This window comes from Nicotiana sylvestris, chromosome 9 (genome assembly GCF_000393655.2).
Source record: "Nicotiana sylvestris chromosome 9, ASM39365v2, whole genome shotgun sequence".
NCBI lineage: Eukaryota > Viridiplantae > Streptophyta > Magnoliopsida > Solanales > Solanaceae > Nicotiana > Nicotiana sylvestris.
The window spans coordinates 31607139-31751317 of record NC_091065.1 but is presented as its reverse complement, the minus strand read 5'-3'; the positions used below and the strand labels follow the sequence as shown (position 1 = coordinate 31751317).

Sequence of the window (144179 nt, the reverse complement as noted above, 5' to 3'; positions counted from 1 at the left end):
ATTATAAGATCCTATGTATCAGTATCAGGAAATCAAAGGTAACGGATTAGATTCGCAGGAAGTTCTTCGGAGTGAAGTATGTTGGAATATGGGGTATCTGGAAATAATTGAGAGAGGATTCAGTGGCTTATGGGTCTTAGACGGTGTGGTCTTGTGCTTGGGTCTCGCGTAGTGAGCCTGGGTTGAGGAATTCTGGTGCTACAGCAAGGAGAAATATCAAGTTGAATATGAATCAGAAGGAAATTTAGATAGATGGAGTAGCTTGATAGTAGACCGGATCGGTATGGTAAAGGTATGATTAATTCTTGGTATGTGTTCGAGGTAATGAGTTCATACAAGTACTTTGTAGCAATGCTCTTGGGTTTTGTTGGCTTGCTCAGCTTGGTCGAGTTAGAAGGATTCCATCCTGGTAGTTCAATTTATGCAAACGGAATTGAGAGAGTTCTTGTTGATTTCTACCGTGGTTGAAGAGGTACATTTTCTATGAATATGAGAGACATGGGATGTGTAATGATTTTTCTTCTAGATAGGATTGATGGAAGTTCTTGACTAGTGGAGTGCATAGATGCCTGTGGCCCGGAAGGGAGGTAAGGTTTTCATGTATCCTCGGATGGTATGTTATATGCGGTATGTTGTGGAGGACCGAGACTTGCGTGTGTTAGGTTACAGTTCGGTTCAGAAAGGAAGCTCATGAAACACTTAGGCAGTGGGTAGCCTCAGATAATCAAGGAAAATGGTACTGCTATTTGAAAGTGATTTGACGAGAGTATATGTTTCAGGAAAAGGGCAATGTGATTAAATGGATGGAACTTCGGTGGTATTGTGGCACTTTCTTATTAGATCGACTGGTGATATTCGGGTTGGCTTGGTAGTACAGGGAACTTTTAGAGTCTATCGTGGAATTATTGGGTATTAAGGTGTGGTATGCTTTCGGACGGTGAAATTGGGATATGATGTGGTGATTCATGTGTCGCGTGGATTTGAAGACGGAAGTTCTCATATTCAGGCTATGTTGTGATTGTGGATCGTGTGTAACGGCTATCGGGATTTGGGGGCCCGAGTGGACCTTTCCTTGTCTGGTATATCAGATTTTGGATATGATATCGGGGTTTAGACTGGATTTCTCAATGTTGGGTTATTATGGATTATTGTGTTATGGGTTAGGCCGGAAATGCCACAAGGTGAGTGGCGAGGTGTGTCGGAGTATGCTCTAGTAGAGTGGTTTATGTTTCAAAGAACCAGCGGACGGATGGGAAGGGTTGTTTTCCTTATGTGGGCCTCGTGATGGATGTCAGCGGAGAGGTTGCCATCATTGATTCAGTTCTGATGTTGAGGGACTTTTCGAATATGTTTCTTGTGGTCGGGCATGTCGCCGGACGGAGTTGTGGATTTCGGTATTGATTTGGTGCCGGGCACCATATCGTATGACTCCGGCAGAAGTTATGGTAGTGGAAGAAGCAGCTTCAGGCTTCCTCGGTAAGGAGTTCGTTGGCAGGCTAATGTGGATGCATGTTCTAGCTTGAGTCAGCTCGGTTGGCTCCGAATTGTATCGTTGAGGGTTAGGTTGACTCGACCGTTATTGAGCCTATTAGTGATCAGGAGGTCCGTGAGTTGCCTTCTGTGTTGCGAGACGTTATGATTTATTGGTTATGGGCACCAATGGTGCGATTCTGTTAGGGTTCATAGTGGAAGTCGAGAGGAAGAATAATTGGGTGTTGCTCAGTGGATGGCGTACCGGTTACGTCCTATCGGGTTTGCATGGTATATGTTACTTGTTTCACCGTGGGTGTAATGATCTACTTTGGTTTCAAACATCAAATTGTGCGTGGCTGTCGATTTTGAGCATGGTGACTGTAGGTGTTTTATGTATAATAGTGATTGAATGGGATCGCGCATTGTAGCGAGGCCACATGGAGATATGAACTTTCGGGGTGGATTCAGTGTTCTATTTATATGATGTGAGACGGGGTCTCAGCCTTGTGTTGCGATGGTATTGATGAGCTTGAGGTACAGCTCTTTCGTTTGAGTCATTTTTTTTAATAATTTAAGTATGTTCAGACTATTTCTTATTGGTGCGTGTATTATGCAAGTTGTGGCTTAGGCCTGTATTGAGGCGTCATATCACTAGAGTGGTGTGTTGGATTCGAGGTGATCGTTGGGGTCATTAATGAATACGAACAGATTTGATTTCAGCTTGTTAGAAGGATAATATCGAGGTTCGGCTCAGAAACCTGTTATGGTATTAGTCAAAAGGGAAGTGGCTTCATGAGTGGTTGATCTGAGAAATGGTTATGGTTTGTTGCGTGTTTCATTTATCGTTGGTAGTATATGGAAGTGGTAGAATAAGACCTTAGTTGATAAGAGGTTTCCTACCGGTATTCGGGCGCTGTGGGCAACTGCAGTGAATAGAAGTTATTGTTTTGAGTGTTTGGGTTATGTAGTATATCATATGATTGAGGGTTATTACAGCTGGTTCGGGCCTATTCTGAGTATGGATGTGAGGATCGGATCTTGTGTATGATTTCGGAAACTGCAATGCGGTTCGATGGTTTATAGACTAGATGGATTGTGAAATTTCAGCTATGTTGTGTTATCGGACCTATGCGAGATAGGGTGACGTAGGATCACCCCCGGATATTTTCTTGGTAAGGTCATTCAGCTATTGGTTAGCTTCTAGGATAACTCTGGGTACGCTCGAGGAAGAGCGTTTGTTTAAGTTGGGGAGGATGTGACGACCCAACCTGTCGTCTCATGAGAACCGCTTCGTCTTTCCCATTTTATGCTTCTTCATGTTTCGTTATCAGTCTTCGGTGTGTTAGAGTTAAATCGGATTGGTTTTGATAGGAAATGAGACACTTAGTCTCTTTAAGGAAGGCTTATTTTGGAAAAGTCAACCGGATGTTGACTTATGTGTTAGAGGGTTCGGATGTGAGTTCTGATAGTTCGGTTAGCTTTGGGAGGTGATTTGTGACTTAGGAGAGTGATCAGAAGTGGTTTTGGAGGTGCGGTGTAGAATTAGGCTTGAATTGGCAGAAGTTCGTAGTTTGGCAAATTCCGGTTGATAGGTGATTTTGATCCGAGGGTCGGAATGGAATTCCGAGAGTTTCTGTAACTTCGTTATGTCATTTTGGACTTGTCTGCAAAATTTGAGGTCATTCAGACGTGGTTTGGATGGGTTTTTGATCAAAAATGGAATTTGAAAGTTCTTGAGATTCATAGGCTTGAATTCGATGTGATTTGAAGATTTTTGGTGTTAGTCGAGGTGTTTTGATGATTGGAACGAGATTGAATAATGTTTAGGACGCGTTGGTGCTTTTGGTTGAGGTCCCGGGGGCCTCGGGCATGTTTCGGGTGAGTTTTGAGTGAGTACGGACACCCCGAAACTTAGAAAATGGAGGGGCAGCAGTTGTGGCGCGGACCGCGCTCCTTTTCGCGCTGGGCGCGCTGGCCAGCGCTGACCGCGTCAAAGTGGGCGCGGACCGCGGTCACTGAAGACTGCAGGTTGCTGGTCCTACTTCGGAAGCTCATATATTTTGATCCACAAGGAATTTTGAGGTGATTCAAAAACTATAGTTGTAGCCCTTTGTGTCTAGTTTCCAGAAAGGTAAGGATATCGTAATTTGGACACTTGTAAAGAAAGTTATGGCCAAAATACTGAAGCCTGTCACTGCAGTCAAAAAGCTGCGCGGCCGCAGTCATTTTTGCGCGGACCCCGCTGATTTTGCGCGCACCGCGGTCATTTTTATGCGGTCAGCGGTGTCGGAATCCGAAGGGTACTATATAAATACGAGGTTTTGAGTTTTATTTAATGTTTTGACCTAGAGAGCTCGGATTTTGGCGATTTTTCGAAGGTTTTTCAAGAAATTCATCAGGGTAAGTGATTCTAACTCAGATTTGGTTAGAGTACATGAATATACCATTGAATTCATCATTTAATAAGTGATTTGAGATGGAATTTGGGAAGAACTAGGGCTTGAGTTTTGAGATTCTAAATTGAGGATTTGAGGGGTCATTTGAGCTCTGATTTTTGTGAATTTGGTATGTATAGACTCGTGGCAAGATAAGGATCGTATTGATGTAAAAATTGCTGAGTTTCGATACGTGGGCCCGGGGCTCGGGTTTTGCAAATTTTGTGAATTTCGACATTTCTCGATTGTTTTCGATTGGGTATTGTTCCCTTAGCATATTGTGATGTATTCGCTTTGATTTTGGTTAGATTCGACGCGCGTGGAGGCCGGTTTAATGGTCAAAGGCGTCGCAGGCTAGAGATTTCACCGGTTCGAGGTGAGTAATACTTGTAAATGATATCTTGAGGGTTTGAAACCCCGGATTTGCACATCATAGTGTTGTATTGAGGTGACTTGCACGCCGAATATGAGCGTGGGGTAGAGCACCGTTGGGGATTGTGACTTGGTCCATCCCGATTGTTGATTTTACTGCGTATTTGACTGAAATTACTTGTTATCATCATAATTTGGGTTGATTGCCATGTTTGTGGCCTTGTGCCGACTTATAAAATCCTTCGAGGATTGATATTACTGCTTAGCATAATTTGCATATTATACGGTCTCAGACCAAGGTTTTGAATACTGTTTTGCAAACTCAGCCATATTTCTAAGTTTTGAAAACTCAAATGATATTTTAAGTGTTAGTTCGGGCTGAGGACTACTGTTTTGTAAATTGCCCAAGGGGCTTATTATATTATTTTCTGGACTGATTATAAAGTGACTTGAAACAGTGGTAATAATGGCACTGTGTGATATACTTGAAACAGTGGTAACAATGACACTGTGTGATATACTTGAAACAGTGGTAACAATGACACTGTGTGATATACTTGAAACAGTGGTAACAATGACACTGGATGATATACTTGAACAGTGGTAACAATGGCACTGTATGATATAAATTGGTCAGGTAACAATGGCTGACCGGTCAGGTAACAATGACTGACCAAGATATTGCGCTTGGGCTGTAGGAGCCCCTCCGGAGTCTGTACACACCCCCAGTGAGCGCCGTCGACGATAAATAAATATGGATGGCTCAGGCTGCACACCGCAGTGGGTACTCGAATGTACCATCATATACATTGCATTCATGCATTTGTTCATTATTTGTTATTGTGATATTTCTGGAGATATTTATCTGCTTTTGCTGGTGCTATTTGATCCTTGAGTGTTGGGGCCCGAGTGGCTGACCAGGAACGAAGATATTGCCCGAGGGGCGGGTTTCTGTGCATAGTGACACTGATGGCTGGAATTATTTTGCAACTGTTAAAAAGATTATTTTCAAAAGAGGTTTAAAACTGAGTCAGATATTTTATAAAGGATTTTCATGGAATTACTGTTTTCAAAAAGGGTTGTACCTTCTTAGATAGCATGATGAAGTGTTCTTACGTGATTTCTTATCGCTCAATTATTATTTACTCTTATTACCACTGAGTTGGAAGTACTCACTTTACTCCCTGCACCTCGCGTGCAGTTGCAGGTACTGTTCACGCGGTAGTAGGTGATTAGCGGACTGAAGGTATACTATTATAGCTGAGTAAGGTGACCGTCAACGTCCACGGCACCGTATTTCTTCATTGATTCTAAATTCCATTCTGTATATTGCTGGTCTTGTATTAGTATTTAGATCTTTAGATACTCGTGGCTTGTGACACCCCGATTTCGGGCTGAGTCGGGATGGTTTCCATTATTCTATCATGTTTACTTCACACTTGTGATTATATTATCTGCGAATTAGACTTATTCCTGCTAAGTAATTATAAAGAGATGTATTGTTTCGTTGTTGGTTGGCCTTGTCCCCACGAGAGGCGCCATCACGACCTTGGGTCGTGGCATGATCCTACTGTGGTCGAGCGCCTATGAGCAAGCCTAGTTGGTCGAGATACAAAGTTGAGTACGGCCGAGCGCCTATGAGTGAGCCTACTACGGCAGAACAGTTATATATATATATATATATATATATATATATATATATATATATATATATATATATATACATATACCGAGCCTTATAGGACCGGACACCTATTTTACTTACTATATTAAGAGAGTTGAGTCAGTATCAGCAGGTAAGCATTGTGATGACTCGGCCAGTCGTCTCATGAGTTACCGCTCCTTTTCCCCCATTTCTGCTTCTTTATGCTTTATTATCCATGTTTTGTGGTATCGGGTTGGTCGGATCGAGTTCGGAAGTATTTTTGGTAAGGTTTGAGACATAGTCTCTTTTAAGGAAGTTTAAGTTGGAAAACTCAACAAGAAGTTGACTTTTGTGTTAGAGGGCTCGGATGTGAGTTCCGATGGTTTGTTTAGCTTCGGGAGGTGATTTATGGCTTAGGAGTGTGATCGGAATGGGTTTTAGAGGTTTGGAGTGTATTTAGGCTTGAATTGGCAAAGTTGATATTTTGGCGATTTCGGGTTGACAGGCGAGATTTTGATATAAGGTTCGGAATGGAATTCCGAGAGTTGTAGTAGCTTCATTGTGTCATTTGGGATGTGTGTGCAAAATTTCAGGTCATTCAGACGTGGTTTGGTTGGGTTTTTTATCAAAAGCGTATTTCGGAAGATTTTAGAAACTTAGGCTTGAATCCGATGTATTTTTGGTGATTTGATGTTGTTTGAGGTGTTTTGAAGATTGGTACAAGTTTGAATGAGGTTTTAAGATATGTTGGTGCCTTTGGTCGAGGTCCCGGGAGCCTCGGGTGAGTTTCGGGTGGTTATTCGGATCATTTTGAAATTGAGAAGATTGCAGAAATTGCAGGTTCATATGTTGCAGAAATTTGCCCTTCGCGATCGCGAGGGGAGTCCTGCGATCGTGTAGGAGGTTTTGAGGAAGCTGTCTAGTTTTTCTTCGTGTTCGTGAAGAGAGGCTCACGATCGCATAGTATGGGAAAGTGGTTCATCGCGAACGCGGGAAGGTAGTCGCGTTCGCATAGAGTTAACTGGACCTGAGTCTTGGATGGATCTTTATGCATCGCGAACGCGGAGGTGTGTCCATGATCGCGTAGTGTAAAGTCGCCTGGGCATCGCGTTCGCGTAGGCTGTATCGCGTTCGCATAGAGAAAAAATTGAGGAAGCTGAGTTTCGTGCTTCGCGATCGCGAAGGTTCTTCTGTGATCGCGATGAAGAAAATATGCCTGGTTAGAAATGTTTTTAAACTCGTCTTGTCCACGAGGATTGGATTTATTTCCTCCATAGTTGGCCATTTTGGGAGATTTTTGAAGGAGATTGAAGAGGGATTTAAGGGGAATCGTTGGGAGGTAAGATTCTTGGACTAAAAACTCGATTATTATGTGAATTTCACCTAGAAAATCATAAAAACTAAGCCTAAAATTGAAGAACTAGGGCTTGAGAAATTGGACTTTTGATTTGGGATTTGAAGAACAATTTGGGGTCAGATTTGAGAACTTTTGATATGTATGAACTCGTGGGGAGATAAGGGATCAATTGATGTGAAAATTTCTGAATTTCGAGACCTGGGACCGGGGGTCGGATTTTGGTAATTTCGAGATTTGTGCTATTTATTGATTGTTTTCGCTTGGGCTTGGCATATTTTGACATCCTCGTTCTGATTCTGGATAGATTCGACGCGAGTGGAGGCCGATTCGAGGGGCAAAGGCATCGCGGAGTAGTATTTTCATCGGTTTGAGGTAAGTAACCATTGTAAATCTAGAACTAAGGGTACAAAACCTCGGTATTTGACTTGTTTTGATAAAAGCGGTGGCGCACATGCTAGGTGACGAGCTTGTGGGCGCGCACCGGTAGGGATTGTGACTTGGTCCGTCCTGTAGTGACAATTATGCCGCGTATTTGATTTGGAAATATTATGTTATCCCGTATTTTGGATATTTATATTGTATTATGGGTTGTATGCCATGTTTGGGGCCTTGTGCCGACCTGTAGCAACCCTTAGAGGCATTTTGACTATTTTCCTCACTTTATTTGCTAGAAGCAAACTCTCAGTCATGTTTTACCTGCTTAAATGTTTAAAACTGGTTTTACTACTCTACTCTTAATTGTGAGGACTGTTTGGGCTGAGTTCCCTAATTTCCATTGTTGTGCTCGAGAGGCTGTGAGGTTAAAGAATGAGAGAGGTCAAGAACCCAAATTATGAGGATATTTATATATATATATATATATATATATATATATATATATATATATATATATATATGGATCGGACTGCACGCCGTAGCGATACTTATATGGATCGGGCTACACGCCGCAGCGATGTATATATTGGATCGGGCTGCACGCCACAGCGACATGATGCTTGGGCTGTAGGAGCCCCTCCGGAGTCTGCACACCCCCATTGAGCATAGTCAACTATAAATATATGGATCAGGCTGCATGCCGCAGCAGTTACTATGATTTCTATTATTATGAGATATAAATGAGCTGAGTGCTGAAAGTGAGTACTGAGTGACGAGAGTTGAGTCATGAGTGACTTAGAGGATTCCCGGGGGGCCATATTCCGAGTAATTCCTTGCCCGAGGGGCCCTATTATGATGTCTCCACTGTTTTCACTCTTCTTCTAAAAAAGCCTCTGTTGGATATATTGCTAAGTAACTGATTTCAATGTTTTAAATTGAAAATGATAATTTTTATGACAGAACTGATTTAAAGTTATATGTTTTTGAACTGCTCGCCATTGCTTTCAGTCCATTATTTACTTTAGTTACTTACTGAGTTGGCGTGCCCACGTTACTCCCTGCACCTTGTTTGCAGATCCACGTGCCCGAGCGGCCGAGTGAGCATCTTCAGCTAATTAAGTGTCTGTCAGGGATTTTGAGGTAGTTGCATGTCGTTCGCAGCCCTGTTTTCTCCCTTCTATCTTATTATTTTTTTTTGCATTTCCTAGACTATTGATGTATTAGGTGTTCAGATTTGTATTAGAGGCTCTAGACCCGTGACACCAGATCAGTTTGGGCTCTGTAGTTTATTGTTATTTTGACTTTCTGCATATCTTTTGCTGCCTTAACGTTTATAATGAATTTGGTATCTAAAACTTGCGCTAGAAAATGGCTTAATGTTATTATAAAGAGGGTTGTGGTTATTGATTAGTTGGCTTGCCTAGTAGTGTGATAGGCGCCATCACGGCCGGTATTTGGGGTCGTGACAAGCATATCTTCAGATTATCTTTGACTTCCAACTACTTGCAGTTATTATATTACCAGTTCAGTTTCAGCTTTTAGTATACTGCCCTACATACTCTGTACATTATTTCGTATTGACGTCCTTTTATTGGGGATGCTGTGTTTCATGCCCATAGATATAGACAATCAGTTTGACGATCCCTCATAGTAGATGAGATTGGCATTCAGCAAAGGATCGGTAAGACTCCACCTTATTCGGAGTGCAGCCGAGTCTATGAGTTATCATGTCAGAGTTTTACTACATGATGCGCCGGAGAATTTTGGCACATTCAATACAAATTTCTTAGATTTTAGCTTGTTTTAAATGCAATTATCTTTTATACTTATGTAATTTTAGTGTGTTTGCAGTGTATGAGGTTAAAGGACTTAAGAGCATGGAAATGAAATGAAAAGGCCACAAAAAGACAAGAAAAGAGCAAAATGCATCCCAAATATGGAAATGCGGACCGCAAATCTAGCATGCGAGCCGCATAATGCACAAGGAAATCGAAAACCACAATAGTTTGTTGGTCAAAGTCCAGTGCAAGAAATACGATCCAATCTGCGATCGTATAACAGGTTTGCAGGCCGCATAATGGACCGCAAACTTGTTATGAAAGTTGCTGAAGGTAGAAAATGCGACGCGAAATGCTATCGCATATCTACAATGCGGACCGCATAACACGAATGTGATGAAGTACTGGAAATTAGGGTTTGAAGATGCGATGGCTATGTCAAGAATGAGGACCGCGTGTCTGTTATACGACAGATATGCGGTCGCATAATTAACCTGAAATGGTATTTTTGTCCCGAGTTTTGACCCACTATAAATAGATTTATTGAGGTTTTGTGAGGGCATCTTGTCTGATTTTTGGACTACAGTCCAAGGCTTTATTACTCCTATCTGTTGGAAGATTTTGAAGGAAGAATCTTGCACTTTGTAAGCGTTATGGCATTAAATATTCTCATCCTTTTGTATTTTAGTATGTATAGCTAACTTTAAATACTAAGGTTAAGGACCCTAAATGGGTGTTATGTTAATGGGTGTTGAACATTGAATATATGTATAATGGTGGGTTGATATTTATTTACTTCTCATTCTTCATTTATTGTTGGTGGTTGCAAACATTAACAAGTGCCATTAAATTTTTACTTTGCTTGGGAAAGTGGGTTAGAATTTGGTAGAAAGGCTTTAAACCTTATTTAATAGAATCGCTTAGGAATAAGTGGGTTTTATTTGGCATATATTGATTGTTCTTAATTGCAACTCTTTTATATTTGGAAAAATCATTAAGAGAAAATACTACCCAACTATTGGAAAATATTGGGTGTTCATTAAGAAATCATTTGCATATCAAAAGAACCTTCCATTAGAAATATATCATATTAACACCGATAGCATTACACTTCATTGAAGGGAACACAACCTTGGTTTATTTAATCAAATTAATTACATTCTCGATATCACAATTAGTTATTTCTTCAAATCACAATCATACCATACTCTTGTTACAATTAACCGGATAGAATGACGACTTAAGTCAAGTGACACACTAATCGAGTAACCTTTTCACACCTATTCCCTGTGAGATTCGACGCCAACCTTGTTGGGTTATAATATTTGACACCGACCGCCTTACACTATTTAATTAAAGTGTAATTTGAGCGTATCAAATTTTGGTGTCGTTGCCGGGGAATACAATTTTGAAATTACTAATTAGTGTGTGCTTTACTTTACGTCTTATTCTATTCCATCACACTTTGCTTGTTTTGCTTGGTGTTGATAGGAAAACATGGCCGAATATGAAGAAGAAATGGAGGCGGAAATGGAAGAAAATCTTTTTGCGGACATAGAGGAGTACATTGAGGATACAAATGCTATTGTACCTCCGGTCGTTGGCGCTGCAACTTTCAAGGTGGAACATGGTTTAATCCGTATGCTCAAAGAGGATGGGTTTTTTAGGAATTCCATTGATGATGATCCGACACAATATCTTAGAAACTTCTTAGGTGTGTGTGCGATGCACAAGCAAAACAACATCACTGCTGATGCCCTAAGGTTGAGGTGCTTCAAGTACTCACTAGTTGGGGATGCAAGGAAATGGATTCAAAATCTGCCACCAAACTCCATTCATTTTTGGCCCGAAGTTATCTGAGCATTCTTAGCTAAATGGTTCCCGCAAAGTAAGAAATCTGAGCTCCGGGATAAAATCTTCCTTTTCAAGCAATTACCAGGAGAACATCTACATGAGGCATGGGATCGATTCAAGTTATATTTGGTGAGGTCTCCCAATCATGGTTTTCCGAATTCGATCTTGCTAGAAAAATTCTACATGGGTTTAGATCCGATGAACCAATTTATAGCCAAGAATGCAGCTGACGGATCTTTATGGACAAGACATTCACAAGGATCACACAAATCCTTACCAAAATGGCACAACATAATCAAGCTTGGCACTCCGAGGACACCACAGGTGGAATTGCATATGGTTCTCCCTCCTTGACCAACCTAATTAAGGAGAATCAAGAGAGAGATCAAGTAATTGCAGGGCTTGCCACAAATGTCAATGTGTTGACAAAAATGTTCACGGAAAGCCAAACAAAGAAGGTGAATGTGGTGGAGGATGTGCAACCCATATCAAATGAAGATTTTGAGGAAGCAAACTACATTCACAAATCTCAAGGAGGGTATCAAAGGCAACAATACCAAGGTCAAGGACAACAAAATCAATGGAGGCCTAACCCCCAAGGGCAAGGCAACCAACAATGGCAAAATGACTAAGGTGGCTGAAATCAAGGAAATTGGAATAACAACAACAACTTCTCAAATCGGAGTTCAAATCCTTATGTTCCTCTAAAGGTTCAATATGCAAATCAAGGTTCCTCAAGTGATTCCAAGTTGGAATGCATGCTTGAACGGGTATTGCAAAATCAAGAGAAGTCCAACACTTCTATGAGGAATATGACCGAGTTTGTTGGCTCTCATACTGCATCCATTCAAACCTGGAGATGCAAATGAGAGACCTCTTTAGGGAACAAAATCTAAAGCAAAAGGTAGCACTCCCTAGTGACACAATTGCGAACCCAAGGGGTAGTGGGAGTGGTCCAACTTCTCATATCATGGCAATTACTACTCGGAGTGGGAAGGTACTACAAGGAGAGGGTGAACAAGTGGTTGAAGTAGAAGAATCCGAACAAGGGGTTGAGGTTGAAGAGCCAAGTGTTGTCGAAGTTGAAAAGATCCAGAAGATTTGCAAGTGCAAAAAGAGAACCGGGAAGAGGTAAAGGAAAAGGTAAAAGAGACACCAAAAGCTCTCCCACCTATTCCTAGGCCTCCTCCTCCATTCCCTCAAAAACTTTCTAGGAAGGTTGATGATAGCAAACTCAAAAAGTTCTATGACATTCTCAAGCAATTATCGGTGAATATTCCATTTGTGGAAGCATTTCAAGAGATGTCGGGGTTTGCTAAATATTTGAAAGATTTGATCACAAAGAAGAGAACCACCAAGAATGAAGTGGTGAACGTGACTCACCAGGTTAGTTCCATCATTGCAACATCCACCGTTCAAAATAAAGAAGATCCGGGAGCTTTCACCATTCCATGTACTATCGGGGCACGTGATTTTGCAAGAGGCCTTTGTGATAATGTGGCTAGCATCAATTTAATGCCTCTTGCCATTTATAAGCAAGTCAGGTTAGGTATGCCAAGGCCCACAAGTATGAGATTGCAAATGGCCGATCGTTCCATAGAAAGACCGGTAGGAATTGTTGATGATGTGCTTGTTAAAGTGGGAAAGTTTCATTTACCCGCCGATTTTGTAATCCTTGATTGTGCGGTTGACAAAGAGATCCCTATCATTTTGGGGAGACCATTCCTTGCCACGGGAAGAGCACTAATGGATTCGGAAAGGAATGAGATCAAATTCAATGTGAATGATGAAGAGGTTACATTCCAAGCAAGCAAGGGTATGAAACTACCACATGAGTATGAAAGCATCTCGGTGATTGATGTTGTTGATGAAGTAGAAGATGCGGTTGAAATGAAAATGGAAAAACAATGCCTCGGCAAGGCATTGGCGGCTATTTTGGTAAACTTCGATGGTGAAGATATGGAGGGGTACATAGAATCAGTCAATGCATTGGAGGGACTTGGGTCCTATTCTTATGCTTCGAAGAAGCTATCTATCGACTTGGAGAATAGAGCTACTCCACTTGCAAAGCCTTCTATTATTGAGCCACCATAACTAGAGCTCAAACCACTTCCACCACACTTGAGGTATAAGTTTCTTGGCTCAAATGATACTTTACCCGTAATCGTTTCTTATTTGTTGAATGATGTGTAGGTAGAACAATTGTTGGATGTCTTGAAGGAGCATAGGAAAGCTATTGGATGGACAATTGCGGACATCCGAGGTATTCCCCCTGGAATTTGCGAGCACAAGATCCAATTGGAGAATGATACTAAACCAAGTGTTGAACACCAACGACAATTGAACCCGTCCATGCAAGAGGTGGTAAAGAAAGAAATCATCAAGTGGCTGGATTTTGGGGTAGTCTACCCCATTGCCGATAGTTCTTGGGTGAGCCCGGTGCAATGTCTGCCGAAAAAGGGAGGCATGACCGTAATTGAAAATGATAAAAATGAGCTCATCCCAACAAGAACGGTGACCGGATGGAGGGTGTGTATGGATTATCGGAAGCTCAACAGTGCCACATGTAAAAACCATTTCCCTATGCCTTTTATTGATTAAATGCTTGATCGGCTAGCGGGAAGGTCATACTATTGCTTCCTTGATGGACATTCCGGTTACAACCAAATCAACATAGCATTGGAGGACCAAGAGAAGACAACATTCACTTGTCCTTATGGAACTTTTGCCTTTAGCCAAATGCTGTTTGGTTTGTGCAAAGCTCCGGCTACTTTTCAAAGATGCATGATGTACATCTTCTCCTACATGGTGGAGGACTTTCTAGAGGTTTTCATGGACGATTTTTTGCGGTGGTAGGTGACTCTTTGAGCATTGTCTTAACAATCTTGGACAAGTGCTCAAGAGATGTGAGGATACCAACCTTGTGCTCAACTAGGAGAAATACCATTTCATGGTGGATGAAGGCATTGTATTGGCGCATAAAATTTTGAAACATGGCATAGAGGTTGACCGGGCAAAGATCGAGATCATTTCAATTCTTCCTCCACCTACCTCAGTTAAAAGTGTTCGAAGTTTCTTGGGGCATGCCGGATTTTATAGGAATTTCATCAAGGATTTCTCTAAGATTGCAAATCCTATGTGCAAACTCCTTGAGAAAGATGCAAAATTTTTGTTTGACGAGAAATGCCTCAAAGCCGTTGAGGAATTGAAGCAAAAGCTCACCACGGCACCTATTATTGTCACACCCGATTGGTCTCTTACCTTCGAGCTCATGTGTGATGCCAGTGGTGTAGCTATTGGAGCAATGCTTGGCCAACGTCACAATAAGGTTACACACTGACAGAGCAAGAACTTTTTGCCATTGTCTATGCCTTTAAGAAATTCCGGGCTTACTTGTTAGGATCCAAGGTGATAGTGTACACAGACCATGCTGCTCTTCGCTACCTCATGGCAAAGAAGGATGCAAAACCTAGATTAATTCGGTGGGTCTTGTTGTTGCAAGAATTTGACTTGGAGGTCAAGGATCGCAATGGAACGCAAAATCAAGTAGCGGATCATTTATCAAGGCTTGAAGAGGCAGGGAGACCAAAGGAAGATCTTGATATCAATGATGCTTTCCCGGATGAACACCTATTGGCATTATCTAGCACTTTTGCTCCTTGGTATGCCGATATTTCTAACTACTTGATTACTGACCTTATTCAGGAGGGATTGGAATCTTATCAAAAAAGAAGTTTTTGAGAGATTGCCGGCAATACTATTGGGAAGAACCATTCTTGTTTCGGGTTTGTGCTGACAACATCATTAGAAGGTGTGTCCCAAAAGAAGAGATTATGCCAATTCTAAAGGCATGCCATGACTCACCGGTTGGGGGTCATCATGGGGGAAATCGAACGGCAGCTAAGGTGCTTGAATGTGGTTATTATTGGCCATCGATCTATCATGATTCCAATCAAATGGTAAAGGCTTGTGACTAATGCCAAAGTCAAGGATCAAAATCCAAGAGGCACGAAATGCCAATGCATTTTGTGACGGAGATAGAAATCTTCGATGTGCGGGGAATTGATTTTATGGGTCCCTTTGTAAGCTCTTGTAGGATGAAATATATCTTGGTGGTTGTGGACTATGTGTCCAAATGGGTTGAAGCAATTTCCTTACCAAACAACGACGCAAGGAGTGCGACCACATTCTTAAAGAAAAACATATTCACCCGATTTGGCACTCCTAGAGCCATTCATAGTGATGGTGGGTCTCATTTTTGTAACAAGGCTTTCATTGGGCTACTAGAGAAATATGGCGTCAAGCATAAGGTGGCCACACCTTATCATCCTCAATCAAGTGGCCAAGTTAAAGTTTTCAACCAGGAGATAAAGAACAATCTAGCAAAGACTGTTAATGCAAATAGGACCGATTGGTCAAGATAGATAGATGACGCATTGTGGGCATATCGCACGGCGTACAAAACTCCTATTGGAACTTCCCTTATCGGTTAGTCTTCGGCAAGCCTTTTCATCTACCCGTAGAACTGGAGCACATCCATATAGGCTTTAAAAAGGTTGAACTTGGACTGGGCTGAAGCTGCAAATTTGAGGTTAACGCAACTTAATGAAATGGAGGAATTCCGGTTCCATGCATATGAAAGTGTAGTTGTGTACAAAGAAAGGATGAAGTTTGTCCACGACAAAAAGATCTTGAAAATGGAGTTCAAGTCAGGTCACTTGGTTTTGCTCTTCAACTCAAGGCTCAAATTATTTCCGGGCAAGCTCAAATAGAAATGGTCTGGTTCGTTCAAGGGTCAATGTCTCTCCTTTTGGAGCTGTGGAATTAGAATCGGAGGATGGGCTCCGAACCTTCAAAGTGAATGGCCAGCGAGTCAAGCACTACTTGGGCATAGATGGAGAAAAATATTTGGTAGAGCAGTTGGCTCTCAAAGATGGTCTGTGCCAGACCAATGAGTGAATCCAAAGGAACGCCAACTTCGTCGTGCCGCGACGTTAAATCAAGCGCTTCATGGGAGGCAACCCATGTGTGGTAACACCCTTTTTGTCCTTTAAATTTTTAATTTTGTTAGGTAGATTTAATTGATCAATCTAAAGTGTGTGTTAGAGTGCAGGGGATTCAAAATATCACAACACTGGGTAAGATCATGTGAAAGGGAAGAAAAATCACCTTGGGAAATTTGCTACACGAATGTGGTCGCATTTTCACTATGCGGACCACATTGTGGTCGCAAATCCAGATAGTGTGTTTGGCAAAAATTGGTGGCAAGAATGCAGCCAGGATGTGCACTTTGCGGACCGCATTTCCACTATGCGATCACATAGTGCACCGCATTTTTGGCCTTCCAGCAACTCACATTGAATCCACCGTATAACACTTATGCAGTCATATAGTGTGTTATGTGGTGCCTTCCCCATCGCAAATCTCTCAGGTACGTCCTTCGCATCTCTTCAACATTCACGCAATTTCAAAACAAAAAAAAGGAATTTTTTTTATCAAAAAGAAAGAAAACAAAACGAAAAAAAAAAGAGAAAGAAAGGAGAAGGCAAAACGGCTAGTGAATCCACAACGTAAGGCAACACCTATGCAATCATCCCCCAAGTGTGCTCATTAATCCGTCTCTGGTATGTTTTCCTTGTCCCAATTTCATCCTTGCAAACTTTAGTTTTACATCTGTTTTTGTTTCTCCTGTTTCTATTTCCCGTTTTCTTTTTCTTTTGTTTTAATTGGGTACATGTTCGTACTGTGATGGTATTCTTGGTTAGGTAGTAAGTTTGGGGTGATGGGTAGCAAAAACTAGTTCCTCCATTGTTGAGGGTTGAATTTTAAGGTTGAGAACGATGGGTTTTGCGGATCGCATAATCAAATTGCGGTCTGTATTTCTGCCGCAAAAGCGAACCCTAGCTGGCTGAAGAAGATGACAAAATACGGTGACTTTGCGATCGCATACTTGATATGCGGACCGTAAAGTCACTGCATACTAAGACGGTTTACCTAGTTTTGTAGCATGTTGTTTGCGGCCAAATTGCGATCGTATATCCATTTTGTGATTTTGTTTTCTGAGCAATCAAGTATGCAATGCTTATGCGAACCACATAATTTTTTATGCGATCGCATAACCCATCGCACACTTAGATCATTTCAATAGTCTGAGAGTTTGCGATAAGTTTGTGGTCCATATAGTGGTTATGCGATCGCATAACCTGTCGCATACTTAAATTTATTTTAGTTTTTCTGTTTTCTTTTCGTTGTTGCCTACCATGTTTCTCACATTTCACTTCTTTGCAAATATGGCTCCCAAAAAACATACAGCCTCTGCCCAAAAAAGGCCTCCTCCAATCGTCAAGCATCACAAGCAAAACATTCACGACCGGTCCCTAATGTTACACTTCCCTCCTAGTCTGATAAGGAGGAGACCTTGCCCTCAGTTGACCTACAAGCTGAGGCAAGAAGGAAAAGCGGAGATGACTTCCAGCTCAGATTTGGGGTCGGAGGGTCCAGGGTGCTATATAGAGAAGGGCTAACCAAACGGAAAATCTTGGCCAAAAAACAACTGATTTTGAATGGGATACAAAAGCAGTAGCCCCACATATGGGAGAACATCAAAGAAAGAAAATAGGAGTGCTTCACTGAGCTGCCTGATGACTATAATGAAACTCTTATCCGTGAGTTTTATGCCTCGTATGGAGCCTCCAGAACTACTCACCACAAGCACAACAGGGTTTTCTGTGACACTGTATTGATTCGGGGGAAGAGTGTGTTTTGCAGCAGTGAGACAATCAATGAGCTTTACTTCCCTGGCTGGAGACCGAGCATAGCTGAATATGACGCCAAATGGGCAAACCGAGAAAATGAGCGTAGTTGGATAGCTTCTGTGATATCCAAGGGGACCCCTGCTTGGATCAACCCTGTGCACAAAATATTCAAGGAGGATCTCACACGATAGGGTAGATTTTGGCTTAGCTTTGTCACCTCTCATCTTATACCATCCAGAAATTAGACTAACATAGGCATTGAGAAAGCTCTTCTCATTGCATGTATTATGGAGGGAATCAAGATTGATGTGGGTGCTCTTATCTTCCGAGAGATAGGGATCCGGCAAAGCAGCAAGCCACTTCACTTCCATATCCCTGCTTGATCACAGCCCTCTATAAGGTTGTGAAAGTCCCTACCATGCCACACACTGACAAGATAGGGAAGGCACTAAGGATATTGATATCACGTGCATTAATGATGATGTTGCTCCCCCAGAGGTTCAGACTCAAGCTCCAATTAATGTGGAGCCCTCAGATTCCCATATTCATGTGTCCTCTCAGGCTACAGCTGCATCCACTTTAACTTCACAGCCCACCTCTCAGTCCACCATTGCTCAGCCTTCTGCTACACTGCCAGCCATCTCGAGGCTTGCTCTCTTAGCTCAGCATGCCAATGCTAAGGTAGACCAGCTTCTAAAGAACTTGCCCACCCTCATCTGGAAGGCTTTAGCTCCTATACAGTCCTCATAGACAGCACTCCAACAACAACAAACATCTTATGGGGATCTCCTACAACAACTTAAGGTGCGGGTTGGGAAGATAGAGCGGGGTGAGGTTAGTGACTTTCCAAAGCTCCAGGAGGAAGTTTCCACTATGAATATTGAACTCCACAAGATACGGTCTCTGGAATTTAATCTATTATCCTTCCTACCCAAAGAAGGTGAGCAGAGAGCAGACACAGCAGTACCTGGCTTGGATCTTGACTTCTCTACTCTGATGACAGACAGTGAACCTCATATTGTTGGGGCTTCCCAGCCCCAACTCCCCCTGCATGTATTGACATTCCTTCTGAGGAGGATTCCGGACATTCTATAGAGTCCGAAGGTGGGGAGGCAGACGAGGGAGAGACTGAGGAGGATTCTTGGTCCGAGGAGGATGATGGCGCTCAGGAGAAGGGCAAGTAGATTGTTGCCTCTACAGTTGAGAATGAAGAACAAGTAGAAATTCAGGTGGCAATCGCATATTCGCTAGCAGACATGGTCGCCCCAGCAGATCCATCGACCACTCAACCATCAACGGACGAGGCTAGCAGCTCATAGGCCCCAGCTCTAGCATTGGGTCAACTAGAGATCCCTTCTCCATCAATGGAGGTCATTCCTCAGGCCGAGATCTCGTCGATCCCAACTTCAGCATCCGAGGGTGACCCCACCATCATGCAGTCGGCTTCCGACTCCCTTAGCGCTTAGTCCACCTCAGGGAGCCCCTAAACTCTATTTTACATTCTTATGCATTGGGGACAATGCATGGTTTTTAGTTGGGGGTGGGATAGCCTTGTATAAATTTTTGTGAATCCAATATTGTACATGTTGATGCTTTTATGCTATATAAGCAAACTTCTGTATATATCTGTGTTTTGTGAGTCTGCATATATTGGTGTTGTGGGGTTTTAGTACATAAGTAATCTTTGTATATAAAAAAATTTAAACAAAAACAAGTAGATAGTTGTATGTTCATCTTTAGTAATTAGCAATGAATTCCCTTGATTTTTCTTCACCGGGTTCTTTTTCAAGAGTGTAATAGTAGAACCAGGACAGTAGAAGAAAACATGTTGACCGATTTGGTGTATTTGTCTAGTTTCAAGCATGTGTATCTGTATATAGCATATACCCTTCCATTAATATAAAACAAAATATCAACTATGTGAACTTGAGGCTCGCTTTGTGACTCTATGTCTACCTAGAGTTATACTTGTATATATGATGAAAGTTTTGAGTTGCCAAGTGCTGATTCGAGGGCTAAAAACTATGTTGAGCAAAACAGTTCGTGTGCCATGTGTGTGAGTCTTTGTGTAAATAATTCTTGTGTTTACTTCTGTCATCTAGAACTTTCCCGGTTGGTTTTTCGATGCTTATAATAATTACATTTGGTTGGAGAAATGACCTTAGGTCGTCTTTGTAATTTTGGAAAATCAGTTAGTCTTTCAAGCCACCCATTGTACAGATAGTATCACTAGTCACCCCACTTGAGCCTTTAACCTTTTCTTTGGCTACCTCATTACAAACCTTTCCCTTTTTGTAAAATAATTCCCTCTTTTGAACTTGTCCCTCCTTGAACAATGAGAATAAGGCTAAATGCCTAAGTTGGGGGTGTGGTATCAAGCCAGAAATTGGTAAGGTTGTGCAGTGAGTGTAGGAAAGTGTACCTCAAAGTGTGAAACTACTCAAGCTCTAAAAGCAAAATAAAAAAATGTATATAGAAAAAAACAAAAAACAAATTTGCAAGAGAAAAGAAGAAAAAGAAAAGAAAAAAAAAGAGTTGCGAGTATATATACATATGGAGTCTTGAAGAGGTAGTTGAGGTGGCTCAATGTTGGAAACGTAGAAGCTAATGAGGGCTATGTGGTTTGAAAAGAAGCAAAGAGCAACAAGAAAGAAAAATGTGAGTAGTGTTCAACGAGGGTGTAGTCACTTGTACCCAAATGCTTATCCGACCCTTCCCTAAACCTTCATTACAAGCTTAAAAAGTCCTTATGGGATCTCCAACCGAACGTTCTTAGAATAAAGAGATAAATTAAAATAAGGGCAAGCCTATGGTGTAACGACCTGACCGATCATTTTGGGCTTTTGCACTTTGATCGCCAATTCTCAGGCATGACTTGCCTCGTGTGATGTATTATGACTTATGTAAATTGTTGGTTTTGGTTTTCAGGGTAATCGGAATGAATTTGGAAGAACAGTTCTTAGTTTAAAGCTTAAAATTTGAAAGGTTTGACCAAGAGTTGACTTGTTTGTATATGATCTCGGATCGGAGTTTTTATGATTTGGCTAGCTCCGGTAGGTGATTTGGGACTAAGAAGTGTGATCGGAATGCTTTTTGGAAGTTTGTGGAAGGTCTAGGCTTGAATTGGCGAAATTGAGATTTCGACGTTTTTCGGTCGATAGGTGAGATTTTTATATAGAGGTCGGAATGAAATTTCGGAAGTTGTAATAGTTCCGTTGGGTCATTTGGGATGTGTGTGTAAAATTTCAGATCATTTGGACGTGGTTTGGTTGGGTTTTTGATCAAAAGCATATTTCGGAAGATTTTAGAAAGTTTAGGCTTGAATCTGATGTGATTTGATAGATTTGATGTTGTTTGAGGTGTTTTGATGATTGGAGCAAGTTCGAATAAGGTATTGGGTTATCTTTGTGTTTTTGGTTGAGGTCCCGGGGGCCTCGGGATAATTTTGGATGGTTGTCGGAGAGGTTGAGATGTTTTGCAACTACTGTAGTTTTGCTGCTTCTGGTGTTTTCGCACCTGCGGTTTGGGGACCATAGGTGCACCGCTGCATGTGCGTTGGAAGGGCCGCAGAAGAGGACGAGGAGGAATTTGTCAGTGGACGCAGAAGCGGTCAGGATAGCCGCATCTGTGGAGTCGCAGATGCGGAAGGTGTATCGCAGATGCGACTTTTGGGTTCTTAAGTGATTTTCGCAGAAGCGGAGGATTGAGCCGCAAATGCGGTACCGCAGAAGTGGTTGGAGAGTCGCAGAAGTTATTTCGTTTCGCGAGTTTGAGTTATTCCACCATTTTTGACTTCGGCTTGAGAGCTTTTGGACGATTTGGAAGAGGCATTTCAAGGGAACTTCGTTAAGGTAAGGATTTTGGACCTAAAACACATTTCTATGGTAGTATTTCATGGATGAAGACTGAAATTAAAGGAATTAGGCTAAAAATGGAGGATTAAGGCTTGAGTTTAAGAGGCCTTAAATTGAGGATTTAAGGGGTCATTTGGACTACGATTTTGGTATTCTTGATATGCATATACGCATGGGAAAATGAGGAATCTATTGATGTAAAAATTTCTGAGTTTCGAGAAGTGGGCTCGGGGCTCGGGTTTTTGCTAATTTCGGGATTTGTGTTCTCTATTGATTGTCTTCGCTTGGGCTTTGATCCCTTAGCATATTTTGATGTCCTCGTTCTGATTTTGGATAGATTCGACGTGCGTGGAGGCCGATTCGAGGGGCAAAGGCATCGCAAGCTAGAGATTTAGCCGGTTCAAGGTGACTAATGATTGTAAATGATGTTCTGAGAGTTTGAAACCCCGGATTGCACATCGTAGTGCTATATTGAGGTGAGGCACATGCTTGATGACGAGCGTGGGGTCGTGTACTATTGGGGATTGTGACTTGGTCCACCCCGATTGATAATTTTACCGCGTATTTGACTGAAAACTATTTGCTATTATCATTATTTGGGCTGAATGCCATATTTGGGCCTAGTGCCAGCTATCTGAACCCTTCGGGGATTTTTGTTGATATTTCCTCACTGTTGACTTTATACTTGAGCTCAACTAGGTTATTTTCCACTATTTTCAAAACTCAGCCAAGTTTATTTTGCTTTAACACTTGAAATGATATTTCAAATAATATTTTGGGCTGAGCATCATGTTTTACTGTTGCCCGAGTGGCTTATGTGATTTTGACTGAGTAAGGCCGAGGGCCTGTATTGTTAGGATACTTTTGGATCGGGCTGCATGTCGCAGCAGTGAGATACTGATTTGATTAAGAGGCCGAAGGCCTGAGATATGTACGCCACGAGGTGGCTTGTTGATTGATATGAGGTCGAGGGCCTAGATTTGATGCCACGAGATGGCTTGATATTGCGCTTGGGCCGTAAGGGGCCCCTCTCGGAGTCTGTACACCCCCAGTGAGCGCGGGTACCCATTGTGATGTGAGATTGAGCCCGAGGGGCTGGTATTGTTCTGAGATTGAGCCCGAGGGCGGTTTGATGACATTGTGCTCGAGGGGCAAACCTTATGTACTTATCTTTTCTTATTTGCCTGCCATTTACCTGTTTAAACTGTGTATTTGTGCTCGAGGGGTGGATTTTTGTGCTTATCGACACTAATTGTTTTGCATTCATTTGCATATCTATTCAAAAGGTTATTTTCAAAGGAGTTTCAAACTAAGCTAAGATTTTTTAAGAGATTTTATAGCTTTACTGCTTTCTTACTGGTTTTAAACTGCTTCTATACAGTATCCTGATATGCTTTACATGATTTCTTACCATTCAGACTTTAGTTATGATTATTACTCACTGAGTTAGAGTACTCATTTTACTCCCTGCACCTTGTGTGAAGATTCAGGTATTTATACACCCGATAGCAGGTTTTGGCTGATCGGAGGCAGAGTCATCGGAGTTTAGCAAGGTAGCTAACGGCGTTCGCAACACTGCTTTTCTCGGAGGCAGAGGCAGAGTCAAGGTTACATTGGGACTAATATACCGAACTAGATGAATTCCTCTCTATGCTTATAACTTAAATTGCTTTTGTAAGTTCCTAAGATCTTAAATGGCAAGGTAAATGTTGAAAATGGGAACAATGTGAAACGTGAGTTATGGAATGTGGTAATTGTGGCCCCAAGTGCCGATGAACTAATACATGTGAAACCAATGATTGAAGTGAGATGATTAACGGAGAATGGTAACGTCTCGGGGAGACGGCTTAGTCGATCGGACCGTGATCGGACGCCATGTTATACACACATGGTGGTAATGTATTGATAATTGAAACTGGAAAGTGAGAATGAAATAAGGGTAACGCCTTGGTAAGAGGCTTAGCCGATCGGGCCGTGATCGGACTCCTCTCAAGGAAGCGGTGGTAATGTGGATAATGATGCAACAATATGGAATGCCCCAATCTAAAATTTCAGAAACTATGTGAAAACTATGTGAACCTCTTATATTGTTAACATGGTACTTATTAAAGCTTTGTTGTCCTTATGATTTCTTTTTTACTCTTGTATGGTTGTTCTTTCTAACAGAATGGTGTTTAGTTATACATACTAGTACTATTCCATGGTACTAACGTCCCTTTTGCCGGGGGCGCTATATTTTTAAATGAATATAGGTGGCTCCATAGCGGATAGTGCCGATTGCGCGTAGCGGAGCATCCTCCTCTCAAAGTTTTGGTGAACCCCTTTCTCCTTCAAGGGGTTATGTTGTACATCTTTTGTTATAGATATCCACTTCTGAAGTATATCGGAGCCTTGTTGTCGGAGGTGTTATCATTTTCTTTTGTATCCTTAGAGGCTCCGTAGACGTTTGTGTGGGTTATGTACGGGTGTTGGATGGGTCCGTGAACTATGTTGTAATTATAAACTCCTGCTTTCTTCTAAACTATAACTGTATGAAATCTTAGAAACTTAACTACGGTTTAAGATTTGTGATATAAAAATGAACTAACAATGTTGAATGCTCGATTTTGCTATTATCTAAATAAACGAATGCATGGTTTCTTTAATCATATGGAGTTGGGTAGAAAGCGGTAATAAGGCTTGCTTAGTTAGGTTCATGCAATTGAGCATCGGTCGTGCCTCCCGAGGTTGGGGCGTGACATGCCAGTTGGAGTAGTTCAACTAGCTATTGTGCCACAGGCTGGTGATGGACATGATATGGCCCTCAAGGGTGTATTGAGATTTTACAAGTCGACCAAGCTCTTTCCAGTTCACTAAAGTGGTGCACCTTCTGAGGATCCCCAAGATTATCTTGACCGCTGCCATGAGGTGCTGCAGAACATGGGGATAGTGGAGATCAATGGGGGCAACATTGCTATGTTTCATATGATTGGTTCCGCCAAGAGATGGTGGAATGACTTTGTATTGACCAGACCAGCTGGGCCGCCTGCTTTTACTTGGGACCAGTTCTCTCAGATATTTCTTGAGAAGTTCCTTCCTGTCACCGAGAGAGGACTATTGCAGGCAGTTCGAGCATCTCCAGCAGGGCAGTATGACTGTTACTTAATACGAGACTCGTTTTTTGGATTTATACCATCATGCTATTCTTCTTCTTCCCAGCGAGAGAGAGAGAGAGGCTAAGGAGGTTTATTGAGGGACTTGCTCAGCCTATCAGATTGTAGATGGCTAAGGAGACAAGGATTGAGATTTCTTTTTAGATGGTTACCAATATTGCCAGGCGAGTCGAGATGGTTTTAGCTCAGGGGTCTGACAAGAGGCTGCATCACTCCGGTGGATTCAGTGGGGCCTCATGTGGAAGCTGAGGTACTTTTGGTAGAGGCCATCCTCCCAGGCCATTTCATTCCGCACTCCAGGCATCCTATGGTGCTTTAGGTGTCCATGGTCTTCATATGCACTATTCTGATTAGTTATCCTACAGTGCACCACCAGCTCCTATTAGTTCACCTTCGCTCCATAGTTTTTAGAGTGGTTACTCGGGCCGATAGGGTCAGTTCCAGGTTCATCAGTCACAGCAGCCGAGGTCGTATTATACTTGTGGTGATCCAAGTCACATTGCTATATTTTGCCCTCGTGGCTCAAGCAGTTCTCAACATCAGGGTTCTCGTGGCATGGTCACATCACCGGGGGCTTCACCACCCGCTTAGCCAGCTAAAGGTAGGGGTCAGGCAACCAAAGGTGGTGGTCAGGCCATTAGAGGTGTAGGTCAGGCTCCTAGAGGTGGAGTCCAACTAGCTAGGGGCCCTCATAGAGATGCAATCCATAGTTGTGAGGCCCAGCCCCGATATTAAACGTTTCCAGCCAAGCCTGAGGTTGAGTTTTTTGACGTCGTCATCACAGGTACGGTTTCAGTTTGCAGTTGAGATGCTTCAGTTTTATTTGATCTAAGTTCTGCTTATTCGTATGTGTCCTCCTATTTTGCTTCATATATGGTTAAGCCCCGTGATTCTTTGAGTACCCCCGTGTATGTGTCCACACCCGTGGGAGATGCTATTGTACTAGACCGCATTTACTGTTCGTGTGTGGTTACCATTGGGAGTCTTGAGACTAGTATGGACCTTTTGCTTCTGTATATGGTAGACTTTGATGTTATACTGGGTATGGATTGGTTGTTACCTTATCATGTTATATTGGATTGTCACGCCAAGGTGGTGACCCTAGCCTTGCCAGGGTTGCCTCGATTAGAGTGGAGAGGGACCCCTAGTCATTCTACCTGTGGCGTCCCCTTTTTCTCGCAAAATCAGGTTTATGACATTTGGTTGGGACAACTCTTTCATTTTGGGAAATGGGTTTTGCAATTTTGAAGAGTCGCCACCTAACAATTTTAAGGTACGTTAGGGCACCTATGGGGTTCAACTTCAACTATGTTTGATAACCAGAGAGGGCTTGAAATTATCCCAAGGTGAAGGTGTTAGGCACCCCTCAGGATCCACTTGTGTGGTTCCCGGCCAGATGGTTTTGTGAATTTGTGCAATTAACAAGTAGACAAATAAGGCTCAAATAATAGGGGATTTTAAATTTAAATACACAAGTATTTTAAAATGATTAATGAAAGCAAGATTTTGAAAAGAGTTACAATCTAAGCATGCTGATGAATGTCAAGGAGGTCCTAGGTTTGTTTATAATATGGATCACATCAATGCAATACCCGGTAATCACTCCTCAAAAGAGGGGCTACAAGTGGTATTAGCGCATCGATCATCATATCCATATCTACCCTTCCCACCCCTTAAAGGTATTAGAGTGCGGATTGGTCTCGACCTCTATTGCGTGCTATTACGTGTCCCGTTCCTATCAGTCCCAAAGGAATTTTAGGACTACTATTCCTAGAAGAGGGAGGATTTTAGGCTGACTCTTAGGTTTAAAGGTAAAAGGCTAAGGCGACATACAAAAACACCTAGGACTGCATTTAAAGGGGAAACATGTGAGCAATTAGAAGGCTCATATAAACCTCCGCAAATAATGCATATAAATAGCACGATTTAAACACAGTTAAGGTCTGAATTTTAAAAAATCCTAAAGCAGGGAATTTGAGTCAGAACCAGATTCATTATATAACTCAGATAAGAAGTCTGAATCAGGTCTGCCTGTTGGTTGTAGCAATTGATGTCCTATGAGCATGATATCTATAGTGATGCAGTAAAGCAGTGATTAATTTTGAACAGATGACCTGAGATCCTATTGGCATGCTTTCTAGCGGTATTACGTCAAGGCAATGTTTGAGAAACTTACTAAAGAAGTGGCAGATTAATTAACTAATCCGATTTAGAATAACAACATGAACTAGACGGCTTTCCAACTAAACAATTCTTAAGTTTTATAGGCATGATTTCTATTATAGCTATTTAGATCCTATATGCATGGTATCTAAGTGTGTGAAAGCTGACTTTGGATTGATAAGCATGATTTCTAAGGGAAACGAGTTTGGATACATGTTGTAACGAAAATTGAGCTTCAATTACTTTATATCCTATAGGCATAATATCTAATTGCAAAGCTGATTTTTAAACCTATAGGCATGTTATCTATTATTAAAGTCATTTATATCATATAGACATGATTTCTAGTTGTGTGAAAGTAAAGCATGCAAAATTTATTTTAAACAAGAACTGATCCTATAGGCATGATATCTAACAGACCATATTTGAAGCAAATAGACCCTATAGGCATGTTATCTACCCAATTTACCCACAATATACAACTACCCACCCTTTTTACTAATTTCCCCGATATTGTTTACAAACTGTTACAGTCCCAATGATTGAATTGCAAAAGAAATATAGAAATACGAAATTACAACTAAAGGAAGCTTGAGTTGTGTAATTAATCACTTCAATGCCAATGTTTCAAAGCCTTTCTCATACCTGAGTGTGTCAAAGTTCCCTAAGGATCTCAAGGGATCCCGGGCAGTACTTACACCCAGATTTACATAACCAAATAGAATGAGTGCAGTGTAGAAGGGTCAGCCCTTATGTGTCCAAGATCAGAGGGAGCTCAAGGGTCCCAAGGCAAGGCTCACACAAGAGGGGCATAACCTAGATTCTAAGAGTATAGTGGAAGTGCAGAACATAGTTTGAAAGAGATTTATTAAAACTAGGTTGGAAATAGTAAGTGGTAAGGGTAATTTGAAAACAGTTGTAGTAGTGAAACTCAAACTACATAGAATCAGTAATCATTCAAAGGGGCAAGGGATTGTGGGGATACATTATATAACCCCAGTAGGGGTCTTGTTTGGTCATGCACAACAACAGTTGATGCTGGCATAGCCACAAACCAGCCAAAGGAACCCAAATAAATATAGGGGATATGGGGGTTTGGGATTCATAAGGTAGCAAGTACATGACAAGTGACTGACAGAGTACACACATAGGGAAGCATTAATTTAAAAGGGGAAGGGAACATATTATAGTATGCTAGTAACATAACTTGACTACAGAAACATGAGCAGAAGTAAACAAGAATGTGAAACTGAAGCAATTAAATAAAACATGTTGTTGTTGAGGCTTGAAAATTAACTAGGACATATCATTAGAGAAGCAAAGTGCAGTAAGGAAAAGTAAGCAAGATTACACAGTCTAGCCTTGGCTTTCAGCCGGCTAGACAAAACAATAGCACAAGTAGCAGTAAAGAAAGATAGAGTTTTTGAGTGTAAGTGTGTGTTCTCAAATCAAGTTGTTTGTGTCTTTGAAAGAAGAGATGGTAGGGTATTTATAGTTTTGAAAAGAGTGAAGAACAAGGTAATAAGTAAAGTTTTAACACAAAAATAAAAATAATCACAATCAGAATCAATTAACACAAGTAATTCCCTTTAATTAAGGAATCACTCGCAACATTGAGGGGGTCAGAATCAATCAAGAAGAGATCATGATTCTGCACATCAACCTATAAGTATCAAGGAATGAACATGCATGCAGGGTCAAACATGTTGACAAAAAGAAGCAACACAAACATACAGTAGCAGTAGGGGTAAGCTAGGTTCAGTAGTAAAAAGACCTATACGAAGTATAGTAGTCAAGTAGGTCAACTAGTCATATAGAATCAAAAGTGAAGAAGAACATAGTGACAGGTAAGAGAGTGAGAAACGAGTAAAGGTCTCACAGTAACAAGTGAGGAAAACCTTTTAATGAATTAGGGTTTCAACAATAGTCAAGTTTAAAAGATGGTAAGAACTCAGAATCAAATAAGTCAAACAAGACAAAAAGATTCAAACGCAAAGAACTTAATCGAACCAAACATGCGTATAAAAATAAACCAAGAGTGTTTCAGAAGCCCAGGTAGAGCCAAAACACTTAGGGCTTTTAGCATGATGAACCAGGTAGCAACAAACATGGACAAACATAGTAAAAATCATAAAAACACATTGAAAATCGGAGAAAAGTTTAGGAAACCCTAATCGTTAAAAAATGGAGAGTCATTTTGAAAGAAAAATCGAAGAACCTTCAAGAAACTCTTAAGAAGTTCGTAATAAGCACAAATCTAAGATAGATATGAAAGAAAAATCGGACAGCTCTTAGAGCTAGGGTTTCAAAGAACCCAGAGAAAGTGAGAAAGGCTTTAAAAGATACCGATCTAGCCGGAAAAGTCAAGGATCGGACTTGAACAACCATGGATGGCCGGAAAAGGACCAGAGATCAAAGTCGAGCAAGGATGGGACCAAACTTCTTCGATATTTGTCCATGGAATCACGAAAATATGTAACCAGTAGACATAAGAGACGAGTACACGTCTCAAAACACCATGGGAGTCCATGGATTAGGTAGGGATTGAAGTGGATTAGGGTGAAATAGGGTGGCGGCGGCTAGGATTTATGTGAGGCTACAAAGAGAATTGAGAGAATATGGATTCAAGGGCAGCGTTTGGTGAAAAGTGAATTAGGGAAAGGGGTCATTTAGGTTTATTTTAGGAAGGGTGATTGGTGGCCGTTAATCTGAATGATCAACGGCCTGGATTAAAAAGGGTAGGTGGGGAATTCGAGTTTGGGTTGGGTTTAGTTGAATTAGGGCCGGGTTTAATTGAAATTGGGTCGCGAAAATTGGGTCTGATTTGGGGTTCAATTTAGGCTGGAATTTAAACACAAATGGGTTGTTATATAAATAGCCAATTTTTCCCTTTTTGAATTATAAAAAATAGTAAATAAATTTCTATGAATAAATTGAAAACACTAAAATGATTCACAGCATGTAAATGACAATTTAAAAATATAAGGCTTAATTTTATGAATATAAAACACAATTAAATCATAAAAAGGCTAATATTGCAATTATAGGCAATTAACTTTAACAAATAATAAATAAAATTTTAAAAATATGCAAAAATTACTTTAGCCATATTTTGGCATAAATATAAAGATCCAATAAATGAATCATCAAAAAATAATAATTTTGGACATAATTATTGGGATTTTATGGATGAAAAAGGAAAATAAATCGATTTACAAACCTCTAAAAATTATGAAAAAATAATAAAACATTTGGACATACTTATATATGAATATATATATGCTATTTTGAAGTTACTTTGCATACTGAAAACATATAAGAAAAAATTGGGTGTCAACAGCTGCCCCTCTTTACCCGGAAAGGAAGAAAGAGTAGTCGGGTAAAGATATGATGGCCAATTTTGACCGTACGAAGCGATTTAAAGAGGTTTAGGCTGCACCCTGGCTTCTGAGCTGCCTACATATCCATGGTTTTACAGGAATCAAGCCGTATGTAGTTCAGGATCCGTCGGCGGAGTATGCCGATGGAGACTTTCCAAGAACGGACGCAATATCTAGGGCTGGGTGAGTGGACAGTTTACTAGAGTGGTTAGTTTGATATGGCTGCGGGCACTGGAGCGGAACCGCTCCTGCCGGGATGGCTGTTGCTTGTCGGTTTACCTACAAATAAGCAATACAAGCATATATTGTGTGTAAATTTAGATATGATGCAAATTCCCGTTGGACCATGAATGTTGTCTTTAAACGGTTAGGATGACGTCTTTAGACCATGATGTCCTGGGCCATGAAGCATATAATAAAGGATTCGCAGGCCATGAAATTATGTTCTCGGGCCATGAGGATGGTGCCTTCGAACCATAACACCTTTGAATAATGATATGCAAAATATTGAAAGAAATCCTTGGGCCATGACATGATGTTCTCGGGCTATAAAGATGGTGCCTCCGAACGATGATGCCTTTGTATGGGTTGGCGATATTTCAGCCCATGAAGGATGCAGTAGCATGTGGCGATCTTTCAGCCGTGCAATGTGGCGATCTTTCAGCCGTGCAATGCGGCGATCTTTTAGTCGTGCAATGCGGCGATCTTTCAGCCGTGCAATGCGGCAATCTTTCAGTCGTGCAATGCGATGATCTTTTAGTCGTGCAATGTGGCGATCTTTCATCCGTGCAATGTGGCCATCTTTCAGCCATGTAATGTAGAAGGAGACAGCGTTTAGTCTCGGAAGGTAGAATGGTAGCCTTATGCAGATCGGAAGGCAGAATAGTAGCCTTGTGCAATACAGATGCAGTTGGAGGTAGAGCTTAACCTCGGAAGGCAGAATAGTAGCCTTATGCAAGTTGTAAGGCAGAATGATAGCCTTATGCAATGCAGATGTAGATAGAGGTAGAGCTTAACCTCGGAAGGCAGAATAGGAGCCTTATGCAAGTTGTAAGGCAGAATTGTAGCCTTATGCAATGCAGATGCAGATATAGGTAGAGTTTAACCTCGGAAGGCAGAATAGTAGTCTTATGCAAGTTAGAAGGCAAAATGGTAGCCTTATGCAATGCAGATGCAGATCGAGGTAGAGTTTAACCTCGGAAGGAAAAATAGTAGCCTTATGCAAGTTGGAAGGCAGAATGGTAGCCTTATGCAATGGAGATGCAGATGGAGGTAGAGCTTAACCTCGAAAGGTAGAATTGTAGCCTTATGCAAGTTGGAAGGCAGAATGGTAGCCTTATGCAAGAAATAAGATAACAAATGACAATAAAGTTTTCTTAGCTGATAGCAGATTGCAGCGTTGTGATTACTAGGAGCGTTGTGACATGCAGAATATTACGGGTGCGCGCTGATAGCAAATGTTGGCAAGTGTAACGGTTCGGAGAGTAGTATTATTGAACAATATTTGTTCCATGAGCGTGTAGTATGTTTTAATGATTTCCCAATCCTTGTGCCTGCGTCCAAAGAAAAATTGTGAGTTTTGTTAAAGGGGGAAATGTTAGTTCGTATCCCCGCTGGCTTTGCTTGACTCGTTCTGCTTTGATCTGGTGATACCATCTGCATTATTGGGGTAGCGTTGCTAAACAAAGCAGTTTTGATAATAAACATGCATGATTTTTTAAAAGTATAACATAAATGTATAATTAAAATAGTTTTTAGATGAACTGACGACTGTGACGTGATTCGAGACATTGCAACCTCTCTTGCTACGGAATTTTGAGGGTCCTCCTCAAAATTCTGCCCCAGTTTGATGTGTTGACGTTTCTGACTGTTGCTCGTGCGGCGATCGGCTGAGATTACTTCAGAATTTTGAGGGTCCTCCTCAAAATTCTACCCAGTTTCCAATTTCGAGGGAAAATGAAAATTTTATTGAATTGTGACCGAACCCATAGTGCTGCCTAAGTATCCCCTCTTGAACGGGAATCAGGTCAGGCGTAGTTCAATTTACATCATATAGAGAAAGCATAAATGTTACACATAGTAACGTTTGACTGCATCTGAATTAATCGGCTTTGGCCAAACTTCTCCATTTATTTCTGCAAGTATGAGGGATCTTCCTGTCAAAACCCGGTGAACCATGTATGGGTCCTACCAGTTGGAAGAGAACTTCCCTTTGGATTCATCTTGATACGGAAAAATTTTCTTTAACACCAACTGCCCCGGTGTGAACTGTCTTGGCTTGACTCTTTTGTTGAAGGCTCTGGACATTTTGTTCTGATAGAGTTGACCATGGCAGACCACATTCATTTTCTTTCCGTCTATAAGGGCTAGTTGTTCGTAATGACTTTTCACCCATTATGTGTCATCGAGCTCAGCTTCCTGTATGATCCTTAGGGAAGGAATTTCTACTTCGGCCGGAATGACAACCTTTGTACCATAAACTAGCATATAGGGGGTTGCCCCGATTGATGCGCGGACTGTGGTGCGATACCCCAATAGAGCAAATGATAACTTTTCGTGCCACTGTTTATGCATCTCTATTATTTTCCTTAATATCTTCTTGATATTCTTGTTGGTGGCCTCTACGGCTCCATTCATTTGAGGCCTATAAGTTGTGGAATTCTTGTGTCTGATCTTGAAAGTTTCACGCATAGCTTTCATCAAGTCGCTGTTGAGATTGGAACCATTATCACTAATGATTGACTCTGGGATACCGAATCGACAAATGATGCGGTCGCGGATGAAGTCTGTCACGACTTTCTTAGTCACTACTTTGTAAGATGTTGCTTCGACCCACTTGGTCAAATAGTCAATTGCCACTAGGATAAACTTGTGTCCATTGGAAGCGGTAGGCTCGATTGGTCCAATGACGTCCATTCCCCAAGCGGCAAATGCCCATGGTGAGCTTGTTGTGTTGAGCTCGCTTGGAGGTACCTTTATCATGTATGCATGTATCTGACAGCGATGGCATTTCCGGACATACTGGATGCAGTCTGTTTCCATAGTTATCCAAAAGTAACCGGCCCGGAGTATCTTCTTTGCTAAGACAAAACTGTTCATATGTGGACCACAGGTCCCAGCATGAATTTCTTCTAGTAGCCTGGATGCTTCTTTTGCATCAACACACCTTAATAATCCCAAATCAGGAGTCCTCCTATAAAGGATTCCTCCACTGTAAAAGAAGTTGTTGGACAATCTCCGAAATGTTCATTTTTTAGTATGATTGGCAAGCTCCGAGTACTCTCTTTTTGCCAAATATTCCTTGATATCACAAAACCAAGGATTTTTGTCTGCTTTCTCTTCAACATGGGCACAGTAAGCTAGCTGATTATGAACTTTCATTGGAATGGGATCAATGAGATTCTTATCCGTATGTTGTATCATGGATGATAGGGCAGCCAATGCATCAGCGAACTCATTTTGGACTCTGGGAACATGTTGGAATTCCGTCTTCGCGAACCTCCTTCTCAATTCCTGTACATGATGCAGATACGGGAGTATCTTGGAGTTCTTGGTTGCCCATTTTTATCGTACCTGATGTATAAGTAAATCTGAATCTCCAGTCACTAGCAGCTCTTGCACGTTCATGTCAATGGCCATTTTGAGCCCTAAGATGCAGGCTTCCTATTCAGCCATATTGTTGGTGCAGGGGAACCTGAGTTTGGCGAACACTGGATAATGCTGACCGGTTTCTTATACCAAGACTGCTCCTATGCCAACTCCTTTGAAGTTTGTTGCTCCATCGAAGAATATTCTCCAACCGTCGTAGGATTTTGCAATGTCTTCTCCTATGAATGATACCTCTTCTTAGGAAAATACGTTTTCAGAGGTTCGTATTCTCCATCCACGGGGTTTTCGACAAGGTGGTCTGCCAGTGCCTGTCCCTTGACCCCTTTCTGAGTTACGTAAACAATGTCAAACTCACTCAACAAGATTTTCCACTTTGCTAGCTTTCCAGTGGGCATGGGCTTCTGAAAGATGTACTTCAAAGGATCCATCCTTGATATGAGGTACGTAGTATAGGCATAGAAGTAATGTCTCAGCTTCTGAGCTACCCAAGTCAAAGCACAGCAGGTGCGTTCTAAAAGAGAATACCGGCCTCGTACGGGGTGAACTTCTTGCTGAGATAATAAATGGCTTGTTCCTTCCTCCCATTTTATCATGTTGCCCCAAAATGCAGCCGAAAGCTCCATCTAACACTGCAAGGTAGAGTAATAAGGGTCTACCTGGCTCGGGCAGAACTAAGACTGGTGGCGTTGACAGGTACTCCTTGATTCTATTGAAGGCCTTTTGGCAGTCATCGGTCCATTTGGTAGTGGCGTCCTTCTTTAACATTTTAAAGATTGGTTCACAGATAACTGTAGACTGTGCTATGAATCGGCTGATGTAGTTTAGCCTCCCCAAGAAACTCATCACATCTTTTTTTGTTCCTTAGCGGAGGTAATTCTTGAATGGCTTTGACTTTCGATGGATCAAGTTCTATTCCTCGGCGGCTCATAATAAACCCAAGCAACTTCCCAGCAAGAACCCCAAATGCACACTTTGCGAGGTTTAGTTTCAGGTTGTACCTCTGCAGTCTATTGAAAAACTTCCTCAAATCTTCTATGTGGTCAGTGGCCTTCTTGGATTTGATGATAACATCATCCACATATACCTCTATCTACTTGTGTATCATATCATGGAAAATGGTTGTCATGGCCCTCATGTAGGTGGCACCTACATTCTTCAGGCCGAATGGCATCATCTTGTAACAATACACTCCCCACGGCGTAATGAAAGACGTTTTCTCAGCATCTTCCTCATCCATCCAGATCTGATGATAACAAGCGAAGCAATCCATGAATGACTATAGCTCATGCTTGGTGCAATTGTCAATCAGGATGTGTATATTCGACAAAGGGAAGTCGTTTTTCGGACTGGCCCGATTAAGATCCCAGTAGTCGACATAGAATTTGACCTTCCCATCCTTCTTTGGTACTGGCACAATGTTGGCTAACCATGTCGGGTACTCAACTACCCTGAGAACCTTAACTTTGATCTGCTTGGCGACGTCTTTCTTGATTTTCAGACTCATATAAGGTTTGAACTTTCTGAGCTTTTGCTTTACCGTTGGACACATTGGATCGGTTGGCAGTTTGTGAGCCACAATAGACGTACTCAGACCGATCATGTAATCATACAACCATGCGAATATGTCTGCATACCCCTTTAGGAACTCTGCGTATTCTTTCTTCTCTGATGGCGGTAGGTGAATGCTAATTCATGTTTCCTTGATGTTTTCTACGTCTCCCAGGTTAACAATTTCGGTTTCGTCCAGGTTGGACTTAGGTCTGTTCTCAAAGTTCTCAACTTCTTTAACAATCTCATCAAGTATGTCATCTTCTTCTGAATCAATGTCCGTTTGTTGTGTTGTCTCATTGCATGTCACAATCATTGGTTCATCAAGATAAGTAATAGTAATGTTGTATTGGTAAAGTAAGGAGGAAAACGATAGAAATAAATATTAATTCATTGGAAAAATCAAACATGCTTTGATAAATTGAATAATTGTTTTGAATATTGAAGATCTTATTGCGAAAATTGAAAAATGCGAAAAGAAAATCATTCAGTAAATAAAATAGTGAATAATGCTTGTTTTAGCCTTGCTACCCGAGGCTCGTCGGGCTCTGGTGGTCTTGATGGTCCAATTGTTGAGGTGTGCCCCTCTACTTAAGATGATCATGCCAGAGTGCACGAACTAACCTTTGGGGAAGGGAATAATAAAAACGAAAATAAAACAAAAGGTAATCAAGTCAATGGGGATTATAAAAGTATTGCAATATTTAATCACATAGCGCGGGAATGTAAAGCGTGTCCTAATTTGGGAACCTCGTTGTGCCCGAGGTAGGCCTAGCGACAAATTGATTTGGAGAACTTAGAATGCTAAATGCCTCATTTTATTGATAGATAATAGGCGAATCCCAAAATGACACTGAAATAATGATAAGAAATGAGTTACTATTGCAACTTGGCCTTATTACATTTAGAAAACAAGTAAGCCTAAATCTGTTTGGTCTTAGGAGGGCTTTCCTCATGTTGAATGTTCTCGTTGATCAAATCCTCCAGCTCGCGCAGGCTCATTAGTAAGAACGCCTTCGCTATATGTCCTCCTTCGTTTCCCTCAGCGTTCTGGTAGTTGGTGACCCTCTTCCTCACTTTCCTTCCAATTCCAATAAGCTGTATTCCAGATATTCCAACTTTCCGCTAGCTTTGGCAACCCTCTCTTTCCACTCATTGATTTGGTCATTTGATGGAAGACTCCACCACCAGTCTGGCAAGAGTGGAGCGCGCTAATCATACCAAAACTGGGGACCTCGTGCCTCATTTTCTGCAAAACGAAAGGGTTATACCCTACCCCCACCAGACTCGACTATCTAACATCAATAATTAGTATAAAGCATCTAGTTCTCCAAATAAATGCACAGAACGTGACGACGTCCATTAGGGTTTAGGGAAACCCAATGGACTTTGGACGAGGCTATCTTAAAGGATCATTATGTGGACAACATAACTGATCAGGCTAGGTTTGACCATGATGCATGCACAATTTGAACAGATTAAGGTTTTTATGGGGTTTTAGACTGGTACCCTTGAGCGGACAACTCAATGGGAAAGGCTCGGAACTGTCGACTGCACCGCTGATCGACTAGTTTTACCGCAAATATGTCTTTCTGAATTTAGGGGTAATGATATAGGAAGAGCGCAACCACTCATTATAAGCGTTGTTATAGTATTTGTTTTGGCACGAGTGGAGTATGATGTTGAGCATGATTATGTAATAATTAAAAAGCATGTTGACATGTATTTGCATATTAATAAAGCGATAAATACAACAATTTCATAATTTAAAGTAATAAAGGAAAGAAAACACGGAAGATATGTCAATTTTGCTTTTAAAGAAGAAATCAAATGCTTAAAGGAATTAAACAGATAATTGCACATAGGGAGAGGTACAAATTCACAAGAATAATCTGAAATGGTAAAAGCCTAAAAATCCCCAGCAGAGTCGCCATGCTGTCGCGCCCCTTTTTTCTCCGAAATCAGGTTTATGACATTTGGTTAAGACAACTCTTTCCTTTTAGGACAGGGGTTTTGCAATTTTGAAGAGTCGCCACCTAACGATTTTAAAGTGCATTAGGGCACCTATGGCGTTCAACTACAACTATGTTTGATAACCAGAGATAGGGTAAGGGCTTGAAATTATCCCAAGGGGAAGGTGTTAGGCACCCCTCAGGATCCACTAGTGTGGTTCCCGGCCAGATGGTTTTGTAAATTTGTGCAATTAACAAGTAAACAAACAAGGCTCAAATAATAGGGGATTTTAAATTTAAATACACAAGTGTTTGAAAATGATTAATGAAAGCAAGATTTTGAAAAGAGTTACAATCTAAGCAAGCTGATGAATGTAAAGGGGGTCCTACGTTTGTTTGTAATATGGATCACATCAACGCAATACCCGGTAATCACTCCTCAAAAGAGGGGCTACACGTGGTATTAGCGCACCGGTCATCATATCCATATCTACCCTTCCCACCCCATGAAGGTATTAAAGCTCGGATTGGTCTCGACCTCTATTGCGTGCTATTACCCATCCTGTTCCTATCAGTCCCAGAGGAATTTTAGGACTACTATTCCTATAAGAGGGACGATTTTAGGCTGACTCTTAGGTATAAAGATAAAAGGCTAAGGCGACATACAAAAACACATAGGACTGCATTTAAAGGGGAAATATGTAAGCAATTAGAAGGCTCATATAAACCTCCGCAAATAATGCATATAAATAGCACGACTTAAACACAGTTAAGGTCTAAATTTTAAAAAATCCTAAAGTAGGGAATTTGAGTCAGAACCAGATTCATTATATAACTCAGATAAGAAGTCCGGATCAGGCCTACCTATTGGTTGTAGCAATTGATGTCCTATGAGCATGATATCTATAGTGATGCAATAAAGCAGTGATTAATTTTGAACAGACGACTTGAGATCTTATTGGCATGCTTTCTAGTGGTATTAGGTCAAGGCAGTGTTTGAGAAACTTATTAAAGAAGCGGCAGATTAATTAACTATTCCGATTCAGAATAACAACATGAACTAGATGGCTTTTCCAACTAAACTATTCTTAGGTTCTATAGGCATGATTTTTATTATAGCTATTTAAATACTATAGGCATGGTATCTAAGTGTGTGAAAGCTGACTTTGGACTTATAGGCATGATTTCTAAGGGAAACGTGTTTGGATACATGCAGTAACGAAAATTGAGCTTCAATTACTTTATATCTTATAGGCATGATATCTAATTGCAAAGTTGATTTTTAAACATATAGGCATGTTATCTATTATTAAAGCCATTTATATCCTATAAACATGATTTATAGTTGTGTGAAAGTAAAGTATGCAGAATTTATTTTAAACAAGAACTGATCTTATAGGCATGTTATCTAACAGACCATACTTGAAGCAAATAGACTCTATATGCATGTTATCTACCCAATTTACCCACAACATACAACTACCCACCCTTTTCACTAATCTCCCCGATATTGTTTACAATTTATTACAGTCCCAATGATTGAATTACAAAAGAAATACAGAAATAAGAAATTACAACCAAAGGAAGCCTGATCTTGACTTCCTATCTGAGTTATGTAATTAATCACTTCAATGCTAATGTTTCAAAGTCTTTCTCATAACTGAGTGTGTCAAAGTTCCCTAAGGATCTCAGGGGATCTCGGGCAGTGCTTACACCCAGGTTACATAACCAAATAGAATGAGTGCAATGTGGAAGGGTCAGCCCTTATGTGTCCAAGATTAGAGGGAGATCAAGGGACCTAAGGCAAGGCTCATACAAGAGGGGCAGAACCTAGATTCTAAGAGTATAGTGGAAGTGCAGAACATAGTTTGAAAGAGATTTATTAAAACAGGGTTGGAAATAGTAAGTGGTAAGGGTAATTTGAAAACAGTTGTAGTAGTGAAACTCAAACTACACAGAATCAAGAATCATTCAAAGGGGCAAGGGATTGTGGGGATACATTGTATAACCCCAGTAGGGGTCTGGTTTGGTCATGCACAACAATAGCTGATGCTAGCATGGCCACAAACCAGCCAAAGGAACACAAACAAATATAGGGGATATGGGGGTTTGGGATTCATAAGGTAGCAAGTATACGACAAGTGACTGACAGAGTACACACATAGGGAAACATTAATTTAAAAGGGGAAGGGAACATATTATAGCATGCTAGTAATATAACTTGACTACAGAAACATGAGCAGAAGTAAACAAGAATGAGAAACTGAAGCAATTAAATAAAGCATGTTGTTGTTGAGGCTTGAAAATTAACTAGGACATACCGGTAGAGAAGTAAAGTGCAATAAGGAAAAGTAAGCAAGATTCCACAGTCTAGTCTTGGCTTTCAGTCGGCTAGACAAAATAGTAGCACAAGTAGTAGTAAAGAAAGATAGAGTTTTTAAGTCTAAGTGTGTGTTCTGAACTCAAGTTGTTCGTGTCTTTGAAAGAAGAGAGGGTAGGGTATTTATAGTTTTGAAAACGAGTGAAGAATAAGGCAATAAGTAAAGTTTTAATACAAACATGAAAATAATCACAATCAGAATCAATTAACACAAGTAATTCCCTTTAATTAAGGAATCACTGTTTAATGGATACTAACAGGTTTAATTATGGAAAGAAATCAGTTTGGGGACAGATTAATTATTGCCATATAAGGGGCAGTAAAAGTATGAAGTAAATGACTGAGTCTAAGTACAAAAACATGCCTAATTTTGGGAAAAGATTCAGGGTGAAACATCACAGTAATTAAAGGAGGGGAATCAATCAATTTAAGCAAACGAATAAAATTAGGGCTCATAAGAAAATCTTTTTTTCAATCTTCGCAACATTGAGGGGGTCAGAATCAATCAAGAAGGGATCATGATTCTACACCTCGGCCTATAAGTAGCAAGGAATGAACATGCATGCAGGATCAAACATGTTGACAAAAAGAAGCAACACAAACATACAGTAGCAGTAGGGGTAAGCTAGGGTTCAGTAGTAAAAGAGACCTATTCGAAGTACAGTAGTCAAGTAGGTCAAGTAGTCACATAGAATCAAAAGTGAAGAAGAACGTAGTAACAGGTAAAAGAGTCAAAAACGAGTGAAGGTCTCACAGTAACAAGTGAGGAAAACCTTTTAAGGAATTAGGGTTTCAACAATTGTCAAGTTTAAAAGATGGTAAGAACTCAGAATCAGATAAGTCAAACAAGACAAAAAGATTCAAACGCAAAGAACTTAATCGAACCAAACATGCGTATAAAAATAAACCAAGAGTTTCAGAAGCCAAGGTAGAGCCAAAACACGTAGGGCTTTTAGCATGATGAACCAGGCAGCAACAAACATGGACAAACATAGTAAAAAATCATAAAAACACAGAAAAAATTGGAGAAAAGTTTAGGAAACCCTAATCGTTAAAAAATGGAGAGTCATTTTGAAAGAAAAATTGAAGAACCTTCGAGAAACTCTTAAGAAGTTCGTAATAAGCACATATCTAAGATAGATCTGAAAGAAAAATCGGACAGCTCTTAGAGCTAGGGTTTCAAAGAACCCAGAGAAAGTGAGAAAGGCTTTAAAAGATACCGATCTAGCCGGAAAAGTCAAGGATCGGACTTGAACAACCATGGATGGCCGAAAAAAGACCAGAGATCGAAGTCGAGCAAGGATTGGACCAGACCTCTTCGAGATTTGTCCATGGAATCACGAAAATATGTAACCAGTAGACATAAGAGATGAGTACACATCTCAAAACTCCATGGGAGTCCATGGATTAGGTAGGGATTGAAGTGGATTAGGGTCAAATGGGGTGGCGGCGGCTAGGGTTTATGTGAGGCTGCAGAGAGAATTGAGAGAAGAGGGATTCAAGGGTGGCATTTGGTGACAAGTTAATTAGGGTAAGGGGTCGTTTAGGTTTATTTTAGGAATGGTGATTGGTGGCCGTTGATTTGAATGATCAACGGCCTGGATTAAAAAGGGTAGGTGAGAAATTCGTGTTTGGGTTGGGTTTAATTGAATTAGGGCCAGGTTTAACTGAAATTGGGTCGAGGAAATTAGGCCTGATTTGGGGTTCAATTTATGGTAGAATTTAAACACAAATGGGTTGTTATTTAAATAGCCAATTTTTCCCTTTTTGAATTATAAAAAATAGTAAACACATTTTTAAGAATAAATTGAAATCTCTAAGATGATTCACCACTGTAAATGACAATTTAAAAATATAGGGCTTAATTTTATGAATATAAAACAAAATTAAATATTAAAATGGCTAATATTGCAAATATAGACAATTAACTTTAAAAAATACTACATAAAATTGAAAAAATATGAAAAATTTAACTTAGCCATATTGTGGCATAAATATAAGGATCCAATAAATTAATCATCAAAAAATAATAATTTTGGACATAATTATTGGGATTTTATGGATGAAAAAGGGAAATAAATTGATTTAAAAACCTTTAAAAATTATGAAAAAATAATAAAACATTTGGACATACTTATATATGCATATATATGCTATTTTGAAGTTATTTTGCATACTGAAAACATACAAGGAAAAATTGGGTGTCAATACTACCAACGGGGTTATCTCTTATATGAAGGCTCATCGTATGGTCGAGAAGGGGTGTCTAGCTTATTTGGCTTATGTTCGTGATTATAGTGCGGAGGTTCCACCCATGGATTCTGTACCAGTTGTCCTAGAGTTTCCCGAGGTATTTCCTGCAGACTTGCCGAGGATGCCACCTGATTGGGATATTGATTTTTGTATTGACTTGGTTCTAGGCACTCAGCCCATTTCTATTCCGCCATATCGTATGGCCCCGCCAGAGTTGAAAGAATTGAAAGAGAAATTAAAAGATTTGCTTGATAAGGGCTTCATTAGACCTAGTGTTTCACCCTATGGTGCGCCCGTGTTATTTGTGAAGAAAAAAGATGGGTCGATGAGGATGTGTGGAGACTATCGGCAATTGAAAAAGGTCACTATCAAGAACAAGTATCCATTGCCGAGGATTGATGACTTATTTGATCAGCTTCAGGGTGCCAAGGTTTTCAAAGATCAATTTGAGGTCTAGCTACCATCAGTTGAGGATTAGGGCATCTGATGTCCCCAAGATAGCTTTTTAGACTCGATATGGGCGTTGCGAGTTTCTAGAGATGTCATTTGGTCTGACAAATGCTTTAGCAGCATTTATGGATTTGAAGAACCGGGTGTTCAAACCTTATCTGGATTCCTTTATGATTTTGTTCACTGATGATATCTTGATATACTCTCGCAACTGATAGGGGCATGATCAGTAACTTCGGATCGTACTTCAGACTCTAGAAGATAGCCAGTTATATGCTAAGTTTTCATAGTGTGAGTTTTGGTTGGACTCAGTCGCCTTCTTGGGGCACGTTGTATCAGTAGAGGGTATTCAAGTAGATCCTAAGAAGATTGACGTAGTTCAAAATTGGCCTAGGCCCAGTTCAGCCACAAAGATCCGTAGTTTCTTGGGATTGGTGGGTTATTAGCATCGATTTGTGGAGAGGTTATCATCTATAGAGGCCCCGTTGACCAGGTTGACCCAAAAGGGTACCCTGTTTAGATAGTCAAACGAGTGTGAGGCGAGTTTTCAGAAGCTCAAGACAGCTTTGATTACGGTGTCGGTGTTGCCCCTAGATTCAGGATATATTGCAATGCATCACATATTGGTCTGGGTGTAGTACTGATGCAGGGTGGAAAGTTTATTGCATATGCTCTGCAGCAGCTGAAGGTTCACGAGAAGAATTACCCCGCTTATGATCTTGAGCTAGCAACCATTGTTCATGCGATGAAGATTTAGAGGCACTATCTTTATGGCATGCCGTGTGAGGTATTCATGGATCATCGTAGTTTGCAGTATCTGTTCAAGCAGAAGGAACTTAATTTGAGGCAAAGGAGGTGTTTGGAGCTATTGAAAGACTATGATATCACCATCTTGTATCATCTCGGGAAGGCCAATGTGGTGGCCGATGCTTTGAGTAAGAAGTCAGCTAGTATGGGTAGCTTTGCATACATTCTAGTCGGTGAGAGATCGCTTGCATTAGATGTTCAGGCCTTGGCCAATCAGTTTGTGAGGTTGGATGTTTCTGAGCCCAGCCATGTTCTAGCTTGTACAGTCGCTCAGTCTTCTTTGTTAGAGCATATCGGAGATTGGCAGTATGATGACCTTCATTTTCTTGTCCTTAGGGACATATTGCGGCACAGTGGTGCTGAGCAAGTTACTGTTGGAGATGATGGAGTTTTGAGGATGCAAAGTCGTGTTTGTATGCCTAATGTGGATGGACTTTGTGAGTTGATTCTTGAGTAGGCCCACAGTACCTGATATTCTATTCATCCGGGCACCGCCAAGATGTATCAGGACTTGCGGCAGTATTATTAGTGGAGGTGAATGAAGAAATATATAGTTGCATATGTGTCTCGGTGTCTAAATTGTCAGCAGGTAAAGTGTGAGCATCAGAGACTAGTGGTTTGCTTCAGAAGTTAGAGATTCCTGAGTGGAAGTGGGAACGTATCACTATGGATTTCATTGTTGGACTCACATAGACTCAGAAGAAGCTCGATGTAGTTTAAGTCATTGTGGACAGGCTGACCAAGTCAGCGCATTTCATTCCTATGGCAGTTACCTATTCTACAGAGCGGTTGACAGAGATTTATATCTGTGAGATCGTTCGTTTTCATGGTGTGCTCATGTCTATCATTTCTGATCGAGGTACGTAGTTCACCTTGCATTTCTGTAGGGTAGTACAGCGTGAGTTGGGCACGCGGATTTAGCTGAGCACAATATCTCATCCTCAAAAGGACGGGCAGTCCGAGTGCACTATTCAAATATTAGAAGATATGCTCCGCGCTTGTGTTATAGACTTCGGAGGTTCGTGGGATCAGTTTTTACTGCTAGCGGAGTTTGCCTACAACAATAATTGTGAGTCGAGTATTCAGATGGCTCCCTATAAGGGATTGTATGGTAGGCAGTATCGGTCGGATGATTAGATCCGGGGAGGCTCGGTTGTTGCATACAGAGTTAGTACAGGATGCCTTAGATAAGGTCAAGATTATTCCGGATTGACTTCGCACAACTCAGTCCAGGCAGAAGAGTTATGCCGACCGTAGAGTCCGTGAAGTTGCAGTCATGGTCAGAGAGAGAGTATTGCTCTGGGTATCACCCATGAAGGGTTTAATGAGGTTTGGAAAGAAGGGCAAGTTGAGCCCTAGGTATATCGGGCTTTTTGAGATTGTTGAGCGAGTGTGAGAGGTGGCCTATAGACTTGCATTGCCACTTGTATTATCAGTAGTTCATTCGGTGTTCCATGTGTGCATGCTCGGGAAGTATCAAGGCGATCCATCCCACGTGTTAGACTTTAGTACAGTCCAGCTGGACAAGGATTTGACCTACAAGGAGGAGCAAGTATCTATTCTAGACCGGCAGGTTCGCCAGTTGAGATCAAAGAGTTATCCTTCAGTTCAGGTGTAGTGGAGAGGTCAGGCTATTGAGGAATATACGTAGGAGTCTGAGCCCAATATGCAGAGTAGATATCCCCACCTTTTCACCAGCTCAGGTACTTTTCTATGTCCGTTCGAGGACGAACGGTTGTTTTAGAGGTGGAGAATATGATGACCCGATAGGCCATCTTATGATTTTGAACCAAAATCTGTGTTTTGAATCCTTTAGAACCTCATTCTAGCCTTCCTCGATTTGCGTTTGGAATTCGGGTATTGACCCGGAAGGCTTATATGCTAAAAACTGATAAAAATAAGATTTTTTGCCTTAAAAGTTAATTTTAGTTGGCTTCGGTCAACATTTGGAGTAAACGGATCCGGAACCATGTTTTAACGGTCCCGGTTGGTCCATATTAAAAAATGGGACCTGGGGGTATGCTCGGAATCAAATTCCGAGGTCCCTAGCTCGAGTTATGAATTTTTGTTGAAAATTAAAAGTATGAAAATATAATGGTTTTAAAGAATTTATTGATGTTTGACCTTGTTGATATTGGGTCCGTATTTTGGTTTCGGAGCCTGATACTAGTCCAATATAATATTTATAACTTATCTATGAAATTTTGGTGAGAAATAGAATTGGTTTGACGTGATTCGGATGTCCGGTTGAGAAATTAGAAGTTTCAAAGTGTTCTTGAAAATTTTATTTGGTTTGGTGCTAAATTTGTAGTTCTAGGTGTTATTTGGGCGATTTGATCATGCGAACAAGTTCATATGGTGCTTTAAGACTTGTGTACATGTTTGGTTTGGAGCCCCGAGGGCTCGGGTGAGTTTTTTATAGGCTTCGGAGTGGTTTTGGACTTAGGATCATAGCTGCTGCAAGCTTCATCTAATGCTGGACTACAAACTTTCCAAATGCAAGGTATGGCTCGCAAATGTGAGCCTCGCTTTTGCGAAGGACACTTCGCATTTGCGAGCGTGGGCAGGGGCTGGTATTCTCGCATTTGTGAGATTTCTATCGCATTTGCGATGGTTTCATGTTCGCAATTACGAACAAATTTTTCGCATTTGCAAGGCAGCAGAGATGCGAGGAGTTTGCATTTGCGGTACTTTTCTCGCATTTGCGGGCTTCGTAAATGTCACATTTGCTACGTCTGTAGCTGTGTAAAATGGACTTAAACGGGATTTTTCTCCCATTCTTCAAATTTTCAAAACCTAAAATACAAGAGAAGATTTTCCCAAGAACTTTTCTTCCCCAAATCATAGGTAAGTGATTCTAAACTAGTTTCTTTCAATCTTTCACTACATTTTTCAGGATTTCAACATAGAATCTAAGGTTTTCATCGTGGAATTGGAGATTTTTGGGTAGAAACTAGGGATTTCAAAATTTGGGAATTTAGACCACAAATTGAGGTTGGATTCCAAAACCCATAATATATCCAGGCTCGGGGGTAATGGGTAATCGGGTTTTGATACAAATTTCGGGTTTGGACCAAGCAAGCTTGGATGTTGACTTTTTCAAAAAGGGCCTAAATTTAACCATTTGCTATCATGGGTAGTTCCCAAGGCTTAAATTGAATCGTTTGGTTGGTAATTTGCTAGATTCTATTGGTCCAGAGGCTTGTGTGAAGGGAAAAATGGTGGTTAAGCTTTGAGTTGGACGTTGGAGCAAGGTAAGTGTTGTGGTTAACCTTGACTTGAGGGATTAGGTCTTAATTGCCTATTTGCTACGTGTTTTTTGTTGAGTACAACGTATAGGTGAGGCGACGGGTACCTATGCATTGTTGTCGAATTATAGCATGCGAGTGGGTCCTATTCTTGTGGTTGTTTTTTTCCTTGATCATATTATCCATGTTTAAACTAGCTACTTATTATGTTGAGCACTCTTTATCATGTTTACAAACCTTGGTATTGAATGAATATTGACTCAAAGTTGAGGTTGATATTGTGGAATCAAATGTTGGAATAAGACTTGTTATTGTCATTTCTATCTCCCTGTCATTATTGTTCCTTGTTTTGGTGAGGGAGAGTGTTAAAGCACGAAGGGTGATGTCGTGCCATGTTTTTGTAAGTAATAATGCACGAAGGGTTGATGCCGTGCCAGATTATGAGTGTTAATGCACGAAAGGTGATGCCGCGCCATGTTATGACAGAGGTAATTCACGAAGGGTGATGTCGTGCCGTTTCTATTATTTCATATGGTGAGGTTGAGAGTAAAAGCATGAAGGGTGATGCCGTGTAGTTTCCTTTATCACTTTTATTTGTTCTATCTGTTTAAGGCATATTGTTTGGTCAAGTATTTATCACTACTTTGATTCCTTATATTGTGATCCCCTCAGCATGTCCCCCTCCCAATATTTCTTGTCTTGTTTCTTTTATTACTGTTATTTATATATGTATGGTTAAACTACACAGGTTGTTTGTGGGTGTCTTGTCTTAGCCTCGTCACTACTTCGCTGAGGTTAGGCTCGACACTTACTAGTACATGGGATCGATTGTACTGATATTGCACTCTACACTTCCTATGCAGATTTTGGTATCGGTCCGAGCTAATCTTGAGACCAGCTGGTGACTTCATTCCATAGGAGACCTAAGGTAGATCTACCGGCGTCCGCATACCTTGGAGTCCCTTCTAGCTATTTCAGTTTAATGTTTCTTTTAATTCGAAAGTAGTTGTACTTTCTTTCAGCAAGTTACTTGTAGTAAATCTTAAAAGTTCATGAATTGTGACACTAGATACTGGGTAGTTGTGTATAATATTAAGGTTGTTATGGATTTTCGCATTTTTGTAACTTCTTTTGGCTTAATTGTTGATAAATCACTGAAAGGTCTAAGAATTTGGTTTGATAATCTCTAATATTGGCTTGCCTAGAAAGTGTAATGTTAGGCGTCATCATGGTCCCGACGGTGGGAATTTCGGGTCGTGACAAGTGAAGTGTAGCGTGAGTACATAAACAACATGTATGCAGTAAGTATCCAGTCTAACCTCGAAGAAGTAGTGACGATGGTCGACTTTGACACTTACTATGGGCTAACAGTAAGATGTCAAAGTAATAACTAAGCACGAATTACATAAATATAGCACGAAACTCAATAACAGGAATAATAAACACCTTTTCCTCTAAGAATATATCTCAAGTTTATTTTCCATCATTTAACAATTTGTGTCTCAAGTCAATGAACAATATCAATTATAAATGGGTTCCAAAGATTTATCATGCACAAATTATGCCGAGATCATACGACCCGATCCAACATAATAATATTTAAATTGTGCATTGCCGTGGGGAGAATGACACGAATCACATATGCATCTATCTGCTACCGAGGCGTTCGCCTTGCTCCACAAATAGAAAATACTTTAAAGAAACACAAATTCTCAATAACAATCAAGTGTCTCATTCACAACTTCAAGTAAGTGAAATTTAACCTTATACAATTCTTTTATCAATTTTTAATATGACTTAGGCAATTAAGTTAACAAGTAGGGTGCAAACATTTCAAATATAGCATGATATGGGTCTTAGACTACCCGAACAATAACATAATTAGTAGCTACGTACATACTCTCGTCACCTCGTACATACTTAGCTCCCACAAATATGAACACATATTAATTAATTCACCTATGGGGTTAATTTCCTCTTACCCATTTAACCCATAAATTCCAAAAATTTACATGTTAAAATTTACCCATAATCTATGTATTAAACTCATATTAGGTAGAAATTACTTACCCTCAATAGCCAGCTTGAAATCCCCCTTTTTGAAGCTCCAAAATCGCCCAAGTAAGAGAAAAATGAGAGAAAAGGTCTAAGTCCCGTATTTAAAACAAGGTTCTGCCCAGCTGAACGACCTTCTTCGTGAACGCGGAAGAAGCCTCGCATTCGCGAAGGCCTAAGCTGACTGGGCATCGCGAACGTGACATCTCTTACGCGAATGCAAAGAGCAAAGTCAACTGGCCCTCCCCGACCCCATTTCCCCTATGCGGATACGAGTGGGGCTTCGCGAATGTGAAGGGCTAGGCTCATAAGGCTTCGCGAATGTGAAGAGCAATTGCCCACTGCCCCCAAGTCCTTCGTCGCAAACGCAATGTCCCTCCCGCGTTCGCGAAGAAGGAAACCAAAATTGAAAAATCTGGTTTCCCAAACTTAGCTTTAGGCGATCTGAAACACACCCAAGCCCCTCGGGACCCATCCAACTATACCAACAAGTCTATAAACATAATACAGACCTTCTCAAACTCTCTAAATGCGTAAAACAACAACAAACCCAAGAATCATACCCCAAAACTAAATTGAATCAAAATGTGAACTTCAAGTTTTCAAATCGCTCCGAACGCGCTGAATCATACTTAGACAACTCGGAATGACACCAAATTTTGCGTGCAAGTCTTAAATCACCTTACGGAACTATTACCGATCTTGGAATCTCATTTGGACCTCGATATCACCAAAACCTACTCCAAACCAAATTTAAAGAACTTCAAAAACCTTAAAGAACCAACTTTCACTATTGGGTGCCAAACCGCTCCCGAGTCATCCAAAACTCGATCCGAACATATACCCAAGTCCAAAATCATCGTACGAACCTATTAGAACCGTCAAATCTCGATTATGAGGTCTTTTACTCAAAATGTTGGCCGAAGTCAAACTTAGCCTTTTAAGGCCAACTTAAGGAACCAAGTGTTTCGATTTCAACCCGAACTCTTCTAAATCCCGAATTAACCATCCCTGCAAGTCATAAAAAAGTAAAAACACATATGGGGAGTCTTATTTAGGGGAATGAGGTTCTAAAAAGCAAAACAACTAGTTGGGTAGTTACAATACTGTATTGTATTGTTTGATTAATACAATATTTGGATATATTATATCATTTGACGTCGTTTCATGATATCACGTACTAGCAATATAAATAATAAACTTGCAATATTATAAACAAAGATTATGATACGGAGTAAAATTATTATATAAAAATATAGGATAAATAATACAATAAAATTATTAAATTATAATGAAGGTGAGATTGGGGGAAAAAGATAAGGTAACGACGTGACCACACCAAATCGGTTGTTACATAAAGTGGCACATTTCGTCGTTACGTAACAACGGATTTAACAATACGATACAATAAAATTTAAGTAACAATCAAAACAAATATTATATTCAATGTAACAATATGATACCAAACAAGAGGTATCAACCATGCAACCAAGGTGTAACTAACTTTGTCCTAAATTGAAATTGCCAAGTGACCTATTATAAATAAAGATTTTTATTATTATATATTATATATATATAATACTCCCTCCGTTTCAATTTATATGAAGCTGGGCGCGGAGTTTAAGGAAAAATGAAAACTTTTGAAATTTGTGGTGCTAAACAAGTCAAAAAGGGACCTAGATTATTTGTGTGGTTATAAAAGCTTATCATTAATGATAGAATTGTAAATTTAAGTTAAATTGTTTCCAAATTTAAAAATGTGTCGGTTCTTTTTGGAACGGACCAAAAAGAAACAGATTATTAAATATATATAGAAGATGGGCAAGGCGATTGAACTCTCTACACTCGCTCTCCATAGTCTTCTCCTTATATTTCTTTCTCCGGCGAACTCCTTACGATCCCTTCCTCCGGCGAATCGGCTTTGTGTATGTTCTCTTTCTTGTCGATCGAATGTGAAGTATTTCAATGCTTTGTGTCTTCTCCGATTGGGTAATCTGATAATGACAGCTATCTGTGATTGTCGCAACTTATTAATTAGCCTGAATGAATCCTGAACGCGAGTTCTGATACTTTTTGTTTTGTAATTCTTTATTCGCTTGTTTACATCGTTAATATGTGAATCCAAAGATGTTTGTACTAATCTGCTACTTTGCATTGCTAATCTTGTGGATATTTCTCCAAAGAATAGGGGAAAGAGAAGAACAAGGATAAGGCAGTAAATAACCTGCCATTGATTAATTACTAATCAGTTTTGTGGATATATCTCACTAGAAAGAATAGGACAAAGATACAGATGAGGCTATAGGATGTGAAATATTAATCATTGTAAACCATGTATATTTGCAGGTCTTCTAATCTTCCATTGGGTAACTTTCTCGCTAGAAAATAGGAAAAATAAATGGATACAGAATTTGAGATATTAAGCATTGTAGTGAATGACAAGAGTGGGCTGCTCTAGTGGCGAGCACCCTCCACTTCCAACCAAGAGGTTGTGAGTTCGAGTCACCCAAGAGCAAGGTGGGGAGTTCTTGGAGGGAGGGATGCCGAGGGTCTATCGGAAACAGCCTCTCTACCCCGGGTAGGGGTAAGGTCTATGTATACACTACCTCCCTAGACCCCACTGGTGGGATTATACTGGGTTGTTGTTGTTGTTGTTGTTGTAAGCATTGTAGTGAGTGCTTTCTGAGTTTTACTAGCTAATATGAAATTCTATTCTGTAAATTCACTATTGTGATGACCTACTAAATTTACTAAAGTTGTGATCTGCTATATGAATATTTGGATACCCAAACTAATCAGGATTTGCTACTTATGTTAATATAATCAGGATTCTGGATATTACTCTCTGGAAAATAGGTTGTAAAGAAAAGGATAAGGTATAATAGTATGAAATGTAAACCATTGTAGTGTTTAGTGCCGCCTTTTGTTTTCTTTTGTTAGTTTATTGTAAAAGGACCCCCTCTTAAAATTTGAAACTTTGGTTACATATCCCCATACAGAGTAGTTGAAGTAAGAGAAGTGGAAAGTGGGAACCAGTGTCAAAGTTCAAGGGTGCCACACTGTGAAATTAATAAGGATGCACAGGAAAGCACATCAGTGTGTTGGAGGGCATTTTACTTCAGTATGAGTTCAGTCTGTAGTACAAGATATAGTTTTCATGCTAGTAGCCTCTTGGAATAATAGTCCAATGCAGGAGAGTTAGCTAGTTCTCGACATGTCAGTAAGCTGGACATATAGAAATGTTGAATAACTCATTACTAGGTCTGAGCTATACATAAAAAAGGAAAGGAGAAGAAAAAACTCGTTGCTATTTCTGAAACAAACAATAGCTGAATAACCTTGGCCTTTCAGTTTAATTTTTTGATGATATGACACAAATATGCTGCTTATAAATTATATATGGAGAAATTCGAATCAACAACCACTGAAACATACTTTAAAGCTTTTGTCATACGGGAAGAGAATCAGTCCCTTATTCATTCAGAGTTGTGTTCTACATAAAAAAGATTGTGAATCTTAATTGTGAAACCCCAAACTAAAAAGAGGTGGCTAGTAATTAAACTTTTGATAAGAAATCTATTCCCCTTACCGCTGGAGATTTCAACAAATGCATGCTCTTGTGTCATGATAAAAATATAGAACTGTATTTTATCTATACGTGTTCGGGGAGTTGTGTTTTCGCCTCATGCTTTTGGGCTCAAAATAGACTTTTAAAAGCTAAATCAACGTTCTTCTCTCCAACTCAAAGTTCTTTTTTTTTTCAATAGCTAATAGTTCTTTCTTTCTTTCTCATTTTTTAATTCAGGAACAACATTATTGGTGATCTACAGAAGCAAAGCTGACCTTATTTGGGTTTGCTGAGCAGTTCAATGGGCACTATTTTGAATCATCCTTATATCTAGGGATATTTGTAACGTAAAACAATCAAGATTCAAAGTTCCTGTAATTTGTAACTTTGCTACATTTATTTGATCTGTGCAATTTTGAAGAAGTATGATGGCCTGAAACGGATTGATGCCTCCCATGTCTCTTCTTTCCCTCTTGAATTTAGAAATTTGTACAGGTTCATTGATTACTAATTTAGAAAGAATTTGGCATCTTTAACTTGTGTTTTTTGATTGACTGAGCTCTGAGAAATTCTCTTACTACTTCATCAATGGAGAGCTTAGCGCAACTTGAAGCATTGTGTGAGAGGCTTTACAATTCACAAGATTCTGCTGAGCGAGCTCATGCAGAGAATACCCTGAAATGCTTCTCAGTCAATAGCAGCTATATTTCACAATGTCAATACATTCTGGACAATGCATCGACTCCTTATGCATTGATGCTGGCTAGTTCAAGCTTGTTGAAGCAAGTGACAGAACAGCGCCTATCTTTGCAGATCCGGCTTGATATTCGTAATGTTTCAGTTTGACTGCAGAGTTTTATGCCTGTGTTCCTAGAATTGTTTCTTCTTAGTTTATCCCCCCTCCCCCTCTACTTTTTTTTTTCTTTCCCTTTTGTATATATTATTTGCAACTTACCTTTATGCTGCTTTGGTATGTTATCTTCATTTCTCATAAAGTTAGAATATATGAAGGTAAAGTAGAGGTATTTTGGATCATATTTGCTATTCTATTTAGGAAGAAAGTGAAAGGTACATGCGGTTACTTTTTCCGTACTTTTATGGTCGAGAGTCCGTACTGCTTGTAGAAATGTAAAGGTTCTGCCTGCCATAAACTAGAAATGTTGGAGTAGGGGATTCTTACTCAATCCATTGTAGTGGAAGATCTTGGGAGTCTTCTACTTCAGATTTTGGCATATAACATGGTCGTGCTTATTTTATACTTCTGCTGTTCCTGTGCTTGTAAAATACTGATTACATACCTCTCGCACATGCCTTACTGTTACGTCAAATCTGCTAGCTAATCTGCTCCTTTTATGAAGGTAACTATCTCATAAATTACCTGGCAACAAGAGGAACAGACTTGGAGCCTTTTGTAACTGCATCTTTAATTCAACTGTTTTGCCGAGTTACGAAGTATGGTTGGTTTGAGGATGACAGTTTTAGAGAGGTGGTCCAAGAATCCACAAGCTTTCTGAATCAGGTAATGATGTTTAAGATATTCTTTTAACCTCTAGAGTACATGATAGGGATGGGGGAGCTGCACAAGATGATGGGTTGAGGAACCTTTAAAGCTTTTTTTGCTTGTATCTGGTTTGTGAAAATTCAGAACTTCTTGGTTCTATAATTGGAATGTAGTATGTTATCTTCCTGTAGTCTTCTTTCTGTGCTCTTCCTGTTTTACTTCTCTTTGAAATGTGCAATTAACTACGTCTATACTGCTAAACTTTTTGGCCATGCCTTCTTTTTGCTGGAAATTTCTGAGATTTCATTTTCCATAGTTGGCATCTTGTTTTTTGAGACCAGCGCTCATGGTTGGCCTGAGTCTTCTTTTCTTTGTTTTTGTTTGTTTTTTAGCTATATTCACTAGATTTTACCTGCAGAAAATACCACCTTTTTGTGATAATTGACTAGTCTGGCTCTACAACTGGGTTGAAAAATTGTAAGTTGCTTGGGCTTTGTGTCTGATACATTGTAAGATCTTGGTTTGAACTTATATTGCTTGGATCCTCCAAAACACCGCACTTGTGTCAGATCCTCCAAAACAACACAATTTTGAGGATTCGACACGGGAGCAATGACATTTTTGGAGGATCCAAGAAGTATAGGCTGGAACATGACAACAAAACAATCTAACAGATATATATTGAAAAAGTCAAGCAGGAAGGTTGTTCACATAAAGGACATGCTAGAAAAACTAAGCTTCAACCTTGCATGCCAAAGAAACTCAGTTTCAATCAGCAAAAATGGCTGAGGCCTTAATAATTACTCCCCCGGTCCCAATTTATGTGTCACTCTTTCCTTCTTAGTCAGTCCCCAAAAGAATATCACTTTTTCGTATTTAGAAACAATTTATCTTCCTGCTTTACCCTTAATGCTACACAAACATCTATAGTTTGTTTTAGACCACAAGTTTCGAAAGTCTTCCTTTCTTTCTTAAATTCTGTGCCGAGTCAAACACCATCATATAAAATGGGACAGAAGAAGTATTTGTAGAGAGTAAAATAGGAAGAAAAGAGTTTATCTTACCATTCTAAAAAAAGGAAGAAAAGGGTGAGAAATGATGGAATAACTTTGATTATTCCCTCAAGCGTAGTAGTTAAATATGTTACAACTTTGGTGAACTATTTTTATGCATTATTAAGTAGCTACACAGATTGACGGAAATTTATAGAGAGGAAGAAAGTTCTTAGAGAAAGTGTATCATAGGGTGCCAAGAAAAAGCTCTTTGATGGGAGTTGGAGTAGAAAAGAATTCATATTAAAAGTATATAAATGCCATAAAAGATATGTATGAAGGAGCCATCATTAGTGTGAGAATAGAGGTAAAATATGCAAAAACAGTTTCCCATAACCGTTAGTTTACACAAGGGATTGGTGTTGAGTCGTACTCGTTTATTCTGGTTATGGATGAGTTAAAACATATAGGATGAGGTTCCATACTGCATACTATTTCAGTCAATGCTGTGCTAATTGACGATATTGGCGAGGGTGTCAACCTGAAACCTGAACTTCTTGAGAGTAATGGTTTTAGGATAATAAAAATAAGACTGAATATATGCAACTAAGTTGAGCTACTATACAGTGAAATTAAGATGAGACTGGACGAGATTGTTGTGCCTAAATACAAACATTCGGATATTTAGGCTTGATATCCAAGGATAATGGTATGATGTATGATGATATAACACATAGAATAGAAATAAAATAGTTGAAATGGAGAATACTACCATAGTGTTATGCTTAAGACGGCACCCACCTAAGTGAAACATAAAGTTTTATAAAATGGTGCAAGACCGATAATATATAACGGGAGTGAATGTTGGGCCTCTAATATCTAGTATATCCTTAAGTTGAGTGTTATAGAAATGCGAATGTTAAGAAGAATGTGCGATTTCCAAAATTAGACTAGAATAAAAATGATCACATTCGACAAGGTGCAAGTAGCAGATATAAAAAGAAAAGAAAGAAGTTCGCTTGGGATTGTTCGTCATGTCCTACGTTGACATCCAAATGCTATGGTTCATATATATTTCACCATGGCGATTGAATGTGTTGGGCGAAGTAGACCTAAAATTACTTGTAAGGAAGTTGTTTTAAGTCCTACATTCTCTTGAAATCTGTACAAACTTAGCCATAAATAAGACACAGTGCTAGAAGAAGATCCATATAGGCAATACCAATTTAAGTTTTAGTTATGTTGGTATGTTTGCTTTAGATCCAACGTTTAGTCTTAGTAGAGATTTATATGTCTCTAAAGAATATAGATAACTTCTAGTACCAATAACCTAAGATTTTCTTAATATAGGATTGAGATGGTTTTAAAGGAAGTGACATGTAACATAAGGATTCATATAGCTGGACCCCACATGCTTCAAAAGTGAGGCATTATAGTAGCAGTTGTTGTTATGATTACATCGATCAGATCCAATCAAATAAATTCAATAGACCATAATTATCTTCCCCTCAAATCAACTAACCTTGTATTAATCGAATTTATAGTAATCCAATGAAATAAAATAAATAAAGCATAATTATCTCCCCCTCAAATCACCTAACCTTGTATTAATCGAATTTATAGTAATCCAATGAAATAAAATAAATAAAGCATAATTATCTCCCCCTCAAATCACCTAACCATGTCCTAATCGAATCTACCATATTCTCAATACTCTGTTTCAAGGTGGAGGGAACATGTTATACGCTTGATAGTTGTTACAACTGTTTTCTTTTCCAGGACTTTATTGGGGATTGATTAAAAAGTCACTTTGGTAATTTGAGCCGATGATGCTAGTGATTATGCATCTGGATTCAAATTTTTTCTAACATATTTGATTTGAGGCACTGCGAAGGATAACTTAATTGAAATATATTAGGTCCATATGTTTAACTTAAGTGCATTTTAAATTATGGAGAAGTTTATTTTCAAGCAGGGGAAAGGCAGAGACTCATCTTGCGGTAGGAAGGTGCTCGTCATTGAGATAGGTTAACTGAACGAGAAGGAAAAAAAGAATTTTCTCTTCTATGACAAATGACAAGAATCACAATGCGATGTTTTGATTCTGCACTAGATAGAGTAATTTTGAACTCTTTTAAGATATTAGATTCCCTGGATCACTATATAATATCTCGAGGTAGTCGTCTGTTTGAGAGACACTAGCTTAATCTAGATCAGAGTATCCAATGATATGTGAATGACCCTTATTTTTATTTAACAATCATTGTTCTTAATAAAAAAAAATCATTGTCTTAGAGCTCCGGTTGATATACCTGAGAACGTGTATTGCACGTCCCAATAATTATTCGAGCTTGGGGAAACTGACAGAACCTATTGCAATTGAAATACCTAGTTATATGATTGTGAGATTATCTAATATCTATCACGGTGTACTAATGGTTCCCTCATTAAGGAATGAGTTTGATAGTTGGATACACACGGGTATTCACATGCTTGTAACCTAACATGCCTGTTTACTCCAGAGTAGTCAAAAGCAAAGCGCACAAGAGTGCCAGAGTATTGGAGTTTTAAGCACAAAGAGCAATTAAAGCGTGGGCTTTAGCGAAGAAAAACTCCAATAAAGAAAAAAGTAGAAATGTAATGCAAGAAAATATAATTGTAAACACAAACTATAATTATTAGGAAAAAAGAATAGATAACCATAATTAAGCTATATGCATGACGCTGTGACTTAAAGATAGAGCCTACAGGTGAAGGTGGACATCTCTTAACATCTTGACGCCTACATCAAAGTGCCAATTAAGCGAGGCGAAGAGCACAATCTGAGCTTCACCGAGCTTCAGGACTTAAGCACATTTTAAACAAGCCTTTAATAGTTTTCTCTAATATTTCCAAGGTGCTCAGATGACAATACTTCTCTTTAAGTTGTACTCAACGATCAGACTGACACCTCAAAATCAAATGACCCTTTTACCACTTTGACACTTATAGTCCGTAAAAAATAAGCCTCGTGAACACCCAAGTCCAACATACCATATGCGTGAGTTACACTCGCCAATGACTTGTCAAATTAACCAATTAAAAGATGACACCTTTAAATTTTAATAAAAAATTGAGAAATGTAATTAACAAAATAAAAAAAACCATTTAAACCAAAAACTAAACTTTTTTACTATTAACCAAACTTGAGACCACCGCCCCCTCCCATTCATCTTCTTCCGTCTACCCCCCCTTCCACACCCCCCTCCCCATGTTTTGTTTATTCCTTTTCTGACTTCCCCCTTTCTTTCGTCGCTATTTTTTTTTCTACTACAAATAACCAAATAAAGACCCCCTAGTTCTTTTTTCCCCATCCCTTCTTCCTAAAAACAGGACCTCTTCTCACCCCTCGTCCCAAAAACCATCTCTTTTCAAAATTTAACTCTAAAACCCACCAAGGACCTCGTCGGAAATGGTCCTTTCCGGCAACCTTCTTTCTCTCTCTTCATCTCCTTATGCTACATTTGAGAGCTCATCCACGTCAATATTGACAAAGTCGACACTTAGTAGCTATAACATTAATGACCACCTCGGCTGCTCCGACGACGTCTATTTCTCTATCATTTCGTCTTCAGTCCTCTCTCTTATTTTATTGATTCAGAACTTGGGTTTTAAAGTATTATTCTTTCTGGAGTATTCTAATTTTTTGGGTAAATTTTCTTGAATTGGTGTCCAATTGATTACTTGATTCAAGCAACTGGGTTTCAGTTGTTTCTAAAATGGATGGATGGAGTAATTCTGTTGAGATTTCATGAGTTATGAGTTTAACAATTTTTTGGTTGATGATTCGCTTTAATCTGCTGGAAAAATTTGTTTTGCTAAGTGCTAATGTGCATCTTACAAAGGTTTGACAACCACTGTGGTGGCGAAGGCGGGGATAATGGCGTTGATGGTAGCATAAATGGTTCTCTTGGAAGATGTTGGAATTTTGGGGCCTACTTCAAATTAATTCTAAAAAAATAAAAGTCTAATTTACTTGATGGGTAGGCAACGTGCGTTTCAGACCGTGTGTCATTCGCGAGGTAGGTGGATTAGGCCGGGTATTTATTTGATACTCTTGATAGCCACTTGAAGTATCAAAATGGTAAAAGGGCCGGTCGAGGCGCCTGCCTGATCGTTGAGGACAACTTAAAGGGTCATTTATGTATTTCACTTTTTCAAATCTTTGGGCTGGAAATCGTTGTATAAATGCTATTTGAGTTAAGAAATGACTTTATGGCCATTGTCTGTTATAGTAACATCAACTTAGACAACCAGATAATTATTTATCGTTACCATCTTAATGAAAAAAATATTATCAGCTTAGCTTCAAGTCTTCACAAACTGTTGGACCACTAAACTAGACCTGCCAAACCTTGTTCTCCAGAATTGTTCATCATGCAAAAGGCATTCTTAATATCCAGCCCCCCCTCATCTTTCCCCACGTCTTCAGAGTATCAATCCAGAAGGAATTGATGGTTCAACAGATTCGGAAGGAGCATGAAGGGGGGGGGGGTAGTATAGGACATCTCATTTTGAAGGAACATGCAAGATTGGGAGATTGCGGAGCTCCAAGATTTGTTGGCGCTGCTCTATGGGCAAGATAGACCCCAACCATCTTGTGATTCTTGGAGATAGGGGTTGCGTGGCGATGGTTTGTTCACCATAAAGTCCTTTTACCAGAGTATGTTAGTGAGAGAGGAGGTCACTTTTTCATACTCCTCGATTTGGATTCCTAAGGCGCCCACGAAGGTGTGCTTTTTTGCATGGCTAGCGGCGAGAGGAGTGATCTTGATTGCTGAAAATCTGCGAAAGAGAGGAATTACACTTGTTAGTTGGTGCTACATGTGTAAAAGCTCTGGGGAAGAAGTTGATCATATTTTGTTGCATTGCCTTGTGTCCTCGGGTTTGTGCAGGGCAATCCTGAATCTTTTTGGTGTTCAATGGGTGATGCCAAGCATTGTAAAGGAAATGTTATATAGCTGAGTCGATTTTCGTAGAAGAAGAAAGCAAAAGGCGTTGGAGTTCGCCCCGTTAGCTCACATGTGGATAGTTTGGGGGAGAGAAATAGGAGAGCTTTTGAGGGGATTGAGTCTCCTTTTTCATATCTTAAGAATAGTCTTTTATCTTTGATCGCTTTTTGGTGCACTCATATAGCCCCTACTTGTATAGAAGATTGGACGTCATTTATAGAGAATCATGTTCTGATGTAAATTCTCTACTTTTTGGTATGCTTGTATACAGGAGTTTTCTCCCTTTTGATTAATATAATTTACTTTATCAAAAAAAAATATCCAGCCCCCTACGAGGACACAAAGCAGCAATCAAATATTCTCACTGCGGGCAACTTTGGTATCTATTTCGTATTACATTTGGGGTTCATTGAGTAATGCCAAGGAACAAAGTGCTTTTAGTTGCTGGTGGCTTTGTTCAGGGAACAAAGTGCCGAACAAAATCGGAGAACTATCCCATCTTGTATTTGCTAGACTTTATGTAAGAAAAGGAACAAAAGGGTTGTTGTTGTTGTAGTTACTATTGTTCGGATTCTAAAATATGGATGCTTAGATCGGTTGGCACTATGGTGTAAAATGGAATGCTGGTATGAGAAAAATAAGATGATAGAAGTTATTTTTGTATGGTAATTTTCCCTTTCTTTTTACAGGGGTCCATTTTTCATATGGACCCAAATAGTTTATTAATGATCTAGCAATAGCTGTGTGCTTGACTTTTAGTGTGAATAATACTTATCAAAATAACATTCTTAAGATCCAGTCGATGTATAGTTAGTGCCGCATTATTGCGAGAGGAATAAGCAATCAATCAGATGTGACTAGTATATTATGCAAAAATCCATTCTTAATATCCAATTGAGGAAGTGTTCAGTGGTGCTTTGCTGTAAAAGAAATAAGCAATCTAACAGATGTAATCTAAGTAACTAAAGAGAATGTGTTATTGTAACAAGACCATAAATCTACACGTATTTTTTTGAAACAAGTGAGCCTTCAACGATCTTCTTTTCTTTGAGAAATTGGAGTACTTAAACTAGTCATATTACGTGCCATAGAGATGCCACTTAGGACATTTGGATTGCCAAGCTCATCCAACTTAGTACATATATTTTTTTGAAAGTACTATGACAAAAGAAGTTCCACCTCTATCTTCCAAAAACCTAGTTTCAACAAAAGGAGGTGGAAGAGCAAAATTCTTTGACTTGGTTTAGGTTGGACTGCTTGGAAGCTTCCTTTGCTAAAACGCGCAACACTTGATTTCCTTCCCTGAAACTATGCCTGACCACCACCTTCTCTAGTCGGAGCATCAACCACCTGCAGTCACTATGTTGGATAACCATGATCAAGACATTTGAGCACATCGGTTGACTTTGTTTCGATTTCCAAGGGTTTCAGTTGGAGATCCCATGCCAGTTGAAGGCCATGTTTCAGAGCTATTAGTTTAGCTTGGAGAGGTGATGCTGCATGTGTGTAATTATAGAAACCAACAACCCAATCTCCCAAGCTGTTACAAATTACCTCACCTATATCACAACACAACTTCTTAGCATTGGATGCCCCATTTTTATTAAGTTTGTACCGGGGGGGGGGAATGCCATTTTTTTTAAATATTTGGGTTTGACTCCTTGACCGTGAGGAGTTTGTATTTCGTTGCCTGCTAAAAAACAATCTTAGAGGATAGAACATAGTTAGTATTATTATGATGGTTATTGTTTCTATTCATCCAGATATTCCAGATAACAAATGGGAAAAGATCCTCCCAGATAAGAATTGTGATTCAACGTAAGATTTCAAGTTTTTTATTATGAAAAGCCAGTGAGTTATACCATTGGCTGAGAGGTGAATAATACCTAAATTCTTCCCGAATGCATCAGTTATAGGACAATTAAAGAAAGTATGCATAATGGTCTCATCCTCAGTTTTGCACATTGCACAAACAACGTCAATATTCATACAAATATGGCTAAGATAAGATCTATCGTGAAAACATCTCTGTAGGAGAAATTTTATCTTGTTAGGGCAGTTGAGATGCCAAATCCATGTAAAATCTATGTCATTGTCCTCCCGACCAACAACGAGAGTGTAACATGATTTTATACTAAACTTGCCATTGCTACTAAGGGACCAAAATAGGGACGTCGGAAGTAGTAGCGTGTTGGGAGAGATTTAAAGTGCTAATGTTATCAGTAATACAACAGGAAAGGTCAAAAGACAAGTTAGAAAAAATGCGTTAGTTCTCTAATTTTTTAAATTGTGGTCGGTCATATTGAGAGGCCCTTGAATGGAATTTCTTAGACATGGAGTGTTGGGGATCCATCTAGAATTCCAAATATCAATGCTACACCTTTCATTGATAGTCCAAAGGATCCCTTTATCTTGCCATTTGATCCCACTCCCGTGTTTATTTTTCCTTCTTTTCTGTAAGTTTGCTATATCTTGCACCACTGTATTTGCCAATTTGGTAAATGAATCTCTAATTGTTTGTTTTTCGTGATGTATGATGTATGCCTCAGACAGCATCTCGTTATGCAATTGGTTTGAAGATATTGAATCAACTTGTGTCAGAGATGAATCAGGTTAGTCTTTTCATAAGGCTTAGTTCTTTTATGACTTTCCAAAACGATGTGGATGAAATCCAAAAAGGGAAGCTAGTAAAGGAGACACCATGCGAGGTTTCAACTGCGGGAGTTGTAAATTCATATAAATATGTTGTTACTGAATGACATATCCTAAAATGTTGTGTTTTACCCTTTCATTTAGTGTGCCCTATTCTCCTAATGGGTTGTGCATATACATAAAAAATATTCATTATTCTTGCGACTTTCTTATATTGATTCATTTGCAATCTGATATGTTAAAACATGTGACAGTCCCTAGATTTTGACATCAATATAGTATTAAATTATTCTTCCTCTTGCTGTCAAATTATATGGTTGTATCCTATTAACTGTTATCTTTTCAGTCCAGCTCCTGGTTTAATTCAGGCAACTCTTGAGATCATTATATTGGAGTTTGCTTTAGTATAATGAGTTGAAGAGTGTATTTTTGTTGCTAATTTTGCAATTTTATAACTAGGTACTATTTTTCTGATTTCAAGGGGTCTGATATGGACCTAATAATGGATAGATTAACCTTATAAATTGATTTAGGTTCTTTTAATCAGCCCGTTCATACAGCTATACGTTTTCTTGTATCCAGCCCAGTCCTGGATTGCCATCAGCGCAGCATCGTAGGGTGGCTTGCTCCTACAGAGATCAATCACTTCTTCAAGTATTCCAAATATCCTTGACATCAATGGCCCAGCTGAAAAATGACGGTAATGCTTCATCAGATACAATCGTAATTCTGATGTTTGACGTTGCTATGTGTATTTAATTTAGGGATTTTGACAAAGTTGGCTTCTTGGCAAAAAAGTATAACAGCCGCTAGCCCTATAATTTATCCAACACCTTCTAGCCAAAAATGACTTGCCTATGAAAAGAGAAACCCCCCCAGCATTCCTCCCAGCGAACAATTTGAACCCATGAGATCTCAAATGATTTGTCCTTCCCAGGATCACTCAAAAGGCTTGAACCAGAAATATTAGTCCAATTTAAGTAGATATCGATGATTTACAGCAGAAGACAACAACAATAATGACAAACCCAGTGGGATCCCACAAGTGTGGCCTGTGGAGGGTAATGTATACGCAGATCATACCTCTCCGGTAGACCCCGCCTCAAGAACAGTGATAATGAAGCAATAAACAGATAATAGCAACAACAGTGGGGCTAGTTTGATTTATTTATTTTTAGCTGCCACGTGGTGTATAAATCTCTTTAATTTACTTATCTCACTATTGTTGCTTATTGTTAATATGCAGTTGCAATTTCTGAGAATGCGGTTAGCGGCAAACTACAAGAACTGGCTCTTGCTCTGTCACTAAAATGTTTATCATTCGACTTTATGGGAACAACGGTTGATGAAAGTTCGGACGATTTTAGCACAATCCAGGTGTTTTTATCTTCTGTAACATGCATTTATCAAGCTGTCTAACCTATCTGCAAATATCATATTGCTCACTTAACATTGTTGCAGATCCCATCTTCGTGGAAGCAAGTCCTGGAGGACCCATCGACGGTGCAGATTTTTTTTGACTATTATGAGATCAATAAGCCTAACATTTCAAAGGAGGTCAGTATCATACTGTTTCCGGTGCCTTCAAGTGTATTTTTGCTTCAATGTTATGATTATTTAGCTTGCTCTGAAACCATGATAAAAGTATTCTGTTATCAAATCTCCAGTTGCTAGTCTATAATGGCTGGGACTTTGAACTTTTTCAGGAGCTAATTTTGTCACTCTGCTTTGGAAAAAGTAAACTTTGAATGTGCATGTCCCTTTTGCGGCGACCACTAATTCTTTTAGTTCTGCTGGAAACATGTAAATGCTATATTGGTGTTACTATTGTTGTTTATGTTAAGCTTTTTAAGCAAATTATCATTTTAATCCTTCGAATGATTGTTGAACTATTTTGGAAATCACTCCTTTGATCAATACCAAAAGAAAATGGGTTTGCTAATTTCACTTGTTCACAGGCTTAATTAATTATATGTATGTCTCATCTTTTTTCTTGTAATGGTTTACTACTACATTCATCTGACAAGTGACTTGAACAATAAAGTCGAGTTGCTAAACTACTATCAAGATTCTCTTTTCAGTCCACAATTCAATTTCCCAATCTTGTAGCAGTAAATTGACTAGTGTAACAAGTTTAATTTTGTTCAGGCATTGGAGTGTTTAATCCGGCTGGCTTCAGTGAGGAGATCACTGTTTACAAATGACACTTCTAGAGTGAAATACTTAGCACACTTGATGACAGGAACCAAAGACATTATGCAAACTGGGAAAGGTGAATAAGATCGTTGTATCTTAAATATTTTGCTTTAAATATTCTGGTTGTTTTTATAGCCATCTTAACCATAGCAGATGGTGTTAGTTTTATGGGCTTTATATTTATAACTTTGAAGATCAAGATTTGCCTCTATATTTTCTGTCATTTCTCCACGTGGTTTTATGGTATTTTTCTATTTCCCTTCTTGTTATTAAATTATTTCTTTCTAAGAGTGGCTTTATATCAAATTTATATTTTGTACTATATTTTTGTTATAGCAATATAGCAAAATGAGGAGGGGGACAAAAGTATTGTGTTGGGTGAGTTGGAGCACCCCGAGAGTCTGCGAGATTTTGGGTATTGTAGGCGTATTAAGGTGGAGGTGGAAGGGGATATGCGCAAGATGAGTAGGGGCATAGCGACGGGGCCAGACGAAATTCCAGTGGAGTTTTGGAAGAACGCGGGTCGAGCAAGCATGGTGTGGCTCACTGGGTTGTTTAATGTCATTTTTAAGACAAAAATGATGTCCGAGGAATGGAGGTGGAGTACGATGGTTCCATTGTACAAGAACAAGTGTGGTATCTAAAATTGTAATAATTATAGGGGTATAAAACTGTTGACCCACACTATAAAGACTTGGGAGAGGGTGGTGGAAGTCAGGATGAGGAGAGCGTGTCTATTTCCGAGAACCAGTTCGGATTCGTGCCAGGGCGCTCGACTGTGGAAGCTATTCATCTGGTGAGGAGATTAGTGGAGCAGTATAGGAAAAGGAAAAAAGACTTGCATATGGTGTTTATCGACCTTGAAAAGGCATACGAGAAAGTGCCGAGGGAAGTTTTGTGGAGGTGTCTGGAGGTTAGCAGCGTTTCGGTAGCGTACACTAGGGTGATTAAGGATATGTACGATGGTGCTAAGAGTCGGGTGAGGACGGTGGGAGGGGACTCAGAGCACTTTCTAGTTGTGATGGGGCTGCACCAGGGATCGACTCTTAGCCCGTTTTTATTAGCCTTGACGATGGATGTGCTAGCGTGGCACATACAGGGGAAATGCCATGGTGCATGCTATTTGCCGACAATATAGTGTTGATCGACGAGACGTGAAGTGGGGTCAACTCAAGGTTGGAGGTATGGAGGCAGACCTTAGAGTCTAAAGGTTTCAAGTTGAGCAGGATTAAAATAGAATACTTAGAGTGCAAATTCAGTGACGGGGCTCAGGAGTCACACGTGGATGTGAAGCTTGATACTCAAGTTATCCCCAAGAAAGGTAAATTCAAGTATCTCGGGTCTATTATCCAGGGTAACAAAGAGATTGACGAGGATATCGCACATCGTATGGGAGCGGGATGGATGAAATGGAGGCTTGCATCTGGCGTTTTATGTGATTAGAATGTGCCGCCAAGACTTAATGGTAAATTATACAAAGTGGGGTCCGACCGACTATGCTATATGGGCGGAGTATTGGCCAATTAAGAACTCACATGTGCAGAAAATGAAAGTAGCATGAATGAGGATGTTGAGATGGATGAGTGGGTATACCAGGAGAGATAAGATTAGGAATGAAGCTATTCGGGACAAAGTGGGAGTGGCCTTCGTGGAGGACAAAATGCTGGAGTCGAGGCTGAAATGGTTTAGGCACGTATAGAGGAGAAGCATTGATGCTCCTATCAGGAGATGTGAGAGGCTGACCATGACGGGTTTGAGAAGAGGTCGAGATAGGCCAAAGAAGTATTGGGGAGAGGTGATTAGACATGATATGTCGCGGCTTCAGGCTTCAGCTTACTGAGGACATGACCCTTGATAGGAAGGTATGAGGGTCGAGAATTAGGGTAGAGGGTTAGTAGGTAGTTGTAAGTTTCTCCTTTTTTTACCAGTTACTTTAGTAGCAGTCAGGTTCCTACATATTCTTAAGTAGATCGTTACTTCGTCGTGTGATTTAGTTCGCTTCTATTATCGTATTTCCTGTTGTTAGTGTTTAGTACTAGTAATACCCCCCCCCCCCCCCCCCTTTTTTTTTCTTTCTTCTTCTTCTTCTTACCCCCTCGTCTTCTTCTTTTTGTCACTCTTTCTAAGCCGATGGTCTATTGGAAATAACCTCTCTACCTTCACTAGGTAGGGGTAAGGCCTGCGTACGCATTACTCTCCCAGACCTCACTTGTGGGAATATACTGATTTTGTTGTTGTTGTAGTATTTTTTTGTTGTAAATCTAGGGTGATAATATCATATCTAACTCTGCCTGGCCATTGAATTTGCACCTATTTGTCATGGTTTTGCCAGAGGATAGCTATATTAGACCTCCAACAACAACAACCCAGTATAATCCCACTTAGTGGGGTCTGGGGAGGTAGTGTGTACGCAGACCTTACCCCTACCCTAGGGTAGAGAGACTGTTTCCAAATAGACCCCCGGCATCCTTCCCCCCAAGAACTTCCCACCTTGCTCTTGGGGAGACTCGAACTCACAACCTCTCGGTTGGAAGTGGGGGTTGCTTACCATCAGAGCAACCCCTCTTGTCTATATTAGACCTCCAAAAGCCTAAAATCAAACTTCCACTATGCTTTTCCGTCTTGAATCCATTTCGAGGCAAATGTCTCTTTTGGTGTTAGAATCCCCATCTATAGAATGCCTAACATGGGAACCTACTAGATATAGTTCGTTGAAAATGACACATGTCATCTGTACTAACATGAATTTCTTGGGTGCTCCAATTTTATTAAAAATAAAAGGCATGGCCCTGATATGTACAAAGTCACATTTCCCCTAAAAAAATTCTTGTATTCCTTTCCCTAGGGGAGCTGCAATCCAGGTACTTCTCCTGCTTCCCTTTTGAATGCCCAATTGTGCATCACATCCTCACTGAAATTGGCATGTCTTATTTTAACAAGTTAAGGATGTCTACCACATATGGATAGCGAACCAGTCGTGCATTAGAAGGTGATTTGCATCTTCTCCTCATCGCGTATTGAAGATTTTAGAAGAAGAAAAGGCATCTTTTTATATATGAGTGTGTATTTACATACAAAGAGCAAGACTACTTATACCGGAGGTCCTATGACTAATTAAGGAAAAGAAATCAGTTACAATCAATTACAAAATTACAGCAGATCAATTTGAATAAGAAAACAAATCTCCTACAATTAAGGCTCCTACAATCAAGCTAGTAAGCACTCCCTCTCAAAAGGTTTGTTTGTTGCAGCCTTTTGTAAATACATCAGTTAGCCGTTTTTCAGATCATACATGAAGCAAACTCAAGATGCCAGTTATGATCTTTTCTTTGATGAAGTGTCGATCGATTTCAACATTTTTCGTTCGATCATGCTGAACGTGGTTATGAGGTATACTGATTGTAGCCTTATTAGCACAATACAGGGAAACTTTCTCTTTTCGGACAATCTCTATTCCTTTAATAGCTTATGTAGCACAAACGTTCACAGACACCCTGGGCCCGAGCTCTATATTCTGCCTTTTCTTGATCAAGTAACTACACTTTGCTTCTTGCTTCTCCAAGTAATCAAGTTCTAGATCTTCTATCACTTAGATATCCAACCCAATTTGCATCTGTAACGGCTTCTACCTGGAAGTGGCCATGTTTGGAGAAAAGCAGACCTTTCCCATAGCAGACTTCAGATACCGCAAAATGTGAAAGACAACTTGCATATGAGGATCTCATGGATCATGCATGAAATGACTCACCAAACTGACAGAATATGTTATGTCTGGTCTAGTGTGAGGGATAAATGATTCTTCTAACCAACCTCTCATATCTCTCCTTATCAACTGACTCTCCAGCTCCTGTTTGTAACTTGTGATTGCTTTAAATGGGCGATTTTGTTGGTCTGCAACATGTTGTACTAGTTTCTTTTAAGAGATCTAGAATATACTTTCTTTGAGAGATAAAGATTTCTCTTTTTGATTTAGCAACCTCAATTCCCAAGAAGTATTCCAATTTTCTTAGATTCTTGATCTCAAATTCCTATGCCAATAACTTCTTCAATCGGGTCATCTCTTCTCACATAAACGGAGAAAGTGAGTTTACCCTTTTGATGTCTTATGAAGAGGGTATGACAATTTCTTTGTTGATAACCGAAGGAGATTATCGCTTTACAGAATCTGTCAAATCATGCTGTAGGGGATTGCTTCGATCCGTACAAGGATTTCTTTAGTCTGCACACCTTTCCTTGACTTTGTTCCGTGTCAAATCCAGGAGGAATATCCATATATACCTCTTTTTCTAAGTCTCCCTGAAGAAATGTATTCTTTACATCAAACTGTTTTACGTCCCAATCAAGATTAGTTGCACAAGACAAAAGAATTCTCATAGTATTTATTTTAGCAACAGGAGAAAATGTCTCTTGATAAATCCACTACATAAGTTCGAGTGAATCCTGTAGCCATCAATCTTGCTTTGAATCTTTCAATCGACCCATCAACTTTCTATTTCACAATGAAGACTCATTTGCAATCAACCAACTTCTTATCTGGCGGTGAAGTGACAAGTTCCCAAGTCTTATTATTTTACAAGGCCTTCATTTCTTCAATTATAGCTTGCTTCTATTTAGGATTTGCAAAAGCTTGGAGAATAGTTTTGAAAGCCTTTGGACGAACCTATCATGTGTCTATTCGCACCAGAATCAATAATCCAAGAATTAAGATGAGCATTAAAGGCAATAACTGACAACACGTAATTGGAAGTGTCACCATTAGAAGAGTCAAGTTTGTCTAGGAGATGGTGTCGATGCTGAACTTCGTCTGAAGACAGCTTCTCCAGAAACGGTTTTCAGTATGTCTCTACATTTATTGCAATATTAGCCTGACCTCGTGATGGACCTACACGTTTCCTTCCACTACCTTGGTTGGTCTAGCATGTAGTTTCCAACATGTTTCTTTTATATGCCTTGGCTTGCCACAATAATCACAGTTCAAGTGATCTTTATCATAAATGAATGCCTTTGGTTGCTCATGAGACGCAGTTAACCCACACTTCTTGGTTGATGCTAAATAAAGCATGACCCCTCGTCGACTTTTTTCCTCTTGAACATCCTCAAGAGAAGGAAAAGCATTTTACAAGAACTTAAACCTTGATTTGGCTGTACTTTTGGTTCATATCTGCTAGAAAATCGTATACCCTTTTCTTAGCAATCAATTTTTGAAAAAGAACTACATCATCAGTACACATCATTTGGAGATCCTGGTAGTAGACATTTTCTTGCCATAACCCATTTAACTCGGAATAGTAATCAATGACATAAATTTTATTTCGAATTTCAAAGATCTGCGCATCATTTCCCTCGTGAGATTAAGAGCTAGGGCTGGGCATATATCGGGTATAACCGATAACCCGAATCGATAAAATGCTATTGGGTTATCAGTGTCGGGTCATTGGGTAAATAGTTCGATAACAGTTTAATGTTATTTGACTAATGGGTTATCAGTTCGGATCTCGGTTTGCCCAATTTTATTAACAGTTTAACCGATAGCCCAATAAGCTTTAACAAAATTATAATTTTACCCATTAAGTATATAAAACCACCTTATGGCTTCATTCTCTCATTCTCTCTATTCTCTCGGTAGTTACTCTTCATCTTCTGGCCTTAATCCTTAGAGTAAGTTTTAAACTTTTCTGAATTTCTCATTTTAATTTTTCAGTTAAGATTTTTAGTTTTAAACTTTAGAGAATTAATTGTTAAGATTTTTAGTTTTTCTATTTGTTTCTTTTGTTGCACTTATTCTTTAGTATTTATAAGATTAGGATTTTATTATTTTTCTGTGAATTATGCCCGCCCGTCGTGGGATAGTTAGTGAGATTAGATTGTTGAATGGTTTATCCCTTACTCCTATTAACTTATAACTTTGAAAATTGAGATCATTTATTGGGATTTTCAAATGCAAAGAAATTTTATTTTCTAAGTTGAAATTTAATCCGTCTTTTCTTAAGAGCAAAAAATCAATTCCTTTCTCTTAATAGTATGATCATGATTTCATGATAAAAACATGAATTTGTTGGATAGTTTTTATTCTTATCGAGTAAACCGATAATCGAACCGATAAGGATCGATAACCGACTAACCGATACCCGATAATCGATATCTTATCGGTTCGGTTATCGGTTTAGTATATTTATAAACCGATAACTGATATGATGAATTGATAACATTCACAACCGAACCGAACCGACCGATGCCCACCTCTAGTAAGTGCGCTTGGTTGAATTCGAGATCTTTTCGCCAGTATCAAGCAATAAATATTGCTTAGAAATTCGGAAGTGTATAGTATTCGAAAGCCATGCATAAAAAGGGAATTATCAGAATCCCATTGACCATAGTTAGAATCAGTTTTTCTTTTTCTTTTTTCCAAGAAATATAATCAAGCAATATTCTAGACTTAATAAAACTCAAACATGATCTTAACCAAGCAAGATATGTGCTAGCCCCATCTAGTTTCACAACACTGACTTTTGAAAGAGAGTTAATATCTACCGCCTTTGTATCCGCCATAGCATGAACAAATAAAGTCCATGTCTTCAACCAAAGAGAAATTTCTTTTAGTATCTCAAGAGCCAACTAACCTGTTTTTCAGAGTTGAAAAACAAAGGATCTGATACGCCAGAAAATGACCTTTGATGTTTAGAAATTTCTGAAACTTGGTGGGTAGGGTTGGAACAATTGGACGAATTCCAAGGTGAAAAAATCTGCTTCAGAAGGTGGCCGAAAAAGTCTTCACGTGACGGCGCGTCGATCTGGGGCGTTGCCGCGCTGAAACTTCAACAGGCACGTGACGACGCGTGACTGTGATTTTGCCGGAACAACTTTCTGGGATTTGGTCGCCTGAGGCTTAGAAACCATGTGGTGGTAATAGTATTTGCCAAAAAATAAACGGTTTGAATGTTCGACGCAAACCGTCGCTGTTATGGCAATGACAATGAAGGAGGGAGGAAAAACTCGACCTCTTGATACTTATATGGAACCCTACCGAGGGAGAAAACTCACCTAAAAATAGCAATGACTATGATATCATGAAGCTTTTAGAAGAAAAGGCTTCTTTTCATATATCAGTGTGTATTTACATCCAATGAGCAACGCCACTTGATGAACATACAAGCTCAAATCGTGATGCTAGAGAAGCACAAATAGAGACCATGTTTTTTTTTTACAATAATGGAGGCTTATTGGGCTCACGAAGGTGCTAATAGATTTGGACCATTGGGCCACAAATTTAAAATGCTTAAGCTAATTAGCCTTAATCCAATTGAGGCCCAAGAATTTCAAGAAATTTAATAAGTTTAAGAATCTATTCAAGATTAAGATTTCTTTTGTTATAGATTAGGATTTCTTATTTCATATTTCCTAGTAATTTGATTCTTGTTTTAGCAGGACTAGTTTTAGGGTACGCGCTTTGCGCGTGTACCCTATGTCAGTGAGTATATAATTTTAAGAAAATTACCTGAATATTAGCATTAAATAATATGATTGTGTGATGAAATTAAAATTAAAAAAAATGTAAATTCTTGAAAACGGTGAATAATAATACGATTTAGTTAACGCAACAAAGGAAGAAACAATTAAAGGCCAAACAACGAATAAACTAAATAATGAAGTCCTAAAAATCTAGAGTTTTGTCGAATATCGAATTTACTTACGAAGAGTAAGAAAGTCTATCAATATTTTGTGTTGAAGTTTCCTGCTTGTGTAATTGTATAAATATTGATAGATAAATAAAGTGTGAAAATTGAATTTTGAGTTTTGATTGCTAATTGTAATTTGTAAATAAAGAATGAACGTACCATAAAGTCAAGCTTTATAGCTAACCATCTTACCCGATTTTAATTCCTGAATATTTGAAGTTTCTATATAGTTCAAATAATTAAGAAAATATTTAATGGCCAAAACTTCAGGTAACTTAAAAGTCATACACAATCCTCAAAACTAAACGATAACATTGTCTAATGTGAAATATTTTCCTAAAGGCAAAAAAAGAGAATATATATCGCATAAAAGTTCGGTGCTTTTAGAATACCAGACATATAGGTAGCTAGATTTATAAAGATAGATATAGATAACAAGTAGGTTAAACAAAAAAGTATGATTTTTATTAATATTCTAAAGTGACCTTTCTGTACTTATCCACCATGTACCTCACTAAAAGAAGTTGAAGGAAAAAAGAGAACCTTAAAAGTTGGCTAATCTGCTCAAGGATGATGTCTCTATTTGGGATATTCTAGGTGATTTTTAACATATAATTGTCGACGAGAGGCTGGAGGTTTGGCGACATACCCTTGAGTCTAAGGGTTTCAAGCTGAGCAGGACGAAGACAGAATACATGGAGTGTAAGTTTAGCACTGAGCCGGGGCAAGTGGGCGTGGATGTGAGGCTTGAATCACAAGTTATCCCAAGTAGAGGTAGCTTCAAGTACTTGGGGTCGGTTATCCATGGGGGAGGGGAGATAGACGAGGATGTCACACACTGTATTGGGGTAGGATGGATGAAGTGAAGGTTAGCATATGGAGTCCTGTGTGACAAGAGAGTGCCACCACTACTCAAAGGTACGTTTTATAAAGCGGTGGTTAGACTGGCCATGATGTATGGGACTGAGTGTTGGCCTGTTAAGAACTTACATATCCAGAAGATGAGAGTAGCAGAAATGAGGATGTTGAGGTGGATGTGCGGGAACACTAGGATGGATAAGATTAGGAATGTTGATATTCGGGAGAAGGTGCTCGTGGTTCCTATTGATGACAAGATGCGGGAAGCGAGACTCAGATGGTTCGGGCATGTTCAGAGGAGAAGCCCAGATGCTCTTGTAAGGAGGTGCGAGGGGCTGGTCGTGGAGGACACGAGAAGAGGTAGAGGGCGGCCTAAGAAATATTGGGGAGAGGTGATTAGGCAGGATATGGCGAGGCTTCAGATTTCTGAGGACATGACACTTGATAGGAAGATGTGGAGGTCGAGTATTAGGGTTATAGGTTAGGAGGTAGTTGAGCCTTGCCTTCGTATCTTTGTGAGACTAGTCTGGTAGGTTTTTATTTATTTATTATTTTATTTACTATTTCGTTTTTCAGTGCAGGACATATTTACTAGCTATCGCTTATGCTTTGCATCTTTCTTCTGGATTGCATGTTGTTCCTATTCTTCATATGATTTCTGTAGTGATACTAATATTATCTCCTTTTGTCTTTTTCTTTTCTTGAGCCGAGAGTCTTTCAGAAACAGCCTCTCTACTCATTCGGGGTAGGGTAAGGTTTGCGTACACACTACCCTCCCCAGACCCCACTAGTGGGATTTTACTGGGTTGTTGTTGTTGTTTAACATATAATTGATCAATACATATAGGTTAGACAATTATTAATTAAATCCCTGTATTCTAATTTCTTGTATTATAATTCCTACGTTATAATTCATGCATTACTAATCCGGACACAACTAATCCACATAACTTGCTTCTCAACCAAACGGCCCTAATGTATTGACAGAAAAATAATAAGGTAACTAAAGTAAAAGAAAAAATAGTAGTAATAAATAATAATGTTGGGATTAACAATGATGAGATTATTTTTTATTTGGGTGTTTGGCTCTTTGTACTAAATATATAGGGTAAAATTTATAATATGGAGTTATTTTTAGCCTTATTAAAATTAAAAGGGTGTCGATGATGAATTTGAGGAAAAGATAAAGGGTTGTTTTGTCTTTTGGTGTTTAATCCGTGTATTGTCTTTCGATGTTACATTTGGTATAAAGTAATACACAAATTAGTGTACTAAATTGTCCCGGGATTAGTGATGCACGACTTAAAAGACTAACCAAACACTTGATAAAATAATATCAAATTTTATATCATGATTTTATTCAATCCATCCATCCAAATGAGTCCTTAAAGTTTCTTCACACCTCCATTTGTGCTTCAAAAAGCTGACCCTATTTGAGTTTCCGTTGCCAACGTTGAAAGTGACATTTCTGGTGAAGTCCTATTCCTCATGATGCTTCTCCAAACTCCCTAATTATTGAAACCCCTTTTGAGTATATCATACTTGTTCACGGTCATTGTCCTCCATAATACATTCTCCTTGTTCCCAAACATCCGCAGCTACTTTCCAACTAAAGCTCCGTGAAAACTTTCAAGTCTCTTACTTTGATGCCTTCGTGCCAAATCAGGGAATGTAACAACGTTTTCACCTTACCAAATGAAGCTCTCTCGTCCCTTTGTTCATATTCCACAAGAAAGTTTGTTGAAATTTCTCCGTTATAGCTGTTTGGTGTAGGCATGAAGGACATGTAATATATGGAAACACTTTATCATATGATTTTGATCATGATGTCGTTACCCCTTTATGACTAGTACCTATATTGTCACCCTGCTAATCTCTTCTCAACTCTTTCAATCACAAGTCACAACATTTCAAGCCGAAGAGTCGTTGTTTGATGCTCTTATGGTAGTTTTAGGAAGTTGTTGGGAGTGCTCCAATTCTTTAATTGCTCAATGTTGGTCACCTCTTACCAGAATGGTCTCGCACTTTTGAGGATTGATTTTCAATCTCGACAACACTTGAAACTATACTAGGACCTATCTTAAGTAGAAAAGCTGAAGTATCTCTGCCTCTCTGGGTCTCATCCGTGAATAGTACATGAAAAACTCTGGCATTTCCATTGCTCCTTAAGCCTGGATTGAATCCTTTAGAGAGCTGCCTACAACTGCTATATCCATCATCTTTCTTATTGATTCCATCACCGAAATGAATAGTATAGGTGATCTGCTATTGGAAAAGTGGAAGTGCTTTCGTTGACTGGGTGACCATGAGACTATTTGGCTAAACTTTTTCGCACTTGGAGTAGGTCCAAATTCCTCTCCTCTTTGTATTAATTAGAATAATAGTCCACTATTGTTCCTTCATCCTTCTTCTATTAGCTATTGTCAACCTATGGAGTAACTTTGTCAACCTGTAGAGTAACTTTCTATTGGAGTAGCCTACATTTGAACCAAAGTGCTTTCAATTTTCTTCTCCAACTAGTCTCCTGTGCTATTACATCATTGTTAACTCCTCCTTCACCTCCGAGTATCGCAATTTTCCTCCTTATTTAGCTTCCTACCCTTCCATCTTAGATCTACAAGATGCTCATTTGTAATCTTGGTACCGGCAGTCATTTTAATGCTCCTTTTTTATGCACCGACGGTGTGACCTAGTGGTTAATGAAGTGGTATACAAAGCTTAAAGATCAGGATTCAAATCCCAGCAGAGGCAAAATTCTAAGTGATTTCTTTCAAATTTGCCTAAGCCTTAGCAGACATAATTTATTTGTGTTGATGGGAGGTAGCAAGTATCCGATGGATAACTGAGGTGCGCGCAAGCTGATTTGGATAACCATAGTTAAGGAAAAAGCTCATTTTTTTAATCTAGAAACAAGGATGCTAATCTACAAATACCAAAGCTGGCCGTCAAAATCACAACTAATTAGTTGACATAACACTTGCCTCAAGAAGGGCCTCTCTCAAAGACAGAGCCAGGATTTTAAGAAGATGGACGTACCACTGCTGATGACGGAAGAGGGATGAGTCACAACTGCCAATTTGCGATTCTAGCAATTTCCAAGCTAATGTTCGAAAGTCACTAATGTTAGGGCTTGGTAGTTGATGAATGGTATGGGAGAATGGTCGTATTGGTTTTGCAAAACAGTTTAATCTTTACAATTGAAAGATATAAGTAAGTATTATCAAATTAAGTTGCTTGAAGGTTAACTATAGGTAATTTCTCACTACAACCATTTGATTGGTAACCAATAATGGTAAGTAACCTGTCAAAACAGTAAAATTATAGTGATAATGTAAACATCTTCCAGCGACGGAGGTGGCTTTTTCCGGCCAGATTTTACTTCCTCTCACTTTCTCTTCTTCAGTCAGCTCCCTAGCAAGGTTTTTGGTTTTGTTATGATGGACTCTACAGAGAGAAACTCCTACTTCTCCCTAGAATCTAGAAAATTGGAAAATGTCTTTCATCAAAGCTGCCTCTTGGCCAGCCCTAGAACTTGGGGGAAGATGCCATCGAAAGCTTGACGTAGGGCAGGAGCCGCACTTCTCGTTGTCCGAGGAGCACACTCTAAGGCGTTAGGGTTTCTTGGAATCTTGTTTGATTGGGTCTTTCTCCAAATGGGTTGGTTTTCCCGAGGCTGTTAGGAACTGGGTAGCAGAGGCATGGAACGTCAAGGACGGGCTGAAAATATCACAATTGGGGGACACACAATATCTCTTTCGATTTGTTGATGAGTCTCAAGCTTCAGAAATTCTTGTCAGAGGAAACAGGTGGTTCGATGGGAACTTCTTAAAACTAGACAAGTGGATGGAGCACAATCGGTGTCTCGACCCCCGTTTCACTGGCGAAACATTGGTGGTCAACATGGTGGGTCTCCCGGTGCATTTTTGGTGTCTTGACCTATTCAAGAAGATTGGGGAAATCTGTGGGGGTTTTATTGATGTCACTTGCAGCATACACGATCTCTCGCGAGTGAAGATTGTGGTGAGGAAAGAGGGCAGAATCCCTGTCTCCACTGTGGTGGAGGATGGCTACTTGAGTTATAGGGTTTAGTTGAGCCCTGAATTTCGCCCTATCTTTATGCCTGTGATAGTGGCGGAAGAAAAGGGAAGGTCAAATAGAAGGGATGGGAGGGGAAATCAGTCTCTGAGGGGAAAGGAGGGCTCACCGGATCACTGGACTAAGCTGGAATAAGACGTTAGATCGAGAAGAGATAGGAGGTTTGAATTTGGGAGAGGAAGATAAAATTTCAACAGGAGGAAAGGACGTGAATGGGTTAGTGATGCGGGCCGGAAAGGCAGAATGGGTCGGTCCTCTTCTAATTATCATAGGGCCGGGCAAGTTTTCAGCAAGTATAGGCCTGGGCCTCCTCGCATGGGCCCAACAACTTTTCCCAATTCTATTATTATTGATCCTAAGGGGCCCAAATTATTTCAAGACGCGCCTTCTAAGGCTACTATGCATATGGGAAAAGTCATTACTCCTTCTTCTGCCAATGGTGCTTCTCACAGTGGCATTTCACCAAGCTCTACTGACCTGCGCCCCTCTTGGATGGCCGCTGCTTCATGGGCCGCACCGGCTAAAGATGGTGCTGTTATTCCACAGCCTCCCCCCTCTGATGGACCCAACTCCATCGCCCCCTCACCTGAGGTTACTCCTCAAGCTTCTTCTTCTAGGGAGATTGTTGAGCATGCTCCAATTGATGTTACTGCCGGACTAATATCTCCAGTTAATATGCCGCCGAGGGTCCCATGCTATCTTCCTTTCTGCTACCCTACTGGCGTTTCTGGACATTCCGATAGCAACGGGTTGTTAATTTTAGAGGTTGTTGCCCCTCAAGGAAATGGTGAGATCTTTTCGGCACCTAAAGTTCTTATTGCTAGCAATGCTATGGTCTTGTATTCCTCTGGTAGGAGCAAGGAAGGGGTACATATAGAAGACGCCTGCCCAATTTCGTCACGAAGTGGAGGGGATATGTCTTTCTGGATGGAGGATAAACTTTTAAACTTTGGGAAGTTTTTAGGCGCTTCTTTTGAAGGGAAGGAAGATAGGGTGTTAGAGCTGTTGAGGGATATTGAGCAACAATCCCTTTATGATGGTGCAGGGAGGGAATTGGGTCAAGGTGTTAAGCAAAATAATTTAGGGGATGTAGTGGTGTACTAGAGAAGGGGTCGGGTGTGTGACAAGGAGGTGGGGAGCTCGGCTAGGGGTGGTGGGGAAAAGGGGGGTATTATTTCTGGAAGTTAAGATTCTTTCATGGAATGTGAGGGGGATGAATGACCCAAACAAAAGGGTCATCATCAAAGTGGGAGTTAGAGAGTGAGGTGTTAATGTAGTTTGTTTTCGGGAGACAAAAATGGAAGTCTTGTCGGATGTGATTGTGAGGAGTGTCTAGGGAGGTAGTTGGTAAAATATGATTGGGTCCCAGCAGTAGGAAGTGTCGGGGGCATTCTATTAATGTGGGATGATAGAAGCTTGGAGGTAAAGGAGATTAAGAAGGGAGCTTTTTCTTTAGCAGCTCTTGTCAAAGATACAGTAAGTGGGGTGGAGTGGGGATTTGGAGGAGTGTACGGACCAGTAGGAGAAGGGTCCAAGGTGTCTTTCTGGGAGGAACTGGCCACTGTGATGGGGGAATGGGACATTCCATGGGTTCTAGGGGGAGACTTTAACACCATTAGATTCTCGGAGGAGAGATTAGGGTGTAATCTGATTTCAAGGGCCATGGAAGAGTTTTGTGACTTCATCAATGATCACTTTCTCATTAACCTTCCTCTGTCAGGGGAAAGGTTTACTTGGGCCAGGGCGGAGGATTCCAACTCAAGGTCTAGACTTGATAGATTCCTGATATCACCCTCATGAGATGAGCTGGTGCCGAATGTGCTGCAGATTCCTTTACCTAGGTTGACTTCGGATCATTTGCCTATTTTGCTAGATGGATGCAGAGGGAGGGGGGTGCATGCTCCCTTCCGATTCGAGAACATGTGGTTGAAAGTGCCAGGATTCAGTGACAAGGTGAAAGAATGGTGGACAAGCTACAGGGTTTCAGGGACATCTTCATTCCGTCTTATGAAGAAACTTAAATTGCTCAAGGGAGATATTATTAGGTGGAATAAGGAGGTTTTTGGGAGGATAGAGGTTAAAATGAGGGAACTTATGCATGAATTGGAGGAATTAGAAAGAGGGGAAGGGGCGAGGGAGTTACATGAATCTGAGAAAGCGAGATTGAGGGAGGTTAAGAGGAAATAGTCGCGTTAGCAATAGCTGAGGAGACTAGTTGGCGGCAAAAATCGAGGGTGCTTTGGTTAAAGGAGGGGGATTCGAATACCAAGTGTTTCCACAGGGTGGAGGTTGGAAATCGAAGGAGAAATTTCATAGAGTTCTTAGTTGTGGATGGGGTGAGGATTGAGGGAGAGGACTGAGGAGGAGGTAAAAGGGGCGTGGGGTTTTATGAGAACTTATACAAAGAGGAAGTTAGTTGGAGGCCGACTTTGGGGGGAATAGAGTTCAACCATATAGGGGAGGGAGACAGTGAGTGGCTAGAAAGCGCTTTCGAGGAGGAGGAGGTGCACGAGGCTGTGTCGAGTTGTGCTGGTGATAAGGCTCAGGGGCCTGATGGTTTTTCCTCGGCCTTCTTCCAGCTCTGTTGGGACACCTTCAAAGGGGAGTTGATGGAAATCATTGAATACTTCCATGTGAATGGTGTTTTCGAGAGAAGTATCAATGCTTCTTTTATTACTATTATGCCTAAGAAAGAAGGTGCATCTTGTGGTAGAGACTACATGCCTATTAGTCTCGTGGGAAGCATCTACAAGATTATATCCAAAGTGCTTTCCAACAGACTTAAGAAGGTTCTTGACGTGTCTGTTTCGTCCTCCCAGAATGCATTTGTGGAAGGTAGGCAGATCCTGGATGCTGCTTTGGTGGCAAATGAACTTGTAGACTCCAGAAGGAAAAATAGAGAACCCGGTTTACTATTCAAGTTGGACCTTGAGAAGGCTTTCGACCATGTCAATTGGGAGTTCCTGGATTTCATTATGATGCGGATGAGGTTTGGGGCAAGATGGAAGGGATGAATCAAGTTCTGCATTTCCTTAGTTAGATTCTCTGTCTTGGTTAATGGCAGCACTGTGGTTTCTTTGACAGCTCTAGGGTCTCAAGCAAGGTGACCCTCTATCCCCCATGCTATTCATTCTAGTGATGGATACTCTGAGTAAAATGATGGATCGTGCGGTGGGCGGAGGCTTCTTGAGAGGATTCTCAGCTCTGATCGGGGTGCTCAGTGCCCGAAGAGTCTCTCATTTGCTCTTTGCGGATGACACCCTGGTTTTCTGTAATGCCGATATGGATCAGTTGACCTACCTGTAGCAGGTCCTGCAGTGGTTTTAGATAGTATCAGGACTCAAAATCAACCTCCGCAAGTATGAGATTTTCCCGGTGGGTAAGGTTGCTAATATTGATGCTTTGTCTTATGTTCTCGGATATAAGGTGGCTCCCTCCCCTCTACTTACCTGGGTTTCCCATTGGGCGCGTCGCATAAGGATACTACAGTTTGGAATCCAGTAATCGAAAGGGTTGAAAAAAGATTAGCAGGCTGGCAGAAAAGGTACTTGTCAAAAGGCGGTAAGGAAGTGCTTATTAAAAGCACTTTATCAAGTATGCCCACCTATTACTTGTCCCTGTTACAAGCGCCGGTGAGCATCACAGAAAAACTGGAGCGGCTTCAAAGGAATTTTCTTTGGGATGCGGCGGATGGAACTAGAAAGTTTCATCTAGTGAATTGGCAGACAGTCACTTCCCCAAAGAAGTGGGGTGGACTTGGAGTTAAAGATCTTAGGGTATTCAACAGAGCTTTATTGGGGAAGTGGCTGTGGAGATTCGGGGTAGAAGAGCATGCCCTATGGAGGGAGGTCATAGTAGAAAAGTACGATTCCATGGAAGGGGGTTGGAGGACCAAGGCAATCACAACACGTTTCAGGCGTGGCATGTGGAGGATCATCATGAAGAATCGGGAAGCATTCAGTGGCAACATCACTTACAAAGTGGGAGATGGGAGGAGAATCAGCTTTTGGAATCATAGGTGGTGTGGAGAGGATACTTTGAGGGTCTCCTTCCCTCACGTCTTCAGAGTTTCAAACCAGAAGGAATTGATGGTCCAACAGATTCGTAAGGAACATGGAGGGGGGGGGGGTAGTATGAGACCTCTCATTTAGAAGGAACATGCAAGATTGGGAGATTGCAGAGCTCCAAGATTTGTTGACACTGCTATATGGGCAAGACAGGCCCCAGCCATCTTGTGATTCTTGGAGATGGAGTTTGCGTGGTGATGGTTTGTTTACCGTAAAGTCCTTTTACCAGAGTATGTTGGTGAGAGATGAGGCCACTTTTCCCTACTCCTCGATTTGGATTCCTAAGGCGCCCACGAAGGTGTGTTTTTTTGCATGGCTAGCGGCGAAGGGAGTGATCTTGACTGCTGAAAATCTTCGAAAGAGAGGAATTACGCTTGTTAGTTGGTGCTACATGTGTAAAAGCTGGGAAGAAGTTGATCATCTTTTGTTGCATTGCCCTGTGTCCTCGGCTTTGTGGAGGGCAATCCTGAATTTTTTTGGTGTTCAATGGGTGATGCCAAGCACTGTAAAGGAAATGTTATATAGCTCGGCCGGTTTCCGTAGAAGAAGAAAGCAAAAGGCGTGGAAGTTTGCCCCGTTAGCTCTCATGTGGATAGTTTGGGGGGGAGGGGGGAGAGAAATAGGAGAGCTTTTGAGCAGATTGAGTCTCCTTTTTCACATCTTAAAAATAGTCTTTTATCTTTGATCGCTTTTTGGTGCACTTGTATAGCCCCTACTTGTATAGAAGATTGAACGTCTTTTGTAGAGAATCATGTTCTGATGTAAATTCTCTACTCTTTGGTATACTTCCTGTACACGGGAGTTCTCTCCCTTTTGATTAATACAATTTACGTTATTAAAAAAATAAATATATTATCAATGTATGATGCTAAATCCTTTTCAAGAAGGAAAAATTTAAAAAAAAGAAAAAAGAAAGAGATTAGCCTGTTTGGCCAAGCTTCTAAAATCAGCTTATTTTGAAAAGTACTTTTCAAAAAAAGTAATTTTAGGGAGAAGCAGTTTGTTTTTTGCTAATTAATTTGAAAAGCACTTTTGAGCAGCAATTCTTGTTCGACCAAGTTTTTAAAAAATACTTCTATGTATATTTTTTTCAAAAGTGATTTTCTCCAAAATGCTTATGGGAAGAAGCTACTTTTTTCTGCTTCTCAAAAGCCGCTTCTGTTTCTACTCATAAATAATTTTTTCCTTCTAAAAGCTTGGCTAAGCATCTTAATGTTGGAAAAAATCACTTTTGGCCAAAAAGAAGCTTGGCCAAACATGCTATAAGGCTGCTTGGTTTTGGAAAGAAAAGCAGGTAAAAGACATGGAAAAAGGATGAGAAGAAAGATTCAAAGGGGAAAAGGAAACAAACATGAGAGAATGGCGCTTGCCTGTGAACGGGAAAACAAATACAAAAGAATGCTCTAAATGAGGCTCGATCTTCCTATGGCAAAAGTTCATCCAGTGAACTAAGAACTCATTTGAAAACATGGGTGCGCAGTATGCATGGGTTCTCAGGCACCACTGGCTCCAAGGTATATCTGCACTGGCCTCTCTATGGGAGATGTGCTTTCTAGTAACTTATGAGGTCATTTCAGTACCTTCAAAAGACGCCCTTTTATTCCGGCGCCAATTTTCCTGTTTAATTTGGAGGTTTCATTGGGATTTAAGAAGTTCATAGTTGAATAGAATTCAGGTAGGTTGTCTTTCTAAAATTAAAAGAATAGAATTCAGGTTTTGAGATAGAGATGATGCATAAACTTAATATAGTTTCCAGCAGAACAAGGACCTGTTGCAGAGCACCAACTCCCTTTTATGAGGTTGGTTTGGAGAAAAACCTTCCAGTCTTGACAAGTGGTTGTCAATAGAATGGAAGTTTATGTCTGAATTTGATAAATTGGGGCTAATTGAAATCATATTGATTCTTTAAAGTTTCCGTTGCAATAGTTTTTCAACCACTATACGTCAACCAAATATTTTTGGAAAAAGGGTTTATGCAAATTTAAGGATTTTCCTCATGTTTTAATTAGGAGCATTCTTTTGTATCTGTTGCATCCCCTGGAAGCCTTATGTTAATAAGGTTCCACCATTCATCCAAAATAAGATGTTATATCATCTTTGAGTTAAACCCCAAAACAACACACCAATCGAACAGATACACAAGCCAATCGAACTGCTAATTTCTGTCAATAAGCTCTTAAAAGAAATCTATTACTAACAATATTAAATATCCATAACAAGTCAACGATAAACATGCACAAAGCAGCAGGTCTCATTTTATGCAATCATGCTACTGTATTTTTCTGTTTACTTGTAATTATCAATGGATGAAGTAGACTTACTAAATCAGGTAGGTCTTTTGAGTTTGTTACTCCCTCCGTCCGCAAAAGAATGACACCTTTCTATATTTATTAACACTTTAACTTTAAACTTTCCTTTTATCCTGGATGAGATGATATATAGCCTCACAAATATCTATGACTTGTTTTAGACTACAAGTTTGAAAAGCCTTTCTTTATTTCTTTCTTTCTTAAATGCCGTGTCCAGTCAAACACTATCACATAAATTGAGACAGAGGGAGTTACATTTTTCTCCTAGCTTTTGATATGGGGTGAGGGTGGGAGAAAGGAAAATGAACGTAAGTTGATTTCTATTGATTTAGCATCAATTAGGTTGAGCAAGCGGATGCTGTTTTAAAGTGTTTCATTTCTTATGTTCTGCTAGAGAATCTGATGAAACGATTCTCCATTCCCCCTTCCTGGAACAGGTCTGGCTCATCACGATAATTATCATGAGTTCTGTCGGCTTCTTGGACGTTTTAAAGTCAATTATCAGGTATGAATTGAAGCCTCTGCTCCCTTACCTTCTTTTTCTTGATAATATGAAAAGTTAGTGCTAGGCATCCACATAGATTTAAATTCATTTGTGAGGATTCATATTGCTGACCTAACTCGCTTTGAATTGAGGCATTGTTGATGTACATAGATGACTTCTATGTATGTATGAATCTAAGATGGTGTTTTTTCACTTTCTTCATTATGCATTCTTAACTGAATAGCGTTTTGACATTATATCTTGTAAACTTTGGAATTTCCTTTGTGTATGTCCATGTTTGCTTAGAGTCGTGAATAAGAGAAGAGAGGAAAGTTTCATTAGGTTAGTATATTAAAGCCAAGGGGGATCTACGTTCAACAAAGGGGATTCACTCAACCCACTTATCGTAAAATTTCACTATTTGTATTTTTAACTTAATTGTTGTTAGAAAAGGTTATCTATAATACATGTTGACCCACTTGACAAATACAATGGCTTTAGAGTAGTGGTCAAGCGGGTCCTTGAAGATTAGTGCAGTAACAACTGTACCAGAAAGATGACGTTTGTACCTTGAAGAACTTCATTTGAAGTGAAGTATGTTGTTTTCACTTCCTCTTATTAAAAATAAAAGACATAATAACATCAGTCAGTACAACGTTGCACTCGAAGTAGGGATGTGCTGTTCCTTTTGGGCTTGACTCTTCCCATAAGGCCCCACGGTCGGGGCATAAGCGCTTCTTGCTACCCATATAATCATGTTTTCATAACACTGTCCATCATTTTTTAATTCTCTACACTGTTTGAACCTTGTCTAAAATTCTTGGTAAGCTGCTTGGAGATGTGATGTCGTTAGAAGATTTTCACACGAACACCAAATAATATAGTGTTATTCTGTGTTAGTTCATTGTTCGTTTGATCACGTTGATTCCGTATGTTGATATTTTTATTGTACTAAATCACTTACCAAGTTTAGCTAAGTTAGGACCAGTTACAATCTCATTTCATAACTTTGGCATCAAAGGGGTTTAGAGCTTCTTGCTCCAGTAGAGTTGGTAGTTTAGGCTACAATATGTACAATTTTTCCAAATTATAACTGTAAGATTCCTGCTCAACCTTAAGTTTCTCAGATCTCAAAGTTTGAGAGTCGGCATGAGTTTATAATGTATCGATCAGTGACCGAGGAATAAGTAATTGCCTCATTTTATAAGTAGCTGCTAGTGGTTATGGAGTGTAAAGAAGAAGAATCTTGTGTTTCGTAAGCCAATTGTAGGCCCATAACCTGAACAAGTTGGTAGTACTATTTCTTCAATAACAGTCAACCACATCAGAGCCTTCATTAGGATATATTCATGGATATTTTGCTTGATCTAAAGTTTGCTTCTAACTGGCATGCTCATTGCTGAATTTGCCATTTGTCTCAAGTCTGGCCAGGTCAAAATATTTTGTTTCAACTTCCTTTTATTGATCCCTGCAATGTGTTTGATGTGCCTTCTTTCTGTGATTTTGATACTGCTATTGCAGTTATCGGAGCTTGTCAATGTGGAAAGTTATGGGGACTGGATACGTCTGGTTGCCGAATTTACTTTGAGATCTTTGCAGTCTTGGCAGGTCAACCCCTTGTTACTGGGTTCAAGAATAGCTTTTGATCACTAATCTTAACTCTGTTTGTCTGAAATTTCTGATTGTGGTTTTTCCCATGATCAGTGGGCCAGCAGTAGTGTTTACTACCTTCTTGGACTGTGGTCTAGATTGGTTTCATCTGTGCCGTATTTGAAGGGAGACACACCAAGCCTGCTTAGTGAATTTGTACCAGAGATTGTGAAAAGTTTTATCACATCAAGATTTGGTTCCTTTCAGGTTGCACTGTATTGTTTTTGCAAGTGAGGTTGCATCAAGAGTTTCATGTTAAGTTGTGGTTTTGATTTACTTTCTATTATTTTGTGTTGCAGGGAGAAATCTCTGATCTCTCAGAGAACCCCCTTGACAATGTTGACCTTCTTCAAGATCAGCTTGATTGTCTTCCTTATCTTTGCAGATTTCAGGTTCAGACTCTAAAGTATTTACACTCTTGAGATTATCAAAATGTTCTGAAAGTTGCTTGACTTTCTAATTCATTTAAGTTCAATGTTTGTTTTTACTGTTGGCTTTTGACTTACTGAAATTGCTGAATTTGGATTAATTTGAGTTAATTTGACACAGTATGAGAGTTGTAGCTCATACATTATGCAGGTTACTGATCCTCTACTGCAGATGTATATGGTATGCTTAGATTTTTTGTTTTATAATTTCTAAGGGTTGAAGGTCTAATGAAGCTTATGTGTTTGCAGTGATACATTTATTTCTGTTTGAAACAGGAATCCGCTGATCCCCAGGTTCTTACGGTGGTGGAAACAAAATTTGCTTGGATAGTTCACATAATTGCAGCTATTGTTAAGACTAAGCAACTTAGTGGATACAGGTATTGCCAAGCTTATTTACTTATTTTAGCTGTGTTGTTTTAGGTTCACATTCTCCTAATTTTCTCTCATGTTTGTTTCTACTTTCAGTGGGGAATCTCAAGAAATCCTTGATGCAGAACTTTCAGCACGCGTCCTGCGGCTGATAAATGTTACTGATAGTGGTTTACGCAGTCAGGTTCACTCAAATTTCCTTCCTATACTTTGGCACTCTTATAGCTCTGACACGTAGAAAAGTTATTGTCACATTCCCTGAACTAAAATAAAGGTGAAACTCTATTGTGTCAATAGCACATCCTCATTTACACGTTCAAGCATTTTATTCTTTTTCTTTTCTTGGGAACTTGATCAAACTTGTATATATTGGGTTGATTCTGACATCATCGTTTATGTCATTTATCCTTGATATAATGCAGAGATATGCAGAAACGAGCAAACAGCGCCTTGATCTAGCTATTCTTGTTTTCTTCCAGAACTTTAGAAAGTCGTATGTTGGAGATCAGGCAATACATTCATCTAAGGTACACAATTGAAATTTGTTTGCTGTGGTACCCAAGTGCCAAAAACTTTCTATTGTCATTTCTCTTGCTGGGCATTTAATCCATTTATTCCTCTACAGCAACTATATGCTAAATTGGCTGAGCTTCTTGGGCTCCATGATCATATGCTAATATTGAACGTCATTGTTGGGAAGATAGCAACCAATCTTAAGTTTTATGGAGAGGTAATTGTCATAATTGATTTTTTGTGATTTTGCCGTGATCATGAATCATTATATCTCTTCTTTTTCATTAGAGTGAGGAAGTTATCAGTCAAACACTGAATCTCATGTTGGAAATGGCATCTGGGCAAGTATCATCTTACTTTTCTTCTCAAGTTTTTCACCAATTATTAGAGTTGAGGCATCTCCTTGTTCTATTCTAATTACTTAAAGCTTCTTGGTTTGGCAGATATATGACTGCAAAACTTCTTGTAAAGTTGGATACTACTCAATTAATAATATCCAATCGTAATGTAAGTATCATTTATAGCTGTGGTACATTGCTCTCTTTTCTGCTGATTCCTAAACATTTGTAGCTTTGGTTGGACTAATACTTTAAATTTTTCATATTTAGAGGGAAGAATTCCCGTTTTTGGGGGACTACAGGTGCTCTCGTAGTAGAACTACCTTTTACTATATTATTGGCTTGTTGATCTTTATGGAAGATAGCTTTTTGAAATTTAAAGCATCAATGGATCCACTGCTGCAGGTGTGTTTTTGGAGCAATAATTATGTAACTTTCTTATTTTGTCTTACCACCATGAATAGTATGCGAAAGAGTTTTACCTCAGCTTTGTTTTTGTTTAATTGCACCAGAAGTTGCTCAACTCTTTTTTCCATGAATAAACTGCTCCTAGTCATTCGCCTTATTGTAAAAGTTCAGAAGCTGTAATTATGTTTCTGTTCCTCACACTGATGAGTTGAGCGGTAATGATGCAATAAAAGGTCTTGCTGAGTCTGGAACTGATTCTGGATGCCTTGTTTCGCACTGATGATGTTAAGCAAGCATTAATTGGGTTGATGAGGGATCTCAGAGGAATTGCAATGGCTACAAGTAGGTTAGTAGCACGGTGAATAAGAATTTTTCCTGTTGAGGCATAAGACTTTATTTTTTCAAATGCTTTCACTTCATCTTTGTCCTCCTATTCCTACTGTTCAACAGCCGAAGAACATATGGTTTCCTATTTGATTGGTTATATCCAGCACATATTCCCCTTCTTCTTAAGGCCATAAGAATATGGGCAGACACTCCAGAGGTGAGATTTAATCTTTAAAGAGCATTAGAATTTCTACTGTTAAATCTTTACCACTGTTCTGTTTTCCCTTTACATACATTCTTCCATAGAATTCGTACCCAATGGAAGCACATCCAAATATATGCTGTGCATATATATTTCTCTCTTGACATTTACTTGCCAATACAAGAATGAGCTACTCTGTTTGCAGTGTCGGTCCTGGATAAAGAACATTTGTGTATATGGGTTTACATGCTGGTGAGATGAAGCGTACCAGATTGTTGAAACATTTTTCCCTTGCAGGAGATCTAACAAATATTGAAAACAAAAATAGTAACTTTTTGTGATATCAACTTGTAGGTGGCAATTTTCCCTTAAAATTTAAGATATTTTTCTGTTGCTATTTCATTCACTCTGATCTTAGCGCATTATAATTATAAAAAAAACAGAGAATTTGATCCCTAGAAAGTGCTTGTGCTTTGGTGCACACTGGAGACTTTTGTCTTCTTCTCCTTTAAAGCTAATATAATTGTGTCTCCATTTTTTTTAATGTCTGGAATAGGTGACAACACCGCTGCTTAAATTCATAGCCGAGTTTGTGCTGAACAAGTCCCAACGACTGAATTTTGAAATCTCATCTCCCAATGGCATTCTTCTTTTTCGAGAAGTCAGCAAATTAATTGTTGCATATGGATCCAGAATTCTCTCTCTGCCTAGTCACGTGGATATGTATCAGTTCAAATACAAGGGTATTTGGATTTCTTTGACTATTCTTTCGAGAGGTAGGAATTTTTAGCTTCTAAAATATTTTGGTTATATTCGTTCTCCAAAAAAATATTTTGGATATATTCTAGATTTCCCTGTGTATGGCCCTTGAAATGGAAGGCTTCCTGTATGCTGTTTGCTCGTAAGACTAACCTTCTCTGACTGTTAAGTTTCATGCCTAGGAGGAGTTACGAAGCCCACTACTTCTGTTTTATGTTGCCTTGTTTTCCCCCTCTTTTGTCTTACTGTGATAAACTCCAGTAGAGTAGCTTATTATTTTTGTTTTTATTTCTCTCAATAAGAATTAGTATATATTTCATAAAGTTGATATTTCTATTAACTTGGAATTTTAAGATTTTTTTTCTGAGAAGGTAACATATTGTATATTAATAACGACTACACATCCCATAATTACATAGGAGAGGAAGAAAGACTCCTAATCCTTGTTCTTCTCACAAGGAATCTAAAACATCAAAAAGAGACTCATGGTTTTCTAAAAGTTTTCTTTTACACCAAAAGTAGAACAACAATAGACACTTCATCTTCATATTCTGGACATGATTGTACTTGTCTTCAAAACATCTCTGGTTTCTCTCTTCCCAAATTATCCACCAGATGCAAGCTGGGACTCCTCCATCTCTCCTTCTGATTAGACAAATTACCATCTTTATTTCAGCATGTAAGAACTTCAGGAATTATTCTTGGCATAGTCCACATAATACCCCTTGAGTTGATAAATCTCCATAGTTGAGCAGTCAACCTGCAGTGTAAAAAGAGATGACTAAATGACTAATTGACTCTGCCTCCTCTCCACATAAGTAGCATTTAGCGCATAATTGATATCCTCTCTTGACTAGATTGTCCTGTGTCAACACCGCCTCCATTGCCATCAACCAAGTAAAGCAAGCAATTTTTTTATGGAATTTTAACTTTCCAAATCAGTTTCCATGGCCAACAACTGACTTGATTCATGGAAAGGATGAATTCCTTATAAGCTGATTTACCAGAGAACTTCCCAATTTTATTTCCTTGCCAATTCATACTGTCTTCCGAGTTTGAAATTCCTTGAACTGTTCTATAATATTGTAAAACTCAGTCTTCTGTAAGTAAGCTTCCACCCTTGCATATTCCATGCCTCTCCTATTGTTGCTTTTTGTTGCTGATTGAGGATGTAGATGTCAGGAAAAATTGTCTCAAAATTGTCTCAAAGATCCTTGCCCTAACCAATTATCCTTCCAAAAGGATATCTTCATGCCATTTCCTACGCTGAATTTGGTTTTGTTCATGAATTTACGCCATAGATTCCTGATGGATTTCCATAGACTTACCCCATAAGGCCCATTCAGTGATTTTGTTGTCCATTTACCATCCGTACCATACTTTTCCCTAATCACCTCTTTCCATAAGGATTGTTCTTCTTAAGAAAATCTCCATAACCACTTCATCATCAAGCTTTGATTCTGAGTTCTCAAGTTCTTTATTCCCAACCCCCCTTCCTTCTTGTTGATTGTATGCGAGTTCTATTTGACTAAATGTACTTTCTTCTTATCGCAGCTCCCTTCCCACAAGTAGTTTGTTCTTAATGCATCTATTCTCTTCACTACGTTCACAGGAATAGGAAACAGGGACATCATGTAAGTAGGCTTAGCATCCATTACAGAGTTATTTAGAGTTAATCTACCCCCTTAGATAGGTACTGACTCTTCCAGTTAGTCTACTTCTTTTCACATTTTTCTATAACACCATTCCATATCCCTTTTGATTTGATCTTTGCCCCCAATGGCATTCCCAGATAAACGGTAGGAAGCTCCCCTATTTTACCTCCAAGAATTCTAGACAAGCATTGCGTCTCATTTACAATATTTATTGGATACATAAAGCTTTTGTTCCAGTTAATATGTAATCCAGATGTAGCTTCAAACAAGATAAAATTGCCCTTAATACTTTCAGTTGTTCACTGTCAGCCTCACAAAATACAATAGTGTCATCAACATACTGTAGATGGGATGTCTCCGTATTGCTCTCAGCCCTAGCATTTACCTTAAAACCCCTTATCCAATTGTTTAATTGGGCAGTTTTTAGCATATCATTCAATCTTTCCATAGAGATTATGAAGAGAAAAGGAGATAAAGGGTCTCCTTGCCTCAAACCCCTATGAGAAGGAACAACAAGCTGATGAACCATTGACCAGAATTGAGAACTTTACTGTACTGATGCAAAATTTGATCCAGTTAATCCATCTAACAGAAAGTTCCAATTTAAGTGATCATATACCTTCTCTATGTCCAGTTTGCATAATATTCCAGGCTCTTTGCTTTTCAATCTTGCATCTACACATTCATTGGCGATTAAAGGGGCATCCATTATCTGTCTGCCCCTAATGAAAGTCATTTGTTGAGCATCCACCTGGTTGTTTACTACTTTTTTGAGTCTTTCAGTCAATAATTTAGATATGATCTTGTAAACACTTCCTATTAGACTTCTAGGCCTGAAATCTTTCATCTTTTTGGCCCCCACCTTCTTAGGAATTAATGCCACAAAGGTGGCATTAAAACTCTTTTCAAACACACCCTGTTCGTGTTATTTCTGGATTGCAGCTACTACTTCCTTGTTCACTACCTCCGATCATTGAATGAAGATAGAATATTTATCAGGACTTGGAGCTTGTCCCCTACACATGCCTTTACACTTTCCAGATCTCCTGAGTTTCAAAAGGACTTTGCAACATTAAGTTCTCTTCTGGAGAAATTATAGGACAATTTTTGAGATTGACCTGTGTCATCCATATTTTTGGTTCAAAATATAGTTTTTGGTAGAATGTGACAATCTCCTTTTATATGTCTGCGGGACACACCATAGTTTCCCCTTCTACATTCAATTTGTCAATATTATTGTATCTCCTATCAGCATTTGAAGTTCTGTGGAAATATATAGTGTTTTATTCACTTGTTTCAACCAAAGAGCCCTAGATCTTTGCCTCCAAGCCGCCTCCTCATTTCTAGCAATCTCTTCAAATTCCGGAGCTAAAGCAGACTTAACATGTATTTCTTCCTCAGTCAGACATCTCTGATCATGTATTTCCTCCCGTTCAGCTAGTTGGTTGAGGATATTAAGTTTTTGCATTAAGTTTAAAGGCCAGGATAAAATCAGGTCTTCCGTCACATTTACCATCCCATGAAACTAATATCCCCCCTCTAGTCCCACTAGCTTCCAATTGTGCATATTTCCGCCATCTATTATTTCCACAGTTCTTTTACTATCTCTCCAATGTCTCCTTCGATTTTGGATTCTTGAAAACAATATATATCTGCTTTCCACTTGTGAATTAAACTCTTGATCAACATTCTTTTTCAATGTCGATTCAACCCCCTAACATTCCATGAGAGAATGTTTACCTTCATTGATCCTGGATAACCATATGCCCCCCTTACTTCTAGTACTATTGCTTCTGAAGTTGCTTCCTATTTCCAGCCCTTTTAGTTCTTTAATTCCTTTTTGTCGTGGAGTTTCTGACACTTGCATATCTGGAAACCCTTTGTTCTCTTGTCTCTTGTTTTCAATTTTCATGAAAGGCGACTATGCTTCTTTCTTGCATCCCTGAATATTTATCCCAAACACCTTGCCGAGTCTGATTATGTTCTGGTGTACCCAAATTGAAGCCTCAAATTCTTGGTCCTTCTCTTCCGCTAAACTCTGTAAATTTAGAGGAGTAGCTTCTTCTATTACCCACCCCATCTTATTGTTCTTAACAGTCAAGTGAACAGTTGTTTAAGCAAGTTCTGTTAACCCTTTGTTTTCTTTCTCTTTTGTTTCCCCTTTTCTCTTTGGACCTTTGTTCCCTTGTGCAAAATATATGTGGCTCTCTGCCTAGCAGACTGTATGTATTTTCCCCATCTGTGTATTTAGCTGATCAACACTACAGTAACCCTGGAAATGTAATGTTAACAAATGGGAATGTAAAAAACTGAATTGATCGTCCTTTCATCATTATGTAATTGCTTATGCTTTACTCTACACTGTAGCACTTGCTGGTAACTATGTCAACTTTGGGGTGTTTGAGATTTATGGGGACAGAGCGCTAGCAGATGCTTTTGACATTTCTATGAGGATGGCTCTATCTATTCCTTTGGCTGATATACTCGCATATAGAAAGGTATTATATTAAGAGCTGATTTATCCAAAAATATCGCTGGTATTTTATTTCTTGGATGCTTATCACATGAGAATTAACTCTTCTTACTATATGATGTTAACAAAATAGTATGTTCAGACTGCTTTTGTTTCTGAACATAAAATCTTCTGCTGCTTTATGCTCTGAACAAAGATATTTTATGTGATTTATGAACATATAAACTTCCCAACAAACATCAAAATTTGTTGCCAGCACTCTACTTATTTTGGAGTGTACTCCCAACAAAGAATGGGAGCATTACAATTCACATACGCACCAAGTTTGAGCCCATAGTTTCTATGTGCTTGTTGCAGATGTAAAGTATGGTTTATTGTGAGTTGTCTACATTCGCTCAGCTAAGAAAACATACTTATAAGTGACACAATTACAACACGGGAAAATATAGAGACTACTGAGGCATTTGGGAGGTCGACATCCTGGTGGAAAGAAATACTCCTGTTATCTATTGAGCATTATGTTGGAACTAACATTTAGGCAATTTGGTTCTGATAATGATGCTAGCATATGAAAACTGCGGAAGTATATTGATTAAAATTAGTTTATCAGGATATACATCTTTAAATATGGATTTGGTAGCAGCCACTTGTAGTTCTTTATGTGTTTGGAGCACCATTTGTATGCCTTTAGTGTTTGCTTGGAGTAGATTTAAGCCGTCTTTGAGTCTTGTGTATGTGGGGAGCAGATGCAGAGAAGAAGTTGATCATTTTGGTTTTCTTTTCAGTTCCTTTTTCATTTTTTTCTGTGTCTTTGTCTATAGCTTACATTTTCTTTTGATTGGTATGATCGAGTTAAATATTTTAAACTACTGACCACTTATTTTTAAAGTGGACCTTCTCATTGTTATTCTGGCAAAAATTTATCTGTTCGATCAGCGGTGTTGCTGCTTCTTAAACATTAGAGCCTCAACATTCTTCGAATGAGCAGTGGTGTCAAATTGAGCTAATTTGTTTAAGCTGTTTATCTTTAAAAGTGGTTTTATCCCTGATTGTGTCCTCAGCAGTGGACATAACTCTTACACGAATTTTGAGGGGTATATAATCTTTTTCCCTCTGTAAATGATCACATTGTCTGCATTTCATTTTAACAATATAACCACTTCGAATTGTCTTATCCTACAGCTTTCAGGAGCTTACTTCACATTCCTGGAAATCATGATGAAAAACCAGATCCATTTGATACTAAACTTGGACTCAAGTAGCTTTATATTTATTGCTGGGTCTCTTGAGTCTGGACTTAAAGTACTGGATGCAAATATCAAATCACAGGTTTGTGCTGCGTTCGATCATTGTCCTTGGGATGTTGGATGCCATTTCTTTGTATTTGTTTGATCTTTGCAAGTGTTGAGACATAATATAAGTAAGTAATTAAAAGTGTGCTCTTCTCTAACATCTTAAACTTTATACGAGGTGGTCACACACTTCAACATGGTGGATGAGCATGCAAAGATCGTGAGTTCAAATCTCACCACCACTCAAAAAGCAAAAAATATTTCACGTGTTTGACCCAATCAGGTCCACAAGCGAGACCTAATATAATTATACTATAATATAAGTGTGAAGGCCTTAGTGTGAAGTCAAAAGACTAAAATATCCTTATAAAATTAAGTGACATTAATACCCTTAAAAAATAAATAAGTTCTTCCTTCATCAACTTTAAACCAAAACTTTATTATACTAATGTGCTGAAACGTTAGGGCAAGCATTCCATAATAAATACTGATATTAGTGAAGTTGCACCTCTTCCATGCACTTCTTGCTATTTTCATTTTTATCTAATTTTTTAAATTATTTCTTTCATTTATACGTTACTAACCCACAAAATCACTTCAGAAATTCTATTATGTTTATATTCTTTTCTCACATTGAGCAGTAATTTTTTATACTATCAATGAATTAACTATACTTAAAGTTCAAATAACCTAAGCGCTAGAAAAAATGAACAGGCAAAGGTAGTGTCAATATATCATCTATATATGTAAGTTAATGAGAGCATAATTACAAAAGGTAGAGATTCAAATTGAGTGCAAAAGTAGATGACCACACGTCAAGGATAGATATGTAAAGTTCTTGGAAGGCAGACCTATACAGAAATACTTTCTAAGTTGTGATTTTAAATGAGATCGACATATGCTTAACAGCCAACGAGCTCCATCTCATATGTCCCCCTCTATGTGCATTTGTGCGACTCTGATTAGTTCGGTGTTTCTCTATGCCAACGAGCTCCATATCAGATATGCATCTATTTTTCTCTTTGTTTATCCTTAATATTAAGATAGATTATAATAGTTTTCAAATATACATATTATATTTCTTCCTTTCTAAATCATCATAGTTCATGTGTTGAAGGAATGAAGTCAGTCTACATATAGGTGGTGTTATAGTTTCCTTTATATTATTATATCAAATAGAGCTCCAATCCAAAGTGTTGAAAGAACAACGAGGAACGAACTTACAGTAATAGAGAAGACATATGATAATTAGGCTCTATTAATTGTCTATAAGGAAAAGGAAGTAGGATATGATCATATTGCATATTTATATAAACCTAATTATTTTGTATTTAGTAATTAAGTCGGTCGAATATGCTCACTATTTATTAACATATATTATATAAAATTGATAGGAATGCACATGCAACGTACGTGTCCAAAAACTAGTTAAATAATTAAAAGTGTGCTCTATCTGACAGCTTAAGCTTTTGTATAAGGTGGTCACGCTTCAATAACAGCCTTGCTGGGATGAATCATATAATTAGTTCTCAACAAACTGACTCCAATTTATTTATTTTTAGTGTGCATCTGCTGTGGACAACTTGGCTACTTTTTATTTCGATCACATAACAGCTGGAGAGTCACCAACTACCCCCGTGGCTCTTAACCTGGCTCAACATTTAGCCGATTGTCCGAACATATTTCTTGAAGTAAGTTCAACTGCTCTATTTATTTAAAGGAATAATGATTTCAAGACCTTTTTTAGAAACTGCATATTCGTTTTAGCCGTGGTAGAAGGGAATTCTGTTCTTTTTTGACCCCTCCCTCCAGTTCGTTTTGTCCCTTTTATTTCATGAGGTTTCATCCTTTATTTTTATTTTTTTGTTATTGCTCGTATATACATATTTTTGTTCGGGTGGTGGTGTGGGAATGTGGAGTTTGGGCTGGAAAATGCAGTAGATTTCGGAAGATGGTATAGCATGCTCATTACTATGTTCAAAAGTCTCATGCCAAAATTATTTTCAACAATAGGTAGTGAATGTTGGGCCCTCTGTCGGCCTAATTCTACTAGTATAGATAAAGTTTCTATTGCATATCATAGTATCGTCATAGTAGTTTATCTTCTAAAATTTCAATTTGTTTGTAAATTATATTATAGTAGTGTCTGTGAAGGGAAGAAAAAAGACCCACAATATCATTCCACAGTTGGGAGAGAACTTGGGATGGCTGGACTCTGCTAATAAAATTATTAAATTTGTTGAGAAAGGGTCGTGGAAGGAAGAGATGTTGAAAGAGTGACCACCTGGAGTGGATTTGTCCTTATGTGGTATAGATAAAGATTTGGCAAAGAGAAGATGTTAAAATCTTAAATAATGATAGAACGGAGCAATATATTCTTGATTGACAACTACTCTCTCAGGTATACGATGGAGTATTTGTATACATGCTTAATTGGTTGCTTTGGTGATTCCAGAAAATCGCCCTACTCATTGGGAATTTCAAAAATGGGCTGCAAGAATTGAAATATTCCGGCTAGATGAGTTAAAGAACTAAATGGTGGTCACCGATCAACGTTTTTCATCGACAAAATTAGCGCCCCGACCAGGTTTGGATAAGATGTTCAAGTTTTCCGCGGTTGAAAGACATCTTCAAGAAAAATTGGAGACAGATTCTGTTTTTTAGAAATGGATGATAATAAGAGATACATAATATATCTGAGATGGGCTAGAATCTGCATGTGTTTTGCGGAGATAAAAGTCCCGACGACGATTAAAATCATGGTGGATAACTTCACGTTTAGTGTTCGGATATGGGTGGAGTCCAATGCTTGGGTGGAGAAAGTTGATCAGGATGTAAAATACGGCTATCACAGAAATGGAAGAGATGAGGTGTAGAACCTTGGTGGTTTAAATGCAGCGTCACAGTTTCCCAATAAGAATACCTTGTGGAATTCTAACATGCGTACGGGATGCATGTCAATTGTGCAACCAGATTTAAAATTTAAAAATGAAAAGGGCCATCTTGTGAAGGCTTTGCTTTTCTAATTTTTAAGTCTGGTGCGTCTGGGTCTTCTAATAAGTAGACAAATAATAAAAGTAGCCCATCTTATTCATTGGTGAAAATAAGGAGCAACCCAACCGTTACGAACATTCATATATCTAACGGACGGGGATCCAATTTTCCTCTTCTAATTTTAAGTCTGGTGCGCCTGGGTCTTCTATTAAGTAGATAGGACCATCCAATTCATTGGTGAAAATGAGGAGCAGTCCAACCATTTCAAACATTCATATATCTAATGGATGGGCAGCCAATTTTAAAAATATCTGCAAGTCCAAAGCTGAAGACCCATGTTTAAAGACGCAGACCCTTATCTCATGTATCCTTTAGTGTCGGAAAGTTGAGAGCTCCATGCAGTTGTTGGAATTGATGGGAAATAAAGATACTACAGTCTCTGTGCTTGCTTCCTTGGATATGTTTGTCCAAGACCTTCCCCTAGGTCCGAAGAAAGCTTTTCTCTGGAATATTTCGAGGATGAAAGGGTGAGATGGAGTCATTACCTGAAGATGACAATATGACCTGGGAAAATCTGCAGCAGAATTTCATTCAAAGGTTTTTGAAGAATTCACATGAACACATGCTGTTGATTCTCCTTTGATATATTTATGCGCAATTTCAGTAAAAGATTAAACTGAGAAGGGCGTCAAGATGGGTAAGAAGGAGTATACTGAAATGTGTAAACTACTTGGGGTTCATATGATGAACTCGAAAATGAGCTCCTTGATCTGTTATTACAGATTGAAAATATCAGGACCTATAAATTGGTGTCAAACTCAAATCCTTCTCCTATATTTAAAGGGAGTTGTAATTGCCCGTTTAATGTCAATTATGGTGAGTCTAGTGGATATATGGGCAGTGGGCAGTGGGCAGCAGGAGGAAGTTATTGAATGAAAAGAAGTGAATTTGAAGTTAAGCTTTTGGAACCCCTAAAAGATAAAGATGAACAAAGATTGATAAGGCTGATGGTTAGAGTTGGAAAGCAGATATCATCTGTTTTGTGGAAACAAAAATGAACAATGCAGATTTTTCTCTTATTAAAAAGATAGGGGGCAGTACATGAGCAGAAGGGCTGATTGTGGAAGCCTAGGGAAGTAGTGGAGGTATTCCACTGTTGCTGGACAAGAAAATATGGATATGTAACGATTGATGGGTCTGCGCGGCTACTGTTTTGTCGTAGGAGTTGAACTCTGGATCTCTACTGCCCTTGTGATGGGGGAGAAAGGAGCTTTGGCATGAAGTGGTTGCTAATTAGGGGTTCGAAGCATCATCATGTGTTGTCGGATGGATTTCAGTGTCACAAGATTTAGTGACGAAAGGTGTGGCGGAGTTTTCAATCCTAGATCTATAAGAGATTTCACAGAAGTAGTTGATGAGTTACCTATGATGATTTATCCCTTCCAATGTGGACAATCAACTGATTAAGGGGTAATGATATTTCTTGTGCATCAAGGATTGATAGGTTCCTTATATCTACTAAACGGGATGACTTCTTTTAAGACTATAAAACCGAGGGGCCTTCCTAGAGTTTGTGCAAATCACTAATCTATTCTCTTGGAATGTGGGGATTGGAATACAGAAAGGTCATTTTAAATTCGAGAATATGTGGCTGATAATGAATTCATTGATTTAGTGGATAGATGGTGGAAATCATATGAGGTACAGGGAATGTTGTCCTAGCCAAAAAGTTAAAGTTGTTGAACCTGGATATCAAAAAATGGACAAGGAACTAAGGAAGTCTTCGGTATGCTGCAAGAAATATAGAAAGCTGTTTTGGGAAATCTTGCTATGAAGGATTAGTCAAATTCAGTAATAGGAGCTGAGTATGAGGTGGAATCCATGCAGTCTAGCCTTTCAAAAGAGCTGAAGAGATTGCCAAAGCTGAAGAAACATAGTGGAGGCAGAATAAAGCTGTTTATGGATCAAGCAAGGTGATAAAACTAAAAAGCATAAAGAAAGCAACAAAGTCCATGGTGTTGGCGAAAAGCAAGAAGTGAAAGCTTCATGCTTCTTTGAAGTGAAGCGCTCAATTTATTGAAAAATTTGAGAAGATAAACATATATCTATCTATGTAAAGTTTCAATAGAAATGTCATGACCCAAAATCCCATCGGAGTCGTGACGGTGCCTAACACCGCTTGCTAGGCAAGCCAACAATCGATTAGCAGAAACAAACTTAAATAACGTTATTAAATAATCTCAACAGCCGAATAACATAAATAGCTGAAATCAATAATAACAATGCAACTGAAAACTATCCCACGATCTGGTGTCATCGAGTACATGAACGCTACAGAATTCAAATACAGAGTCTGAACCCAAAATACAATACTGTCTGAAAGATGGTACAATATAACACGAATTAAGAGAAAAAGGGACTTCAAGGCCTGGCAATGGAAATAGCAGCTACCTCGAAATCTCCAAAATTGGTACCGAAGCCACTCTCTAGCAATCACCTCTCTCAGCAGCACATGGATTTACACATGAAGTATAGAGTGTATTATGAATATAGCTAGCTGACCTCATGTACTCAATAAGTAACAAACCTAACCTCGAGCTGAAAGCAGTAACGAGCTTAGTAAGGTCCAATATTCATTTCAAATAGCCAACAAGTATAATAACGGCAAAAAGGAAAAGTAGCTCAAGTAATATCAAGTTCAACCTTTTCACAATAAGAAGGGAAATAAGCATGCTTATCAAGAATATAAGTTAAGACATAAATTCTTCCACAAAAATCACCTAAATATGGTTTTATCAATTTTACTGTGATTCCTCGTTCTACATATCAAATAGACATTAAGTACCAATTAGCATGAGGGAAGAAACACAACTCTATACCTGTATGACAAGTATGTATGCTAGAATCAACAATATCGTAGTTAAATCAAGTATACCCAATTTCAGCACATGTATAGTGTCTGACACAAATACCCTTCAATCATCACACACCACCACATTCAGCACTATACCATTGCTTGACACAAGTCCCGCACAAGGCATATATATATATGACCCGTGTGTTTGTACCCACATGTTATTACCTGACTCCGTAGGGGCTGGTTCTAGCCCAAGCGCTGATCGGATCTAAGTCAACGATCAATATCACGTAGCCCAATATAGGGCCTGACGCACGTGTGATCTCATAATCAATACCACTCAGCCCAATGTGGGCTTGGTGCACACGTCACCTCACTATCAGTATCAGATCAACTCTATGGCCAAGATCAATCATCAAGTGCTCAAGTCTAAAATGCTCACATATCACGATACTCAGTTCAACTCGTGTCACACATATAAAGGCACCAACAATATGTGAGATAACATATAAAGAATGTATAGAGATAGAGATATAATACGCAGATGTAACATCATGACTGAGAATATGACTACAATTAAGGCGAACAACTCAATATAGCAAGAATAACTCTATCACGTCTCAAACAGATAAGCACATAGCATAGACATGATTTCTAACATGAATAATAACTCACGTAGTTATACAAGTGGAGAAAACACGGAAATAGCGGAGCATGATAGCAAAACAAGACACATAATAGCCTAAGGTCTACCTGGATCATGAATAACCCGGTTGTATGCATATATGCTCGTCACCTAGCATGTGCGTCACCCCTACATACCTCAAATATCATAGCCAACAATGATTTTACCCTCAAACCAAGTGATTTTACCCTCAAACCAAGTTTAGACAAGTTACTTACCTCAAGGTGCTTGAATCAATACTCAAAAATGCCTTCTCGCGCGAATCGACCTCCAAACAGCACGAATTTAGTCAATAACAGACCACTATGTCAAATAATGCTAAAGGAACGACATCGGAGCATAAAGACTCGATCTTTAATAGAAAGTACGAAGTCAGCCAAAAAGTCAACCCAGACCCGCTTTTCGAACCCGAGCAAAGTCATAAATCCCGACTACCCATTAGAATACGAGTCCAAATTACAAGTTTCATCCAAATTCGACTTCGAATGGGGTTCAAATCTCCATTTTTCACTCTTTAAAATCAGCCAAAACCCCTAAACATTTCTCTTTCGATCCCATAATATGTGTAATAATCCATGGAGAAACAAGATATAATGTTAAAATCAGATAGAAATCACTTACCCTCTTGCCTTGTGTGAAAATCCTCTTCAAATATCACCAATCTCCAAGTCTAGGGCTTAAAATATGAAATAATGGGTCGAAGTCCCGAATTTACATCACTTATAAGTCTGCCCAGTGATACCTGTTAGCTTTATTGTATAAATAGTAGTAAATAACCCTAATCCCATATGTATTAGGAGTAGGACATGTATTGTATATATAGGGCTCATTGTATCATTGTCATTATCAATCAATAATATATTTTCTCCCGTGCTTTCTCACATGGTATCAGAGCATCGGTGAGAAGAGATCGTTGTGCGTCATTCCAGCGATATCCGGGAAGAAAGAACTCAGTCACCGTGCAATTTTCCGGTGACCTAAGTGACTAGTTGCGTCAATGTCACTAATTATCAATGTTGTGCAAAATCCAACACCGGCACAAGGTTCCCAAGAGAGATCCGACCAAACCCCAGAAAAAATCACCGGAAAATAGTTAGCCACGCGCCGTCACGCGCCTGTCGGAGAACTGTTTCCGGCTGCGCGTCTGTCACACGCGCCAGCGCGTGTGACCCCTTCCGGTCAGATTTTGAAAAAATTTCTTCAGGACAGCTTCATCTCCTTGAAATTCCGAGTCCATTGGTACTATTTCCGACAGATTCCGACAACTTTGGAATTTTCCGGCGAGCTACAGTGATTTTTCCGGCGTGAACATTGATCCCCAGTAATTTTCTGCTTTTTCCGGCACGATATTATAATGGAATTCGTACCTGAAGCCTTTAACTCACAATCAGTTGGATTAAATGCAATAAATCCAATCCAAATGGTTTCTTTACCGGATTATATTGAGTTCCTTCAGTACAAAGCACGTAAACAGACATCTTCAGGATTAACCTCTGTTGTTCCAACAAATAGTAGCATGACTGGTGTCTCCCAATCTTCACCTTCTGAGTCTTGGGTCACTGATTCAGGTGCACCTGATCATATTTCTAGTAACAAATCTCTTTTCACTAGTATCTCATATTCTCAATCTCTTCCAACAGTCACAATGGCCAATGGGTCTCAAGCCATGGCAACTGCAATAGGTCAAGCAAGTCCACTTCCTTCCTTACCTTTAGACTCTGTTCTTTATGTTCCTGGTAGTCCTTTTAATCTCATAGCCGACAAGTGAGGCTTGCTCAGTTGGTAAAAGCACCTCCACCTACGACCGTTAGGTCTTGGGTTCGAGTCACCATGGAGGGGAAGTGTGGAAACACTATAGATCCTCCTAATTTGGGAGGGGTTTAAAAAAATAAAAAAAAATAAAAAAAAATAAAAAAAAATCTCATAGCCGTTAGTCGCTTAGCCAAATCACTTAAATCTGCTGTTTTATTTCTTGATGACCTTGTTTTTATACAGGAACGCAGTACAGGGCGGATCATTGGTACCGGACGTGAGTCAGATAGACTTTATTATCTTATCCTTGCAAAATCACATGGACTCGCATCTTGTCTTCCTCCAATAACTTCTTCTGTTACTGATTTACGAGATTTATTGCATAAATGGTTAGGACACCCCAGTTTGTCAAAACTTCAGAAAATGGTACCTGGCTTATCTCACTTGTCCACTCTAGAGTGTGAGTCGTGTCAGCTCGGTAAGCATACCCGCTCCCATTTCCTGCGGCGTCTTGACAATCGAGCAAAGTCACCTTTTACTTTAGTCCATTCAGATGTTTGGGGTCCTAGTCGGGTTAGTTCTACCTTAGGATTCCGCTACTTTGTCAGTTTCATTGATGATTATTCCAGGTGCACTTGGATATTTTTGATGAAAAATCGATTTGAGTTGTTTTCTATTTTCCAGACCTTCCATGCTGAAATTCAAAATCAATTTGGGGTTTCTATCCGCACATTTCGTAGTGATAATGCCCTAGAGTGTTTGTCTTTCCCATTTCAGCAGTTTATGAACTCCCATGTGATTATTCATCAAATATCTTGTCCGTACACATCCCAACAAAATGGGATAGCTGAAAGAAAGAATAGACATCTTATTGAAACTGCTCGTAGCCTACTCATTATTGAAACTGCTCGTAGTCTACTCATACAATCTCATGTTCCGCTGCGTTTTTGGGAGATGCGGTTCTTACATCTTGTTATCTTATTAATTATATGCCATCTTCAGCTATCCAAAATCAAGTTCCATTCTCTGTCCTGTTTCCCCACTTACCTTTGTTCTCTCTTCCACCCCGTGTCTTTGGGGGTACGTGCTTTGTTCATGACCTTACTCCAGGAAAAGATAAGTTAGTTCCCCGTGCTCTTAAGTGCATATTTCTGGGTTACTCGAGAACGCAAAAGGGATATCGATGTTATTCTCCTGACCTTCAGCGATTTCTTATGTCTGCTGATGTTACCTTTTTTGAAACCCAATCATACTTCACAGGTCCAGTTAATCACTTAGATATTTCTGAGGTGCTACCTGTTCCTTCTTTTGGAGATTCAGTCCCTATCTCCTATTCATCTTCCTCCATAGCTCCACTGCCTACAGTTCCAATTATAGCTCCACCACCTATAGCTCTAGTGTCACCACCGAGTCCAGTGCCATCACCTAGTCCAGTTCCACCAACTATAGCTCCAGTGCCACCACCTAGTCCAGTTCAACCTTCTACAGCTCCACCACTCTTGACTTATCATCGTCGTCCGCCCCCAGCATCAGGCCTAGTTGATTCACGTCCTGCACCTGACCCTGCTAATACTGCGGACTTATTTCCTCTTAATCAACCGATTGCACTACGAAAAGGTATACGGTCCACACTTAATCCTAATCCTCATTATATCGGTTTAAGTTACCATCGTCTCTCATCATCCCATTGTGCATTTGTGTCATCTTTGTCGTCTGTTTCCATCCCTAATGCTACAGGTGAACCACTGTCTCATCCCGGATGGCGACAGGCTATGATTGACGAGATGTCTGGTTTACATACGAGTGGTACTTGGGAGCTTGTTCCTCTTCCTTTAGGTAAATCGACCGTTGGTTGTCGTTGGGTGTATGCAGTCAAAGTTGGTCCAGATGGCCAGGTTGATCGACTTAAGGCTCGTCTTGTTGCCAAAGGATATACTCAGATATTTGGACTCGATTACAGTGATACTTTCTCTCCCGTAGCTAAAATTGCATCAGTCCGCCTTTTTCTATCCATGGCTGTTGTTCGCCATTGGCCTCTCTATCAGTTGGACATTAAGAATGTTTTTCTTCACGGTGATCTTGTGGATGAGGTTTATATGGAGCAACCACCTGGTTTTGTTGCTCAGGGGGAGTCTAGTGGCCTTGTATGTCGGTTGCGCCGGTCCTTCTATGGTCTAAAGCAGTCTCCTCGAGCCTGGTTTGGTAAGTTCAACACAGTTATTCAGGAGTTTGGCATGACTCGTAGTAAAGCTGATCACTCTGTATTTTATCGACATTCTGCTTCAAATCTCTGTATTTATCTGGTCGTTTATGTTGACGATATTGTTATTACCGGCAATGATCAGGATGATATTAGTAAGTTGAAGCAACATCTCTTTCAGCACTTTCAGACTAAGGATCTGGGCAGATTAAAGTATTTTCTGGGTATTGAGGTCGCTCAGTCTAGCTCAGGTATTGTGATCTCACAACGAAAGTATGCCTTAGATATTCTTGAGGAGACAAGAATGACAGGTTGTAGACCTGTTGACACTCCGTTGGATTCGAATTCTAAACTTCTGTCACGACAGGGGGAGCCTCTTAGCGATCCTGCAAGATATAGGCGGTTGGTTGGTAAATTAAATTACCTCACAGTGACTAGACCTGACATTTCCTTTTCTGTGTGTGTTGTGAGTCAGTTTATGGATTCTCCCTGTGATAGCCATTGGGATGCAGTTGTCTGCATTCTTCGATATATAAAATCAGCTCCAGGCAAAGGCTTATTGTTTGAAGATCGAGGCCATGAGTAGATCGTTGAATACTCAGATGCTGATTGGGCAGGATCACCTTCTGATAGACGTTCTATGTCTGGATATTGTGTCTTAGTAGGAGGAAATTTGGTTTCTTGGAAGAGCAAGAAACAGAATTTGGTGGCTCGGTCTAGTGCAGAAGCAGAATATCGAGCAATGGCTATGGCCACATGTGAGCTAATTTGGATCAAACAGTTGCTCAAGGAGTTGAAATTTGGTGAGATTAGTCAGATGTGACTTGTGTGTGATAATTAAGCCGCTCTTCATATTGCGTGAAATCCAGTGTTCCATGAGAGAACTAAACACATCGAGATTGACTGTCACTTTGTCAGAGAAAAGATACTCTCGGGAGATATTGCTACAAAATTTGTGAAGTCGAACGATCAGCTTGCTGATATTTTCACCAAGTCCCTCACTGGTCCTCGTATTAGTTATATATGTAACAAGCTCGGTACATATGATTTATATGCACCAGCTTGAGGGGAGTGTTAGTTTCATTGTATAAATAGTAGTAAATAACCCTAATTCCATATGTATTAGGAGTAGGACATGTATTGTATATATTGGGCTAATTGTATCATTGTCATTATCAATCAATAATATATTTTCTCCCGTGCTTTCTCAGAATACCCTTTGCGAACGCGGCCCAAGCCTCGTGTTCGCGAAGCACAACTTAGCCTCTGCCAAAAAGACTCTTCGGGAACGCGGTCAACCACCCGCGAATGCGATACACGGGCAACTTAAGCTTACGCGAACGCGTCCCAGACTTTGCGAACGTGAAGGCTAACCCCAGTCCCAGCTAGCCCTCTCCTCTACGCGAAAGCAAGCCCTTTACTCGCGAACGTGAAGATCAACGACCCCAGCTCTTCGCGAACACGACACCCTATTCGCGAACGTGGAGAACAAATACCACAGTTGCCCTAAGTAAGCCTTCGCGTTCGCGAAGCACACCATACGCCAATAGAATATTTGCAATTCAACCAAGCTTCGGGTGGTTCGAAACTTACCCGAGCCACCAAAGACACCGTCCAATCATATCAACAAGTCTGTAAACACTACCCGGACCTATCCAAAGCCTCAAAACACATGGAAGATCACTACATCTACAAATCGACGATCAAACCATCAATTGAACTTCTCTTAAGTTCATAAGCTTCTAAACTTCCAACCAAACATCTGATTCCTATCAAATCAACTCGAAATGCCACCAAACTTTGCACACAAGTTCCAAATGACAAAATAGACCTATTCCAATTCTCGGAACGACAATCCGAACTCGATAACCTCAAAATCAACTCCCGGTCAAACTTGCAAACTTTTCAAACCTTTAAATTTTCAACTTTTGCCAATTAGAGCCAAACTAACCTAGGAACCTCCAAATCCAAATCCGGACATACGCCTAAGTCCAAAATCATCCCACAAACCTATCGAACCATCAAAACACGAATCCGAGGTCGTTTACTCCTTGGTCAACTGTTACAACTTAAGCTTCCAATCATGGAACTAGTGTTCCAATTCATTCCAAAACCTTTCAGAAACCAAACCAACCATCCACACAAGTCAAAAAACAACAAACAAGCATACGAGAGGAACGAGGCTCAAATGCACAAAACAACCGGCCAAGTCGTTACAAGAAATAATTAATTTTAGCATCTAATATGCAGTAATGCATATATTTTTCTACCCCGAGACTTTGATCAAGTGGTATGAGCACAACACATGATGTCTTGGTGCATGTCGCAGTTTGCAACCTTGCCATGGACAAAAGTTGAGTATTTAAATGAAGAAGAGTAGAGGGGGGCCCATTATCTATTGAGTTTTGTACCATGCCCCACCCGCCCTGGGACAATAAATAATGCAGATATTGATCAAACTCCTCAAAATTGAGATTCAAAGAATCAACTAATTCTCTGTGGGATGACTTTGTGTGATTTTTTGGGCTGCACACTCCTTTGAAGCACATGGCTTCACATGTGAACAGAGGCGGATTTATGATTCCTAGTATATGGGTGCACTACTAAAAAAAGGAGAAAAAATGTATTAAGTGAGAATTGATCCCTATTCCTCTTGGTAAATAACTCAACCTTCAACCAAGTGTACCATTCAGCCTTCTTGGAGCATGGGTCCAACAGTTAATATTATACCAATTTTAGAAAATATGCACATAAAATATCTGATTTTACGGAGAGACCTAGGTTCTAGCGCCCCATAATCTCACCTATAAATTTGCTCCTGCCTGTGAAGCGATAACCTATCACTTCATCACTTTAAGTGACGAAGCAATGACTTTTAATAACATTCATGGCAAGCCGGTAGGAGACAAGAAGTTGATTAAGAATCAAATTTTGGGCTCCTATGAGAAGCTATTAATAGAGAATGAAAAATGGAGAAGTTTATAGGAAGATAACATGTTGGCTGTTCTTCCTGATGATGAGAGAGATTGCCTGCAAAGACAGTTTCTTGCTGAGGAAGTGGAATCAGTGTTCGACACTTTGTAGGGGAGAAAGCTTTTGGACCTGAAGGATTCAGTATATCCTTTCGGAAATGTTGGCCTACTATGAAAATGATATAATAAAAAAATTTGATTTTTTTTCACAAAGAAGACACTTTTGAAGGAGTTTTAATGCCACATTCATAGCGCTTGCACCAAAAGAAATTTCCATGGAAATAAAAGATTATAGGCCCATCAGCATGCTTGGAAGTGTTTACTAAGGACCTTACTGACTACTCGAAGATGGTAATCAACAAATCTTTGTGAATCAGATTGCCTTTATAAAAGATTGGCAAAACATTGATGCTGCTATGTTGCTAATGAATGCTCGGACCATTATTTGCAGATAGACTGGCATGGGGTAACCTGTAAATTGGACTTAGGAAACGCATATGACCATGTGAAATGGTCATTATCCAGTGGATACATACATGTATATCTACTGTCAGGTTTGCTATTCTTATTAATGGGGGATCCTGAAGGTTTCTTTAAGCCGCTGAGAGGCTTAAGACAAGGTGATCCACTTTCACCTCTTTTCCTCACTTTTACCATCAATCTGGAAACCCTCAAGCCATCCAAGACTTTTAGCCCTCTTTAGCGAAAGACTTGGTGCTTCCATCACCATGACAAATTAATCTGGCCAAGAGTAGCATTTTCGCTCTAAATGCAGAAAGTATTCTTCTGGAGCTCTCTGATATACTGGGATGAAAATAGAAGCTTACCCTGCTACTGCTTATTTGGATCTTCCTCTTGCTGCTAAATTGAAGGCCAAAGGGAATTGGCTGGGAGTTCTTGGCAGATATGAGAAAAAATTCTCTGCATGGAAAAAACTATATTTATCCTTTTGGTGGGAGACTAACTTTGGTGAATGGTATGTTGGATAACGTACCTACCTATTTGATGCCCCTTATCCCCATCCCTTCTACTGTGGAGAAATATTAGATCAGCTGAGGGATAATTTCCCCTGACAAGATAATGCTACACAAGGAAGATGTGTCTAGTCATGTGCAACTTGTGATGATAAATAGAGAAGGTGGTGCACGGGAGTGAAGAACTCATTCAAATAAAGGTTTGGTGGGAGACTCACTTGGGTGAATGTTGTGTTGGATACCATGCCTACATCTTTGAGGCCTCATACTATTCTGTTCTACTGTGGAGAAAAGATTAAATAAGCTGAGAAATAATTTCCTCTGGCAAGGTAGTGCTACACAGAGAATGAAGCATCTATCAATGGCAACAGGTGATGATACATAAAGAAAGTGATGGCACTGAAGTGAAGATTCTCGAGTTTCAAAATAAAAGTTTGGGAGTGTACTTATCAAATGGCTCTGGAGATTTAATGATGGTAAAGCAGGATTATAGAAAGATGTTATTTTTCACCAAATATGGGATTGTAGATCATTGGACTCCTAAGCTACAGCTATGCATAACAAATAACTATCTGGAAGCATATCTGTAGTTATTGGAGCGACTTCCAACTATATACTAGATTGAGTGTGGGAAGCCGTAAACATGTTAGATGGACATTAGAGTGCGCGCAAAAATCTTACTCTATGTTAGTTTGGCTGTAAATAAAAGTTGTTTGGTGGCTGACTGTTTCTCTGAAGCTAGATAGCATCTGCAACTTAGAAGAAATCTCAATGATTTGGAGATTGATGAGTTTGGTCTTCTACTAGAGGTTGTACAGTCTGTATCCTTAAATGATGAGAAAAATGAGTCACTGATCTGACTTGTCCAGTAAAAGGGGAGACTTTGCTGTTAAGAGCTACTGAAATCTATTTTAAAAATAAAATGGTTGCTGGAATGCTGATTGGCCTTGGAAACTTATTTGGAAATCAAGAGTACCTCCCAGAGTGGTTGTTTTACTTGAGTTTCAACTAGGAATACTTGTTTGACTCAGGATAATCTTCAAAGAATAGGATTGCCCTTATGCAGTAGATGCTTCTTCTGCGAAAGTTCTTAGGAGGGCAGCAGACAGTTATTCCTGCATTCAATCAAGTATGACTAATCTGCTCATTGTATTAAATCTTTTTGGAGTTAGCTGGGTCATGCCAGGGGATATAAAGAGCCTATTACTGTGCTGGCTGGGTCAGAAGATAAGCAAAAGATCGAAGACATTGTGGAAGACTGCTCCATTATGCAGTGGACTGTTTGGCTTTGAGAGAAACAAGAGTTGCTTGAGAGAAAGACAAATCACATTTCTATTGTAAAGCATATGTTTAATTTACAAATATATACTTTTGGTGTAAGGGGTCATATGTTTGATAGCATGTCACATTTGTTTTTTCATTTTTTAGATAGCATGGGGACATAATCAAAATTTGTAAATTCCCTTCTTCTTCTACCCTTCATAGTACCTTCTTGGTATTGATTTTAACGAAATTTACTTTACCTTATCAAAAGAAAAAAGTTCTTGTGATATGGAACTGATTCATTTGTTATGTCAACGTGATCATCTTCCCTGATAGATAATGAAGACTCTCTTTGAGATTGTTCTGTTTGAAGATTGTGGCAACCAGTGGAGCCTAAGTAGACCGATGCTGAGTATGATACTCATCAGCGAAGAGGTGACACTAATTTTTGTAGCATTTAGATTCCGTCTACTTATTATTTCGAAAACTGCAAGATGCAAATGTGACTATGATACACACATACATATGTCTGTGCCGGTGTTTTCACACAAGGCACAGTATTGGGTTCTGTTTGCAGTTAAATCACCAGTTCCACAATTTTGAATTTCATTAAATTATGGTAGTAACAAAAGCAAATCATAACTATATCACACGGATGTTGATTGAATCAGCAGACTTAATCTTGCGTTTACAGTTGAGATGTGTTTGATTTTTTTTAAACCCTTCTACTAATTAGATGTCAGAAATAGTTGTATCCACTGTGCTTGATGTTCTCCCTTTGCCTAGTCCATTGCTTCTTTCTAATAGGTTGTCATGGTTTAATCCATGGAGTTCCATTATGACATATTCTTTGTTAATCCACCTGCATCACAGGTTTATAGGAAGAATTCATTTAATGAATGCATTACATTGTAACAAACAGAATAATTTAGATATTAGAATATGCTTTATAGTGGAGAGGAATGGTTGTGTATTACTATACCTGATATGATTATGATTCATTCGCATCTTGCAGATGTTCTCAAACTTAAGAGCTCAGATTTTGTCTTCACAGGTATGAGAATCTTGTTAGTTAGGGATAATTTATTTTGTCTATTGCCATAATGTTGGTCTATTTGGTATCATTGTTCGTAATCTAACTTTTTATTTTTATTTTTTTTACCATAAGGCGAAAAAGATGGATTGGTTGTATCAATGCACATCTTCGTGGACTAATGATCTACTTCCTTGTGCTGACAGCTCCTCTTTATCCATTTTCATCTGCAGCCAACAGACCAGCAACAGCGTCTTTCAGTGTGCTTTGACAAACTTATGGCTGATATAACTCGAAGCTTGGATCAGAAGAACAGGGATAAGTTCTCCAACAATCTAACTAGATTCAGGAATGAGTTCCGGACCAGATAAGCGCAGTGATAAAAGCAAGTGGTGCATCCCTTGTACACAATAAACTTTCTCCCACCTTCCCAAACACATACAAAAAGAAAAGGGCACATTTACGCAGAGAGAACATGGGAAGGGAGAGCCAAGGAAAAAGAAACATCAAGAACATGTTCAAGAAAAATGAAATTGTGATGGTGGCTGAAGTTTTGTTTCTTTTTTTATTTGTCCTCATTGGTGAAATGCATTCTGCGAAGTGCTGTCTGTCATATTTTGCTAAATCCATGCTGTAATTTCTATCACAACAGTGTACAGTCCAACTGAAGATCTTATTTTTGCTATTAGAAATGCAAAAGATCATTAGTGTTTTCTGACGAGAATTTGTAAATGAGCATTGTTAACGTGTTAGATTATAGTAATGGTATCATCAATGTGGTTTATTTCGCTTTACTTCTTGATGCTAATAGAAGTAGAGCTTGTTTTGCCCTTACCTTCCTTTTACAGTAGAGGATTCTCTTGTTTTCTTACCGTATGTTCATGCTTAGATGATTGATAATGGGACTCTCTTTATCTTTCTCCGCTTAAATAATAGGGTTTTGTCTGTGGTAGGGTTTTAACCTATGACGTGCGTTTGATCTACTGCAAATCAAAGTCCTGGTCCAGGACTCCTGGAGTTTAAGGTGAAACAATTTTTTCAGCTTTTCAGAAATAGTTTTTGCTTCTACTTAAAAGCATTTTTCTTCCTTCTAAAACTTGACCAAACACCTCAACTTTGAAAAAGTATTTTTTTGACAAAAGAATTATTTTTGGCCTCGAAGAAGCTTGGTTAAATATGCTAGTAAGCTCTATAGTTCAACTTTTTAGAGGTCGTTCGGTTGGGAAACAAGTTATTCCAGGATTAATTATCTCGGGGGTGTTATCCCACCCTCCTATAGGGATAAAAATAACACTACAATCATGGGATAACTAATCCCAAGATTAGTTATATTGCGATTTTATCTCAATCAAATGCGGGATATACTCATCTCAAATTTAATTTTATGATTACTTATCTCTTATTCTTTGTACCAAACGAGCCATCAGCTTCTTAGCTATTTTTAAAACTACGGGTTCAGATCGATTGTTTGTTGCAATTCTAGTAAGTTCTTACACATAATTATGCTATGCATCCAAAGTATTGGATTGAATTTGATGCTGTAACTCTGGATGTGCCTCTAACTAACTCTCTCTCTATATATACAATTCAACATTTCAAGATCCATCTCGTTTATATATCCCAACAAGGTTCCAAATATGGCCAATAACATGTAAGTAATCAAGAAGTCTCACAATCCAACATAGCATAAGAGAATAATACAATAACTAAATAAAGATGAAATAACACGGGCTAGTCAGTTTTCTGACAAAATTGCTAGCGTTCGTAAAGTTATTGAAAAATAGCTACTATTTTGCTGCAACAGGGATCGGTCCAGCATAATATACTAGAGATCGGTGCACCTGTGTATGAACTTCAAGCATATTATGCTGGAACTCCAACATGCGGAAAGGTCCAGCATAATATACTGAAGATTGGAGTACATGTGTATGAACTTCCAGCATATTATACTGGACCGACATATTATACTAGAACTCCAGTATATTATGTTGGAGTTCCAGTATACATATGCTGGAACTCCATTATAATATGCTAGAGTTCCGGTATACTTATGCTGGAACTCCATTATAATATACTGGAGTCCCAGTATACTTATGCTGGAACTCAAGTATATTATGCTGGAGTATTTTATGGATTTTGAACAGTGTTTTCGTTGAGATTTATCTTTATATGAAAAGTGGCTAAAATTCGATTACTTTTGAAACTATGGCTATTTTTGAATGACCACTTGTAAATCTGGCTATTTTTGAATTTCTCTAAATAAAGACATGAATAAACTACTTCTACCTGCATGCATTAGCCCATGACAAACTCGTCACCATGATATATGCTTGTCCCGATACGTTTAGCACATAGCAATTAAATACTTACAACCTAATTCCCTCAAATTAGGGTTGACCACAATACTTATCTCTTTCCGGAACAAATCAACTCTCCAAGACCGTTTTCTCTAGAACAAGCCTCCAAACAACTCGAATCTACTCAAATAATCAAAACAAGCTTAAGGAGCCCTCCTAATACTAAAATGGTTCGGTCTTTAACATATTTGGAAAGTCAATAAAAAGCCAAACCGGGCCCACTCGGTCAAAATTTGAAATCAAGAGCAAATCTCGATTACTTATTCATCCCCAAGTCCAAATATGTGATTTATTTCGAGATCCGCTCTCAAATCGAGGTCTAGATCTCCAAAATTCATTTTTTTAAGTTCAAACGAAAATCTTATTTTCTACTCTTTAATATCCTAGATTTAGGGATAAAAATCTTTGGGGAATAATAAAAATTAGTTAAAAAAAGTTAAAGTTACTAATCTTTAAAGTTGTGAAGAAAATCCTCCCAAATATCGTATTCTAATGAAGTTTAGGTCTCAAAAATAGAATAAAATGAGCTAAATTTCAGGGATATGATGACTGCAACACCAACAATGGAAAAACTTACGTAAACAACTTGAAACCAATCCAAAACTTACTCGAGCCCCTCGAGTCTCATTCCAGACATCGATACAAGTATATTAACCTTACACGAACTCGAGCGTAAGCTCAAAACATCAAACTAACATTAAAAATCAAGAATTAAGAATCAAAACTCAAGAATTCACATGTAAATAACTCAAATTTCCACCTTTCAATTATAAATGCTGAAATGGCCTTGGGTCACCTTGGATCCAGACCAAACATAAGTACAAGTCCAACGTCATCATTCAGACCTACCAGAATCATTAAATTACTGATATAAGGTCGTTTACCAAGAATATTTACTGTGGTCTACTCTAACAACATTAAAGCTCTAGAATTGAGTTTCTCTACCAAAAGCACATCTAAACTTTTTGGAAATTGAAACGAACCATGCACATAAGTCATAAAACATCAAATGAAGCTATTCAAGACATCAAATCAAGAAATGAAAAGCTAGAAATCTAAATGACCTATCGGGTCGTTACATCCTCCATCTCTAAAAGAAACATTCGTCCTCGAAAGGACATAGAAATATACCTGAATTGGCAAAAAGATGCACATATATTCTCTTCATATCGGACTCGGACTCCCAAGTATCCTCCTCAGTTGACTACCCTTGCCAAAGCACTTTAATAGAAGAAATATCCTTTGATCTAAACTTTCGAACCTACCAATCTATAATAGCTACCGTCTTTTTTACATAAGTCAAATTCTCATCAAGCTGCACCGTGCTGAAGTCCAGAACTTGGTACTTATTTTCATGATGCTTCCGAAGTATCGAAACGTGAAATACCAGATGTAACCCTACTATATTGAGAGTTAATGCCAACCTACAAACAACCTCCCCAACTCTCTCTAATACCACAAATGAACCAATAAACCTCGATCTCAACTTGCAATCTTCTCAAATCTCATCACACCCTTCATAGGCAAAACTTTCGAAATTACCTTCTCACTCTCCATAAAAGCCATATCATGGACCTTCTGCATAACTCTTCTACCTACTCTACGCTGTTTGAAGAAGATCCTAAGTCAAATTCACCTTATCTAAGGCATCACCAACCAATCTCTCTAATGTAGATCTGAGTCAACACCTCTGAAATGCAAGAAGTCACCACTAAAATGAAATGTGTAGATTTGGTCAATCTATCCATAATAACCCTAATAACATCAAACTTCCTTAAAGTCCGTGGTAATTCTACCAAAAATGTCCATGGTAATGTGTTCCCACTTCCGTTCTGGTATCACCAACCTTTGAGTCAGACCTACTGGTTTTTGATGTTCATACTTCACTTGCTAGTAATTCAACACCGTGAAATATCCTAACAATGTCCTCCTTCATTTTGAACCACCAGTAATGCTGCTTCAAGTCATGATACATCTTCGTGACACTTGGATGAATAAAATACTGTGAAATATGATCCTCCTGGAGAATCAAATCCCCCAAACCATCAACATCCTTAACAAAAATCTGACTTTGAAGCTAGAATACACCATCATATCCAATAAATATACTCGTGGCACCACCCACTGCATTGTGTCCTTAAGCACCAACAAATATGGATTATCATACCGACAAGCCTTGGTACACTAAAACAAGGACGACTGCGCAATAACAAAATCAAGAAGCCTTCTAGGCTAAAAAATATCCAATCTCACAGATCTATTAGCCAAATCTTTAACATCCATAGCCCTAGCCTCAACTGAAATAAATACCAAACTACCCATACTCTCCGCCTTTCTACTCAAGGCATCCACTGCCAAATTTGCCTTGCCTAGATGATACAAGATAGTGTTATCACAATCTTTCAGCAACTCCAACTACCTTCACTGTCTCAAATTCAAATCCTTCTACTTGAACAAGTATTGGAGACTCTAATAATCAGTGTAGACCTCATATGACATATCATACAAGTAGTGCCTCAAAATATTGAGTGCATGCACAATAGCTGCCAACTTCAAATCATGAACATGATATTTCTTCTCATGGGTCTTCAACTAACGAGATGCATAGGAAATCTTTGTACCATCATGCATTAAAATTACACCAAGTCTAAAATGTCCGCAAAATGGATTGCGGAATGGCCTTCAAAAACCTAGGTTGGATTGGTCCGATCTGTGATAGGTTGGATGGCCTCCAGAATTTCTTATGCTAATTTTATGATGGAAGTGTAGACATGGAATGGTTATACGGCCAAATAATTGACCGCAAAATGACCTTCAAAATTGAGCTTCTCTTGTTCAACTCTACAACGATTTTGCGGCCCGCATAACTGATTTGCAGTTGCATAAAAGACCATAGAATTTCCATGTTCTTCAAATTTCTTCCACCCACTCCATAATGTACCACACAACCCCCAAAAGTCTGAGCCTACCTTGGCACCATAAGACCTCTGATTCTTGGCCAAATTTCACGGGGCTTTACACATCAATACAAGAACTCATGGGTGTCCTCTAAAGGAGCACTACTAAGATGAAGAGGAAACAACTTCTGAAACCTATCCATCATCTTCACCTCATCAGTTGACATCGCGGGTCTAACCTCAGGTTGAACTGCAATGACACAATGAACCACACTAACTAGTTGGTCATAGGTTCTGATATCCATGAGCTCCTCCCCTAGCCTGAAAAGTGGCTTGTGCCATAGGAAGTATATCTGCCTGAGCTATGCTCTCCATAAGGCCAACCATACAGACCAAGGTGTTTGAAACACGAGGGTAGCAATAAACCACTCTAGAACCTGAACTGTCCTTACTAGTTTAACCTAATCTAGAATATCCTTATCATCTGGAGCTATCTATAGCTCGACCGAAGTTGATCTAGTATGAGCATGAGTAGCTGCAAGTGTTGCGACATGTGCCTTGGGCTGGGCTCTAGCTTTGCCCCTGACCCAGCCTTTACCCCTGATAGTGGCTACAACCTGGGGCTCCAGCTCCTGCTCTACTACTACTAAAGAGTGTGTTCTCACCACTTGTTAGATAATAATGGAATAAAGATTCAAACTTTCGGATAGAACAAAGTTTCACAACAAAGAAATAAAGAAAGTAAAGTTTCCTAAAAATATTTATAGCCTCTCGAAGATAAGTACACATGTCTTCGTACCAATCCCCAAGACTATACAAAGCTTTCTCATAATTCGTGAGACCTATGCAATCTAGTGCTTTGATAGTAGTTTATCATGACCCAAAATCCCAAGAAAGGTGTCTTGATGGTGCACTAACACCTCTTGCTAGGCAACCTAACACTTAACAATAATGGAAGAACCAAATCTAACATATAAATACATAATATCATAAATAAGAGTAAAATCTCCATAATACATAACGATTCTAAAACCAAAAACTACTGTCTTAAACACCTCCAAAGACTGGTGTCACTGCGTACATGAGCTTCTATGAGTACTAAATACAACATCTGAAATGAAGTACAATACTTTATGATATAATTAAACAATAACAAACCATAAGGAAGGCGACTCTAGAGTGTGCAAACAAGTGTGAAGCATTACGTCGAGTCTCCCAGTAGTCTAAGGTAGTTACCCCTCTAAACACCGCAAGGAACAATGTCTGGATCTGCAAAAGAAATGTAAAAATATGGTATGTGTACAACCAATCCAATATACTCAGTAAGCATAGAGCCTAACCTCGATGAGGTAGTGACGAGGCTATAAGAAGACACTTACTTATAAACATGTGCAAGTAATAAGCAGAAAGCACTAGAAACATAGAGACGAATAAAAGAATAAGTTCAAATAAGAGAATAAATAACCTTATGATACAAACACTACAGAGGAGAAACAACAAACATGAAATAAGCTCAAAAAATCATATCCGTTGCGGCACGCTACCCGATCCAACCTCAACATTGTTGCAGCGTGCAACCCTGTCTAATCTTGATACTGTTGCAGCTTGCAACCTGATCCAACCAATATAATATTGCAGCGTGGCCCCCCGTCCAATCTCAATACCAATCCACATGGAAACACAAATAAAGCAACAAACATGACAAGGAGAATGACATAATACCATAGAGAAAATGAGTAAGCATAATATACTAAGGAAAGGATAAACATGATAAACAATTAAACATTTCAAGATCCATCTCATTCATATATCCCAACAAGGCCCCAAGAATGACCAATAAAATTCAAGTAATCAAGGAGTCTCACAATCCAACATATAGCATAAGAGAATAACACAAGAATTAAATAAAGATATGAATAAACTATTTACCCGCATGCTTTAACCCATAACAAACGCATATACACTTGTTGCAATGCATATACTCCATTCCCAACACATTTAGCACATATCAAGTAAACACTTACAACCTAATTCCCTCAAATTAGTATTAACCACGACGCTTACCTCTTGTTAGAACAAATCAACTCTCTAAGACTGCAAACAACTCGAATCTAGCCAAATACTACTCAAATAAGACAAAACAAGCTTAAGAAAATCTTTTGACATTTTAACATATTAGAAAAGACAACAAAAAATTCAGCCCGGACCCACTTAGTAGAAATCCAAAATCAAGACCAAAACTTGATTACCCATTCACCCCGAGTCCAAATACGTAATTTATTTCGAGATCCGGCTTCAAATCGAGGTCTAAATCTTCAAAATCCAATTTTCTTAAGTTTTACCCAAAATCCAATTTTCTACTCGTTAAATCCTCGATTTGGGATGAAAATGTATGGGGGATAATAGAAATTAATCAAAAGCTAGTTAAAGTTACTATATTTTGAAGTTTTGAAGAACATCCTCTCAAGAATCGCCTCCTAACGAAGTCTAAGTCTTAAAAATGGAATACTATGAGCTAATCTCCGATCCGAGGTTGTTTACCAAAAATGTGGACCGTGGTCAATTCCAACAACATTAATGTGCTAGAATTGAATTTCTCTACCAAAACACATCTTAACCTTTTAAAAGTCGAAATGAACCATGCACACAAATCATAAAATATTAAATGAAGATATTCAAGGCCTCAAATCACAAAATGGAAAGATAGAACTAAAAATGACCAATCGAGTCTTTACACCTTGAGTCTCTGAGATCAATATCTAATCACCATATTGTACTCCAGTAGTACACATGTCTGAATTTATACAAGAATGTGTAGAAGTGTAGTATGGGTACAACTGTAAGTATCAAGTCTAGCTTGAAAGTAGTGGCGAGGCTAATACTAATAAGATACTTACTTCTACAATTAGATAACGACAAATATAAATAAAGAGATAGAATAGTTCCGAAGCAGTGGATATCCGTAATATGAATCACAATCGAGGAAAGATAATAAACATCTTCACATATATAATGCTCAAAGCTAAATCCTTTCACTGAGTACACATAAGATAATGGTGTGCACGAAGTAGTAGGTAACGGGGTACTACAACATGAAGGCATGATGTATGGTCCAGACACACTTAGTACACCCTGTGTGCTTGGCGCATGTGCTCCTCACAACCACACACACTTAGCATTGTACATGTGCCTAGTATAAATGCCCCTCACTAATAACGAATCCATATTCCTGACACTCACAGGGCCCAAGATAATGAGTGTCCTCAACCTTCTCATATGTCTCAATGTGCCAAAGTATCTCACAGTTCCATAGCTATGTCAATCTGCATAGAAAAATACCATCATGACCTAACTCAACTCATATAATACATGTATGGTACACAAAGACAGAGAAATAAATATGTGAATGTATGTTCACGAGAATGAAATATGACTACGGCTCAAGCAAACCAGCTCAATGTATCAAGAATGCATCATCATGTCCAAACAAGGAACCATAAGCATATACATGATCTTTAACATAATTATAAAGTCCACATAGTGACACGATCAAATAAAGCATGTGTCATGAAGTGTACATAATCAAACAAGGCATAAAGAAGCCTAAAACTACCCCAAAGTTAATAAAATCCTTGGTTTGTGTATATACTCTCGTCACCTCACATATACATCACTCCAACTCAAGTAACACATAGCAATCAAGTTCATTTTAGGTGAATTCCCTTTTAACGAGGATAACAAAGATACTTGCCTCTTCCCGAGCTAGGTTAAACCTCCAAAAAGCACTCTTTCTTTGGAAATCTACTCCAAACGACTCAAATCTAGCCAAATAATACTCGATGAGGTCAAATAAATTCATAGAAACCAATTCAAAAAATAATAAAGCTTCAATATTTAATAAATTTTCAGAAAGTCTACAAAAATCAATCCAGGACCACATGGTCAAAGCTCGAGTTTAGAACTAGATCCCATTGACTCATAACCCCACGAGTCCAAATATGTATTTAGTTTTCAAATCTAAGTGCAAATTGATGTCCAAAACCTCAAATTACACTCTCTTAGGTTGTAGACAAAAACTCCAAATTTCACTTAAAATATTTATGTTTTAGGTGTAGAAATCCATGAGAAATTAAGATATATGATCAAGTCCAAGTAAAAATTACTTACCCTCAAGATTGTACTAAAATTCCTCTTTAAATATCTTCTTCACGTTCTCCAAAACTCAAAAATGGTGAAAATTGGGTCCAGTCCCAAAAATTGAACTCAAAAGACCCCTGCCAGCTTTACCTATTGCGATCGCAGTTTTTGCCCACGCGATCACAAAGCACTAGCCAACACTGTCTGAAAGTCCTTTATTTCGGTCATGGAAAAACTTAACGTGATCGCGAAGCTCTACCAGCCTAACCTATGCGATCGTGAACCATCATATGTGATCACGAAGCACAAGCTTCTGGCCCCTTTAACATACTCTATACGATCACTTACCAGCCGACGTGAACGTGGCTATTTTCAAACCCCCTTATGAGATAAGGACTAGCTTTATGCAATCACGAGCCTCCAGTTCCGTGATTGCAGAGAACTGCTCATGCACCATAAATTAACAATTACAAAACATGCTCTGAATGGTTTGAAAATCACCCGAGCCCCCGATACCCCATCCAAACATTCCAACAATTCCATAAGCACTAACAACACCTAACCAAGGTCTCAAAACACACATAGAATCATCACATCTAAGAATCAATTGCCAAACCATATATTGAGCTCCTAAGATTCCAAACTTCCAACTAGATGTTCGATTCATACCTAAATACCTTGGATCTTAACAAAATGTAACAACCGTCGGGGATGGTTGGTTTAGTTTTGTAGAGGTTAGGGGTGGATTGGGACACTTAGTCCCAAGGTTGGAAGCTTAAGTTGTAAGAGTTGACCGGAGTTTGACTTTTGTATAGACGACTGCAGAATGGAGTTTTGATGGTTCCAATAGATTTGTATGGTGATTTTGGACTTAGGCGTATGTCCAAATGTTGATTTGGAGGGCCGTAGATTGATTTGGTGCTTTTTGGCGAAAGTTGGAAAGTTGAATGTTTAGAAGGATGATAGGTTTGACCGGAGGTTGACCTTTTGATATCGGGTTTGAATTTTGCTTTCGAGGTGTTGGGATAGGTCCATTCGGTCATTTGGGACTCACATGCAAAAAGTTGAAGTCTTTTTGAGCTAATTATATATGGTTAGGCACGAGTTTTAAAAATTAAAACTTGGATTAGTTTCTTAGGCTTGAATTAAGATGTGATACGTGGTTTTGATATTGTTTTGCATGATTTGAGGCCTCGAGTAGGTCAGTTTTATGTTTTGAGATTGGTTGGTATGATTGAACAGGGTCCCATGGGCATCGGGGGTGTTTTGAATTGAGTTCGAACCATTTTTGGATTTTGTTGTTTTGCTGATGGTATAGGGCTTCTGGTGTTTTGTATCTGCGATGGGCTAACCAATGCCCTCAACAACATTTATACGCTTAATGAACAATGTATTTTAGCCCTATCTTGATTCCTTCATCATAGTTTTCATTGATGATATATTGGTGTATTCTCGCAGCCGGAAGGATCACGAGTAGCATTTGAGGTTCGTGCTCTAGACTTTGAAGGAGGATAAGCTATATGCTAAATTCTCCAAGTGCGAGTTTTGGCTTGATTCAGTGGCATTATTGGGTCATGTAGTATCCTGTGAGGGGATTAAGGTAGATCATAATAAGATTGGGGAAGTCCCAGACCGTCTAATGCTACTGAGATGCGAAGTTTCCTTGGCTTGTGATACACTCAAATTACACTTCAATAAATAGTGTAAGCCGGTCAGTGTCAAATATAATAACCCAACAAGGTTGGGGTCGAATCCCACAGGGAATATGTGTGAAAAGATTATTTGACTAGTGTGAAACTTGACTTAAGTCGTAGTTCTACTCCGTTAGCTCAAAAAGAGAATATTGCAATTGTGAATTAACAAGATAACTATTTTTTTATGAGAGAGTAATTAATTTGATTAAGAAAACCAAGGTTGTGTCCCCATTAATGGAATATAATGCTATCGGTGTTAATATGATATATTTCTAATGGAAGGTCCTTTGATATGCAAATGATTTCTAAATGACTACCCAATATTTCCTAATAGTTAGGTAGTATTTCCTCTTTATAATTTTCCCAAATATAAAAGAGTTGCAATTAAGGACAACCAATTTATGCCAAATAAAACCCACTTATTCCCAAGCAATTCTATTAAACAAGGTTTAAAGCCTTGAGTTATTCAATTCTACCAAACCCTAACCCACTTTTCCAAGTAAAGTTAGAGTGAAATGTGCATTAGTCAATGTTTGCAACCATCAACATTAAATGAAGTATGAGAAATGAATGAATACTAGCCAATTATATATATATTCAATAGTAAACACCCATTTAGGGTCCATAACCTTAGTATTTAAAGCTAACTACTCATACTAGAATCTAAGAATAAAGCAATAAATAAAGTCATAAAACTTACAAAGATGACAAAATTCTCTTCTTCAAAAGCTTCCAAAGCAATAGTGTATTCAATTCCTTTTTTAGACAAGATGCCCCACCAAAACTCTAGTTATTCTATTTATAATTGGCTAAAAGTCAAGGTCAAGATATGACAAAAATACCCCTGCAGATCACATCTGTGACCGCATAACGGTCGCAGAAAACTTTTGGGGCCCGCAGAACTACAATTTCATCGCAAAATCAAATCTCCAATTGCCAAGTTTTCCATCGCATATCCATTATGCGGTCCGCACATTGATTCTGCGATCTCGTTTGATGTCGCAGAACTGCTCTCGTAGAAACTCTCTTTGCTGTTCTACAGTCATTATGTGGTCCACACAAGTGTTATGGGATTGCAAAATTTACCGAATAGTTGATTCCAAAAAACTGTATTTATCTGCTTCACTCTACGGTTGGCTTGCGGGCCGCACATCACTTTTGTAGTCGCAAACCTGCCGTATTTCTGCCCTTTATGGATTTTTGTCTTCTTTTCCTTGTTCTTGGCTCTTGAAGTCTAGTTTGCTGTAAAAAACCAAAACTACATAAGAATTGACTTAAAATTCTTTAAAAGATGAGCTACAACCTATGTAATTAGTATCAAATGTGTCGCAATTCTACGACACATCAGCTTGGCTGGGTGTTATCGCCGATTTTTGGAGGGGTTTTCATCTATTGCAGCCCTATTGACTAGATTGATGCAGAAAAGTGCCCCATTCAAGTGGTCTGATGAGTGCGAGGAGAGCTTTCAGGAGCTCAAGACTACCTTGACTACAACTCCAATTTTTCTTTAACCTTCAGCATCGGGTTCAAACACAGTCTATTATGATGCTTCACGAATTGGAATTGGGTGTGTGTTGATGTAAGAGTGTATATTGATTCATAATGCTTCACGTAAGTTGAATCCCCATGTGAAGAACTACCCAGTAAATGATTTGGAGTTGGCAACCATTGTTCACGTGCTTAAGTTTTAGAGGCATTATCTTTATGGTGTGTCTTGCGAGGTGTTCACAGATCACATGAGTTTCCAACACTTATTCAAGAAAAATGATTTAAACTTGAGGCAACGGAGGTGAATAGAGTTACTAAAGGACTATGATATCAACATTCTTTATCATACGAGGAAGGCCAATGTGGTGGCCGATGCTTTGAGTAGGAAGGCTGAGAGCATGTGGAGTATTTCTTATATTCCAGTTGGACAGAGACAATTAGCACTGGATGTTCAGGCTTTGGTCAATTGATTTGTGAGGTTGGATATTTCAAAGTCCAGCAGAGTTCTTGCTTGTGTTGTATCATGACCATCCTTGTTTGAGCGCATCCAGGTGCGTCAGTATGATGATACTCACTTGCTTGTCCTAAAGGACAGTGCAACACGGTGATGCCAAGGAGGTTACTATTAGTGATGATGAGGTATTGAGGTTACAAGGTCAAATCTCTGTTTTGAATATGGATGAGTTGCAAGAGTTGATACTTGAGGAGGCCCATAGTTTGCGGATTCTATTCATCTGGGGGCCGTGAAGATGTACCATGATCTGAGGAAGCACTATTAGTGGCTGAGGATGAAGAAAGATATTGTTAAGCATGTTGCTTGGTGTTTGAATTGTCAGCAGGTGAAGTAAGAGCATTAGAGACCTAGTGGTTTGCTTTAGAGGCTCGATATTTGGAGTGGATGTGGGAGCGTATAACGATGGATTTTGTAGTTGCGCTTCCATAGACCTTGATGAGATTTGATGTAGTGTGGGTGATTGTGGACAAACTAACCAAGTCTTCACACTTCATTCCAGTCAAACTACCTATTCTTTAGAGCAACTGGCTCGAATTTATATTCGTGAGATTGTTTCCCTTCAGGGTGTGCCCGTGTCTATTATCTCAAATTGAGGTACTCAGTTCACATCGCATTTTTAGAGAGCAGTGCACTAGGAGTTTGGCACACAGGTTGAGCTGAGTACGACATTTCATCCCCAAATGGATGAGCAGTCCGAGTGCACTACTCAATTTTTGGTGGACATGTTACATGTCTGTATCATTGATTTCAAAGGATCATGAGACCCTTTTCTTCCATAAGCAGTGTTCGCCTACAACAACAACTATCAATTGAGTATCTAGATGGCTCCTTATGAGTCAATATATAGGAAACAATGTCATTCTCTGGTTGGTTGGTTTGAGCCTGGGGAGGTTAGGTTGTTGGGCACTGATTTTGTCCATGATGCCTAGGAGATGGTGAAGTTGATTAAGGAGAAGCTTCAAACAATGCAGTCCAGATAGAAGAGCTATGCTGAAAGGAAGGCTCGTGATGTAGCATATACGGTGGGTGAGAAGGTTCTACTCATAGTTTCTCCCATGAAGGGTATGATGAGGTTTAGAGGGAAGGGTAAAGTTGATCCCTAGGTATATTGGTCCATTTGAGGTGCTTGAGAGAGTCGAAGATGGGTCCTACTGGCTTTCTTTGTCACCTAGTTCATCGGGAGTTCACTTAGTGTTTCATGTTTTCATGCTCTAGAAGTATTATGGTGATCCATCACATGTATTGGACTTTAGCATGGTGCATCTAGACAAGGATTTGACTTATGATATGGAGCCGGTAGCCATTTTGGACTGTCAGGTTCGAAAGTTAAGGTTGAAGAATATAGAATTAGTAAAGGTTCATTAGAGGGGTCAGTCGGCCGAGGAGGCTACTTAGGAGACCGAACAAGAGATGTGGATCAGATATCCTTACCTTTTTGGGGCTCCAAGTATGATTCTAGACCCATTCGAGGATGAACGTATGTTTAAGAGGGGGAGAATGTAACAAGTCAGCCGATCATTTTGAGTATTTTTGCCCCATTTTCCCTATTTAATGTTTTACTTATGTTCATTTTTGGATACGGGACTTGTCGGGGTGGTTGGCTTGGTTTCGAGGAGGTTTAAGAGTAAATTAGGACCTGTAGTCCCAAGGTTGGAAGCTTAAGTTGTAGAGTTGATCGGAGTTTGACCTTTATATTTTCGACTCCAGAAAGGAGTTTCAATAGCTTTGTATGGTGATTCTGGACTTAGACATATGCCCAGATGTTGATTTGGAGGTCCGTAGGTTGATTTGGTGCGTTTTGGAAAAAGATGGAAAATTTTAAGGTTTGGATGATTGATAGGTTTGAGCGGGGTTGACCTTACTGATATCGGGTTCAGATTTTTCTTTCAGGATTGGAATATATCCATTGTGTCATTTGGGACTTGCATGCAAAAATTTGAGGTCATTCTGAGTTGATTTGATGTGGTTCGACATGAGTTTTGGAAGTTGAAAGTTGGATTAGTTCCTTAGGATTGAATTGAGATGCAATTCGTGGTTTTGATGATGTTTTGCATGATAAGAGACCTCGAGTAGGCTGTGTTATGATTTGGGTTTGGTTGGTATTATTGGATGAGGTCTCGGGGTCCCCCGGGTATGTTTTAGATTAAGTTCAGACCATTTTTTGACTTTGTTGTTTTGCTGAAGGTACAAGGCTTATGGTGTTTTCACATTTGGGGCTTGGCCACAGATGCGAAGCTGCAGGTGCGGCCTTTGTTTGCGCATGTGCGATGTTGTTTTGTCAGGGGGAAGTCCTTAAATGCGAACATGGTTCCGCAGAGCAGATGCAATTCTGCGAAGAGGGGGCTACAAAGTGGAATTTGGCTGGAGGGGCGACAAATGCGGAAGGTTTATTGTAGAAGCAGGTGCATATGTGCAAGAGGTTGACCGCATAAGCGGTAGGTCAGGACTTAAGTGGAACTTGAAGATGCGATATTTTGATCGCAAATGTGGTACCACAAGTGCGATGTTATGGACTGCAGATGTGGTTTTGCCATACATAATGCATATATCGAGGGTTTGATCATTTTTCTCATTTTTGGAATTGTGGAGCTCAGTTAGAGGCAATGTTTGGAGGGGATTTCATCAGAATTGAAGGGGTAAGTGATCCTTACTTGATTTTAGAGTTAGATATTGATTACTCATAGATTGTTACACATAATTTATATGAACTAAAGGTGGATTAGGGGGTTTTTGGACTATCATTTTGGAGAGTAAGATTTGATGATTTGAGGGTCGATTTGAGGTTGGAATTGGATGAAACACATATATTTGTACTCGTATCAGAGTGGGTATTCGAAAATTGTGAGTTTGATCGGGTTCCGAGGTGCGTGCCAGGAGTTGACTATCATTTTGGGTTGTTTTTGCATATTGATTAAAGATCTTAGCTTTATCATTTAAAATCATTTCCTATGGATTTTACATATAATATTAAGTTATTTTGGCTAGATTCGAGTTGTCCGAAGGTTGATTCGCGGGTAAGAGATTATTAGAGGATTGATTTGGCTTGCTTAAGTATATTACGTAAACTTGGTTAATGCACTAGTTTCCTATGTTATTTTTGATAGCTACTTGCTATGGGTGGCACGCATATGTGGGCTAAGACCATATGCATGCACTAGGGTCTTATTCATGCTCGGAGTAGTGCTCAAGCTGTGATATGCCTTGAAGTGATTTTCTAATGTTCATGCTATGATGTTTCTCTTATTTGTACCCCTGTTGAGAGCTTTTTGAGCCATGTCCGAGGTTACACAGAGGTTAATCTCCTGATTCAACCTGATAATTTCTAGTTTTGTGATCTATTTACATGATTTGAACTATGACATTGCACTTGCACATGCACACACCATATCATGTCACTTACACCATTCTAGGAGTATGAAATTTGATGTTCATGTATTATGTACATGTATTCCCTGTATATCTGCTTTCTATGTTACATGGTTTGGACTGGTAGCCCCTGACCACACCGGACTGATTGTGCTATTGAGTTTGTAACCACACCGGACAAATTGTGATATTAATCCTGTGACCACACGGGGCGGATTGTGATATTAGCATGTGAGTTGTCCATGCGATTGATATTGTTAGCACGTGAGTTATCCGTGTGGATCTAGGTATTGATATTATTGGCACGTGAGTTGTCTGTGCAATTGATATTATTGCCACGTGAGTTATCTATGCAACACGTGAGTTGTTCGTGCAGTGTGTGAATATGGATCCATCCCCTAGGGCCACCCTCTCATGTTCCTTCTTGATGGTGTACACGCGGTTATTGATAAAATTGATCAGTAGTTTGGTACGGTTATGGAAACTCAAAGGAAAAGTTGTCCAATGTTGTTTTGATTATTGCATTTCATCTTTACTTGCAATTTCCTTGGTTGCTTACTTGATTTGTTGGCATTCCTTCTTTATATACTGGATCGTTGACTGGGTAGAGTTTGTTAAATAATTATATGCACCAAGGTGATTCTTCTGTGATTGATAACTTGATCATATTAATATTATGTACTTGTTAATTCATGAACTGTGAAGGTGAACAACGAGTATCATTTATAATTCATGCTTTTATTACCTCACCGAGGTTAGTTATGATACTTGTTGAGTAAATGAGATTGGTTGTACTCATACTACACTCTATACTTAATTGTGCAAATCTAGGTGTTGGAACGAGCCATCAATAGTAGAGTGTTGCTTGCTAAGTTATCCGAGAGACGAGGTAGAGCTGCATTTCGACCGCAATCTTGGCGTCTCTTTTCTTTGTACAATTATCTTTATTTCAGATAATATTGTTATTTAGCTTTTTAGTCTTGTATTTCCGTATTAGATCTCCTGAATCTGTATTTACCAGTTCTGGGGGATTTATCATGTATTGATGTTACTATGTTATGTTGAAGGCTTTTGACTTGCATCATTTTTAATAAATCTGTTATTATGATTCATCTTTCATCTTTGTTATGCTTGTTTTGCCTAGTAAGTGAGTTAGGCGCCATCACATTCGCTAAGTATAGTTAGGTCGTGACACCAACCTTTGCATACAAGTTCAGTTAAACTACACAAACCTATCCACAGTCTCGAAACACCAATCAGAGTTTGATAACATCAAAATCAACTATTGGTCAAACTTATGAACTCCAAAATCTTTCAAAATACCAAATTTTGACAAATGATGTCGAACTCACCTAAGAACCTCCAAAACCAAATCTGAACATACGTCTAAGTCCAAAATAATTATATGAATTTATTGGAACCTCCAAATCATCAATCCGGGGTCATTTACCCAGAACTCAAAGGTATGTCAACTCTTATAACTTAAGGCTTCCGAAATAAAACTATGTATTTCAACTCACTCTCAATCCTCTCGGGAACCAAACCTTCCATTCCCAAAAGTCATATGACATCAAATGGACCTACGAGAAGCATCAAATAGAGGAACATGGTTCTAATACTCTAAACAATCGGTCATGTCATTACAAAAATATCCGAGGAAACTAGGTCTCTTTCTATCCCGATATTGAGCAAAGCTAGGAACCCCTAATTATGTTTATGATTTAGTTTCCCAAGATAAATAAAACAATTCTTAACTCAAAGTTCTTGAAGTTTATATATCGGACTTTCTAGAGGCAGAACTATCTCTTTTGATGTGGGTAATAATAGTGAGTTAATGACTATATAGTTGGGTCTGTGTATCTGATATGGGTAACTTAAGGAAGTTGGTGTGTGATAAGACACATGATCAGTAGTATTAATTTGGAAAGAATATGCTTAAGTGTAGTAAAATATATCCTATGGAGGCCTATTGGGGTAAGAAGTGTGGTTCAAGACGTTGTATGCGTTGTTTCCTTGTGTTAGAATGATAATAATGTAACGTAAGGAGTTCAAAGACTTACACTCTGAAGAATTCAATGCATTCGAGGGTGTACCAGATTATCTGCAGCCAGTGTAGTTGGAAGAACATGAAGGAAAATGATACAAGTTGTTGTTTCTCGGTATTTGAGATGATACATGCTAGATATTAGCAGTTGACACTAGTGGGTTAGAAAATTACTTGAACATTCATGAGAAGAAGTTGGAACAAATCACTAAATGCCTATAGAAGGCTTATTACCTATTTTAGAGGAATTTGGGATCAGTTTACTAGTAGACCATTCTGACCGCGTGTTCTACGTTAGGTCAGATTTCTTATACGATGTAAGGTGTCATATGGGTATACCATACAAAAGGGTTATGGTTATATGAGATACTTGCTACCATCACATTTGAATAACAGTCCACTCTATGGTTATGGCAATTTTGCCAAATATTTTGGCTGGTTTGAGTTGGTTTACTTATTTGAGTGAGGTATATAGATGCTCAGAGAGTTGTTAAGAAGGATACCATAGACTCGGGAGTCATAAGAGTGATCAATTTTTTTTCTTCATATTTGATGTATTTGGGTTATTTCTTGTATGGTGCACAAACCATGTCGTTTGAGGTTCCATGTGGAATTCAGTGTGACTTGTCGGACGAGTAGCTTGTACTAGATGAGTAAAGTTAACATACTTGTAATTGGATTGATATCATTTGGATAATGTAATGGCCCGATAGGTCGTTTTGAGTTCTAGCTTCCCATTTTATGATTTGAGACCTTACATAGCTCTATTTGATGAATTATGACTTGCGTGCGTGATGTGTTTTGATTTCTGAAAAATTTAAATGTGATTTTCAACTAAAACTTATATTTGAACATAGAAGTTATTGGAGTTCACCACAGTCAATATTGTAGGTAAATAATTTCGGATCAGTATTTTGGCAATTCCAATAGGTATGTATGATGATTTTGGACTTGTACGCATGCTTGGTTGGGGTCTCAGGTGACCTTAGGCCATTTCAACGCATATTGTAAAAAGTTAAAAATGTAAACTTATGAAAAAATCTTGAGAGTTGATCAGTGATTCTTGACTCTTGATATTATTTTGGTATTTTGAGCTTACGAGTGAGTTTGTATGATATTTATATTCTTGTGTGGTTGTTTGGATTGGGGCCCGAGAGGCTCGGTGAGTTTTGGATTGGTTTCGGGCTGTTTTGGAGGACTTGAGATTTGTTGGTTTTAATATTGTCGCAAATGTAAAGGCAATATCTCAAAAACGAGTCTCGCATCTGTGAATGTTGCCTCGTTTTTGAGATATTGCCTTTACATTTGCGACAATATTAAAACCAACAAATCTCAAGTCCTCCAAAACAGCCCGAAACCAATCCAAAACTCACCGAGCCAGCATTCATAAATGTATACATCACATTGTGCTTCGCAAATGCGAACCCACCATCACATTGTGCTTCGCATTTGCGATGGAGCTCAATTTAGGGGAGGATCATATTTGTGATGTGTGGGCCGCATTTTTGATGTTTGTATTTGCGATGGCATAGTCGCAAATGCAGTATTTTCACTGACATTAGTTTGCTATTGCGAGCTAAGTGATCGCATTTTTGATGTCCGCAAATGCAACATCTGCAGCTGGGTAAAAGGGAAGAGTTTCGTATTTTAGCTCATTTTCTTTCATTTTTGAGATCTAGACTTCGTGTAAAGCCAACTTTTCTAGTCATTTTCATCCCAACTTAATAGGTTAGTAACTTTAACTTGTTTTTATTAATTTTCATTACTTTCCATAGATTTTCATCCCCAAATCTAAGTTTTCATAGAGTAGAAATTGAGGTTTTGGATAGAAATTTAGGATTTTGTATTTTAGAGATTTAGACCCGATTTGAGGTTGGATATCAAAACAAATCGCATATTTGGACGCGGGAGAGAATTGGTAATCGAGATTAGGTCTTAATTTAGGATTTTGGCAATGTGGGTCTGGGTTGACTTTTTGTTGGCTTTTCCAAATATGTCAAAGATCTAACCTTTTTGATACTAGGATAGTTTTTAAAGCTTTTTTTTTTGACTTATTTGAACATTATATAACTAGAATCAACTTGTTTGGAGGCTTGTGCAAAAACCAAAGCTTGCTGGATTTTTGATTTGGTTTAAGAAGAAGTAAGTATCGTGGATAACCTTGATTGTGGGAATTGGGATGTTATTGAGTCTATTTGCTCCATAAATTATGTCTTGGGGATGGTGTATATTCTATGTGATGAGTGTATATATACATTTTCATTGGTCAAGCATGCATGTAGAGCTAGTTTATTAATGGTTTATTTATTACATGCTCTTATATGTTCCGATACCTTATCTATGATAAGTAATACTTGTTTCGTGCCTTTATTTGATTCATGCGTTACTTGTCACTTGCTTCACTTGTTATATGCCTTCATTTGGTACATACTCTTATTTATTACATGCTTTTATTTGATGTATGACTTGTTGGGCACATGATTTTACTTAATAAATGCCTTTAATATAAGATGTATATACTTGTTTCATGCATGATTTTCCTGTGCGATGTTGGGGATTGTGCGATAATTTGATCGCCGCGTGTTAATAACCTTGTTTGGATCCTTGTTGCTTTACATATGTAAGATTAGCTGTAGAAACATGAGATTTTCTATTACTTCATGTACATGTCCATCCTTTCCTTAGTAAATTATGCTTTTTTATTCTCCTCGATTGTTATTATGAATTTCTCTATATTTGGATGTTTTGTCGGATGATTCTATGTGAATCGATATGTTGGATCGGGTTGGCACTGCAGACAATATTATAATAAGGAATGTCTTGCTTTCCACAAAAATAGTATGGCCATGGTAACGGGTTGCCGCTGCAATGATATTTGTATCTATTGGATTGGGTTGTGCGCCACAACACATGTGTTATGATATATTGGTTTTCTTTGTGATATGGACTTTCTTTGTGCGGCTTTGGCTGTGTCGATTATGGATATCATTCCTGTCCTATTGATTTGAGCCGCTGAAAAGGGTTTCTTTGTAATATAGACTTTCTTTATGGGGCTTCAGATTCTTTTTACTATTTCCTTCTTTTACTTCCTTTTATTATTACTATGATCTCTATTGTTATTTCTATTTCTTATTACCTGTACATGTCTTTATGGTAAATGTGGCATTGTAGCACCATCACTACCTCCTCGAAATTAGGTTTGATGCTAATGGGTACATGGTGTAGGTTGTACTCATACTAAACCTTTGCACTCTTATGCAGATTCTGGTGTGGGTCCTACCATAGCTTGGATATCAGGGAGACTTGAGGTAGTGTTTCTTTCTCATCCATAGACTCCGGAGTCACCTTCACTCTCGTTATTACAGTTTTACTTGTATCAGATAGTACTACATTTCATTTTGGTCTATGTTTGTAGCACTCTTAGTAGTTCATGTACGTGTGAAACTAGACCTTGGGATGGTTTATTAGTCGGTGTTGGTTTAGACTAACTATGTATTTATGAGTCTACTTTTATTCCACAATATCATTATGTTGTTATCTGTTAGCCTATTTTCCTTATTTATCGTTATGTGTTGGCTTTCCTAGCAAGTGATGTTAAGCACCATCACGGCCCCATTGGTTGGAATTTCTAATCGTGACAATTTTACATCATAGCACTAAGTTACATAGGTCTCACGAGTCATGAGAAAGCTTTCTAGAGTCATGAGGATGGATACAAAAACGTCTATTCTTATCTTCTATAGGCTATAAGGCTTTTAGAAACTTCACTTTCTTTCTTTCTTTATCATGCAACTTTGTTCTGTCCAAAACTTTAAATTTTTCTTCTCTTATTCTCTCAAAAATGGTTAAGACACGTGCTTTAGCCGCACTCGCATCCACTCAGAATTGGTTAGAGAAGCGCTAGCTGAGCCTCAAATGGATCCAGAGGATGTGATTTCGGATTAGGTTGAGTCAGTAGGACCAGTAAAGGTCCCAGAGGGGTTTAGTGCTACTCCAGTACATCCGGACGCCTTGGTCCATACGATGGGCTTTATGGAGAGTATGGCTAAGGGCGATGTGTTCCTATGGAACCTACTGTTTCTCAGGCTAAGGGAAGAGTTTTGACTTTCTCCATTCGCACTCCAGAGTAGATGGCTCAAGGATATCAGACCCTAAGAGTATTACTAGTAGGGGTAGTTTAATTTATCATTGCCACACTACCTGAGGTTAGGACCACTATATAAACTGATGAGCTAAGAGGATGAATATGTTCCTGAAGTAGTCTCCTCCTCATTTTAGTAGTGCTTCAGAGGATTCCCAGGACTTCTTGGACCATTCTCATAAGAATTTATGCTATTTGGGACTAGTTGAGTCCAATGGAGTGGATTTCATCGTATTTAAGATGCATGGTTCAGCTAATAGGTGATGACAGGTTTATGAGATAGGTAGACTAGTAGGATTACTTCCTCTTACATATGATCAATTCTCATAATTTTTCTTGGAGAATTTTATTCTGCCCACTCAAAAAAATGAGCTATGCAGCTAGTTTGAGTGTCTTCAGTAGGGTGGTATGACGGTCACCCAGTGTGAGACGAGATTTGTTAATTTGTCTCACCATGCAACTATCTTGGTCCATACTAAGAGGGATAAGGTGAAGAGGTTCATTCATGTAGTGAATATTGCTAGGTGGGTTGAACGCATTAGAGGTCAGGTGAGGGATATGACTACTAATAATAGGCCTTGTCATTTTGGTGGTTTTAGTAATGCCTCGTTTGGCGGCAGGAGTTCTTTGGGTAGAGGCCATTCTATCAAGCTAGTTTGGACAACATTTCAGGATTCTCATGGTACTCTAAGCAACCATGGTGCTTATGGTTCTCTCTTAGGGCAACCATCATTCAGTACATCTCCAGCTCCCATTGGTGCACCTCTGTCATGGAGCTTCTACCATTGTAATTCAAGTCATCAAGGACAACCTCAAACCTAGTAGTGACAACCAGTGATAGATTGCTTCGAGTGTTGGGATATAGGGCATTACCAGAAGCATTGCTTGAGATTACAGGATAGAGTACAACAGCATAGCCAAGCCATTATTCCAATGTATGTTCCCATAGCACCTTCTCAGCTAGCTATAGTTGGGGGTCAGCTAGCTAGAAGTGGAGCTCAGCCGGCTAGGGATAAAGGCCAGTTAGTGAGAGGTCGTCCTAGAGGTAGAGGCAGGTTGGTGGGCCTTAGCCCTATTGTTATGCATTTACCAGGCAGACCTAAGGGGAGTCTCTTGATGCGGTTATCACATGTATTATCTTAGTATGTCATAGAGATGCTTTGATGTTGTTTGATCTAGGTTCTATATATTGTTAGGTGTCTTCATATTTTGCATAAAACTTGAGTATTCCTTATGATTCTCTTGATAGATTTGTTTCCGTGTCTACACCAGTTGAAGATTCTATAAAGGTTGATCGAGTGTTTCGCATTGTGTTTTTACCATTAATGGATTTAATACTAGAGTTGATATCTTGTTATTGGATATGGTGGATTTTTAGGTTATTCTTGGTATGGATTGGTTGTCCCCGTACCAAACTAACTTGGATTGTCATGCCAAGACTGTGACTTTAGCTATGCTAGGGTTGCCTAGATTAGAGTGGAGAGGGACCCTTGGTCAATTTACTAGTATAAGGGTTTCATTCTTGAAGGCTCAATGTGTGGTTGATAAGGGGTCGTCATCGGGATTTTGACTTTGGCATTTGGTTTCGGGTACTCAGCCTATATCTACCCTAACATATTGTATGGATCCAACATAGTTTAAGGAATTGAAGGAGCAGTTGCAGGATTTGCTTGATAAGGGATTCATTAGACCGATTGTATCTCCTTGAGGTGCGCCAATTTTATTTTTGACGAAGAAGGATGGTTCTATGAGAATGTGCATTGATTATCGGCATTTGAACAAGGTTAATATCAAGAACAAGTATCCACTACCTCACATTGATGATTTATTTGATCAGCTTCAGGGTGCTAAGGTGTTTTCCAAGATTGACTTGAGATCTGGATATTATCAGGTGAATATTAGGGCATCCTTTGTCCCGAAGATGACTTTTAGGATTCTTTATGGTCATTACGAGTTCGTGGTGATGTCATTTGGTTTGACTAATACCCCAACAATCTTCATGGATTTGGTGACTTGAGTTTTTCAACTTATTTGGATTTCTTCGTGATTGTGTTCATTGATGATATTCTGGTTTACTCTCATACTAGAGAGGATCATGAATAGCACTTGCAGGTTGTACTTCAAACTGAAGCATCGTCAATTTTATGCTAATTTTTCAAAGTGTGAGAACAAGTTGGACTTAGTTGCCTTCTTGGGTTATGTTGTGTCTAGCGAGGGTATCAAGGTTGATCCTAAGAAGATTAAGGCAGTTCAGAGTTGGCCTAGGCCTACTTTAGCTACAAAGAGAGTTTCTTAGGTTTGGTGGGCTACTACCATTGCTTTATGGAGAGGCTTCATCTACTGTAGCCTCATTGACCAAGTTGACTTAGAAGGGTGCTCCTTTTAAATGGCCTGATGAGTGTGAGGAGAGCTACCGAAAGCTCAAGGTTGCTTTGACTACGATTCTAGTATTGGTGTTGCCCATATGTTTAGAGCCTTATACTATGTATTGTGATGCTTCACGCATCAGGCTTGGTGTTGTTTTGATGCTGAGTGGTAGGGTGATTGCCTCGTGTCTCGGTAGTTGAAGATCTATAAGAAAAATTATCATGTTCACGAACCAGAGTTAGCAACTATTGTGCACGCGCTCAAGATTTGAAGGCACTACTTGTATGGAGTGTCATGTGAGATCTACACCGATCATCGAAGTCTCCAGCATTTGTTCAAGGAAAAGGATTTGAATTTGAGGCAGCAGAGATGGTTGGAGTCACTGAAAGACTATGATATCACTCTATTATATCATCTAGGGAAGGCTAATATGGCAGGTGAAGCCTGGAGTAGGAAGGCAAAAATTATGGATAGTTTGACATTTATAGCAGTTGTGGGGAGGCCATTGGCTATGGATGTTCCGGCCTTGGATGACAAATTTATGAGGTTGGATATTTTGGAGCCTAGTAGGGTTCTTGCTTGTGTTGTTGCGCATTCGTCTTTGTTGGAGTGTATCAAGGCTCGCTAGTTTGATGATTCTCAATTATTGTTATTGAAGGACATGATGTAGTACGGTGGTGCTAAGAAGTTTGTGATGGGAGATGATGGTGCTATACAACTTTAGGGTAGGATTTGTGTTTTGAATGCTGATGGTTTGAGAGAGTTAATCCTTGAGGAGGCTCATAGCTCACAATATTTTATTCATTCAAGTGTCACGAAGATGTATTGACTTGAAGCAATATTACTTGTGGCAAAGTATGAACATCAGAAATCGGGTGGTTTGACTCATAGGTTGGTGATACCGGAGTAGAAGTGGGAGCGTATTACTATGGTCTTTATGGTAGTCTTACCATGGAAGTTGAGGAAGTTTGATGATGTTTGGGTGATTGTGGAAAGATTGAACAAGTCCACGCGTTTCATTCCAATGATGACTTCTTACACTTCAGAGCGCTTGGCTCAGAATCAAAGAGATTGTTTGGTTGCACAATATGCCTATTTCTAACATTTTGGTCGTTGTTAAATGTGAGTTGGGCATGTAGGTGGATCTTAGTACTGCATTTCACCCACAGATAGACGGCCACTCTGAGCGGACTATACAGATCATTGAGGATACGTTGAGGGCTTGTGTTATTGGTTTTGTAGGCCATTGGGATAAGTTTCTACAGTTGGTAGAGTTTTCATGCAACAATAGCTACCATTATAGCATTCAGTTGGCACTGTATGATGCTTTATATGGTAGGCAATGACGTTCTCCTATTGGTTGGTTTGAGCCTGGTGAGGCTAGGATGCTAGGTACAGATTTTGTTCATGATGCTTTGTAGAAGTGAAGTTGCTTTAGGATCGCCTTCGTACAACTCAAAACAGACAGAAGAGTTATGCAAACAAGAAGGTCTTGTGGCTTATATGAGAGTGAGAAGGTACTTTTGAAAGTTTTGCCAATAAAGGATGTGACAAGATTTTGGAAGAAGGTAAAATTGAGCCCGAGGTTTATTAACCGATTTGAAATCTTAGAGAGAGTTGAGGAGGTTGCTTATAGGATTGAACTATCTCCCATACTTGCAACGGTACATCTACTATTTTATGCTTCTATGATTCGGAAGTATCATGAAGATAAGTCACATGTTTTGGACTTCAGCACAGTGCATCTTGATGAGGATTTGACTTATCAAGAAGAGCCGGTAGCTATTCAAGATTGCTAGGTTCGAAAGTTGAGATCTAAGGACGTTTCTTCTATGAAAATACTTTGGAAAGGTCAGCCAACTAAGGACACTACTTGAGAATCAGAGTCCAATATGATGAGTACATATCTGAATATTTTTACCAGCTCAGGTGCATTTCTATGTCCGTTCAAGGCCGGGCATTTCTTTTACAGATGGAGAATGTAACGACCCGATAGACCATTTTGAGTTCAAGCTTCCCATTTAATGATTTGAGATACTATATAGCTCTATTTGATGATTTATGACTTGCGTGCGTGGTCCAGTTTGATTTCTGAAAAATTCAAATATGAATTTTCAAAGAAAACTTAGTTTTTCAACTTAGAAGTTTAGAGTTGACCACAACCAGCTTGCTGGTAAACGACCTCAAATTGGTGTTTTGAAATTTTTGGTAGGTTCGTATGACGACTTTGGACTTGTACACAATGTTTTCTTGGGGTCCCATGTGACCTAAGGCCGTTTCAGCACTTATTGTGAATAAATAAAAATTTGAACTTATGAACTTTAAAATCGTTGAGTTTTGTTGACTGTTGATGCTCATTTGGTGATTTGAGCCTACGAGTGAGTTTGTATGATGTTTATATACTTGTGTGGATTTTTGTATTGTGGACGGAGATGCTCCGGTAAGTTTTAGATTGATTTCAGGATGTTTTGGAAGACTTGAGATTTGTTGATGCTGTTGTTATCACAAATGCGAAGGCAAGATTGCAAATATGATGCTCGCATCTGTGAATGCTAGCTTGCATTTGCGAGTTTGGGAGACGCTCAGGTGGGTTCGAAATTGCGAAGCACTATCCACAAATGCGATCTTGCCATTTGTGAATGCCAACTCGCATTCGCAATGTCTAGGCCGCACTTGTGATGGCCTAGTCGCCTATGCGATATTTGCATAGATGTTAGTTCACAATTGCGAGCTATGTGGTCGCATTTGCAATGTTCATATCTACGAACAACAGTTCGCAAACACGACATCTGAAGCTGGGTAAACGGGAAATGTTTCCTGTTTTAGCTCATTTTCTTCCATTTTCGAGATCATGACTCTGTGTAGAGCCAAAGTTTGAAGACATTTTCATCCTAAATTCATAGGTTAGTAACTTTAACTTGTTTTGATTAAGTTTCATTACTTTCCATAGATTTTCATCCCAAAATCTAAGTCTTCATAGAGTAGAAATAGGGTTTTTGGGTAGAAATTTATACCTCGATTTGAGATTGGATCTTGAAATAAATTGCATATTTGGACTCAGGAGAGAATGTGTGACGGGATTTGGTCTTAATTTTGGGTTTCAACCATGTGGGATCGAGTTGACTTTTATTGACTTCTCCAAATATGTGATAGATCGAGCCTTTTTTATAATAGGATAGCTTCTAAAGCTTGTTTTGACTTCATTGAACATTAGTTGACTAGATTCGAGATGTTTGGAATCTTGTGCTAAAGGCAAAGCATTGTTGGATTGTTTGTTTGGTTTTGGAAGAGGTAAGTATCGTGGTTAACCTTGATTGAGGAAATTAGGATGTTATTGAATCTATTTTCTACAAGAATTATGTGTTGAGGATGGAGTATATACAAGGTGACTAGTGTTTGTACGTTGTCTTAAGTCAATGAATGCGGGTAGATATAGTTTATTTTACGTTTTATTTATTACATGCTCTTACATGTATTGTGCCTTTATCTATTACATGTATTAGTTGTACCGTGCCTTAATTGACACATGCCTTACTTGTCACATTCTTTACTTGCTATATGCCTTCATTTGATACATACTCTTTTTTATTATATGCTTTTATATGATGTATGCCTTATTACGTACATGCTTTTACTCAACAAATGCCTTTACTAGAACATGCCAATACTTGTTTCATGCCTTTTTTCCTATGCTACGTTGAGGATTGTGCGATCATTTGATCGCATGCATGTTAATAAGCTTATTTGGATCCTTGTCTCTTTACGTGAGTAAGATCAGCTCTAAAAACTTGGGATTTGCTATTACTTATTGTACGTCTCCATCTTTTCCTTAGCAAATTATGCTTATTTATTCTCCTCAATATTTATATGGATTTCACTTTATTTGGATGTGTTGCAGGATAATTTTGGTGTGGATTGATATGTTGGTTCGGGTTGCCGCTGCAACAATGTTGTGATAAGAAAATAGGTTTCTCGCTGCAACAACAGTATGGCCTACGTGATCAGGTTACCACGGCTATGTTTGTGTGTATTGGATCTGGTTTTGCGCCACAATGTTTGTGTCCTAAGATGGTTTTGTATGTGATATTGACTTTCTTTTTGAGCTTTGGTTGTGTTGATTATGATTATCGTTCCCTTCCGTTGATTTGAGCCGCTGAAAAAGTCTTTGGGTTGCGCTTTATAATAAACATGGTTATCATTACTGATATCATATTCTTTTTGATTGTTTCCTGCTTTTAATTCATGTTACTGTTGTAGTGATCTCTATTGTTATTTCTGCTTTTTATCAACTATATATTTCTTTATGGTAAGTGTCTCGCTATAGCCTCGTCACTACCTCAACGAGGTTAGGTGTTGTCGTCAAACGCACATGCAAGTATTTGCGGTCGACAAGTAATAAAATGATAAGTAGAGTATCGTTCCCAGAGGGACTTGTGATTAACTATCAACTAAATTAAACTAAAACAATTAATCTATTCAAAGGATTTCTAAAGTGTTATTATTTAATTACACCTAATCTAAAGTAGTAAACTAAGAAACTAAAAAAACAAGTCGGCGAACTTAGAGACAAATTTAAAGTGAGAAAATATTCTAGAGCTATGGGTTAGCTAACGATCCGTCTGAGTCTTCCATTTAAATTATCAAATTAATTTATCTTATTTATTTATTGGCATGGTTAATTTTACTCGTAGCATTTGCTCGATGTACTACTCGCCTATTCAAGCTAACCTAACACCTATATCCTATGGATTTAGGAATAACAAGAACACATTAATAATTCCTGAATAATAACGAAGAAAGACGAATAGGTATATCCCTATACTAACCGCAAATCCATTCCCTGATGCGTAGGTTCAAGATCTTTCTCTACTCAATCCTATGCAATCTAAAATTCCCTCTCCCGAGTTCAATCCTAGATTTGTAGATTGTATTCAATTGGTGATCAAACAATCAAATAATTTAGCGCAAGATTGAATAAATAAACCAATATGATAAATTAATAAGAATAATTAAGTCTTCAAACTACAACGTTCATATAGCACCCACAATCCTAGAACTAATAAACTATGAAATTAAAGGAAAAGAAGAGAAGAAAAACTAGTTATAAGCCTCCTCCAATGTGCCTCCGTGTGAACTCTCCTTCAAGGTGGCGTATGCTCCTCCCAAAATATGTTAGATAGATCCAAATTAGGTTTAGAATACTTTTTATACAAGTTAAGGGCATTCAGGACCCAAAAAGATCTCCTCCAAGTCGAAATAGATAATTCCTTAGATTGGGCAGCCCGTCTTGCTAGACTGGGCGCTGGAAATTTGGGTCTTGCTAGATGCTAGAATTCTGTCACGACTCAAATCACACCGGATCCATTACATCGTCTAACACTCCTTGCTAGGCAAGCCAACAATCACACAATAACAATAAATTTGAATAAGCATGATTTAATAAACTCAACCACAAAAATATCTTGAAATAATTGATGAAAACAACAACTATACTGCTACAACCATCACAATGACCTGGTGTCAACGAGTACATGTGCACTACTGAGTATCAAAATACAAGATCAAATTCTCAATATAACTGTTTGAATGGTGGAACAATAATAGCTAGAGTAACTGAAAGAGAACTTCAAGGTCTGCAGACGACATATCAGCTACCTCGTAGTCACCCAAAAGCTGGTAGAAGCAAAACTCTAGAAATCATCTCATCAGGAAGTACCTGGATCTGCACACGAAGTGCAGAGTGTAGTATGAGTACAATGAATCCATATACTCAATAAGTAACAAACTTAATCTTGGGCTGAAAGGATTGACGAGCTCAGAAACAACAGTCCCAATATCAATAACTAGTAATAGTTCAGGATATAAGGAGGCATAATAGCAAACAAATGTCATAATAGTCTAGAAGCCACCTCTAATCATGAACACTTCGGTGCACGCATACATGCCAGTCACCTAGCGCGTATATCACCCCAGTACCTCTCATGTAATATAATTATCAGGGTTAAATGCGCTCAAATACAAGTTTAAATATGTTACATAGCTCAAAATGTGCACGTCAATGCTCTAAAAAGCCCTTGCCACACGAATTAGCCTCTGAGCAACTCGAATCTATTCAAAGCAACTTAATATCATCAATAAAAACGATCAAAAATAATTCCAAATGATAAATCTAAAGTAATGAATCAAATATGCAAAGTCAACCCAAAATGTCAACCCCGGGCTCACACCCTAGAACAAAATAAAATTCACAAATTCTGAACACCAATACAAATACGAGTCCAATCATACCAATTTATAAAATTCAAACTACAAATCGACTCTCAAATCATCAAATCTCATTCTCCAATAACATAGCCTTAAATTCTCAAATTTCACCTCAAATTCACATAAACTACGTGTAATAATAAACGGATAGTCAATATCTATCATCAAAAGTGGCTAAACTTTACTTACCTATTCAATTAGGATGAAAATCACTCCAAAAACACCTTAGACCGAGCTCCACAATTTCCAAAATGAGAAAATGACCTAACCCTCATTTTAAAATATCTGCTCAGCGATTCTCGCATCTGCGGTCTGAATCACCGCACCTGCAGTGCCGCATTTGCGCTCAAAACCACGCACCTATGAAAATCACTTAAACCCCAACCATGCGCACTTGTAGGCCCTTATTCTCACCCATGGTACCGCTTCAGCGATCCATCATTCTCATCTGCGGACTTCATGCCTCCTTCTAGTTCTGCTTCTACGCTCACTCATCCGCATCTACGGGCTCACTGATGCGGTAATTCCCTCACATCTACGCTCTTCTCCAGCTCTAACCAAGCCTGATTTTGTGATCACCAAGCCATTTCTACGGCCTTGTACTTGCCGCTAATACCTCGCAGGTGCGATTGCACCAGAACTCCAAAACTTCATCAATCGTTCAAAGTCCAATCCGCCAACAATCCGAAAAACACCCGAGGCTCCCGGGACCCCATCCAAACATACAAAAAGTCCTAAAATACAATATAACTTACTCAAAGTCTCAAATCACATAGAAAAATACCAAGATCATGAATCACACCTCAATTCAAGCCTAAAAATTAATGAACTTTCAACTTTCAAAACTCGGGTCGAACCATATGAAATCAACTCCGAATGACCTCAAGTTTTGAATGCAAGTCCCATATGACACGACTTACCTATTACGACTCCCGGAAGCAAAATCTAAAATTGATATCCACATAGTCAACTCTCGGTCAAACCTCTCAACCTTCCAAACCATTAACTTTCTAACTTTCGCACATAAGCATCGAATCAACCTACGGACCTCCAAATCAACATCCACACATACGACTAACTCCAAAATCACCATAAAAGCTATTTGAATTATCAAAACACCATTCCAGAGTCGTCTACACAGAAGTCAAACTCTGGTCAACTCTTTCAACTTAAGCTTGCAACCTTGGGACTAAGTCTCCCAACTCACTCCAAAACTTTCTCGAAACCAATCCAATCAACCTCGGTAATTCATGTAACCACAAACATACATATGTAAAGCATAAAATAGCGAAAACGGGGCTAAAATACTCAAAATAACCATTCGGGTCGGTGCAGATTCAGCACTTGTCCATATTTTTTAGCTCCAACTCATACGCATTCAATACATTTCACTCCTAATTTATTCCTACACATATAAAAACAAATAATTAACTCAACTCATTGCCATTACACATGAGAACCAACAAGAATAGAGAAAAT

The 144179-nt window shown here is 39.1% G+C and overlaps 3 protein-coding genes and 1 non-coding gene across 5 annotated transcripts; 2 read left to right on the top strand and 2 right to left on the bottom strand.

Annotated features, from left to right (window-relative positions):
* Window positions 1–11334: 11334 nt before the first annotated feature.
* On the bottom strand, window positions 11335–11441 carry LOC138878793 (small nucleolar RNA R71). Its single transcript, XR_011402569.1, has one exon. It is a non-coding gene; the product is annotated as a small nucleolar RNA R71 (small nucleolar RNA).
* Window positions 11442–12154: 713 nt separating this feature from the next.
* Window positions 12155–15085, top strand: LOC138877399 (uncharacterized). The gene is made up of 7 exons (XM_070157007.1): window positions 12155–12420; window positions 12504–13227; window positions 13483–13719; window positions 14025–14141; window positions 14225–14617; window positions 14668–14951; window positions 14995–15085. Exons 1-7 carry the CDS (start codon window positions 12155–12157, stop codon window positions 15083–15085), a joined length of 2112 nt encoding a protein of 703 aa, XP_070013108.1.
* An 18754-nt stretch (window positions 15086–33839) lies between these two features.
* LOC138877398 (uncharacterized) lies at window positions 33840–34232 on the bottom strand. The gene is made up of 2 exons (XM_070157006.1): window positions 34167–34232; window positions 33840–34106 (listed from the first exon to the last, which is right to left on the bottom strand). The coding sequence occupies exons 1-2, from the start codon at window positions 34230–34232 to the stop codon at window positions 33840–33842; spliced, it is 333 nt and encodes a 110-aa protein (XP_070013107.1).
* Window positions 34233–50714: 16482 nt separating this feature from the next.
* LOC104210249 (uncharacterized) lies at window positions 50715–112225 on the top strand. Of its 2 annotated transcripts, none has more exons than XM_009759105.1 (29): window positions 50715–50820; window positions 52701–53292; window positions 53822–53982; window positions 62497–62559; window positions 63182–63299; window positions 63846–63976; window positions 64061–64156; window positions 64748–64871; window positions 84238–84305; window positions 85806–85892; window positions 85989–86141; window positions 86234–86326; window positions 86484–86543; window positions 86639–86742; window positions 86831–86918; window positions 87157–87261; window positions 87360–87464; window positions 87536–87588; window positions 87691–87754; window positions 87856–87990; window positions 88227–88339; window positions 88444–88537; window positions 89079–89298; window positions 93304–93434; window positions 94592–94738; window positions 96264–96392; window positions 110735–110833; window positions 111414–111452; window positions 111665–112225. In XM_009759105.1, the coding sequence occupies exons 2-29, from the start codon at window positions 53052–53054 to the stop codon at window positions 111800–111802; spliced, it is 3159 nt and encodes a 1052-aa protein (XP_009757407.1). In that variant the 5' UTR covers window positions 50715–50820; window positions 52701–53051; the 3' UTR covers window positions 111803–112225. The 2 variants fall into 2 exon arrangements, with proteins under 2 accessions (XP_009757407.1, XP_070012104.1); XM_070156003.1 differs by having other exon boundaries at window positions 50734–50884.
* The last annotated feature ends 31954 nt before the right edge of the window (window positions 112226–144179 follow it).

Coding starts and splice junctions, on each gene's coding strand:
- LOC104210249 (XM_009759105.1), top strand. CDS start 53,052: ATGGAGAGCTTAGCGCAACTTGAAGCATTGTGTGAGAGGCTTTACAAT. Junction 86,544..86,638: donor CTCTACTGCAGATGTATATG/GTATGCTTAGAT, acceptor TGTTTGAAACAG/GAATCCGCTGATCCCCAGGT. Junction 94,739..96,263: donor ATGCAAATATCAAATCACAG/GTTTGTGCTGCG, acceptor ATTTATTTTTAG/TGTGCATCTGCTGTGGACAA.
- LOC138877399 (XM_070157007.1), top strand. CDS start 12,155: ATGAGAGACCTCTTTAGGGAACAAAATCTAAAGCAAAAGGTAGCACTC. Junction 14,142..14,224: donor ATGGACGATTTTTTGCGGTG/GTAGGTGACTCT, acceptor GTGCTCAACTAG/GAGAAATACCATTTCATGGT. Junction 14,618..14,667: donor TTGGCCAACGTCACAATAAG/GTTACACACTGA, acceptor TATGCCTTTAAG/AAATTCCGGGCTTACTTGTT.
- LOC138877398 (XM_070157006.1), bottom strand. CDS start 34,232: ATGGCCATTGACATGAACGTGCAAGAGCTGCTAGTGACTGGAGATTCA. Junction 34,107..34,166: donor CAGATTTACTTATACATCAG/GTACGATAAAAA, acceptor CATCATGTACAG/GAATTGAGAAGGAGGTTCGC.